The sequence below is a fragment of the Nuphar pumila genome, chromosome 3 (genome assembly GCF_984573655.1).
Source record: "Nuphar pumila chromosome 3, dmNupPumi1.hap1.1, whole genome shotgun sequence".
NCBI classification, from domain to species: domain Eukaryota; kingdom Viridiplantae; phylum Streptophyta; class Magnoliopsida; order Nymphaeales; family Nymphaeaceae; genus Nuphar; species Nuphar pumila.
In genome coordinates, this window is record NC_143251.1 from 40,021,296 (window position 1) to 40,165,474 (window position 144,179).

At 35.9% G+C, this 144,179-nt stretch overlaps 2 protein-coding genes and 1 pseudogene across 2 annotated transcripts; 1 reads left to right on the plus strand and 2 right to left on the minus strand.

The window, feature by feature from the left end:
• Positions 1-6,152: 6,152 nt before the first annotated feature.
• On the minus strand, positions 6,153-6,806 carry LOC149842661 (ethylene-responsive transcription factor ERF026-like). Its single transcript, XM_090000715.1, has 2 exons — positions 6,388-6,806; positions 6,153-6,306 (listed from the first exon to the last, which is right to left on the minus strand). Exons 1-2 carry the CDS (start codon positions 6,804-6,806, stop codon positions 6,153-6,155), a joined length of 573 nt encoding a protein of 190 aa, XP_089856841.1.
• Positions 6,807-34,719: 27,913 nt separating this feature from the next.
• Positions 34,720-111,163, minus strand: LOC149842662 (suppressor of mec-8 and unc-52 protein homolog 1-like). The gene is made up of 16 exons (XM_090001535.1): positions 111,062-111,163; positions 110,181-110,391; positions 104,726-104,878; positions 99,203-99,251; positions 96,826-96,909; positions 96,613-96,716; positions 70,359-70,445; positions 70,170-70,223; positions 69,245-69,340; positions 61,750-61,877; positions 57,166-57,292; positions 57,001-57,060; positions 56,773-56,880; positions 56,205-56,305; positions 37,073-37,124; positions 34,720-35,277 (listed from the first exon to the last, which is right to left on the minus strand). Exons 1-16 carry the CDS (start codon positions 111,088-111,090, stop codon positions 35,176-35,178), a joined length of 1,545 nt encoding a protein of 514 aa, XP_089857661.1. The 5' UTR covers positions 111,091-111,163; the 3' UTR covers positions 34,720-35,175.
• An 18,347-nt stretch (positions 111,164-129,510) lies between these two features.
• On the plus strand, positions 129,511-130,641 carry LOC149842663 (arogenate dehydratase/prephenate dehydratase 6, chloroplastic pseudogene; annotated as a pseudogene).
• Positions 130,642-144,179: the final 13,538 nt, after the last annotated feature.

Below are 144,179 nucleotides of genomic sequence, written 5' to 3' on the forward strand. Positions count from 1 at the left end.
GAAATCTCCACTCGCTAATATCGACACCCAAGACATCTTTGAGTAATTTCACCTGTGGTTAATGTAGAAGCAAGTAAATTTTGGGCCACCGTACAAAATACAATACACTTATAGATAGAAACTTACCAAATACATAATGTCACGTTCTATACCAGTGTGAAAGTCCAATGAGTTATAGCACCATAATTGTTGTTTTCGTAAATCCATCACGTATAAGGCCCAATGCTTAGACGATTGCCACAATATAGAAATCAATATCTACAAATCGATGATAAAATATCTTACAAATTAATATCAAAATTTCTATTGATATCTTAAAAATCGATATTAAGAATTAGCATACAAATTGATATTAAGAATCAAAATAATATCTTAAATCGATATAATATCTTACAAATCGATAGTAGAAATCATGTTAGGACTATTATGCCTCATAAACCTTGGACAACTCTTTTTCGCCTTTTATCAGTCATTGTGTAAATAGTGATAGGACAAATCGTTTCTGACTTGTACTTTAAATTTATCAAGTAACATGCCAACTTCTGCTTTCAGATCCAGGTAGCATGTATTGATCCAAGTTAGCTGTGAGATATAGATGTTGTAATAAATATCATAGTTCATTTGTGCGATTTATAACCACAACCTCGGTTTATATTTATGAAGTTACCCCGATTTGTATTTATGAAGTTACTGCAACAACGATATGTCTTTATTTGTCTTTGCGAATGATATGTTTTTGTGATTTACACAATGACATCTATATCGGCCACAATGATTTGCCCGTTGTTACTAAAATATTCTTATACTATAAAACTTAAATCGATGTGGTTGTAAGTCAAAATGTATTTATGAAGTTACCTCAATTTGTTCAATGGTACTTATGTGTTACACTTATTAAAAAAAGAATTATACAATTATAGAATGTCACGTTATAAAAAAGATATATATAATTATAACAAATAATTATCAGGATACAAAAATCACATAATGTTTATTCAGAGGCACTTGACGACTTAGATGGACTATGACATACAAATCGTCTATTTCTTTTCCTTGGTGAACTATCTTTCCTCGGTGGCCTCTTGGTTCTCTCGATCTTATTAAAACTACTGGTAATGATCTCTACCAGTATATCATATTGTGACTGCATTTGTCTTCCCAAATTCTGCACCTACTTTCGTAACTTCTTATTCTTCCTCTCCAACATCTCTAACCTTGTGGCAGAGACTACCTTCTTCTTTGTGAGCTATGTTCGCGCCTCATCGTGTAATGCAACTAAGAGAATCATAGTTATATCCAGAGGACATAATAAACGTTATTTCTATGTTGGGAGACGACATGCTTGGGGACAGAAGGGACCTTACTTCCACGTTGCTTCTTCTCAATCTCCAAATTTTGATGCATGGGTTCCCAATATTTTTTGAAATAGTTGGGGTCATATTGTCGTTCTGTATAATCATATGTTATGACACAAACACCTCATTTGTTCTTTCTATCCAATTGTTTCCTGAAGCGTTCATGCCAATTCACGTCCCTGGCTCCACCACTATTCATCTTCCTTCTCACTACCACAGGTTGCTTTGGGGTCAACTATCCTAAGCCAGCTTATAGAAGAACCTGACTACCATGCTGCAATTCGACTTCAGATTTGCTAATCAGCCAAATATCGCAGCTAGACAATCTCGCAACCTCAACAACAACCTCTGGGTCCTCGTCCTCTTCATCTCTATACGGTCTCCACACAACCTGTACATTGGAGATTATGGTTTAGGTATAGACATAATTATTCATGCTAATGAATGCTAAATATTAAAATGATTTATAATAACGAGTGCTAAATATATTACAATGATTGTTACTAATGAGTGTTTTGTGTTAAAATGATTTACACTAATGAATGCTAAATATTATAACAATTTACACTAATGAAAGTTAAATGCTAAAGCGATAACGATTTATACTAAGGAATACAAAATCCTATAATGATCATTACTTAAGAATATTAAACATTAGAATGATTTATACTAATGAATGCTAAATGCTAATGCGATAATGATTTGTACTAATAAAGACAAAATCCTGTAGCGATGATTACTTAAGAATGCTAAACATTTTAATAATTTATACTAATGAATGATAAATACTAAAACAATTATAAACTATTTTAAACAATTTACCTTATTTAATTATAGACCATCTAAAATGAACTTAGCATTATCCTCCTTGACATTTATTGTAGCCCACCGACCGATCTTGGGAAAACCATAAATCATAGGGTCACATTGAGGATGCAAGGCGATAATATGCTCCCACATCAAGGCCTACAAAAATAATATATTAGTAAGACTATAACCTTCAATAATCTTAGTCTACAACTACTAAATATATAATAAACAATTACTTGGACAAATGGCCAAAACTCTTCGACGGTTTTTGTACCCTTACTTGCACGGTAAAGTTGATTGTACAAGTGTGTGAGCATAGCATCACCCCATGCATAGTTGTCGACTTCATCTAAGTCTTCCAAGAATTGCAGCCACATGTAACTTAACTTCCAACCAGACAAATCTAAAAATAAAGTAAGTAAAAAAAAAATAAAGAAAGAAGCTGCATAACTCTTGACCAGCTATTTCAGATACACATGTAGCGGACCGGCCTTCCCAGTTATTACGGAAAGAAGAAACTTTTATCGATGTTGAATTACTTTCACCAGAAATACATTGACCCCAGTCCTCCATTGACATTCCTACAAGGGTCATGCACTTGTCCCTTGCATTATAGTTTGAATCACGTGCTAGGACAACACTTTCATGTCACTTAAGACCCGTAATATATGTCACATCTTTTAGGGTCATGGTGATCTCAAAACCAGCAAACTGGAATGTGTTCATCTTATGACTTCACTTATAGACTAAGTGGGTCATGGTGTTCCAGCACGTTTCAAAATAATGTTGGTCCAGAAGGCCGCTGAGTGCATATTTTGTAATCGGTCCTTCTAATATTCACTCAGTTGTCCATACCATGACAGAACTATAGGCCACTGACACCGCCCTTTGAGCTTTTCACCTGGTACTCTACTTCTCTTTCGAGCTTCCTATATTACAAAATAGCATATTATTCGTATTAAATCACAATTAGTCTCAATTATACTTCTACACGTTGATGTACATAATAATCGCTATATATAATAATCATTGTATACTCGTTATCACTATAATCATATACACAATAATCGATATCAAAGTAATCACTATACGTATTAATCGCTATTACAATAATCGCTATACATAGTAATCACTATCATAGTAATCGCTATACATAGTAATCACTATCATAGTAATCGCTATACATAGTAATCACTATCACAGTAATCACTATACATAGTAATCGTTATTACAATAATCGTTATATATAATAATACCTATCACAGTAAATTGTGACAAACATGAGTGATTTACGTACCTTGGTCACACTTTTCTCCTCTTCATCCCCTCCCTCTATTCTCTGCCTTTCTTGTTGCTCCATCATTCATGCCTCCTCCTCCTTCCTATGTCTTTCTTGTTCCTTATTCATTCTCTCCTCCTCCTTTACCTCTCTTGTTTCTCCTTCGCTCTACCGCCTCCCTCCTCTGCTTTTCTACTTCTTCCTTCCTTCGCCTCCCTCCTCTGTTTTTTCTACTTATTTCTTCTTTTTTTCTTTTTTTCTCTTTCTCCTTCTACTTTTTCCTTTCCCTTTCATTTTCTTCCTCCTCCTGCTTCTTCCTTTCCCTTTCCTTATTTTCCTCGTCCTCGTTCTCCTTCCTTTGCTTTTCCTTCTCTTTCTTGTCCCCTTTCTCCTTTCTTTGCCTTTCATTCTCTTTTTAATCCTCCTTCTCTCTCTTTTGCCTTTTTTTCTATTCCTCGTCCTCCTCCTTTTTTCTTTGTTGTTCTTTCTCTTTCTCATCCTCCTTCTCATTCCTTCTCTTCCTCGTCTTCCTTCTCCTTTCTTTGCTTTTTCTTCTCTTCTTCATCCCGATTCTTCTTTCTTTGTCTTTTCTCTTCCTTCTTCATCATTTGTCTTTCCTTATCTTCCTCCTCCTCCTTCTTTTTTAATTGCCTTTCACTCTTTTTTTCCTTATCCTTATTCTTCCTTTGCCTTTTCCTCTTCTCCTCCTTCTTCATTTACCTTTTCTTTCTTTGTTTTTCATTCTCCTCCTTCTTCCTTTGTTTTTCCTTCTCTTCATCATCTTTCTTCTTCTTCTTCATCTTTAGTTCTTCTTCATCCTTCTTCCTTTGCTTTTCATCTTCAATATCTGATGGATTAGGCTCCGCTTTATAAAATTCCAACACTTTGTCTCCGTCTATCATTCTCAATCTTCATTATATTTTGGTATGTTTCATAACGCTCATATATATTGGACTGACAAATCACTTCTCTAGTTGTCATCCCCTCGAACGGCGAGGGCTTTCTTGTCTTATGAATTTTAGTCATTGATAACCTGCACAACACATAAATTTAACTGCATCATTATATGTTACAACCACCTCTCTAAGTATATATTATTATAAATTATCACATTTATTACACAATCACCAACATTACAAATCATCGCAATATTTGGCTTCATAAGTAAACATCGTTGTAAGATTTAGTAAAGTTAAGTACAAATTGAGGTAACTTAATAAATACACATTGCTACTGCATCAAACATATAAATCATTGTTGCTTCAAACGTACAAATCATTACTGATTTAAACGTATAAATTGTTCATGCTCTAAACATACAAATCATTATAGAAATCGTACCCTTCGTAAGTATATATCGTTGTAACATTTGGGCTTCATAAGTAAACATCATTGTACGATTTAGCAAACTTAAGTATAAATTGTGGTAACTTTATAAATCATAAATACACATCGTTACTGCTTCAAACGTATAAATCTTTGTTGCATCAAATGTACAAATTGCTATTGCATTAAATGTATAAATCATTTCTGCATTCAAACGTACAAATCATTGTAAAAATTTAGCCTTCATAAGTACATATCATTGTAATGTTTGGCCTTCATAAGAATAAATCGTGCTAACTATTTTTCGACACCTAAAATGTGGATATGTACAAATCGATTTGTTTGAGTATAAAAATAGGTGTTATTTAACATGAATAGTATAATCAGTTATAAGATTTAGCATTCAGATTTACAAATTGATTTGTTTACATAACAAAACCTTACACGAAACTCACCAAAACGGCATAAGTTTTGGTAATCCGATAGTAGAGGAGAAACACCCAGAAGGTAGATGCAGCCGATGGTGGCAACGGTGCTCCCACTGCGCAGATGATGACAAAGGGTGCTTTGCTGACAGTAGGTGACAACAAAGGTTGGTCCAACAACAATAGATGATGGCAAAGGTTGCTCTGACAGCAACAGATGACGACAAAGGTTGCTCCGACGATAGCAGATGATGGCAAAGGTTGCTCCAGTGGTAGCAGATGACGGCAAAGGGTGCTCTGGCGGTAGCAAACAATGATACAGAGTGTGTCATCAAAGGAAGCTCTTATTACAGCAGATGGTGCATCGTCAAAGGGTGATCCGGCGACAACATAGGAGTTTACTACTTAGCGAAAACAAAACGTTTGGACTTTGAAGAGTTAAAGATCTTCCTCTCTTTTTTGGATGGAAGATATTTTTGTCCTTTTCTTAAATCATCGTTTCATGACAGAAAATGATACTTAAGTCTTTGCGACCGCACCAGACTCCAACACAAAGTGATGCCGAGACACACGGGGATACAAGCCTTACATGCTTATATATGTGGCGCTCATTCGGACCCCGAACATGCACCTGTGTGTTTGTGTGGGGGGAACATATAACCTGCTACCATTTATAGGTTATTATCGTTGTAAGCTGATGCAGAAAATGTTGGTACTTAATAAATAAAAATTTTAGTCTCACCACGACAAAATTACACATGCTGCTATCATCAATCTCTCCATCTTCATTATCACGACCACTGTCTTATTACTATCACTGTTTGTATCAATGCACTCTGAGCATTCAAATTAATACACCAAAATTTCACACCTCATCCCCAAAATCCCATATTCCTGCGTCGAATGATTGCGTTCTTTCCCAGCTCCCCTTGAAAGCTAGGGGAGAGAGAAGAGAACTCATCTGTAGCTCCACAGCTTCTCTTCCTCTGAGTTGTCCGGCGAGTTTTCCGGTGACAATGAGCACATTCTCGGTGGACTCATTAGCATGCCTTCGGCCATGTCCGCCAGCAGATTCGGCATGTCAAACAGCTCCTCTTCGTCGACAAATTCGCTTGACTCCGGCATCTGCTCGCCACTCTCCAGCATCCGTGATTCGGATGCTTCTGCATATGTTGATGGTCCCGGAACTGGCTCGTCGCGGGGTGCTGAAACTCCCTGAGAACAGGATGAGTGGTCATTACCTGGTGGCCGGAACCTGGACGCCGCCTCCACAGCCGCCGCCCGGATGTCGGCACGCGAAGTTGACGCTGGAACAGGGAATGTATGGGCGATGTCCATGAAATTAAGCAAGGTAGCTCCACCTTTGAGTGCAAGGGCGGCGACGTCGTAAGCGGCAGCAGCCATCTCAGGTGATGGGAATGTGCCGAGCCAGATGCGTGCCATTTTCCCTGGCTCCCTGATTTCTGACACCCACTTGCCGCTGCGCCACCGGATTCCATGGTATAACGGATGCCTCCGGTGTCCAGGAGGTGGATTCCTGGGCCGCTGGCTGACTCCGCTGCTGGAGTTCGCTCGGGGCTCCTGTAGTACCTGAGGATGAGGGTTATCCATGCAACAATGATGTGAACCGTGATAGTGATAATAATAAGAAGAAGAAAGGATTAATAACAATGGAGTTTCATTGTTTTTTAAGTGATTGGTTGAAGCCTATGTGAGGAGGGGCGTAGGAGAGGGGTTGGGCGTTTGTTTATATTGGGAGGGCGTGGTGCAAAAATGCTGGGTAATAGCGGATAGGTGAGTGAGATGTCTATACGTGCATAGCTGTTCTGCACTCTCTTTCTCTCTTGTCTGCTATTTTTGAGCGAGAGATTGTTATTGAAAATTTGATCTTATGGGCTAACATGTTCAATGTTAGCTAGCAAAGAGAACGTTGGGAGCGTGGCTATGTGCAGAAGTGACCAGCTCGCTGCCTTGTGGAGGTTTAATAGGGCTTGTTGGGTGAGGCATGCATCGACTTTGTTTTGGACAGTAGATGTGAAATATTAAATTCTTGGTTAATGCGTACATTGTTCATTCAATACCGGAATGGGTAAATAATACTTTAAAATGATCGTACTGTACAACAAATATGCTGTGTTTTCCGAAATACCCCACAATTTTTAAAATCCCTCATATCCAAATTTGTAAATTTTTTACCTTAAAGGACCTTTTTACCTTTCACACAAATGAATTTTCTCTCAAATATGCGAATATGTGATTTTTCTTTCAAATATACAAATTTTCTTTAAATATGTGTTTTTTCCCAAATATACTAATTTCCTTCTAAATATGTGAATTTTCTCTTAAATATGTAAATTTTCTTTCAAATATGCAAATTTTCTCTCAAATATGTGAATTTTCTTCTAAATATGTGAATTTATTCTCAAATATGTGAATTTTCTTTCATATATGCAAATTTCTTTTTAAATTTTTAAATATACGAATTTTCTCTTAAATATATGATTTTTTTCTCAAATATACAAATTTTCTCCCAAACATTTTCTACTAAATAAATAATTTTTCTCCTAAATATCTGATTTTTTTTGCTAAATATGTGATTTTTCTCTTGAGTTTCGCATGTTACATTGCTACACGCTCTAGATCTCGCAACCTTTCACTAAAAATAGTATTTGCATGATGTTTTCACAGAAATCTCAAATTTTCCATAACTAATATGTGAATATAAATAGTTTTCATCCTAACAAATTAGATTCGCACATCAAACACTTGCATCTTCTCCATTTTGCAACCCCATGTGAAATTTGCTCTTTTTGAAATGTTATACCGTGCTTTGTTTTGCAACACATTTAGAAAACAAAAATTCATGCAGACGTCATGTAAATAACTAAAAATAGGCACACTGTTGTAAATACCCTACGAGTTTTGTATATATAGTACAAAATGGGCAAGCACGAAATTTAATTTTACATAGGTATACTGTTATATGTTCTGTTTTGTTGTGTTTTAAGGATGAATATCACATATTTAAGAGAAAATTCATATATTTAAAGGAATATATATATATATTTAAGAAAAAAATTGCATATTTAGGAGAAATTTTGCATATTTTGAAAAAAAATCATATATTCACATATTCAAAAAGAAATTTGCATATTTGCATATTTGGAAGAAAATTGGTATATCCAAAGGAAATTCTTTTGTGTGAACGGTAAAAGGGTTATTTTAAAACCAAAAAGTTGTGATTTTGGACATAAGAGGATTTAAAAAATTGTGGGGATATTATCATAATGTACGGTCATTATTCTTAAACAATAGGAGTCGAATGAGATGGCTGGATGGTTAGGTTTCACTATCATAGGAAAGGAATTTGCCTATAAAAAACAGAGGCCAATAATTTGTGAAACAAAATGAGGAGAGCTTGTGAGAAGTTCAATTAGTTGGGGTTTTCAAGTTGGGCAAAGGAAAATGATCCTCTCATCACTCACTCCACATTGGCAAGCCTCCACTTGGTAAAAACAAAAACCTTCCTTACCCATCGGAGAGTACACACAGCTTTGACCAGCACCACACTTTTTTGGGGTTCAAACCATGATAGTCCCATATCATGTGATAACCAATCACCCCTGGCGAAGAAGGTAGAGCCCTTGTGGGCTAACTCGTGTTTTTAATATGTTGGTATCAAGCATTTCTTAGTTAGTATTCTGAAAAGGACAAAGTTCATTTCACCACTAATACCTAGTCCTGTTAAAAATGGTGCTAGAGGCAGCAGTATAAACTACAAGTTGGTAAGCCAAGATTTTCAAAATAAATGCCTCCTCCAGCCAACAATGTTTCCAAGTTGGATCAGAATGGAACACGTCCAGTTGGGCACGCCTAAAATCGTCTCCCCAGGTGGGACCTACCACTAAACTCGGTTGGACCTATTCGAGTTCAACCTTCATGTGGCCCACCTGAACTGAAACGCGTCATTGGTGTGATTCTCCAATGGCATGGTAAAAAAAAAACCAAAAAGAAATCTGTTGTTTTTACCATTTTCAGCAGCAGTTACTGTTATTATCAGCAGAAAAAAGATTCTATTTCAACTTTGGAGCACATAAAAATCAGGAAACGGTTAAAGGTATTAGATCAAGAATTGGATCAAGATGATTATATCCACCCGGGAACGTGCATTAACCTGTGATACAAACCTACACTTACTAATAATCACTGAATCTCATGGCCCCATAAGGTCAGCTTAAGGCTTTTAAGTTGAAAGAGGCCATCTGTTTGATACATCTTTGCCGTAATGGGACGTCCAAACCAGTCTACGATCAATGTGACACCTCTCGGCCCATAACTAGGATGTCCAAACTTTAGGGGTATAGAAACGTTTCAACTAATTAATAAATGATTTAGTTAGAATTGTCATTCAACATCACTACTTTTTTGCTGCTCAAGTTATTGATAGCCCAACTTCTCTCCCCACAGAAAATACCATGGAGGATACATTTTTTGGTGGCCTTTTTTATTCTGACATTGTTTCTCCTCCATGCTTTTGTCATCTTTATAAGCAATAGTGGCTAAGGTTTGTATAAGGGATCCTTTGCATGATCTTGCTTCATTACCTTCAAACATGGTCTTCAGGTAATCGAATAAGGAGACTCACCATACTTTTGCACAGATGCTTTGCAATGCCCAAACTAGTTGCACTGCATTTCTCCTAGGCCCCTATCAAGTTATTACTCGGTAGTGCTAAAAAGGTGTGCATCCCAAAAAGGACAAAATTTGAGATGTTAAATATGAACTCCAAGTAATATGCATGAGGAGTTCAAGGAGAAGGTAGGCTTTAGTCTACAGGTATAATCTTTATGTGGCTAGCCCTTTACCAATGGGATGAGTGAGCACCAACTAATGTAATCACCATCTCATACTAAGTGATATCTCATCACTTAAAATCTTAGGTGTAATTCTTTTCATATTGCGAGTTAATTCATAATTATATTTTTCTTTCAAGAAAACATCGCTACTTTCTTCCTTCTTTGTTAGCATTGCTTCTTCAAGGACTCTGAGGCCAGCTTAACATGGGGACATCAAGAAAGATGATATCTTAAGAGGCTCATAACCTTCTTGAGCAACTATAAGAGAAGGGGTACACACTGTTCTCCAAGTGAGATACCAAGATTTTTCATCATTATCGAGGCTCTTCATTCACTATAATAGAAGCTCAAAACTTTACAAGTAGTGACCATTTTAATCATACAATATGTTTTGTGTGCCTTGAATTCTAGACCCGCTTTGCTCCATTATGTTGGAATAAAGCAAAGATATATGTAGCAACAATATAAAATATTAACTTAACAATGGAGTAAAATGCTCTTTAACACAAGGTAAAAGCAAAAGGTGAGAGATTACACATTTTGTACAACCTTCAAGACCCTCTATTTATAGCTAAAAAGGTATACCTATAATTGTCACTTTCTCATTAATAGCCACTACTCATGACCCATTTATAACCCATGAATTACATAACTTACTCCTTAAGTTTAGAAACCACAACACAATCGTGGATTCCAAAACGTCTCTAACGCATACCCACTAACCCATAACTTATGGTTACCCATTCACGTAACCCCTTTTTGCATCATATTCTATCACATTATTCATTTCAATATAATTTTGGATGAAAAATGAAGGTTTGTAGTGGTAGTCAGAGGGATCAGGCCGTTAAAGGGATCAGGCCGTTAAGTTCATAACTTAGGCTTGACATTGCAATTTTTCTTAATTAGCAAGTTGAGTTTCCTTTTATAATTGGGAAATGGTTTTCTTGAAGAGGGTTATTAGAGTTTTGTGTGTAATAAGTTTTCTCAAACGTTTTAAGAGAGAGTTTGTGACACCTCTGTAATCAATCTCTTTTGAGCATAGTAAATCTCTGCTCCTTTGCCCTTGAACCTAGGTCGTAGACAGAACCACTTATATTTTGTGTTCTTTTTTTGTTTGCTATTCTCTTTATTGTTGAGTTTTGATTTGGTTTTGCTCTTGCTTTCTTAACACAATATTACAAATAAAAACTTTTAATATTTTTTATTATCAAAAGCCAAGAATGTATACCTCAAATATTTGACTAGGAGAGGACAAGGAATGCAACTGTAGATGTGTGATTTTTCCTTATCATACGATCGTTGCAAACATATGAACTATATACCCACCAGCTAACAACAAACACACCTGACAAACCACTGCCTCATGGGGCCGACCTCCGATCCGTTATACTAGGAGGGGAGACCCTACATACGGCTTCCATTCCGCTGCACATGGTGCTTTTCATGAACAATAATAATCTGACATATGCAGCCATAGTAATGATAGTCATCTACCAGAAACCTCTCTCTCTCTCTCTCTCAAGATATTTTGGTAATTTCTAATGGCTAAACTGCTATGAAAATTATTGTCGTCTTGTCATTTATGTATAAATGGGCTGTAACATGAATTTGTTTTGTAGCAAAGGTAGTTCTAAAATTCTTACAGAACCCTGTCATTATATATAAGTGATACAAATTTGAGACCTAATTGTCATCTCCTTGATTTTGTTGATGGCAACTGACTGCTCTCTCTTTCTTTATTCTCTCCCTCCACATGTGCTCGGATTTTCACAAGGCTAACAACAATAATGTTCAGAAATGAGGGCTGAATAATATATGCAATTAGCAATGAAGTCAATAATAGGTTGACTCATGAGAATCCATATGCTAGATACCTATTAAAAATTGTTGGTGGTGATGTTGGGTGCTGCCAGAATTCTCATAAAATTATCTGATATTGTTAACCATGCAAGCATGGGGAACAACTTTGAGCCTATCTTGATAATGGTGTCTACTTAGTTTATGCAAATCTCATTCAAGTGGAGAACTGAGAAATAACATATGGTCACATAGTTAAATCTGGTTTCAAATAAATCAGCATCTAACTCATCAATCACATGCAATAGCAAAATTGAAAACCATCAGTTACAGAGGAAAACATGGCATGCATAACCAGCAGAATATAGCCCCTTTTCCCCTTGCATTAATCCCACAAATAATTTATCAGTTACAGAGGACTTCATAATTTGATCAGACAACTGTTCAAAAGATCAAACTTTCAACTAAATCTGCTCACTGCGCACATAACCAGCAGAACATAAACCCTTTTATCTCCCCACACAAGACCTGCAATATTTTTTTCAATTATCAGACCATTGCATAGCTTGACAGGATACAATCCTAGAGCTCATCAATATCAACAAAATTCCCAAAAGGAATACCTAACATCAAACCTCAATCATGTATCAATCATGAATATTAAAACCAAAAGATAAATTAATAATCAAATGATCAAGTAGAAGATTTGACTGGAGGACTTGGAAACCTGGGGTTCCCTACGGCTCTGACTGGTGGTTATGGAAACTCAGTCACGTACGCTGAGTTAGTATATTAAAACATTGAAAATGCCAGTCATTGCTAGTTAATATCTTAAAATGTTGAAAATGACCTGCTTCTTTTTCTCTACTATGCTTAGTAGAGGAAAGTTGTGTACATCATTTCTGCGTTTCAAAGAGCAATCATATGTTATTTTAAGTTAAGGGCAATGTGGAAACTTCTTGTACCTGTACACATTTACTCCTGCTCGTTTTGTTGGAGCTTACTCAAGGTCCGTATTTGGCCATTGTCCTGAAAAGTTTGATATGTATCAAGAATTTCAGTAAAGATGGCACCTGACATAAAATATCAGGTAAATGGTAGGTTCCTATAAGGAAATTGCCCTAGAATAATACTAAATAAACTAGCGTGCATGGCACATGTCTGTTCATGAGAGAGAGAGAGATTTGCAAACAAGTTGAGTGGTAGCCCTTTCAATCTAAAGGTATCCCCTATGTCATCCCTATCAGCATGCACCATCTGAGATCTCATTGATGCAATTTTTTTTATTAAATCTGGCTCCATAGATGGATTCAAGTTGATCAATTCGATAAGAATGGACCCTTGAATTGCATTTTTTTTACAAAAATACATGATATTTAGAATATTTTTGTTGGCATTTTTACGGTCATTGGTTTCTTAATCGCTAGAAAATCATATGCAGAAGACATATTTGGCGATTCAAATGCTGATATTCACTAAATGGACCATGTATATATCACATCTATGTGGTGAGATTCCATAAAAAAAACAGCTTGCATCAATGAGATCCCAAGATGGGGTACGATGATAAGGATGACATAGGGGATGAGTAGAACTGGATTGGTTCCTTTGTCATCAATCAGTCCAACTGTACCATCGCCATCAATCCCAACTTTAATCAAACCTTGACTGCCCTAACCGACAAGTGAACTTGACACAGGAATGTGAACCAAGCCGTAGGCCGTATCATGTTGGCTTGAAACAAATCAATTCATGGGTAGATTTTTCTTATGGGAAACGGGTCCAATTCTATTACTCGGGCCAAGATCTATCCAAGATCTTCTAGTTTTACCGAAACCCACTAAAAAGAAAAGAATTTTTTTACAAAAAACCCTTATAACGTATTAACAAAGACCGCCTACCTTTTCAGAAATTATAGAAAACCTGCTTAGTTAACAAAATAATTCTCAAAGTCCCACCTCCTTCGTTAGTAATCAGGGCCGGCTGGCCTCTTTGAGATTTGAGTCCGCCTAGGGCCTCAAATGAAAAAAATATATAATGCTTATATTTCACATGTTGAGGGCCTCGAATGAAACATGGCACATACTAAGGGCCTCCAGTGGAAAAACATATGGATAAATATGGGCCTCCAATGAAACATGCCTAGGGCCTCAGCTTCTCTTGAGCCGCTCCTGTGATTAATGTGCAACTTACCTTATTGCCCCCTTGTTTCTTCCTTTTGATCATTTTACCAAAAGTTGAAAATTAAGGGTTTCTTCTTTCATTATGCTTGAGCAACAATCCTTCTTGCCGGAGTTAGTCTTCTCGGTGGATTGTTGTCACCAAAGCACTGGATGTCCCCACCACATTGCATTAGTCACCAAAATACCCACGGCTCGATGTCCCCAACCACATTGCACCAAAATACCCACAGCTAGTCTCTCTCTCTCTCTCTCTCTCTCTCTCTCTCTCTCTCTCTCTCTCTCTCTCTCTCTGTGTGTGTGTGTGCAGCAACATGGATGAAATTTCACCATAAATGGTTGTCTTGGTGGGGATTTTGAAAAGTTGTTTGGACCAGGTAACTCAGGAAATCACACACACACCTTGCACAAGATTTAACGTGGTTCGGTCAAACTGACCTACGTCACTCCCTCTATAATTCAGACAAAGAGGAGATGCTCTTGCTATTATATAAAGATTTACAAGTGGTTCATTATGGACTCTACAATCTCACATTTTCTTGGAGTCCATATAAATATAGCATTTAGAGTTACAAAATGTGATCTCATTAGGAGGAGAAGTGGTCATCATAACCACTTGGGATGTTGCCACCTTAGAGTCATCGTTAATCTTCATCTTTATTATCTTATCATGTAAGGATGTTACCACCTCCTTACGAGTCTTGTTGAAACCAACCACATTAGATGGGTTGTTATCATTATGGTACTATGGTGCATTGAATGTGGACTCTGAAAGTGCAGTAGGATCGAGACAACGAGCACTAGAGGGGGGGTGAATAGTGCTTTTAAAAATTGTCTGCGGAATATTGACGGATTTTGCAATTTGAAAAGCAAACACACAAAGAACACAAAATTTATCCTGGTTCGGTCTTTCCCGACCTACATCCAGTCCCCAAGCAAAACCCGCTTGAGATTTCCATTATCAACCTTGTGTAACTACAAAATCATACAGACCAAATCCGGTCCCACTTTCAGTAACACACCTACTGAAAGCAAATAACTCCTTTAAACCAAGGAGTCCTTCCTTTTACAGAAAATAAGTAACAACTTACAATACAACCTATGAGCTCTTCTTTTGAATGCAAATGAGATGCAATTGGCTTTTGAGGTTGTTGAAATACTCTACTCACGAATTCACTATCTCTCAAAGGAATTTGAGTGAAAAACTGAAGTGAAAAATATCACGTGAGTGAGAAAATGAATATGAGTGAAAAGCAAAGAGTAATTGATTCAAATTGATTGAATTGAAGTACTTTTGAGTGTAAAATGCACTCATATTTACAGTTGAAAGTTTTCATAAATTGAGGGTATGAAAGGGTGTCAAAACAGTCTATTTTGAACAATCAAAACGTTTGAAAAATGAAAAGACACACCTTTTTGAAGTTTCAGAAAAAATGGCAAAATTAGTCGACTGAAACAGTAGTTAGTCGACTAATAGTTAGTTATTAGTAGACTGACAGTTATCGTCGGTCAACTGATCTGTTTATCGAGCTATTTGAAAATCTAAACTTTTGAAACTTAGTCGACTAGAGATAAAATTAGTCGACTGGTAATATCATCAGTAGACTGAAAAACTTTTCAGTCGACTGCTGCTAAAATCTTCTGAAAAATATACATTCTGTCCGGTCGACTGATAAAAGCATTAGTCAACTGCTGCTAAATTTTCCAGAAAACAAACATTCTGTCCAGTCGACTGATAAAACCTTCGGTCGACTAATTTGACAAAAATGACTTTTTAGAAAATATGGCGTGAAAGGATTAGTCGACTGGTGAGTCTATTGGTCGACTAATAAACACGAAAATTTAAGAAAAGAGTTTTCTAAAAAGATTTTCATGAAGGGTTCTTTTAGAAAAGTTTTTCTAAAGACTTTTTAGGTAAAATGCAACCTAAATATGCACTCTAAATAAGGCTCTTACAAGAATCTAAGACTTTTAATGAATTTAACATTTGCACACTAATCTTCAAAGATTCTTCATCGAATTCTTCAATTTCTTCATTGCCTTAGCTGAAATGCAGTTGATTTCACTTGCTTATCATCAAAACCTTGTACTTGAAGTATCATGTAAGGCTTCATTGTCGTAACAATCTCCCCCTTTTTGATGATGACAAACTTAATCAAAGATGAAGCATTTAGATGCATAGATGGAGATTGTACTCCCCTTATCAATATGTTGCAAAACATTAAAAGTTAGTCCATTCAAAGCACATATATCACAAATTGATTGGTTTGCATTTTCATCATTACTTCATGCATTTTTAAATATTTTTCATAAATGAAATTTTCAGTGCTTTCACATGATGTAATTTCCATGTCATAATGCAATATGCAATTTCTATCTTTTTCTCTTAATTTTGCATTTCTCATGCAAAATGTTATCTTTTTCTCCCTCTTTGTCATAATAAAAAAGAGTAAGGGCAGAAATAGCATAAGCAAAATGTAAATACAAGTTTAAAATATTACAACCCATAAAATATTAAAGTTCAGTAAAGACAAAATAAAGATCAGAAAAGTGAGTTGAGCAAGTCCTTGATTGCAGTAACATCTTTCTGAATCGAAGAAAGTTGTTGAGTCACATCTTCACGAAAAGTGCGTTGATGCAGCTCCAAAGCTTCCAGTCGCTGCAAAACTTCATCATTGTCTTGACTTGTAGAAAATTTCTTTCGTTTTGCTTGAAATGAAGGTGTCGCAGAAGATGGTGAGGGTTCAGAAATCGATGGTTCAGTAGGATCAGATGGTTCAGTTTGATCAACATTTAAAGGAGGCAGGTATTTGATTTTCATCCTTTTAAAAATAGTTTGATCAAATAACTCCTTTTGCTTAATGTATTTTTCATTAGTTAAGGGAACTTTAAAATGTCTGAAAATACGAGTTAGAAGACATTCATAAGGAAGAAATGGTTTTTGTTTCCACAAATTTGTAAAATACACATTGGCGTGAAAGGATTAGTCGACTGGTGAGTCTATTGGTCGACTAATAAACACGAAAATTTAAGAAAAGAGTTTTCTAAAAAGATTTTCATGAAGGGTTCTTTTAGAAAAGTTTTTCTAAAGACTTTTTAGGTAAAATGCAACCTAAATATGCACTCTAAGTAAGGCTCTTACAAAAATCTAAGACTTTTAATGAATTTAACATTTGCACACTAGTCTTCAAAGATTCTTCATCGAATTCTTCAATTTATTCATTGCCTTAGCTGAAATGCAGTTGATTTCACTTGCTCATCATCAAAACCTTGTACTTGAAGTATCATGTAAGGCTTCATTGTCGTAACAGACTCTCATCAACATTGGTTGTATGTTGATGAGGCACAGCAGTAAGACTCTCATTGAATAGAGTTGGCATAGCAGTAGGAGTCTCCTTGGCATTGGACTGAACCTGAAGTGGGACACTACTTGATCATTCATCTTAACACCTCCCCTCAAGCCAACCTCCAAGAGATTGAGCTTGTCTTTGAAATATGTGAACTTTGGTCTAAGAAGAGGTTTTGATCTTGAGATAATATAAACTTTACCTCAATGTCACCTTTAATTTTTTTTTTCATAGAAAATGGTAATCAATTTTGATATGCTTGGTACGAGCATGAAAAATAGGATTAGCAGCAAGATAAGTGGCACCCAGATTATCACACCATAAGGTAGAACTTAACTGGGATGGACATTTAGCTTCGTTAAAATTAGTTGCATAACCCACGTAAGTTCTAAAACAGCTCTAGCAATGGCTTTGTATTCAATTTTTGTACTAGATCTAGCAATCGTACGCTATTTGGATGAGTTCCATAATAACAAATTTGTTCCCATATAAGTTAGATAACCACCTATAGACTTACGATAATCTAGGCATCCAACCCAGACAACATAAAAAAAGATGATAACTGTGAAAAGAAAGATTTATTGACGTGCAGGCCCATATTAATTATACACTTTAGATATCACATAATATGTTTTACCTATATTCAATTATGGATTTGGTTCATGCATGTTTTGTTTGGCTTTATTAATAGAGTAAGAGATGTCAGGCCAGGTGAACGTGACATATTAAAGTACTCCAACAATGCTTTTGTATTATGTGGCATCCTCTAACAATTTGCCACCTTATTTTGACAACTTCACATTAGGCACAGCTGGTATGATCACAAGTTTGCAGTTCATCATACTTGTATTAACAAGAAGATCTAGAATACATTGTCTATGACACAAAACAAGACCTAAGGGCTCATTAATGACTTCTATTTAAAAAAAATAATGAGAGTTACCAAGATCTTTAATGGAGAACTCAGGTCCGAACTCATATATGATATACCTAATATATTCATATGAGTTTCCTGAAATGATAATGTCATCAACATGTATCGGAATAAACATATGTAAACCAGGATGATTGACAACAAACAATGATGGGTTAGCCTTAAAGTCAGTGAACCTCAGCTTTTCTAGGTAGGTGCACAACCTTTCAAACCACATTCTAGGGGCTTCCTTCAAGCCATAAAGAGCATGATTGAGTTTACACACAAAATTTGGATGTGCCTTATCTTCAAACTCTGGTAGTTGACTCATATATAGACTTATTCTTTTAATCTACCATGAAGAAAAGCATTATTAACATCTTTCTGAACGATGTAGGTTTGACTACAGGACTAAAAGTTTTAAAATAGTCAATCCCTTCCTATGGATTGTAGCATTTGTCCACAAGTCGAGCCTCATATCTGGCTATGGATCCATCAACATGCCCCTTAATTTTATAAATCCACTTGCAACCCACCAAATTTGAAGCTTTATTAGGAGGTACTAGGGTCTAAGTTTGGTTTTGAAAGAGAGCTTTAATTTTCTCTTCCATGGCCTGACGTCATTTAGGTTCATATGAGGCTTGGTGAAAGGAATATGGTTCTTGTTTATGATAGCTAATTTCACTCAAGAGGGTAATAGGGAATTTGGTTCCAAATAGTCTTGGTTTTAGGGTTCCATCTTGGGACCTAGTAATCATGTGATGACTTCTAGCAATAGGTTGGTGAGGATTAAGAAAAAGGTTTAGGCCAAGAAACGCAGGTGGTGAAAATTGGATGTGAGTGGGACTTTCAGGGTTATATTCAAGTTCAGGTTGTGAAGTCTCATATGTAGACGTGATATGATATGACTCAAGTTGTGGCGTCTCAGCGGGGATGACATGTCATTTGGAGTTTCTCTAAGACTTGTGGGAAGTGAAGGGTTAGGTAATGACACATGACTGGTAAGATGCTTTTCAAGACCTATGAGACCTCTGTTCTTGAATCCAAATGAACACATCTTGGGATGTGGCGGGTTCTTTTCTATTGTCATATAAAAATTAACAGTCGTCAAATATGACATGTCTAGACACAAAGGTTCTCTTGGTTACAGGATCATAACACAAATATCATTTGTAATTTGACCCATACCCTATGAAACAACCTAGAATTTTGGGTCCAAGGAAGCATGAAACATCAAGCTTAGGCCAGTTTCAACAATGTGTCGATGTTTCCTTTCTACAACTCTATTTTTTTCTAGGGTATGAGGATATGATGACCAGGGTTTGATTCCAAAATTATTTTGAAATTTGTTAAACATGTCACTGACAAACTCGCCTCCTCCATCACTATGAAATTTTTTAATGAGACCACCAATTTGTTTTTCAATAATATTTTTAAAATTAACAAAACATGAATAAGCATGAGATTTTTTTACAAGAGGAAACAACAATGTAAACTTAGAGTAATCATCAATAAGTAACAAATAAATTTTGAAACCTTCCCAAGATAACACAAGAGTGGGTCCCCAAAGATCTGCATGAATAATCTCAAGAAGAGCTTGAGCAAAATATTCAGCCTTATCAAAAGGTAATCTATGAATTTTACTAATAACACATGAAGAACATATCTGAGACTTATTATTAATAAATGAAATAAACTTGTTTTTCTCATTTCAAAACTTTCAACCTTGAATAACCTAAACGACAATGTCACACTTCATCAAAGAATCTGAATTTATTACTATCAACTCTAACAAAATTAACATAAAGTGACTATTTATTCCTGTGATGTTGTCTACATGGCCATGGGAAGAGCCCTTCCATACTTGGTCCTTTTAGGAGAGTAGTCCCACTCTGAAGATCCTTCATACAAAACCATTATCATCAAATTGAAATAGACATTGGTTATTTTTTATGAACTTAGCTATAGATAAGAGATTTTATTTAATATTAGGCACATCAAGGACTCCCTTTAATACAAAATTATTATTATCAAATTTTAGGGATAGATTATTGGTCCTGGAGATAGGAAGATGTGTTCCATTACAAACCATAACACTATCCGACCCTTGATTATAACACTGTAAACACCCCAAATTTTTCACCTTCGCTCACAAACCCTTTCCTCTTGCCACTGAAACCCGCTCTCTAAATCCTTCAAGGAACCATTTGGTCGACATCTCAGCCAGAGCTATTCAAAGCTCGAATTTTGTCCCAAATTTAAATATTTCAAAATTCAATCTCTATTTCAGTTATCAATTTTCATCCCCGAACAGAAATGTTCAATTCTTTATATCTCCTAAGGGCTCGAGACTTCAAATCCCTCATCCAGGGTTCGCATTTTGCATCTCATTTAATACCATTTCATTGAATTTCATGACATTGCATGTCATTTTTGAGATCCAAGACTCTTGTTTTTCAAAACCTTTAATCTAGATTTGAGTTTTAAAACCTTATTTTGAAATTAATTTAAAAAACATGGGTTTTAAATCGACATTTACCATTTGTCAACCCCCAGGATCTTACATTCCTTTATTTAAAAATATTTTCCTTAGAAAGTGATCTAGATTCATTTTAAACTCGTTTTTTAACTAATCTCAATTCTCGGATAAGACCCATCCAGGTGGTGTCGCTTCTGGATCACTTCCTTCATTTCTCAAATTTTAGTTATTTCAGAGTTTTAGTTGATTTAGGACTTTGTCTTTTCACCTTTTTAAAAAATTTCAAAATTCTATTTTGGTTTTAAATCAGAGGTAGCCTTATCCCTCGTCCATTTCTTTCATTTTGGACAAAATTTTAGAGTTTCAGTCACACTAGGACTCTATCATAGAGTTTCTGTCGGATTAGGACTCTACCTCTTATTTCTATTTTTATCCGTTTTCAAGAAAAACTTTCAAAAAAATTTGAAAAAAGTTAAAATTTTAGAGTTTTAGTCGAATCAGGACTCTATTCCAGAGTTCTAATTGATTAGGACTCTAATTTTGACTTCATTTTTTAGAAAAATCTTTCAAAACAAAATATGTAAACTGGTATGATTTGAGATTTTCATTGGTTTTTTTGCAAATCTAACCATGCAGAGGCATTCGGCATGGTCCACTTGCTTGGAAATGACAATTGGATCGCTGTAATCGAATAAATAAATGTGATTTTTTATGCTTGCATATTTACAAAAAATCTTAGACATTGATTTTCTAGCCTTAAAACATCCTTCTTGTACATCGTAATTGGATGATCCAAGAGTCTATTTCTATAAAACCATGCATGTAGATCACATCTGTATGGTGAAATTTTAGAAGAACAAAAAAAACAAAAAAAAAAACTATAAAATATTGGTGCAAGCCAGTTTACATATTTTAGTTACCCTGGATCAAGGAAAACTGAAATATGTAAACTGGTATGAACAGAGATTTATATAGGTTTTTTTGCAAATCTAACCTTGCAAATGCATTCGGCGTAGTCCACTTGCTTGGAATCGACTATTGGATCACCATAATCTGATCAAGAAATATGATTTTTTATGGTTGCATACTTACAAAAAATCTGAATCGTTGATTTTCAAGCCTTAAAAGATCCTTCCTATACATTGTAATTGAATGATCCAAGAGTATGTTTCTATAAAACCATGCATCTAGTTTGTATCCGTACGGTGAAATTTTATAATATATATATATATATATATATATATATATATATATATATATATATATATATATATATATATATATATATATATATATATATATATATATATATATATATATACACAATAATTTAAAATTAAAACCAATGATAATTATCATCATTAATATAAATCTAAAACTGATGATAATTATCATCACTCTTAATAAACAACTGACAATAAATATCATCAGTGATGTTAAAATTTTAGATTTTAGCACGAGAGAGGCCTTTCTCCCTTTTTCTTTTTGTTCCCTTCCGAAAACCTCACATCCCTCTTCTCGTCGCCCTCTCTCGTCTAAGCACCCTCCGTCCACCATCGATCTCTCTCTCAGCCTAAGCCCTTTGTTGCTTTAGAGGACCTCTTCCCCATCCTCAATCACTACATCCACAACTTAGAGTTCAAATAATCCATCAACTCTACCAATCAGAGTAAGGGTTTCACTCCTCGTTCTCTTGCGATTTCTCGTGGTTTAATTTCTTTTTTTTTGGATTTTTTGTCCTCATTGTGGCCAAAGAATGTGATATCTACATTTTTCTTATATTGTTCTATGTTCATCAGATCTTTTGAGGTCATCTCTACTCCAAATCTCTATAGAATGAATAGAGAAACATGGATTTTAATGCATATCATTATACCACAAAAAAATGGAGACAACTTGGAGCATTACATTGAGATCCTCGTGTTAATTTTTTTTATGCAGGTGTGAACAAGTGCATGGAGATCCTTTGCCTAGATTTAGATGATTTTGCATTTTTTCTTTGATGAAAAGAAAGTGAATGAAAAAGTTCATGATGTATATTAGTGTTTGACTGATGATTTGGGGTTTGTAAAAATTAAAGTTTATTTTATGTTTCTACTATTTAGGTTGAGCAAACATAAGATGTTTATATCTAAAGATATATGCACATTCTTACATTTTTACTATTTATTGATAGAACTTATTATTATGCATTATTAAAATTTCTATAATAATTGTTGTTATGGACTATTTTCAATTGTATATGTCGGGTTATTTGAATTGAAGAGTAGTTTCTATAATAATAGGAAATCTGAAATTTGAATTAAAGTTTGAAGTGTGTTTGAAGTATTATGCTTTTCTGTAATAATTGAAGTGTTGTATGATAATTGAAAAGCAATTTTTATAAGAACAAAAAAATTTGCACGATTCCAAGCAAATTTCCGAAGAATTGAGTGACTTTCCATATAACTATGCAAAATTTCTATGAAAACTCGCATGATTTCATGAGAATTTCCTTCTAATTGAGCAATTTTTTATCAAACTGTGCATAAGTTCTATATAAATTCATACGATTCTATGTGATTTTCTTTCTAATTATGTGAATTTTCATCAAACTATATAGAAGTTCTATGCAAATTTGCATGATTTAATGTGATTATCTTTTTAATTGAGCTAACTTCAATCAAACTATATGGAAGTTTATGCAAATTTGCATGATTACATGCAAATTTTTTTAAATTGAATAAATTTCCATCAAACTATATAGAAGTTTTATTCAAATTTGCACGATTTCATGCAATTTTCCTTCTAATTGAGCAAATTTTCATTAAACTATGCGGAAGTTCTATGCAAATTTGCACAATTCCATGTGATTTTTCTTCTAATTGAGCAAATTTTCATCAAACTATGCAAAAGTTCTATACAAATTCACATAATTCCATGCAAAAAATACGCCAGTAAAAAATATAATTTAAAAAAAAAAGAGAGACTTTTGTCGATGATATTTATCGTCGGCTCTGTCAAAGTTAATAGCAACAATATTTATCATCAGTTTTCTTAATAAATGACGATATTTATCATTGGCTATTTGAACATATATGACTTTTCGATATATATATATATATATACAACAATAAGTATTGCCAACTTTTAATATATAAGCAATAATATTTATCGTTGGTTTTAATTAGTATAGTTGACGATAAATATTGTCGCCTTTAGTTTCTATTATTGACGATATTCTAAATTCGATCATTTCATATCATCAAATTTATTTTTAGAAACATGATGATATGTAAATATCATCAAAAATAGTAATATAAATGATTGTAGATAGTTGACGATGCAAGTGACGATATTTATCATCATTTATGCTATTGGCTACCATAAATCATATATTGTTGATGATAAATATTGTCGACAATGACATGTCTTCTTGTAGTAAAACTAAGAATATTGTTGAATAACTAGTGTTATCGTACTAGATGTTTGAGGTTCTTATCTGCAAAAGTTGTGGTCTTCATGAAATTGTACAGCCTGAACTCCATCGCATTCATACTCATTTTCAAAGAAAGTGTTGATTGCCCTAAATGAATGAAATTAAGATCTGCAAAATAAATTGAGTTGAAGACATAAAGACAGAGAAATTTATGTGTTGTAAACGTAAATGTAAGTATGTAAAATTGTCCAACAGATACCTTATCACATTCCTGAAAAGGATATGACAATTTGCGGTTCTTCAAGAAGGAACGAGCTCCATCCCACATCGGTTTTGCTTCGATCATTTTTTGTGAACAGTTAATGTTAAGTAGTTAGTTTCTATTAGTCGGTAGAAAAATATGAGGACTAACGCTTTTGACACTCACCAAGAAATATGGGATAAGGTAAATGGTTTTTGGTCGTTATGTTCTTGATGTTATATCCTGATTGTGGTACTATTAGAGTCTTTGTTTAAATCTTTCTAGATGCTACTTAATCAAAATATGTGATACATTTATGTTAGATTCAAATGTGTCTACATCCAAATATAATAAATAAACAAATAAATAAACGTGCAAACCTAACACTTGTGTCACTATTCAACATAGTGTATTTGCAAAAATCATGATCTTCTAACTCATTTTATTGTTGCACATCCTTTTTGTTCCAATGGACATTTTCATAACTAATTGAAATTGAATATAAATGTATACATGTGAGTACCACTAGTTGTATACACACATAAATTGTTGTATGCATTATACATCATAGCATAACTGAATCTTTGCTTGGGGGATCCTCGCTTGTGGTGGGGTTTGGCTATTTATTTTCTGACATGTTTTTCTTTAGGTGTATAATACATCGCGAAATACCTAAGATATACATAGGAGACATAATACATTAGAATAGTTCATTAAAAAACTCTAGATAAATAAATAAAAGTAATTTATTTAACAACTCTTAACAAATACATATTTTGTAATAAGCAGTACTCAAACATACTGTTATTTGTGCTTCCAACTATTGTGACCAATCTCACTCTATACACTGTGGTTATACGGCATGACATCTTTGTAATTTGTTTTTCATCTCTTCACTTTAGGTAGCCCTGTTTTGCAAGTCACTTTTGGTGGATAGATAGGAATAAAAGTTAGTGGAGCATTGTGTGAGACATTATCCATAATTTGATGGAATCGATATGTATGATATGCAACTCGATAGGATTTAACTGTGAAGAACTTACCATAGAAATCCTTTTATAGCTTGCCCTCATATGAAATGCATGTGATTGCATATTCACATGGAATTCTACTGACATGTCACTCTTTACAAGATCATAACTATTTTTTAAGATTAATGTTGTAACTGTGAGATCGATCATGGGCTTCATATTTTCGTCGGTGAAAATGCACTCTACTTGCAGGATGAGGCACTAGGGGCTTGTCACGAATGGGCTTGTCACGAATGGGAGAATTTAGGCATTGAAGCTCTCTGCTATATTAGATGTCAAGTGCTCATGTCTTTTTTGCTAGAAAGTAATTGGTAGCCCATTGTTCTGATTTCACATCGATGGCAATATAATTGTATGCAATTAAGTCTTGCTCTCAAGTTTTTTTTAAAAAATAATTACAATGTCATTTCATGGATGCTTGAGTTGCGCTCCGCTAAAGTGCACCAAGTGGTGAACAAAATTTCTTAGTAAAGTATTATGTCAAGTGCTTCATGTAATATCTAACATGATATTTAGGTCATGTGTGGGAAAGACCATACTTTAGCCCTAGGTGTCTATCTGAGATAATTGTCAACTCTTCTCTCTCTTCATAGTCATCAAAGTGTATGAATTCTTGCTTCACATGCTTCAAAAACCTTGCCCATGAATTTTGACTCATTATCTATAACAGCAAATGCTGCTGAAAACATCTTACTAGAAGGGACAATACTATGAATTGACAACAATAAACCATGCATTTTTCTTTTAGAAATGTTTCGTCTACCATAAGAACTAAAAGGCATCTTTTCAAAAACTCATCGACGCAAGGACAAAATAATAAGAACAGGTACTTAAATTGATCTTTTATATCGGTCTAAATGTATCCTAGCATTCTTGGATTTGCCTTCATCAAATGATCTGAATAGGTAGGAAGCATGTTGAAGGATTGTTTGAATGAACCATATAGTTCTTCCTTCATGTGTTCCCTTCTATGTAATGCTTGTTTGAAAGTAATCTCCACATCTTCCTCATGACTGATGCCATTCATGATTTCTCTTGAAGGCATCTTTAGGTTATCGTGCAATTATTTACGGATAACACCTAAAATCAATTTTGGAGGTACTTTTTTCACTCAAAGGTTGTCTAATGATCCACCACATCTATGCTCAGTTTCATACTTCTTCACTTAAAAGAACATTGTTTTGCGCACCTTTGTGCAATAGATATTCTAAGGGCAATCATCTATAGTTTGTAAGTTCTTTCTCATAAATATGATAGTGACTCTATTATTGCAGTTCCTCACGAATTTTGCTTATAGTTATTCTTGATGACATGATCTTTAAAAAATGTATGATAGTGTTGAAGCTCATTAAACCTTTGGGTGACAACAATGTCTAGATCATTTGAGGTTGTTGTTAGCCAATGAAAAGTTTCTCATGTTACGACAATGAAGCCATACATGATACTTCAAGTACAAGGTTTTGATGATGAGCAAGTGGAATCAACTGCATTTCAGCTAAGGCTACGAAGAAATTGAAGAATTCGATAAAGAATCTTTGAAGACTAGTGTGCAAATGTTTAATTCATTAAAAGTCTTAGATTCTTGTAAGAGCCTTGCTTAGAGTGCATATTTAGGTTGCATTTCACCTTAAAAGTCTTTAGAAAAACTTTTCTAAAAAGAACCCTCTTGAAAATCTTTTTAGAAAACTCTTTTCTTAAATTTTCATGTTTATTAGTCGACCAATAGACTTACCAGTCGACTAATCCTTTCGCACCATATTTTCTAAAAAGTCATTTTTGTCAAATTAGTCGACCGAAGGTTTTATCAGTCGACTGGACAGAATGTCTGTTTTCTGGAAAATTAGCAGCTATCGACTAATGGTTTTATCAGTCGACTGAACAGAACATGTGTTTTCTGAAAATTTAGCAGCAGTCGACTAATGCTTTTATCAGTCGATCGGGCAAAATGTTTGTTTTTCAGAAGATTTTAGCAGCAGTCGACTGAAAGGTTTTTCAGTCTACTGATGATATTATCAGTCGACTAATTTTTCTCTAGTCGACTAAGTTTCAAAAGTTCAGATTTTCAAACGGCTCGATTAACAGATCAGTCGACCGACAATAACTGTCAGTCTACTAATAACTAACTATTAGTCCACTAACTGATGTTTCAGTCGACTAATTTTGTCGTTTTCCTGAAACTTCAAAAAGGCGTGTCTTTTCATTTTTCAAACGTTTTGATCGTTCAAATGGACTGTTTTGACACCCTTTCATACTTTCAACGTATGGAATCTTTCAACTATAAATATGAGTGCATTTTACACTCAAAACAACAAGAATTCAATTGATTTGAATCATTTACTTCTTGCTTTTCACTCCTATTCATTCAAGTATTTGTTTTTTCACTCACTTGATATTTTCACTTCAGTTTTTCACTCAAATCACTTTGGGAGATAGTGAATTCGTGAGTAGAGTATTTCAACAACCTCAAAAGCCAATTGCATCTCATTCGCATTCAAAAGAAAGGCTCATAGGTTGTATTGTAAGTTGTTACTTATTTTCTGTAAAAAGAAGAACTCTTTGGTGTAAAGGAGTTGTTTGCTTTCAGTAGGGTTGTTACTGAAAGTGGGACCGGTTTTGGTCTGTGTGATCTTGTAGTTAATAAGGTTGATAGTGGAAATCTCAAGCTGGTTTTGCTTGGGGACTGGATGTAGGTCGGGATAGACCGAACTAGGATAAAATCTTGTGTTCTTTGTGTGTTTGCTTTTCAAATTGCAAAATCCTTCAATATTCCGCAGACAAATTTTAAAAGCACTATTCACCCCCCCTCTAGTGCTCGTTGCCTCGATCCTAGTACACTTTCATCTCAATCTTTAAGTTTTTTGTTATGCAACTCATCATACAACTAAGATGTCTATGGTTCAATCATTTTCAATTGTTCTTCATTGTATAGGAATACATTGAACAAAAACTTATTTAACCATATTTTTTTAATTTAAAAACATAAATTGTTCTAATTCCCAACAAATGCTCATATATCTTATACAACATACCAAGTGTTTGACTTATCAATTATCATGTGTACATCATTTCATTTTTATCCACCATTTTTTATCTCATGTCATCAGTGTCTTGGTTATCTCCTCTCGTTTCTGAATCATCCTTAACTGACATGCTATAGTTATCATCATTATCATCCGATTTGACACGTCAACGTGATCGCTGCTACCACTAATTCACTGTTCAAATGCACAAGCTAAATCAAAATTCATCTTATCTATCATTTTATTTGCTTTCATGCATGCAACATTCCTGAATTTTTAACTTTCAAGATTAAACATAAAAATAATGTCTCCATCATCACACATACATCTCAAGCATAAATTATAATGGCCAACAAAATATACCTAGTTATGTCATCTGCCTGAAAGGCTAGATGTCATCTAAATTATTGTAGTGAAGATCACTAGCATTGGTTTGCCGATGTAGTTCAACATCCTCTGCAGTGATCCTCTAATCATATACAACATTAATTATTCCTAAAAAAAACATTGCGTGTATGTCGAACATTTATATTCCTAATTGGTTCGAGAAACTGCATTCCATCTACGTGCATGTTAAGAACATCATTATCGCCCACTGTTTAGGATAGTTGGATGCTCACCAAATGACTGATTTTAATAAATGGTGATTGAAATAGATACGCATTCTTCATAGAATTCTCATCATTCTCATTATTAATTGCTTCTTACACATCACTTTCAACTATTTCTTGTTTACCTACTCATTGTTTAACTTTACGAGCAACTAAGTAAACATCGTCACTAAATAACATCAATTTCAAAACATCTATCTATATTTGTTAGTTATTTACATTTCAAGAATAATTGTACTGAAGGCTCAATAACTCTTCCACATATCTGGTTTTAAGAGATATCAAAGCATTAAATTTATTAAAACTACTGCTTTTGAAGACTACTATATATCTCCAAGTAAGGTGATCAATGTTATGGTATTGTACTTTAACTCTTTCAGAAGTCATCATTAACTACCTATACCAATCACACAACAATCATTCATCTAATGAAAATAGCATGTGACAAAAAGGTCATTTATATATCATTCATTCATTCAATTAATAAAACTACTTACAACAACTACTCTAAAAACCAACTACCTACAAAAACCCTAACTCGTATTCAATGTTTGTGCCCAGTCAACCCCAACTCCATCACACTAATTGAATATTTTTGCATAGTCAACCCTAACCCTATTATCCCAATACAAAACCATCGAATATTATACAAATGATAAGCAAACAAATATAATCATCTACAATACCAACAAATATATATAAACCCTAAATGATAATTTTGCTGCCAAACTTTAAATAAAATATAGGAAAACATACATAAAATATCAACAACAATAACCAAACACAAATATTATAAGGCTATTAAATGCTCATATCTAAAAAAAGCTAAATGAAATAAAACAAGATATATATATTGTTTGTATGGAACTCACCTTTCGACCTAACCAGAGAAGTCAATGAAAATGATACCACAACCTCATTGGGATACTGCAAAAAGATTTCACAAAAAACAATGCAAGAGATGAAAAAGAATTAGGGTTTTAAAGAGAAAATGATTAAGGTTCCCAATACAAAACCATTGAATATTATACAAATGATAAGCAAACAAATATAATCGTCTACAATACCAACAAATATATATAAACCCTAAATGATAATTTTGCTGCCAAACTTTAAATAAAATGTAGGAAAACATACATAAAATATCAACAACACTAACCAAACACAAATATTATAAGGCTATTAAATGCTCATATCTAAAAAAATCTAAATGAAATAAAACAAGATATATATATATATTGTTTGTATGGAACTCACCTTTCGACCTAACCAGAGAAGTCAATGAAAATGATACCACAACCTCATTGGGATACTGCAAAAAAGATTTCACAAAAAACAATGCAAGAGATGAAAAAGAATTAGGGTTTTAAAGAGAAAATGATTAAGGTTCCCAATACAAAACCATCGAATATTATACAAATGATAAGCAAACAAATATAATCATCTACAATACCAACAAATATATATAAACCCTAAATGATAATTTTGCTGCCAAACTTTAAATAAAATGTAGGAAAACATACATAAAATATCAACAACACTAACCAAACACAAATATTATAAGGCTATTAAATGCTCATATCTAAAAAAATGTAAATGAAATAAAACAAGATATATATATTGTTTGTATGGAACTCACCTTTCGACCTAACCAAAGAAGTCAATGAAAATGATACCACAACCTCATTGGGATACTGCAAAAAAGATTTCACAAAAAACAATGCAAGAGATGAAAAAGAATTAGGGTTTTAAAGAGAAAATGATTAAGGTTCCCAATACAAAACCATCGAATATTATACAAATGATAAGCAAACAAATATAATCATCTACAATACCAACAAATATATATAAACCCTAAATGATAATTTTGCTGCCAAACTTTAAATAAAATATAGGAAAACATACATAAAATATCAACAACAATAACCAAACACAAATATTATAAGGCTATTAAATGCTCATATCTAAAAAAATCTAAATGAAATAAAACAAGATATATATATTGTTTGTATGGAACTCACCTTTCGACCTAACCAGGGAAGTCAATGAAAATGATACCACAACCTCATTGGGATACTGCAAAAAGATTTCACAAAAAACAATGCAAGAGATGAAAAAGAATTAGGGTTTTAAAGAGAAAATGATTAAGGTTCTAACCAGAAACAAATGAGAAAAACCAAAAAATAGAACCACAACAGCTTTATATAAAAATCTGCAGTATAAATTTGTATAAGTCAGTAAACATTTACAAAACTCCTTTCATTGAAGAGAATTTTGTCTAAGGAGGTTCGCAAGAATTCTACGAATGTCGCACATCATTTGCAAAGGTAGTACAATATTTGTGACAATCATATCATAATACGAACATTGTTGACATTCACAACACGCATATGTGAATGTCATGGCACATTTGCGGACCTTCATGATGCTTAGTTACTTAAAGGAGAATCACATGGTTGCTCGTAAATGTCCCACCATATATGCGAATGTTGTATGATTTTTGTGATGGTTCAGGTTTTCAGTAACAGGAGGTTCGTATGGGGGCTGCATAAAGGAGAAGATGCATGCTTTTAATGTGTGAATCTTCTTTGATGAGATGAAAACTGCTAAGTTTGCAAATTTGGTTATACTAAATTCATGAGGTTCATGAAATTATCATGCAAATCTACTTTTTAGTCAGAGGTTGTGAGCTTCCTGACAACATACCTATATATTGCGCAAACCTAAAGGGGTTCGCTAGTGTGAAGGGTAAAAATGTTCTAAAAAAGTCAGGCATACACGATTGTGGACATGGGACAGATTTCACAAATTGTAAAGCATTTTGAAAAACATGTCATTTTTTAAAGACAGTACTGTTATTTTTTGAAGAATAAATATATAATGTTCAATTGATAAAATAAACATTAAAGAAGAAGAGCCGTCTAACCTCATTTGTTGTAGATTTTAGACCTTACTTTGGTTGGACGGTCTTCTTTCCCTATATACATCAACATCAATTTTGCTTGTACATACTAGTTGAATCGAGTTTGGAACCTATCCAAGACACCTGTTATTGAATTTGTTTCCGGCAAGCCAGTTCTCTCATGCAATTTCACAAAAGCTTAACCAAAGTTCTATATTCAACATCACACAAAAGACTTGGCTGAAGCTCGTGCAAAGTCGTCTTAGACTCAGTTTAAACTCATGATGAGATGAAATCGGTCTTGAACTTGTATTGTGCTGAATAGGCGCAACTTGGCTGGTTTGGACTGGCCCCAAGATTGTAGATCATCCAAACCCGAAGCTACGTATGAATGTGATGGCTCACTTAAAAGTTTGTAGCAAGCAAAGTATTTGATACTTTTTTTTTGAGAAATATTTGATAAAATTAAATCATGATATTAATTATGTTCTTCATCTCTTCTCCACAAGCAAATGGAGTATTTCTTTCCATACATATATATAGGAAAAGTGGTAGTGGATTAATCCACAGAGGATTAAACGGAATGCACACGTGCTGAGCGTCTATCATGCACGCATGATGGATGCTCAGCACACTTTTTGCACTAAAAACACATTTGGTGGCGCTTTTGAACCATTGCTAAAACACCCTAGCAGGGCACGCACGGTATTAAAAAAAATTAGCGGCGTTTTGAAGCACGGCTAATGGTCCCAGCAGAAATGAGACCTTTAGCAGTGCTTCAAACGCACTGCTAAAGCTCTTGCTTTTGTGTTTTTATGCAAAAAAAAAATGCTGTGCGTCCATCACCTACCATATATATATAGGGTCACTGGAATGTCAACTGAAAATGCGAACTCGAGTATGGAGTAGGCATTTCTGACACTTTTTTAGCAAATCACTAGATGCATTTGGCATGATTCATTTGCTAAGAATCGACTATTGGAACATGTATTTTTTATGAAAAAAATGCTTAAATATATACAAAAATTCTGAGTCATTGATTTTCAAGCCTTAAAAGATCCTTCTTATGCATCGTAATTAGACGATCCAAGAGACTGTTGCCATAAAACCAAGCATTTAGATCACATTCATATAGTAAAATTTAAGGAAAAAAGCTGATGAAAATCTTGGTTCGTACTCTAATTCACATATTTCATCTTGGTTCGTACTCTAATTCACATATTTCCAGTTAACATATATATATGCTAAATCAGAGCTAAAGTGTGCTGACCATCCATCGCATGAGTTGATGGACGATCAGCACGCAAAAAATGCAAAACTCACATTTTTGACCTTTACTAACACACTAAAAGCTTCATTAAAGGGTTCGGGACCTTTAGTGTCGCTTTTAGTGCACGACTAAAAGGTATTTACTGGCACACTAAAAGCACCAGTAGAGGTCTCCGACCCTTTACCAGTGCTTTTAGTGCACCAGTAAATGTCACAATTTTTACATTTTTTGGGTACTAACCATATGCGCAAGATGAATGGTCAGCGTACTTTAACTCCCATTTAGTACCAAATAGGTTTAGCACGAACACACACACACATATATATAGACTATGTTTCCTGGACCGAGATATTTGTGGGATTTGTTTTTTCTTAAATCTCACCATACAGATGCAATCAACATGTTTGGTTTTATAGGGGACTGGCTCTTGAATAGGCCGATTATGACGCATAAGATCTTTAAGGCTTAAAAATTGATGGATGAGAATTCTCATAAATATTCGACCATCCAAAGTTCATATTTTTTCATCAAAAATACACAATCCAACAGTCAATTCCTAGCAAACGGATCATGCCGAACACATCTGCATAGTTGGATTCACAAAAAAAAAATAATTCTGACTCGGATAAACATATTTTGAGTTAACAGATTTTAGTGACTATATATATAAAGAGAGAAAAATAGAATCACTAGAATGTGAGAACTGAAATACGAGAACCAAAATAAGAGAACTGAAAATATGGGCATTTCCAACGCTTATTTTGCAAATCCAACCATGCGGATGTGTTTGGCATGATGAATTTGCTAGGTATCAACCATCGGATAGTGCATTTTCGATGAAAAAAATATGATTTTTGAATGCTTGAATATTTATGAAGAATATGAGTCGTCGATTTTAAAGCCTTAAAAAATCTCATTTATGCATCAAAATCGGATGGTTAAGAGTGTGTTATTATGAAACCAAGCATGTAAATCACACCCGTACGATTAGATTCAAGAGAAAAGAATAAAAAAATCATAAAAAATGTATATTTCCAGTGACTCTCTCATATATATATATATATATATATATATATATATATATATATATATATATATATATATATATATATATATATATATATATATATATATGTGTGTGTGTGTGTGTGTGTGTGTGTGGATTTTTTTAATAATGTAACTCGAAAGAATTTTATTAAAACATATACTTTTTCAACAATTACATTCATAACTTTTCCTTCAATAAGAATAAATTTATATTTACATTTTGAAATAGTAATAGGAAAGAGTCGAGCATGGTATCCATCTAATTGGAAGGATTTTTTCAGTAGTGTCTAGAAATTTATTAAAGCATACACTTTTCAATAATTACATTAATAACATTTTCCTTTTAATAAAAATAAATTTATATTAACATTTTGAAATAGTAATAGGAAAAACTTGAGCACAGTATCCATCTAATTGCAATATAGGCAATCGCTAAATAAGAAAAGCAATGAAAGAGATACAGGTAAATTACATTTTACATTCAGTATCATCCTCAGCTTACATCAATAAGGAAAACAAAAAAATGGAACCGTGAAGAACAATTTCCTTCTTACAAATCTGCCAAGAAAACGCAGATAGAACACTAACATATGAATACTGTGGCCGGAGAACTCCAGAAATGATTTGGCCAGTCACTATTGATTTTAGGCAATCTATCAGCTCTGTCAGATGTTTCTAACGAAAGTTGAGTCAATCAGATGTTTCCTTCCATTAAATTAAGTTTCCAGCAGCCATGCAGATGTAGCAAAAATAACCAGGGGAAGGGCAAAGAACCTGAGTCAACCAAGAAGAATAGCCAGCAACGAACGGATGAAACGCAAAGGAGCACACTGGCTGAGCAAAACTGTCAGAGAATCAATTGATTTCAAGGCTTCCACAATTTCATGGTGCAATCTTCACCATATGTTGCTAACAAGTTCTGATGAGGATGATGAGTAATCCCTATTACATCTTTTTCATGGGCTTCCTAACATGTTCAAAACACAAGTAAACTATATTAAATCCACATTCATAGATCAAACAATTTGTAAGCTTCAGATCAAGTCGTGTCGAGTAACTTTTACTACCACATGGATATGGATAAAACAATGAATGGCCTTATTCTATGCATCACAAATTACAAAAGCGAATGAAATAGTTTTGCATTAAAATTCAATTCTATGTGGATACACAGACTCACACAAAGGATTCAACATCTGGCTGGCAACCACTTAATCCTAAACAGCATCAGAATCATTGTAGCTTCCCAAACTATAATTGTTTGCTATACGATATCATAGTTTTAAGAAAATTATCAAACTGTCTTGAGATGATGCATTGCACCGAATAGTACAATACTCCTTGTTTCCTATGATCCAACATCTTCCTTTTCAACATGAACAAATTGGTTTCAGGCCATATTGAAGTTCTTCTACATATAAATAACCAAATCCATCCTCACCTTTCTTGCTCAGGTCTGGACTTTAGATTGCTAAATTTAGGAATTATTTGATCTCACTCTGAACTAAGAAGCATTTTTTAGTTGGGATTGTTGTAGGTTAAACACCAGATGGCTGGATATGAAACCATCTTTATCAAAAGTAAATCAGTTGGCTTTGATGTAGCTGAAGAGGTGAAATAACAGTCAAATTGTGAAAGAATCAAGACTGATACACTAATGGTCTGAAACGATAATGATGAGGTCTCTTCTTCTCTTTTTTCCTTGACAGAAACAGATGAAGATATGGCTGAGAAAAAATGAAGACAAACAAGATGAGAGGAGCAATAAAATGGAGTATTAAGACATTCTCTTATTTGTTATTTATTTGATGCATTGTAACCTTTATGTTCATACTTTACAAGTACTCAGATTTGAGTCGTTCATTCCTTTTAAAGTCATCTTTCCCTAATATATTATACTGTTTGTTATTTATTGTTGATCGCATACATAGTGTACCATCTTTAATTAGTTAAATATTTCTTAGTGCATGTAGTAAGTAGTTAAATACTTGGAATATCCAGTCATTTGTCCTATTTGACTTTGTTTCATATTTTTGCTTATGGCCTTTTTTTTGTATTCTATTTTTATTCTTAAATTATGATTCTCAATTTCCAAGTATTTAAGATGGATTACAGGTAACACTTATCTCAAACCCTCACCGTCAATGACATTGTATGACTTCATAGTGTTATTTTCTGGTCAAGAATCCAGTGTATTTGGGTCAGACTTGAGTGGGGCCACGACAGATTTTAGAGGACCATCGTCAAGCTACAGTGGTCTGTGTCTAACTTAAGCACCAAGCCAGTCCAGGTTGGATCTTGATGGATTAAGGTTGTAAACAAGCAACACATATTTGGTTTAGACCTAATTGTTAATCAAGGTCAGATCCAGATGGCCCAACTATATCCATGTTAGATCCAGCTTAGAACCAATCTATTGACCCAAGAGGGTTAAGGATCCAAAACGAGCCCATGTACAATTGGAATAACATCTTGTCTTTATTTTCTTTGTTTCTTATGAAAACATAATTGTGATCATAAGGGGGTTCATAAGGTGATGTCTCTTTATATGTGATTTGGAGGCAAAAAAATGTCTACAGTTTCTTAAATTTCTAAACAAACATATTTATGACAATCAACAGGAGGGAGAGAGAGAGAGAGAGAGAGCAAAAATTGTTGAGCTAGATGGAATGTGATACTTTAGACCTACAAATTGCATCACCTAAGTTGGAAAAAAAGAAGAATAAGACACTAGCAAAAAAAATCAAATAAAGGAGACTTACTTTCATCAAGTGTTCAAGTTTACCAGATTGATGGCTGAAGCAATAAATATAACTGCATAAAAACATGAGAACATTACTTTGGATACAATAAACTCTAGTCTTGCTACCAAAAGAAAAAAGATATTGAGAAGCATGATAAGGAGTGAAGCAGATGGCCTGAAACTATGTAGGGATGTTTCAAACATGAACGTGTTTTTCTTTCTTTTTCATTTTTTCAAAAATAAAAAAGCAATAAACAGGGAATGCTGCTATAATTTTTTATGCTTAACATCCAGATTCATGTAAACAAAGTGAAAGATGAATTCTGTGGTTCAATATGCTAAATGTCATTTATGAGAAACAGCATCAAAGCAAGCATTAAGCCAGGGTTCTTTTCGCAGGCCCTCAAACATGAGAGAGAGAGAGTTCTTTTCTCCAAAAGACAAGGAAACTTTAGCCTTTTCTGAGAAGGCAAAAAAAACTGCAGAGACAAAAAAGCAGGTGGTGAGTCACCAAAGACAAAGAAACAAACATTATCTACAATAGGAAGGCCATTATTCGTTAAACTGATGAACGAGGTCAGAACCCAGATAAGTACTTTTAGCACACAATAGAATATCAGCCTGGATTTCTAATTAATCCTTGAATGAGGTCGTGTGGAATATCTATGTCATGACTACTACCTACATTACGCTAGAGAAAACTGGAATCTAATGAAAATAAATAATAAATAAATTTATAAATTAAGAAAATATTCAAGATTTATCAATTAACCATCCATCAACAAAGACCACATAGTAAATATTTATAGGAAAATAATAGAAACGACCAATCCTATGACAAATCTTGGATAAAATACAAAATATGAAAAAGTCAAAAAAAAAAATTACGAAGAATGAATCCAAATGCATTTTGGATATCCAAAACCCTTTTTTTTGAACCCCCATTGCTTGCTATGACTGGACTCAGTTTGGCGGGCTCTATGGATGCATCATTTGATAGCGATTGATGCAATCTCAAACGATGTCGCAAGAAAATCTACATTACGGCTACTCCTACTTATGACATGCTAAAGAAAATGGAAATCTAATGAAAAATAAGCAATGAACACATTTAGAATTTTATCAATCAATCAACCATCAACAAAGCCCCACAGCAAATATTTATAGGAAAATAATAGACCCTAATCCTGCGAAGGATCAAGAATAAGATCAAAAATACCAAAAAGTCCAAAACCAACACAAACTATGGATCTAAATGGATCTTGAATATCCAAACTGCTTTATCCACTCTTCTTTTTCTTTGAACATCTGTTGCTTGCCATGACTGAAACCAGTTTGGTGGGGCTTTTCAGGTTATCTTCTTTGGCTTAGGAAGAATTCATCTCCAATGAATTATAGAAAATACTGCCATCACCAGCAAGCATGAGACTGCATAAGAGGTCATCTTCATAGAACATGATCAGTTCTTATTCATGATTCGTATTTTCACTTTTGTCTGTGTGCACTTTATCATGCTCCTCATGCTCAGTGAGTTAGACCATCTTACTAATAGTCAGGCATTTGTTAAAACATATGTAATAATACCATAATACCCGATAGGGGTATTATGGTCATTTCACAAAGTACCCCATAGGGGTACTTATTTTGTTTCTCGTATTTCACTATTTTTTATTTTTCTTTTTATTTTTATTTTTGTATTTTTTGGATACCGAAAAGGGGCCCCACAATGGAGTCGTTGGGGCCCCCAACGGTCACATATGTGACCGTTGGGGGCTCCCAACGACTCTATTGGGAGCCCCTTTGGTCTCCTCTTCTTATAAATAGGGGGAACCCCCCATGTATGTGGTATTGCTCTTGAGAGCTCCTCTTCAATAATAGTGATATTATTTTTCATGTGTGTAGCCTTTTTATAAGGCCCTTTGTATATCCCTTAGTGGATTTTCTCTCTTGTGCTTGTTGCATTTGTCCGTGTGGGACATAGTGAATGCTTTAGCATTCTTGGTTTCTTCCGCTTATTTCATTACATGGTATCAGAGCCATAAGATCTTCTAAAGGTAAAATCTTGTCTCTCTCTACTTCCTTTCTTTCTCACATCTTCCTTGTGTAGCAATGGAAGTCAAGATCGATCTATCATTCAAACTCAATGGAAAAAATTACATGATGTGGGCATCCGCAATGGAGAATAATCTCAAAGGCAAGAAGCTTTGGGGTTATGTAATGGGAACCGTTCCGGAACCCCAACTTAAGCTCACAAAGATGGAAGGAGATCAAGAGAAAGCACTTGAAGGCGATGCTCGTCTCAAGGCCATTGAAGATTATAATCATCAAATGGAAGATTGGGAGAGCAACCATGCAAAAATCCTTGCATGGTTTATGAATAATGTCGAACTTAAGGTATGTGCAAATATTGCAAAATTCCGCCGGGCAAATGAAGCTTGGTTTTTTATGAAGGGTATGTTTACCCAAAAGGATCTTGCAAGAGCTTATTTCTTGCAAGAAAAAGTAAGAACCACAAAACAAGGCGACATGAGCATACAAGATTACTATAGTGCTCTAAATCCTTTGTGGGATGAATTGGCTCTTTTAGAGCCTAAATGGGTATCTATGGAGGATGTGGTTCTAAGACAAAAACAAATGGAACAAGATAGATTGTTTCAATTTTTATTTGGGCTTCGTCCCGAATTTGAACAAGTGAGATCCTCACTTCTCCATAGATCCACGTTTCCTCCCTTAGAAGAAGCTATTGCCGAGATTACTCAAGAAGAGACTAGGCATAGCATGGGTAAAAGCATAGAGGAAGTTCTTGCCGTATCTAAACCCGGCAATCATGTTAAAACATACAAACCACCTCATTTTGGTAAGCAAGGGAGTGGTGGAAGAAAAATGATTATATGTCACCATTGTTATGAGCCGGGACATATTAAACCCGTTTGCCCAAAGCTAAATGGGGCATTCAAGCCAAAGGTGGCTTCCGTTGAAGAATCCACCACCAAAGAAGATGACGGCAAGAACGGGGATCTCAAAGACACTCTTGGACAAATCTCCATGGCTCTTCAACAAATCTTAAAGGTCACTTCTTCCACCTCCGGTGCCGCCATTGCCTCATCATCACCTCCCGGTACGTACTCTTGGATTTTAGATTCCGGAGCTTCTTTTCACATGACCCCTCATGAAAATGCATTAACCAATGTGCACACCAATTCAAAAATGTCTTGTGTCTCTACGGCCGATGGAACTTTTCTCAAAATAAATGGTGTTGGAACTCTTGATTCTAAAAATGTTCAAAATTTCCTTGTTCCAAAAGTTAGAATAGTTCCAAAATTAAATCTTAACCTTTTTTCCGTTTCTCAAATAGCCGACCATGGATGTGAAATATCTTTCTCATCCCAAGGGTGCTTTGTGCAGGATCTCCGGTCCGGGAAGCGGATTGGGCAAGGCCATAGGAAGGGAGACCTTTATTTTATGGATAATTTAATGCTTCCAAATACCTCATTTTGTACTTATGTCCAAGACAAAAATATTGAAACTTGGCATAAAAGGCTTGGACATCCAAGTTACTCTAAAATGTATCTTTTTCCTTTTGGACACAAGTTTTGTAAAGAAAAAGATATCAATTGCAAAGATTGCATTTTTGGCAAAATGAAGTCTACTCCTTTTCCTATTAGATCCTTTGTGACAACAAGACCTTTTGAATTGGTGCATTCCGATGTTTGGGGGCCATCTCCGGTTCTATCTAAAGGTGGTTATTCATATTATGTTACTTTTATTGATAATTATACTAGATATGTATGGATTTATTTTCTTAACTTTAAATCGGAAGTTTTTAACTTCTTTAAAGAATTCCATGCAAAAATTCAAAATCAATTTCAAAGTCAAATATCCATTCTTAGATCCGATTCGGGTGGAGAATACTTATCAAATGATTTTCAAGCATATCTAAAACAACATGGCATTTGTCATCAAAAATCTTGCCCAAGAACTCCTCAACAAAACGGTCTAGCGGAAAGAAAACATAGGCATATTTTGGAAACCACTAGATCCTTACTCATTTCTAAAAATATTCCTAAAAATTTTTGGGCCGAAGCCGTGTTAACCTCCACCTATTTAATCAATAGGATGCCATCTTCAAAATTGAATAATATCTCTCCTTATGAAAAACTTTTTAATATGACACCCGACTACAATCGTCTTCGGATTTTTGGGTGTAAATGCTTTGTTCTTTTACATAAAAGAGATAAATTGTCACCTAAAGCAATAGAATGTGTATTTTTAGGATATGGTGAAAATCAAAAAGGCTATAGATGCTTTGATCATAAAAACAATAAGTTATTTGTCTCCAAAGATGTAACCTTTTTAGAAGATGAAAATGGATTTGACATATTGGAAAAATCAAATGAAATTGATTATATGTTTATCAATGATCTTTTAGAAGATTCAAATGATGACTCTTTGAGTCATCCGGAAATTTTAGAAAATACTCATGATTCTCATGATGATGATGTATCACCAACTAATGGTGACAATCTCCAAGTATACACTCGGCGTGAGGAAGCCCAACCTATTAGTGCTTTAGAAAAATTCTTGCGGCTTAATGAACCCCTAGAAGAAACCTCCCTTAGGCGTTCTTCTAGAGAATCAATTCCACCTAATAGGTTTGTCTCATATGAAACTCTTTCACCTAAATATAGAGCTTGTCTAATAGCCTTGCATTCTTACTATGAACCCTCCCATTATAATCAAGCAAAAAGTATACCTCATTGGGTTGAAGCAATGAAAGTTGAACTAGATGCTTTAAATAAAGCTAAAACTTGGGAAATAGTTCACCTTCCTCCAAATAAGAAAGCTATAGGATGTCGATGGGTCTACAAAGTCAAAACAAAAAGTGATGGTTCCCTAGAGCGCTATAAAGCTAGATTAGTTGCTAAGGGATACTCACAAGAATATGGCATCGATTATGAGGAGACTTTTGCTCCCGTGGCTCGCATGACAAGCGTTAGAACTTTAATTGCGGTAGCATCATCTAAGAAATGGCCTATATTCCAATTAGATGTTAAAAATGCCTTTCTTAATGGTCAGTTGAATGAAGAAGTATATATGGATCCTCCGCCGGGAATCAGTGTTAACCAAGGTCAAACCCTTCGGTTATTAAAAGCCTTATATGGTCTTAAACAAGCCCCTAAGGCTTGGTATGATAGATTTAGTGCTATCATGTTACAATTGGGATTTCGCTCATGTTATACTGACACTGCTCTTTTTGTTAAAAATGCAGGTAATAGTATCATCATCCTTCTGCTTTATGTTGATGATATGATCATCACTGGCAATGATGAAAGCGGTATTCTTAAAGTTAAAAATATGTTAAAACATAATTTTGATATGTCTGATCTGGGTTTTCTCAGGTACTTTCTTGGCATAGAAGTTGCATACTCTCCTCGAGGGTATATACTGTCACAGATAAAGCTTGCTGCAGACATATGTTCCAAATCTGGGATTTCAGATGATAAAAAGGTGGAGACTCCCGAGGTTATCAATGCTAAACTACGACTGGAGGATGGAGTTCTGCTGGACGATCCTACGCCCTACAGGCAACTCATAGGCTCCCTCACCTATCTGACTATCACCAGGCCCGATATTGCTCATGCTGTGCACTCTGCAAGCCAATTTCAGCATGCTCCTACATCTGTGCATATGAGTGCTGTGCTCCGGATCATTCGATATATTAAAAATACTTTGACTAAAGGGCTATTCCTATCCTCAATCTCTTCCTTAGATTTACTAGCTTATACTGATGCTGACTGGGGAGGAAACCCAAATGATCGAATCTCAACTACTGGCTTTTGTGTATTCCTAGGAGATTCGCTAATTGCTTGGAGGTGCAAGAAACAGCAGAAAGTCTCATTGTCTTCTACTGAAGCAGAATACAGGGCTATGGCAACCACTACAATGGAGCTGGTGTGGCTTCGAAGTCTTCTTCAAGATATGGGAGTCGAAATTACCGGGGCTTCGAAGCTTTGTTGCGACAACAAAAGTGCTATCTACATTGCCAGCAACCACACTTTCCATGAGAGGACGAAACATATTGAAATGGATTGTCATTATGTACGTGATGAATATCTTCGTGGGACAGTAACACTGCCATATGTCACTTCAGAATATCAACTTGCTGATTTCTTCACCAAAGCCCTGCCTGCTCCTCGCTTCTTGTTCCTCCTTGGCAAACTTTCGGTCATTCCCCCGTAAAGTTTGAGGGGGGGTGTTAAAACATATGTAATAATACCATAATACCCGATAGGGGTATTATGGTCATTTCACAAAGTACCCCATAGGGGTACTTATTTTGTTTCTCGTATTTCACTATTTTTTATTTTTCTTTTTATTTTTATTTTTGTATTTTTTGGATACCGAAAAAGGGCCCCACAATGGAGTCGTTGGGGGCTCCCAACGACTCTATTGGGAGCCCCTTTGGTCTCCTCTTCTTATAAATAGGGGGAACCCCCCATGTATGTGGTATTGCTCTTGAGAGCTCCTCTTCAATAATAGTGATATTATTTTTCATGTGTGTAGCCTTTTTATAAGGCCCTTTGTATATCCCTTAGTGGATTTTCTCTCTTGTGCTTGTTGCATTTGTCCGTGTGGGACATAGTGAATGCTTTAGCATTCTTGGTTTCTTCCGCTTATTTCATTACAGCATTCATTGCTAAATGCATGATTCCATTATAATGAAAACACATTTATCAGCTCTCAATTGCCCACATATGAGATCAAGTATTGAAAACAACCCTGGAATCATCAATCTGTGGTGGTGGTGGTTTGGTGTCCTTTTGCCTTGTGACTTTAACATCATCATTGTCCAAATTCACTCACTGAGTTAGAAGAGCATCCTTGGACCAAGTGGATGAAGGCGAACATAGATCATTTTTCACTTCAGCTTCTCTATATTCAACACATGTTGGTATACCTGCACTATACATAGGACTGCAACACAGTTGAACTCATTAGAAATCGAAGGCTGAAGTCCATAAATATAACTTGATACCTGTTGTTCTTCAGTCTCCTTTGGCTCTAGAGGCTAAGGTGATGAAATTGTTGAGTATACTCGGTGACTGACTCAGTACCTTGCTGAAGCTAGAGGCACCACTTTTAGGTTTTGGTGGGGCGTTGCAGGTTATCTTCTTTGACTTGGGAAGAATTCATCTCCAATGAATTATAGAAAATAGTGTCATCACCAGCAATCATGAGACTGTATAAGAGGTCATCTTCATAGAACATGATCATTTCTTCTTCATGATTTGTGTTTTCACCTTTGTCTATGTTCGCTGTATCATGCTCCTCATGCTCAGTGAGTCAGACCAGCTTACTAATAGTCGGGCATTCATTGCCAGATGCCTGATTCCATTATAACAAACACCTTTATTGGCTCTCAATTGCCCACATATGAGATCAAGTATTTAAAACAAGCCTGATTGAATATAACTTGATACATGTTATAAAGTCTCCTTTGGCTCTGGAGGCTAAGGTGATGAAATTGCTGAGTATACTCGGCAACTGACTCGGTACCTTGCTAAAGCTAGAAGCCCCACTTTTAGGTTTGTTGAGTGCAATTTGCAGGAATGAATTTGTCATGCATCACTTGCCTCATCTTTCCATGATCAAACTGATTCCAACCCTTTATTCACAAGAATCTTCTGTAGCTCATCACACCACACCAAGGCCAAGCCATGTAGACGAGTGGTAGCCAAGACAACTTTGCGATGCTGAAGGATCTGTGCAGGTTGAAGAATCACTTGATCACCTCTGACAACTCAAAAAAAAAAAAAACTACGTCAAGTTGCCTTGTAAACTGAAGGTCAAACCATATGTCTCTACTCACTCTAAACTGTGTTGGACAACACTACACTAGGTCTATAGGAAGCTCATGCTGAAACTCATCCATTATCAAAGTCCAAGAGGGGATCTATAAGTCTACCTCAAACCATGTGTTGTGGCAACTTTCACTCTTCTGCTCGACCTAGATGAGGCTTTAGAGGTACTCGATCTCCTTACACAAGTGCATGTATTGCTGGTTGTGCAAACTAGATTCCATGAGGAATAGGTCATGGATCTGGTAGCACATGTAGACCTTGGGTTTGAGGGAATCCAAAAAGAGGGCTTCGGTTTTGTAGGGTAGGCCTAGGTGGGATATTTAGCGAATAAATGGGATGGATTTGGTGTAAAATGGATTGGGTCTAGGTTTGAGCTAGGTTTGGATTATAGTTTAAGTTTGGAGTTTGGTGATTTAGGCAATGGGTTTGGTTAGGATCCAGTTGGATCATAACCGAATTGGAGTAAGTGTTAAAATTGATAATATATGTATCACTATTTTGTGTGCTACCCCTCTTGCTATGTATATGTACATTTCTTTCTTTATAGGGGCATTCTTGTATTTTGTCATAGTTAGGAGTAAAGTCAATTCTTTTGGTCTTCTAGTGAGGTAGAGGGGAAGTCTCCCCTATATTGTTGTATCTCTCATTTTTTATGTAATGAAGTTTCTTTTTGTGCTTCCTCTCAACTTCTCTCTTCTCGAGTTTATCTTCTTGCTTTGATATGGTATCAAAGTCATGTTAGGTTGAAAGACAGGGCTGAAATTGTGACCAAAAGGGAAAGGAGACCTCATTCACCAGTAATCTGAGTATTGCATCGGGACTCATGCCACAGGAAGGTGCTGACATTATCACATCAGAATGAAATTTCAGATATGCAATGAAGTTTTAGATTTGCATTGTCTAAGGTAAGGGCATGATGGAGCTCGATTTTAGGAGACCAGCAAATCAAAAATCCGTGTCAATCAGAGCAGTATTGAATTTTCTATTAACTTTTCAAGATTTTCTGGATTTTGAGTGAAATAGAGACCATATTTGAGAAATTTTCTCACAGAGTCAATTGGTTGTTGTTTTGGCTTTTTATAGATGCATTTGGGTCATTTCAGTGTCAGCTATCTATTGGAAGCATTTAATGCATGAATCTTAGTGTTTTTATTGAGTTTTATTGAGGACTTGAGATACCTATTTTAGGCGACAGCCAATGTCACATAGGTGTGGGTGCAGGTGCAGGTGCGGGTGTGGCGATGCGGAACTTTAAAAAAAACTTGTGCAGGGGTGCAGGAGGGCATATATAGATAGAAAGAAAGAGAGTTTGGGTCTAGAATCCAGATCAAATAAGGATTTAGATTCAGACCCAAACTATTTATCATCAAACCCTGACCCTATAGGGATCGGTACGGGTCGGATCTGGGACAAACCTGATCCATTAACACTCCTACTAGCAACCATTCAAGGGTTAAAAATGGAATAGATTTTGTTCAGTGATCCGATCAGAATCCAAGGATTGGCTCTTGATCCAATCCAAATGTAAACACGGGTCAGATTTGGATTTACATGATTGAACTTTTTGTTATCCAGATTTGGATTCGTATCAACATTTAATAACGGATCTAAATTTAGATATAGATCAAATCCAATCCATTTACACTTTTTACATGTATGAGCCTTGTTTTCAACCTATTCTAATATAACCCAGAACGATCTTGCCAAATTTGTATACTGATTCAATACTCCTATACCGGATATCTTTCGGATCTGTTACATAGTATTCTGATTAGTATTCATATTCTGAACTAGCGTGACCCAGACTGTAACTGACTGTTTGTACAACCCCACCAGAGCATTTTCGTAAAAGATCAGGGGTAATATCTGTTAAAATACAGTTTGCGTATGGATCTGGATCCAGATCCATACGCATGTTAAAATGAAACACATGCTCATATAACCTCATCAATGGCATACTTGTAATATCATTGTATATGTTTTACTTTATAATGTTTAGGGTTTTGGAGGTCGAGCAATTGAGTGCCGCCCCAGCCATTGTGCATTCCTCTCTCTCTCTCTCTCTCTCTCTCTCTCTCTCTCTCTCTCTCTCTCTCTCTCTCTCTCTCTCTCCTTGTTTCCTGTGGAAGCTGAACCAGATACATATGAAAGCAAATCTGATATGGTATCAGAGCTGGATTAATCCTGTGCGTGAAGAAGTTCTGAAACTTGGCAGATCAAGCCCCTGATCAGCGTGAACAACAACCTCCTTTTCAGGGTGAACAGCGTGCTCATCGTGAACAACAACCTCCTTTTCAGCATGAACAGCGTGCTCATCGAGAACAGCACCTTCCTTTTCAGCGTGAACAGGTCCCAGCGTGGACAGATCAGCGTGAACAGCAGATCTGAAATCTCATCTTCTGAAACCCCTGATCAGCGTGAACAGCAGCCTTTGAAATCTCATTTTCTGAAGGTCCCAGCGTGGACAGATCAGCGTGAACTGAAATCTCATCTTCTGAAACCCCTGATCAGCGTGAACAGCAGATCTGAAATCTCATCTTCTGAAACCCCTGATCAGCGTGAACAGCAGCCTTTGAAATCTCATCTTCTGAAATCTCATCTTCTGAAAGATGGTACCTTTCTCTTTTCCTTTCAGCGTGCTCATCGATCCTTTCTTTTCTGTTACTCATTTTTTGTTATTCTCGTTCATTGGTATCTGTTTATCTTCTTCATTCCATCGTCTGTGTTGGTTCCATCTTTTCCTAAACATCAACGACTGCATCCTTGAATTGTAGACAAACCGACTGCTAGCCCCTTTTTATTTCAAACCAGCTTTTTGCTTCCACAAGTTTTTCCTTTCCTTTATTGCTGCTTTAGTGTTCTTTGTGCAACACTTTTGGTAGTACAGGTATATGCCTTATTAAAGTTTACTGATTGATTAAGTGATCTCAAATATGTTTATTTCTTTTCATTCATCTTGTTTGCTTATTCATTGTTCCACTGATATGGATTACTCTTCGTCATCCGGTCCCTCTGCCAATTTCTTGAGTCAGCTCGTTATAGAAAAACTTACTCATTCTAATTTTTTGACCTGGAAGAGGCAAATCCTTCCTTTTATACGGAGTCAGGATCTCGATGAACATTTGGATGGTTTAGTTCTTATACCATCACAGCTTATTTTGCAGGAAACCAAGGATGAGAAGGGTGACACAATTACCATTTCTATTAAGAATCCAGAGTATACAGCTTGGAGGAAGCGGGATCAGTCTTTGGTTGCTTATATTACGTCAACACTCTCTCAAGAAGTGTTGGTTACTCTTTCAGATGATTGCACTGTGGCGGATCTGTGGGGTAAGTTGTCTCAGACATACTCTCAGATATCAGAAGCCCGAGTTATGTACTTAAAAAATGAATTTCAAAGTTTGAAGAAAGGCTCCATGACAGTCATGGAATACATAGGTCGCTTGAAGAGTATTACTGATCAATTGGTTGTTGTTGGAAGTGCTATTGCAGATAAAGATAAAGTTCAACAACTTTTCAATGGATTGGGTCATGATTTTGACATGTTTACCACAGCTTTATCATGCCTTCCTCACTTGCCCACTTTTGACGACCTCCAAGCGAAACTTCTCCAGCATGAGATGATTATGAAGCAAAGGGCAGAAGGAAATGAATTAGCTCGTCCTCATTCAGTTTTGGCCATGGACACTTCTGTAGGTTTTGGACGAGGGAATGCAGGGCATCAAGGAGGCAGAGGCCGCGGACATTTTGGGCAAGGAGGACATGGTATCTTGCCTACACTTAATATTTCAGGGGTTTTTAATACAGGGAATCAGAGGAGAGTGCCCACTTGTTTCTTATGTAACAAAAGAGGATATGTGAAAGTTGATTGTTGGTTCAATCTACATAATAGAGGAAAAATAAACAAAATTGAGAATAAATCAACTACTGTTGTGGACACAAAAGTGCCATCCACAGATGTGCAACAACTTTTGTTATCAGCATTGTCACAGATGACGATCAAGCAAAATGAACAAGGTGAATGGTATGTTGATTCAGGTGCCGCCACACATGTTATGGGTAATGCGGGTAAGTTATCTCACTTATTGCCTTATTTTGAAAAAGGTAATATAGTTACGGGAGATGGAACTTATCACTCCATTAGTTATACTGGCAATGCACATATCCCTATGTCAAAGTCCTCACTTCACTTGTCCAATGTCCTTCTTGCTCCTAATATTAAAAAGAACATTGTTTCTGTAGCTAAACTTGTTGACGATATGAATTCTTCCGTCGAATTTACTCCCTCTTCTGTTTATGTTAAGGATCTACGAACGAATGAGACGTTCGCTAAGGGGGAGCAACAAGGAAACATGTACGTCTTCAAGGAGATTCCTTCAGTGTCTTCGCCCTCAGTCCCAGTCCTCCAGTTGAAGTCGTCCAAGCATTCTTCAGTCTTCGCCTTCAGAGTCTTTGTTTTTTCCTTCATTGGAAGTTTTTAATTCATCTCATTGTAATAAGCCAGATATTTGGCATAGTCGTTTGGGTCATTGTAGTCGAGGTTTCGTTGAAAATCTTGTATTTGATGGTCTCCTTCCAGAGTCTAGTTTATGTTCATTTTTTGATAATAATAATAAATGTTCTTCATGCGAACTCTGCAAAAGCCATGTTCTTCCTTTTCATATTATAAATAAAAGAGCTTCAAAGCCATTTGAGATTATTTGTTCCGATGTTTGGGGACCCGCACCTATTCCTTCTCTTTCTGGCAGTCGTTACTATGTTATCTTTATTGATTCCTATTCCCGTTATACTTGGATATATTTCTTAAAACACAAGCATGAAGTTTTTCAAATATTTTGGGAATTCCATTCGATGGTCAAAACAAAGTTTGCTTGTGATATTGTGCATTTACAATGTGATGGTGGAGGAGAGTATTCATCGAACGAGTTTATTGTCTTTTTTCGGGATAAAGGAATAAGTCGACAGGTTTCTTGTCCTCATACTCCTCAACAAAATGGGGTTGCGGAGAGGAAACACAGGCATATTGTCGAGAGCGCGATGAGCATGTTACATGATAGCAATGTGCCTGTTAGTCTCTGGAGAGAAGTTTTTCACACATCTGTTCATATCATAAATCGTCTTCCTATGGCACTTTTGGATCGGAAATCTCCCTATTATACTTTATTTGGGCAACATCCCTCTTACGATGAGCTGCGTGTTTTTTGTTGTGTATGTTATGTACATATTGATTCATCTCTGCGAAATAAGTTTCAGGACAAGGCTGTCAAGTGCAGATTTGTTGGGTATGCAGATAAATACAAAGGTTATCGATGCTATGACACTACTACAAAACGTATTAGGACCTCCAAAAATGTTGTTTTTGACGAACAAAATTTCCAGGCCAATGACTCTGCAGCGTTGCCACCTCGAGAATTAGAAGTATATGATCCATGGATGAGCGTAGATCTTTTTGCTAATACAGGAGAAACATGTCAAACAAATTGTCCTTCCTTCGGCTTGAGTAGGGAGTTGAATGACTCACAGATGCATGTTGAATTATCTCCAGTTGAGCCACCCCTAGTAGAACGTTTCTCTGGACAGATATACACTAGACGAGACAAAAATACAGAGCCGAGGAATGTGGAAAGCATCGCCAATGATTCAGCTCAAAGGTCGTCACGCATTAAGCATCCTATTCAACGATGGGTGAGTTATGAGACCTTCTCCCTTGATTTCCAGTTGTTTATGTCTCAGCTCACAAAACAGGATGAACCCACTTGTTTTAATCAAGCTCTTCAATCCCGTCATTGGACTGAAGCTATGAATAAAGAAATGGAAGCTCGTCGTGAATGCCAGACTTGGGAAATAGTCCCTCGACCAGAAGGAAAGAATGTAGTTGGCTTAAAATGGGTTTATAAAATAAAGTATAAGCCTGGAGGAAGTATTGACAGATATAAGGCGCGACTTGTTGCTCGAGGATTCACACAACAATATGGTGAAGACTACGATGAAACTTTTAGTCCGGTAGTCAAAATGGGTACTATTCGTATCATCATATCCCTAGCAGTCGATCAAGGTTGGAGCCTTAGCCAGATGGATGTTAAAAATGCATTTTTGCATGGAACTTTAAAGGAAGAAGTGTATATGGAGCAACCACCTGGTTATACCGAGAAGGATCCTACTGCCTGGGTTTGCAAACTAAGGAAATCTCTGTATGGGTTGAAACAGGCGTCTCGTTCCTGGTTTGAAAGTTTCTCTATGCAAATTCAGAGTTATGGTTTTAGAAGATGCTCTCTGGATCACTCACTCTTTATTTACCAAAAGGCAGACATTGTTATACTTCTTCTTATATATGTTGATGACATTGTGATCACTGGGAGCTCAGATAATCATGTGCAAGACGTGAAACAGTTTTTAATGAAAACTTTCAAGATGAAAGATTTAGGGGAGTTGCGGTACTTTCTTGGTGTGGAAGTTGACAGACAACAAGACACATTGACACTCATGCAACAAAAATACACTCTTGACCTTCTGGAAAGAGCCGGGATGACGAAATGCAAACCAGTCAGCACTCCTAGTGTATTACATCAAAGGCTGAGCTCTGAAGATGGTCATCTTTGTGTCAACCCTACAACGTATAGAAGTCTCGTGGGGATGTTACAATACTTGACCTTTACCAGACCTGATATAGTTTATGTTGTCAATCAAGTATCCCAGTTTATGCATGCTCCAACGAAGGGTCATATGGAAGCTGTGAAGCGCATTCTACACTATTTAAAAAGAACTATAGGAGACGGACTTGTTTATCGCAAGAACGATAATCTGCATAGAGGACATGAACTCATCACTTATACAAACGCAGATTGGGCAGGGGATCCAAATGAGAGACGATCTGTCTCTAGATATTGTGTATATATTGGGCACAATTTAGTGTCCTGGAGCAGCAGAAAGCAAAAGGCAGTGGCACGATCAAGTACAGAGGCTGAATACAGATCGATGGTTGCAGGCACAACAGAAGCCACATGGATTAGACACTTATTGAGTGATCTTGGGGAGACAATTATTCGATCATTTCTTTTATGTGACAATCAAAGCGCAATAAACATTGCATGTAATCCTATCCAGCATAGCAAAACGAAGCATATTGAGATTGATCAACATTTTATACGGCAGAAAGTCGAGATGAAGGAGATAGAACTACGTCATGTTCGAGATGGGACTAACTATGCCTATTGGGCAGACTTTATGAGAACAGTGGTGTTGGGCTTTGGTTATGGAGGATATTTGGATGGCACTGAAGTGAAGCCAAAGAAGGGTGATCCCAATTATGACATTAACATCATAGAATGGGAGAAGGGAAACACGAAGGCTAAATCATGGCTTCTAGGCCCTATGAAGCAAAATATTGCTGCAAATATTTTGAAGTATGAAGCAGATAAGGATGCTTGGAATTATTTGATAAGGATGCTTGGAATTATTTGAAGCAACTCTTTGAACAGTCCAATTGGGTTCAACAATATCACCTTAGTGAAGCTTTAAGGTAGACAGTTGGAACGTCTGATGCATCTAGAGGAGTTAGTTCTGAATAATCCAAAAGTGATATGAGCCTTATTCATTGCTTTTATTGCAAGAAGTTTGGTCACATAAAGAAGTGATGCTCTATGTTGAAAAAGAAGTGTGTGGCCCTTATATTGAAGAGGCAGGAAAGTTAAGGATATTTTCCCATTGTGACCAGTGTGCATTGTATTCCTTTTGCAGTCTAATACTTTAAAGGAGATTCAGCAGCTTCTTGCTCAAACTGATGGTTCAGTTTCTTCTTCTTCTTCTTCTTTGTCTACTCTTGATACTGCTCTTGTTGGTTCTTCGAGTAGTTTCTCAGGATGATTAATAGAATCAGGTGTATCATGTCATATTTATTAATGATCATACAAGATTTACTTAGATTTACTTTATGAAGAATAGAAGTCAGTTATCAGAGATCTTCAACAAGTTTTGTGCTATGATTGAGACTCAATTTTCTGTTAAGTTTAGAATCCTTCACTCATATTCAGGGGAGAATATATTAGTTGTGTTTCAAAATTTCTTGGAAGAGAAAGGGATTGTATGGGAGGAAACAAAATCAGATTTGATAATGATATAGATTGAATACGAAGAAACAAAGACAATGGCAAAGAAAAGACATAACTGACAGCAAACAGGATTGAAATAAAAAGACCCTCTCTTACTATTACCACAGTCAAACCCCACTTAGTTCCATTTAGGAATTAACTCTCCTTTTTCATAATTTTGATGAATTGTGTGGTGCCACGTATAGGGAAGAGAGAACTGAGGATGTCTCATTCTTTTTTCTTTTGAAATAGTTCTTTTATTTTTTACTTAAATACTCCACTCTCTCTCTCCTATATATCTATATATAATGTTGTGTCCAAGAATCTAGTATTTCAAACCCCGTTGTGTCCGACACTTCTTACCTGTGTCTAACACCAACAGACATATCAGTGTCCAAGTAACATAGCCTACAAGCAATGCCTCCAGCTTCGCAACGTACCAAGTTGGTCACTGGATATACTCAAGAATTTTATCACCTTTGCCTTTGAAGCCATATGCAGGAGACTAAAGAACAAGTACTCGGGTATATTTTTGAACTTTGGACTTCAATTTTTGATGAGTTCAACTGTGTCATAATCCCATCTATAGTTCAGGCTTACCAATATACCTTGAATATAGAGGAGAAGCTCAAGCGAAAGAATGATTTTTGTGTGCCTTCGTATGCTCGATCCAAAGATGCTCTTCTAACAAATTTGAACCACAATGATGTTAAGCCATAAGTCAAAACGATGCCAAACCACCACCACAAGCTGAAGATTTCAAGCAGGCTTTCAATACTCAATATCGTACACAAGCAATTGAGACCAGACAAAGGTATTTTTGTTATGATAAAATCATGCATCTCGCAACATAATGCCTAACTATCAGTAAGCAAGTCCAACCCCCCACGCATAAGGTGCATGATGAAGTGGACATAGACAAGGGTGAAGGGTGAAGACAGAAGATAAGTAGGAAACATTTGCAATCCACAAAGATAACCTCCTACGCCGTCTTAGATTTGTCGATGATGACACTACTTCTGTGATTGGTCCCAATTCTGGGGAATAATACACCCGCAGATGCCGCCAAACTAAGTTTAGTAATGGTGAGCAACAAGGGTTCAAAGAAGAAGAAGAAGCAGTTTGGATATCCAAGATACATTTGGTTTTTGGACTTTTTGATTTTTTTATACTTCGAATCTTATCTAAGATCTATTGTAGGGTTAGGGTTTCTATCATTTTCCCATAAATATTTATTATGTGGGCTTCATTTTGTCGACGATGACACTATTTTTGTGATTGGTCCCAATTTTGGGGAATAATGCACCTGCAGATCCCGCCAAACTAAGTTTAGTAATGGCGAGCAACAAGGGTTAAAAGAAGAAGAAGAAAAGGAAAGGATAAAGCAGTTTGAATATCCAAGATACATTTGTTTTTTGGACTTTTTGATTTTTTTTATACATTGAATCTTATCTAAGATCTATTGTAGGGGTAGGGTTTCTATCATTTTCCGATAAATATTTATTACGTGGGCTTCATTGATAGTTGGTTGATTGATGAAATCCTGAATTTTTTTATTAATTATTTTCATTAAATTTGAGTTTTCTCTAGCGTTGCGTAGGTAGAAATAGTCATAACATAGATTGTCCTCATGACCTTGATCAAGGTTGCATCAATTTCCTACTCATGACTTGAAAGTTCAAAAAAGATCCTTAAATAGGCCACCCATTCGTTTCAACCCACACATACCACTATGCTAAAATATCCACCAAATATACATACATAGACACATACATACATATATACACGCATACAACATACATGAGGCTTATATTTGATACTAATGAAGGTACAAAACTATTGAGCTAGAAATCATAGATGAAAGTTGTATCGGCTCAATCTGACCACAAAAATGTGTTTAGCATGGTTTATTTACTAAGCATTAGATCTTGGATCATGTCTTTTCAATGTAAAAACATGATTTTTTGAGTTGCAAAGTTTTGGCACATTGTGGGCCATTGATTTTTAAAGCCCATGAAAAACTTGCTTGAATGTCACAATCACATGATTCAAAACTTATTTCCTACTAAACAATTTGCAGATCATAATTCATAAAGTCTGATATACAAGAAAGTTAAAAATATGAAACAAAAGTGATTTCTACTTCATGGTTCCACACCTTCATTAGTACTAAACATTTACCCACGTATATATACATATTTAGTATATGTATATGTACTTAAATAAATAGATATAATACATAGTTAAAACATCCATTTCACAAGTGATAATACCAACGAAGTTTTTCCTCGGGAGAATTTGAAAATAAGTCATTTTCTCAAAGAAAAACTCAAAATATTTATAAAAAAAAGAACGAAAGCTGTAAATAAATTGGATTTCTTTTAAAGTTTCTCACAAACATGTGATAATATTGAAAATTTAGCACAATAATTTCATTGTCACTTTTTTCAATTTATTGTGATATTTTTATGCTTTTCCTTTTTCAGATAAAAACCCTAAAAGCACAATAATTGACCAAATTGTAATCAAGTTTACCTCACAATTTTAAAATTGTTGGATCATTTCAAAGCTAACAGTAAAAACTGCCAATTGTGTAAAGGGAATCTGAATTTGAAAATACTAAAGAAAGACAATAAATTGCTACAATGCTGCAGAACAGCTGCTCTGGCATCTCTTCTCCACCCAACTCCATCCCTTCTATCCTATTCTCCTTGCAGCTTTCCGAGAAAGGATACTTTATTATCTACATCTATCTGTGAATCAAGTAACGGGTCATTACTGGGTTCACTCACCAGGTGTGTCATTCAAAAGGGGCTTCCAATACCATCAAAGGGCACCAGGTCCAAATTCCATTTCAATAGTCATCTAATCTTTTGGAGGAACTATAAACATTAGATCAGGGAATATCTAATGACAATAGGAGTGGATTCACCATATTACTCTGCTGTGGTAGTCACGATATTGGTCTCAGTAGTCTGAGGCAATTTCTTGCAATATTTTTGTTTCTCCATAATTTGAGAAGATCTAGGCATTGTTGTAGAAATAAATGGGATTAAAAAAATAAAAAAGGAATTCTGAAAAGCAATTGCTTGAGACAAAATACAGAAAGACAGCTGAAGATCATAAGAAATTTTTGCCATCATAAAATGCAATGACATCATCAAACTTTGAGAATTTAAAGAGTGAAAAAATTCAAACCTACCGATCTTCACCAACACAGTAAATCCATTCTCCTTTTGGTGACACACATGCAGCAACAAAATCTCCTCCCTCTCGTCTACCAGAAGAAAAACTTTTTACAACCTGTAAAGTGCACATGAAAAACACAAGAATGGAGCGGCATTTGAGACAAGCTGGACCGAAAACAATGGTCGTTTAGGCTTTCATTCAGTCAAGCTCAAGCCAGTAATAGTTGGTTAATTTACTTTTTCTTTTATGAGAATGAAGGTGGAACCAAGATTGAATCCAATTGTGAATCCAATGTTCAATTTTGATCAGAAGATAATGAGTGGAGCCCAAGGTCCTCACAAGCTCTAGGCAGGAGCAAAGAATTACCAATAGATGCTGGAGGTGCCATTCCCAATGGGTGCATTATAATAGTATCGATAAGTCAATGTTTCAGAAACCGTTACAACCATCACATGTGATGTAAATTATTAAAGTTGGACACTGTTGCAAGTGTATATAGTCAAAATTGAGTGGAAACGAGGTCAGAGAGAGAGAGAGAGAGATTCTTCAAACGAGGACACAGCTGGGATATGGAAAAGTACCTGGCCTTGGAATGTCATGATATATATTGAAGATGTCTTGTTGCATACAATGATGTGCTCTGTGTTTTTTGGAAAGAGAAGAACAGAGTTCACAGATGCATCGCCGCCCTGGTTGCCCAATAAAAGAGACGTGCCAGTTAGGTTCCATCATTTTTCAGCGAACCATGACGGAATAACAAAAGACAACACCCCATCAGGATTAGATTAGTTTAGGCCTTGAGCATATACCCTTAAAGGAGGTGGAGGTTTGAATGTCTGTAAACAATCAGTAGTCTTTATATCCCAAACCTGCATTCATGAAACAAGGAAACCATTTGTACAAATCACGAAGGAAAATATTGCAGTCATATCCAATAACAGAATGTGCAGATAGTATGGAAGCACTTAACCCACTTTAACTGTACAGTCACTGGAGGCCGTAATAACACGGCTGCCATCATTGCTAAAAATAGCATCATTCACATATGATGTGTGGCCTCGAAATTCTTTCAACATCTTCCCAGACTTGAGCCCATGAATTCTGCCAAATAATTAGCATCCATTTAGATCATTCAAGCATAATAACCAAATAAAACTTTAGTAAGAACTGACGCCATCTAGGATGGTTTGGGAACAAGCAGCAGCTAACACAAGAACAGAGTGGTGAATGGTCTATGGTACGGCTTTATGTCAGATAGATATGGGTACAGGTGTGGGTGTAGGTACATAGGGTACAACACGGAAATTTCTAAAAGTGTGGGTATGAGGATAAATCTATGTCACATGGGTACGGGTAGAGGTGCGGATATGGAGGGTACGACATGGAAATTTCAAAAAATGAGGGCACGGGGACACACGGCTATATATATATATATATATCACGTATTTTTCATGATTTTTAAATTCAAAAAATATAATTTTTAATTATATATTTAATTAAAATGATAAATCATGAGAAAATATCTTATTTTATAGGTGACATCAATTGGGTCTAGGCATAGCCCAGAGTCCACTGACAATACCTAGTTGAGCCAATTATAGTTTGAGAAAATTTTTGTTTTTAACCTTTAAATTTGAGCAAAATTCAGGCAAAATTTGGAGCCAAAAATCATGTATGTACACCATTAGATGTGTCTCGAAATACTGATTGCGTTGGCCCGAAAATCAGATTACGGGTGGCCCGAAAATCATATTTTTCAAAAATGACCCGCCACTATTTTTTACTTTTTCTGGATTGGATTGGACTAGATCTTCTCTAGTTAGATCCAAGTTAATATGGATTTGGACACAGTCTAGGATCCATATTGACTAGGATCTGATCCAGGTAAGATTCATATAGATTTGGATCTTGGATCCATGTCTAAATCCATATAGTTTTGGATCTTGGATCCAAGTCTAGATCCAAAATTCATCCATGGCCAATTTAAAACTTTAAAATCACCTTTAATTAAAAGAGGATGAGGTAGAGTTCTACCTAAAGGTCTTCCAGAGGGGGGCGACACCCTCTAGAATATTCTATAGATTATTAAATAAAATCATTAATAAGATAATTAAATAAAAATATTAATTAAAAGGGATATTATCTAGAAGAGGTAGAGTTCTATGTTGAGTAGAACCCTACTCTCTAAAGAACTTTAGAAGGGATGTCATCCCTTCTAGATTAAGATAAATTTAATATAAATAAATAAAGATAAAATATTAACCAAATAATATAAAGAGGGATTAGTCTCTCCCTCTCTCTAGAACTCGTGTTCTAGAAAAAGAGAGAGTTAAAGTGAGAAAAAAAAAGAATAAACCCCAAAATCGTGTGAGGAGAGAGAAAAGAAAGAAAGAGAAAAGAAAGAAGGAAGAAAGAAAGGAAAGAGAAGAAGAAAATTTTCAGTTTTCTATACATCTATAAACTTTTTCGGTCTTTTTCTAAGCTATGATCAAGGTACGGGTTTCTCTCTAAGTTCTTACAAGAAGAAATATTTTTAGATCAATGAATATGTATTGTCGATTTTAATAGATTAATGTATATGTATTATTATTCACATATATGTCGATTTTCCTATCTTCTTTGTCAGAGGTTGTATGCTTCTTTTCGTGCATGTATTCTTATCTTTGTCGTATGCTTCTTTTCTTGCTTACGCTTATCGTTTAATTGATGTGCAACCCTATACCTCGCGAGTCGTCCTTTACACTTGTGTAGTCAGTATAGGATTATATACCTCATGAGTTACTTACGTAGTTGCCTGCTTGTGCGTTACGATGATCGAGGTATGACCTCATACCTCGTGTGCAGTTCTAGCGTTCTACCATCGCGGTGCAGCTTCGCACATCGAGTCTTGCCTCTTGATTTGCCATTGTATTGGTATGTGCACGGGTTTGCCCCTTGTCCGCTTGCACTTCCTGAATGTAGCTTCGAGTGTATAGTGTATATCGTTTCACTTGTCTTAAAGGTCACAACACACACTTATGCACTTCGGTTCTCCAAAGATGATGGTCTTAGGTACGAACCTACTTTCAAGGATGTATAGCTTTGTAAAGCAGAGATAGCAACTGAATCTCTCAAACCGATGTATTTGGGATAGGTGTGTTACAACCTTAGTTCACCTATCTGATACGACTCAGATAGCCTTGTTTAGAAGCCCTTGCATGAGTAGGACGGGGATCCTAGCGAGGTACTTGCGCCATCGCTAGATCGGCGTTACCTCGTCGCTGATGCGAGACCCAATTTCTAGGCTTTCTGGTTCAACCAAGAATGTAGTGCCTTCCTTCCTCCGTGAAGGTATTGTTGGATCTCTTACGAGGGATCCATGTTCCTCCTCTTGTAGTTGTACCCTTAGTTACGTACGATATGTTTGGACTACGAAGAGCAGGACGAAAGGTCTATAGTAACCTCTAAGCGTGTATTGACACATTAAGCTAAATCCTGATATGTTGATTTTGCCTAATAGGCAGAATGCTTGCGATTGTCTAAAGGACCCGAGCACGATCAGTTGGAACTGGAATGAGTTCACTGCGGGCTTCTGTAAAGCAGAAGTGTTGGGATTTCCTGCGAGAGATCCATGCCCCTCTCATCGTGGTTGTACTTTTAAACAGGTACGTTGCGTACTACGATGAGTAGGATGAGAGGTCTGTGTTTGCCTCGAACATGCAATGGCATGTGTTTGAGATCACAAGAGTGATGTTTCTACCCTCACTATGGATTGACCCCTTTCATCGTGATTATACATTTGAATAGGTACGATGCATACTGCGGTGAGTAGGATGAGAAGTGTTGTTTGCCTCGGACGCGCAATGGCGCGTATAACTCACCTAAATAATAATCATGCGCCTTCACAGGCAAGATGCTCGATTGGGTTGAAAGACCAGAGCATGTAGAATGGGACGGCGGTTAAGAAACTCTTCGTCGTGCTCATTCGGGACGGTTCATCAAGAGAGATGATGGATGGTACAAAACTCCGATGGACAGTCATTAATGGCAATCTCGATCAAAGATCCGACCTTCCCCAGTCATCGGAGGTTAGGGGAAATCCTTTAGGCCACTTCTGCAGAAGTTCGGATGCGCATCCATTGGGCCTTTGTTTGCCTTTGGGGATTTACTCTCTTGGTCACAGATCGACCCCTTAGGAAGCGGACTCAATCAGTCATTCGGGGTATAATAAAATACATAGCATAATGGACCCCCGAATCGATCTTGGTTGTTTCTACGTTTTTGCCTTGTGCGTACCCACAACGGCCTGCTAAATAATGAGACAAGATATAACGTATACACATGATCATGGGATATGCATGTTGTGACGTGCATTGTTTGCTTGCTTGTTAGCTCGGTAGTTCGGTATGTTACTCGTTGAGCTAGGTACGCCTGTCAAGGCGTTACCCTTGTTGGTTAAACTGCTTGCGCAGTTCTGCTAAGTAATGACTAGCTTCTCATACTAGTCAATCACTTATACTAATAACGTTATGCTAGTTATCACCTTTTGTGATATAGCTGCTACCGCATGATTGCTTATCATAGCTATTGGCTGATAGACTGAACCATATAATGGTACTTGTATGTATTACAAGTGTTGTTATGAATACTTGTCTTATGCAATTGCTTTGCTTGACTGGTGGATAGAGTTAGTTACTCTTCACGTATTATATCTGTGGGATTGTTATAGTTGTTTGTTTAGCACTATAAACCTTATTGCTCTTGTACGTAGTTGTTTGCCTTACTAGAGCATTGCTTACTCTACAGTACTTTGGTTAGATTTGCTAGTCTTGCTTGTTCCTGCTTGAGCTAGCATTTACTTATTGCAACTTTTGTTCTTTTTTGTCCTTTGCACCCCTACTAGTCTGTTGTGAGACTAACCCATTTCATGGGCAGGTGGTGAACAGGTTATACAGCTTGTGATGGCACGATGACGCGATGCATTCAAGGCAATGCCCTTTCCTGACGTTGCGCTCCTGGGGATACTTTTGATAGATGTGGTATGAAGTTTCTTGAAAGCATCTCTTCTGATTTAAACTCTGGATTTCTAAAACTGTATTACCAAAACTTGGTTCTTCATTTCATTTCAATCAAATATATATTTATATATTTGGATTGCACATCGGTTTGTAAGGGGTAGTCTGCTTTTGTGTTGTAATGCACCCAAAATCTAGGGACTTGCCGTTTTGAACCTGATCTTTCGTTGAACTTCTATGTTAAACTCTGATAAATGATTGATTTCAAAGCTTTCAACCTTTTTCATAAAAGGTTCAAGTCCACGATTTTGGGGCGTTACAAAGATACAGCTTCATTGATAAGAGAAATGGTAATTACCTATTCCTCAAGTCAAAACAGATCAATAGTGATTGGGTCTTCCTCTCTTTTCTTTTTCAGCAGTAACTGGAGATGCATGCTCTAAGACTACTAGAGTAGTAATCGTAAGATCAAACAGCACATTATCCATTTATTGTGGAGGATACTAAAGGAGTCCAGAACATGGACGGACAAAATTGACTTCCAGATTTAGCTTTTTAGATGACCTTGCAGTACTATCAAAGGAAGCACTAAGAAGCTGGCTTCCATCTCTAGAGAATGAAAGGCTAGTGACACCCTGAGAATGTGCATGTTCAAGTCGTCGCAAGCACTGCCCAGTCCTTAAGCGCCACACCTGGAAAGGAGAAAATAAAGGAAATATGTAAAATAATATCATATCAATAGAAAAGTGTACATAATAAATCTTTGACACTTACCTCTGGATTTAGAAATTAGAAAAATATAATAGAAAACACATTGGAAAAATTAGATAGCCATCCATGCAATATTATCCCAGCTGGGCTCCGCACACCTGGCTGGCGGTGGCTTGATTTGTCCTGAGATGAAGAGACATATCAAGTTCAAAACCCAGGGGTGTGTCCCAATGACAAGCTGAAGCACAAGGGTAACACTTCCTGGTGAGCGGAAGGGAGTACCAATGGAGTTTTACACCGAGGGCGCTGAAAGAGGCACAGTCAACATTGCACCTCTCAGCAATCCAAAAAATTGATGATTTCTCACCAACATAAAAGAAAATGCAGTTTTAGGGAAATGTGAATTGAGAAACCACCTTAAATGAACAAAAAAATACTTCAGAAAACGATGATGAAACGACGGCATATACAACACAAGCCATGATGAACAAGCGTACTCTCTTAAAAACTGTTCATAAAGATGTACTTTGTTAGTCAGATGAACAAACACTACAGGTAGCTAGACTATTATTGATGAAAAAAGTGGAAAAGCTAACAGATTCTTAGCCTCTGAACAGATCAGCCCCAGAAACTCTGCATATGACAAACAAAAAAAGCTTAATATGTTGCCAGCTAAGTGGACCAACGCTTTAACAGTGCATCTTTTAAAGGTGTTCCATCTTTGTTCTTCTTTCTCTTTTGAACTTTATAAATGTGTGTTTCCATGGAGTACCAACGGTAGAACTATCCCTGAGATGTTCACAAAAAATGAATATGATAATTTTTACTCTTAATAACATGTTTGGAACATGCTCCAATGCAGACATGATATTTTTTTGCCTTATGTATCTCCAGTCCGTGTAACATCATTCATGTCCACACACGAACTTTGGTTCTTAATTGGTTATTCAACATAGTCGCCAGTGCTTATCAATCAAAAGTAAACTCTATTGGATATCAAGGTCCTAGAATCAAACACAAGACCATTGTCTATCAAAGAGAGTAGGTTTATAAGCTAATTGTTCCTCAATGAAAGCTCATTTTCTAGACTTTACAAAGACAGCTATAACAATATTATGCCAATCATTGAATTTAACAGCAAGCCTCATAAACAGCCCATGAAGAGAAAACCGATACATTTTGGCACAAATCAGTACCAAATGAGGGCTCATCTGAGAAAGTGCAACACTGAGAATTTTATACAAAATTTCCCACTTCACAGAGATGCAAATCTCTTTTATTTTCTCTTTGGCAGTTACTAGAAGCTGCATCTGCCTTAACATTAATGACAAATATAGCAAGAATCTCAAAACCATGCAAGGCTTTTAATCACTAGAATTTAGCTGCATTTTATTCCTTTATTTTACCATTTTTCTTATTTTTGCTAGGCAAGCTAGGGGGATCCCCACCAATGGAGACTATCAAAGTAATAGAGTTCCAACCATGAGAGAGATAGTAAAGAAGCATACGAGAAGAGAAACTTCATTGAGAATATAAAACAACCATACATGGAGGTCCCTCCTAACCCACTACAGGACAAAAACAGTTGACTCTACACTACTAAAAGAAGTACAAAAATACCCCTGTAAAGAATGTAATGTACACATAAATACATACAGTGGGTATCACACAAAATGTAATACACATATTAAAATGTAACACATATTGTTGCACATAAGACTCAACACTCCCCCTCAAACTTGAGGTGATGCAAGAGGAATCATCCTAAGTTTGGAAAGGAATGTGCTAAAGTGCGAAGGAGCAAAACTCTGGGTAAACACATCTGCAATCTGATCCTTAGAGCCTACATGCTCAATAGAAATGACTCCATCTTCATAGGCCATCCTTGTAAAGTAACAAACTATCTCAATTTGTTTAGTCCTTTCATGAAATTTTGAATTCTTTGCAATATAAATTACACTCATATTGTTACAATATAAAGAGGTGTGACCATCGATAGGAACTCTCAACTCTCCCAATAACCACCTTATACAAATAATCTCAGCAGTAACCTGTGCCATTGCTCGTATTCAGCTTCAATTGTAGATAAGGCAACTTTTTGTTGCTTCTTCATCAGATTAGTGAGCTTCCAACAAAAATACAAAAACCAGTAGCAGAGAGACGATCCCGGGTAGAGCCTCCAGAATCAGCATCACAAAAGGCTCTCACATCTGTGAAGGAGGATAATGAAAAAACATCCTATAGTACATGGTGTCTCTCACATATCTAACAATCTTAAGTACCACAGCAAGATGAATTGTCCTGGGGGAGCTCATAAATGATATCTGATCTAGATATAATCAAATATATTAATCTCCCAACTAACTGCCTATACACACCACTGGATCATCTAGCTCCACCCCTCTCAACTTGACATTAGCTTTCATAGAAGAACTAACCTTTTTTTAATCATCCACTAATCTTGCCTTCACAACCAAATCAGTTGCATACTCATGTTGGAACAAGTAAAGCCCTCTCTTTGAGTATGCAATCTCTAAGCCAAGAGAATATTTCAAATTTCTTAGATCATTCATCTAAAAAATATTGGCTAACTTTTTCTTAGTATCATCCAGAGTTACCAGTCGAGGAAGCGGGAGCGGGAAGCGAGGCACTTTCAAAAATTTAGGAAGCGGGGAAGCGTGGGACCACTTAGAAGAAAATTCCAAACTGTCTCGGAAGCAACCTAGGAAGCGAACCGGAAGCAACCTAGGAAGCGAACCGGAAGCGAGGGGGAAGCAAAAAAAATGGGGAAGCGTGGGGGAAGCGCGCTTCCCATAAATGGGAAGCATGTTTTCCATAAAAGAGAAATGTGCTTCCCATAAAAGGGAAGCGCGCTTCCCAAAAAGGGGGGGACGCTTCCCCCTCACGCTTCGGAAGCGCGACGTTTCGCACTTCCGAAGCGCGCTTCCGGTAACTCTGGTATCATCTACCTTCTTAATGATCATTTAATTAACATACAAGAGTAATATGTACTTCCCTTGAGAAGAAGATGCCACAAACAAGGCTAGATCATGGTACTTTGCTTGAAACCATGAGATCTGATAGCAGTACCAAATTTTTTGAACGATGCTCAAGGAGCCTTCAGCAAACTCTGCCCTCAGGATTAGAATATCCATTTAGCAACTCCATATATACCTCAGATCACTATTTAAGAAGACATTCTTCACATCTAATTGCCACGGGTTCCATTGTTTCACTGTAGCTACTGCAAGCAAGGTTCGTATGGTAATCATATGAGCCACAGGTGCAATAGCTTTTGCAAAATCAATTACAAATTGTTAGTTGTAGTCATTTGCCACTAATCTTGCCTTATATCTCTTGATTAACCCATCTTCCTTAGTTTTGATCTTATAAACCCATTTGCTCTCCACTACAGTCTTGGCTGGTGAAGGCTTTACAAGATCCCATGCATGCATTCTCTTCATAGCATTCATTTCTTCAGTCATAGCATGTTTCACTCATATTTAATAATTGCCTCTGCAAAGACCCTGGCTCAACATAAGAGTGAATCAAGGCTAAGAATGCACGATATCTAGGGAGAAAGACTCATAAGACACAAAGTGAGAGGGAGGAATAGATACTCTAGAACTTCGACCTACCTGAGGAGAGGGTAAAAGAGATGAAGATGGCTCAAACGATGACTCTAGACTTTGATGCTCAGGATCGGCTGAAGAAAGAATTAGATCAAAATTGGCCTCTAGGCTTCCTACCTCCACTTGATCCAAGAAGGGTATCTCAACAATATTTTCATGTTGTCTGGAATAGATTTCTCCAAACCTATGGCCTCCTAAGGAAACTTGCTCTCCCTGAATCTCCATATGCCTATCAACTCCCTCATGCTCCCTCTCAACCTTCATACGCCCATCAACTCCCTCTTTCTCAGGAAATGGCACCAAGAAGGACAGATCGGTCTCCTCTCCCACCTTATCCTTAATGTGACTAAATTAAGGTGTATATTCATGGAAGACAACATTTCTAGATATCCAAACTTTTCTTTCAATCAGATCATAGCACTTATAGCCTTTTTGCCCATTCGAAAAACCCAAGAAGAAATAGTTAATAGTTTTGAGAGATAATTTATCTTTAAATCTATCAGGTAAAAGCACAAAACAGGTGCATCCAAGCACTTTCATCATTTTATAATTCAGAACAATTTCACAATTTCTAAAAAGGAGATATACCTTTGAGAACACCCAAAAGAATATGATTTATCTGATAGATAGTCATATGTGCAGCATCAACCCAATACATTTTCAGCAAACAACCATCAAAGAGAAGAGCTCTAGTTGTCTCCAAAATATGCATATTCTTCCTTTCAATGTTTCCATTTTGTTCAGAAATATAAGGACAAGTTCTTTTATGATTTATACCTCTTTCTTGCTAGAACCCCTCAAACATAGAGCTAACATATTCACCACCACAATCAATTCTAAAAGTCTTAATCTTAGCTGCAAATTGAGTTTCAATCATAGCACAAAAATTCTTCAATATCTCAAAAAAATCACTCCTACTTCTCATGAAACCCAAGTATATCTTATGCAATTATCAATAAATGTGATAAAATACAATGAACATCCTTTAGACAAGACTGATGGGGGACCCCACATATCTGAATGAACAAGATCAAATGCACACTCAGCTTCCTTGTCTCTAGTCCCAAATGAAAAAGCATAACCTTTCACCAACCTACAACTTTCACAATCCTGAACATGCCTTGCAGAAACAACATTGGCTCACTTAAACTCCCAACATATACCAAATGTTGCAACCTAGAACGAGAAATATGACCTATTCTCTAGGGCCACAAAACTGACTCATTCATAACCATAGCTCCTAGACTAACTCCAAACTTCTTCTATGAGCTCACATTCAGCCATCTCAAGTAATACAAATTTCCCCTCTTATGACCAATTTCAATCACTCCTGACAATTGATCTTGCACAACACAATCAACAAGAGAGAAGATAAAATTACAGTTAAGCTTAGTAATTTGACCAACAGAAATAAGATTCATTGCAAGGGATGTGTTAAACTTGTGAAATATTTAATTTACTCTAAAGACAAGAATTGGGAGTAATGGATCCAACTTTAGATAGTCATACTGCAGTATGGAAAATATTATTACAAGGCTAACAATTGGCTAAAATAGACTCATGCATAGTCATATGGCATGATGCTCCTAAATCTATCCGAAAATACCTGCACAAGCAAAATCAGAAGAGGAAGTGGGAACGGAAAAGAGGTCAAAAGAGAGAGCAGCAATGAATGATTGAGTTAAGAGTTGTAATTGGAGAATTTGTTGTTGCATATGTTAAATCCACTCCAAAATCGGTAGCTGACTCCCACCGAGATGCTCAAAAGAACCCCTTAGGGGCAAGTCACATACTGAATCTTTACATTATCATCAATTTGCCCATTCTTGTCCTTAGGACTCTGTCTAATGGATTGAGTTGCAATACCTCCACTCTTCTTTTTCAATGCAGGGCAGGATCGCTTTGTATGCCCAATTTCTTTGCAATAGTGGCATCTCATGCCACCTCTAGATGCTTCTGACATAGTAATCCACTTATCACTGAATCTACCATTTTGACAAACTGATGCACATGACCTATCCAACTTTAATGGGTCAAGCTGAATTAATTCTCCATTCTCCATCACAACTACAAATCAACAGGCTTGCAACACAACAGAAAACACAGCACAACCGGATCAAATACAGTATATAGTCCCAACACTAGAAAGATATCACCAACTTCAAGATGCTCTCTGCAATGAAACCAAAAGACAGCACACACGCTACGCTACCGATCGCAATGAAACCAAAGAACAGCACACACACACTATGTTGTCGATACTACCAACTCACACCAGCACACATATGTGCTCAGCCAATATGAAAAACATCAACAAAATATGTACCAAACAAGATGCATATACAACCAATCAGAGAACAAAGATGCTGCCAAAACTACCAACTCACACCAGCACAAGCATGTACGTAGCCGATATGAAAAACATCAACAAAAACACCTCAAATGCCTCATAATATTCGTCATAACCAGTCAACAGATGTTGGTTAATAAGGAACAGACCTTAGACTACAAATCACAGCATCATTAAAGTATTTTCACAACCCAAACTTGATTCTGATATCAAAACTCAGTTACTACCTCTTGATATACTCCAAAATATTCTTTAAAACCCAATCAAAACATCAAAACTCTCACCAAGAATGCTATCAACAGCCTTCTAACAAAAAAAATAACCAAATGATGCAAATCTACAGCATTGAAAACCCCCGATGAGATCAATACCAGCCGATTTCTAAAATCTGAATACTATCCACGTCACTATTCAAAAAATCAGAAAAAAAACTGTATAAAATAATGTATACCTCCAATCGGAATGATTCCTGATTTACAAATCATCTAAAATAAAGAGCTCGCAAAGCCCCCAACTCAATCAAACCAAACTGCAATAAATGTACGGACGTTGTTCTTGGGACACATAAAATGAGGCATGCACCTGACGCACCAGAATGGAGTTTATTCCTCCTCTTCCATTCTAGATCACCAAATACCTCTCTCTAGGGTTGGGATATGGCCCTGATACCACATCAAAGTAATAGAGTTCCAACCATGAGAGATAGAAAAGAAGAAGATGAAAAGAGAAACTGCATTAAATGAGAAAAGAAAGAATACAACCATATATGGAGGACATCCCTCATATCCCACTACAGGACAAAAATAATGGACTCTACACTACTAAAAAAAATACAAAAATACACCTGTAAAGAATGTAATGTACACATAAATACATAGAGGGGGTAGCACACCAAATGAAATACACACATTGTACATAAGACTCAACAGAGACCACAGACATAATTGTGCAACTCTGCCAATACAGCTATTATATTTGAAGACTTCTCCACATTTATTCACCTGATATTGGAAAAAATCTCAAACTCTCACAAAATTTCAAAGATGATGGTCACTGTGACTTCATCCATACATACGATAAATGATTATGCTGTCAAGTATTGAGGCAGGAACCAATGGAAGACAGATGTACACTCAGCAAACATTTGTTAATAAGCCATCTTGAAGTCAAGTTCCCAAGAACTTAAAATGTCAGAACCTTTTGACAAGAAAATGTAGAAAACATCAACCTATGTAATTGAAGATAAGGAGATAACCAAATGTGTATTGAAGATAATGGCACTATATCATACTATGTAGAACAATGTACGAAAACCTAAATATAACAGAATATTGTATCCTTTTAAATCACTTGGAAAAGAAATTACCTTAATCTTTCCATCTTGTGAGCCAGTTGCAAGCGTCTCTGAGTCTCTACTAAAATCCACGCAGAGGACAGCATCATCATGCATCATAAAAGCATCCTGTATACTCACAGAACATCAGCTGTTTTCAAGAAGATGCTCTTTTTTTCATCTCAAAACAGAAAACAAAGAGTTCTCAAAAGTATTTTGATCAGAAATAACCACAGTAAACCAAAATTCAAGATCAAGAAATACTTAGTGATTAAGAACCCATAAGCCAAAAGCAACAGGATCTTAAGTTGGAAGGACAGAAGAGTATAGAAGCCTTCCAGATACGGAATAACTCAAGATCAGAAAGCATGTATTTCAAATTTCCAAGTTATGAACAGTAATCCCTACATTGCTAAGTCAGGAAGAAAACAAAGGCAGAATGACAGCTGATAGTGTGTATTTCTCTGTTTGTGGATCATTTGGCTTGAAAGAAACAGTAGGTTTTCCAAACGAAGAAACGTGGGAAATTCACCAACTAAGCAAGCTGGACAGGACTTGCCCTAGATCGGTTCACATGATCAGAAACCTATTTCCACCACTTAAATAATTTGCTTTTATTTTCATTAAACTTATGACCAACATCGCTTCATCTTGGAACATTTTTTAACCTGTCTTGTTTTCATTGAAACCTCCATTTTGTCTAATAAAAATTAAAAAAAAAAAACTTATTTTAATCATTATTGTAGCCCATGTTCTTGAACTAAAAATGAGATACCCATTCCATAACTTTCTTTTTCGTTTATTGGCCTTTTTCACAAACAGATGACATAAAAGTTTGCAATATCTCAGTTACTGTAAGCAGTAGATGTCAGAAATTCAACACGTACTTGTCTAGCAAAAATGAAAAAAGTCATTAACATAAATAGACCACAAGTCAAATAAAGAAAAGTTGGCTCACATCAGCTTGATACTGTAGATCTTTCTTTAGCTTCCCACTTATGGGATCCCAAACCTGTCAAAGGTCAGTCATCAGTAAGAATGTAGTAGGCAACTTCCACAAAAGTACACATCATACCACATTCAAAGGTCAGTCATCAGTAAGAATGTAGTAGGCAACTTCCACAAAAGTACACATCATACCACATACCTCAACGAAACCATCAACTGAGCATGAAACAAAGTACTGACCATCTGGTGAAAAGCGAGCACATTCTGGGTTATTTTTCTTGCCAAACTGTCAAGCCACAGAGAAAAACATGGATTTCATATGATATTAAAACTTGATTCAGACATAAATGCTAACAAAATAGAAATTATAATCGAGTAATTTTAAAAAATTTATTTGACAATTTGATCTTATTGGGTTGAGGCAATGCCTAGTCATCTTGGTTCCCACCTTCAGAAGTAGGTGCTGCCTACTGTTTTTGACTCCATAGGATTCACCCACAAGGTGTTTTGTTTACTAGAAGTTCATTGTCTGCTTCATTGCAAATCAAAAACAACAAAGATCCAGTACAAGATTCAGGTCAATAGGCAGAATATCAACTGTGGCAGCCACTACAGAAGAAAATGCTTGGAATAGACGTACTATGGCATCTCTTGGATTGAGGATGGATGTAAAACATACTTTATCTTGATAATTAGAGCATATCAACCATGGCAAAGAATCCCGTCATCCATGAAAGAAGTGAAAATGTATACATAGACCTCTAATGAAACAAGCAGAAAGCGACAGTACAATGTGCACAAGCACAAATATAAAACCACTAAGACGCTCCACAAGCACAAAGTGCATACAATGGCTACAAAGAACCTAAATGTGACAACACAATCAAATCAATGGCAAATACATAAGATCACAAGAGGCACTAATAAAAACAAACAAAAGAACACAAAAACATAAAAATAATAATCTTTTATTGATGTAGAATGCTTAGGAAAAGCATTATGAGACGAGGGGAAAGCACCCCTTTACATACACTCTTAGAGGGCTCAATGAGCCGTTGGGATCTACCCAACGGCTAGAAATAGAGCGGCTAGGGAAATCCCAATGACTTTTTGGACATTTTATCAAAATGCCCATAATAAAAATAGAAAACAAAAAATGCAAAAAAAAGAATAAAATGTAAAAGACTATTGTGCTCTTAATGGGCATAACCTATTACAATATGGTGAAAAGACAAAAATAGACCTAATGGGTATTACCTATTACACATTATAATATATATATATATATATATATATATATATACAATGTGAAACAAATATATGTATGTGAATACATATACATATATACATGTACAATTTAACACCCCCTCAAACATACGGTGTGATTACCAAAAGTTTGAAAATACAAAAACAAATAGAAGGGTCCAAGTCTTCATTGATATTCTTCTCTAAATGCCTTCATCAGCTATCTTCATTTTCATGATATGAAGCATCAAAGACTAAATTTTCAGGAACCTGCAGAGAGACTAAAATCAAAGGTTTCTACTACACAAAGGAAGATGTCCTAACTAAAGAGTTTTTGAAAGAAAAAACGTTTTAACGCAAGAGTTAAAAAAAATAGTTATATGTTGAATGTATATAATATAAAAAACAATTATATTTTGAACAAGAATAACACAGATTAAAGTAGATGGATATAATATATATATATATAATATATATACCCCAACAACACATAAAGATACTATAAAATAAAATAAAAATTAAAAGTGAGTAAGATATGCACCTTAAGCAATAATTTTAAAAATTTTAGAAACATTAACAACAATTCAAGCAAGGTACAATAACCATTAAGATAGACGTAAGAAATATATTTCAAAATCAATTTTAAGAATTTCTCATTTAGACAATCATAATCATAAGACATAAAATATAAGCAAATTAGCAATAAAGTCCCAAAGGCTTGAGTATTTCAAATAAGATACAACTAATTAATCAAAACACGACAAGTATATTAAATATAAGAACACAAAGGAGCTCACAAAAAAGAAGAATTAATTAAATTTATCCAAAAATTCAAGATAACCAACATGGAACAAATCTAAATATCTTCAACATATATATCCAACATGTAATTAAAGCATATTTAATGCACATAATAATACATGATAACCGGGTTCATGCACAAGAGGTAAAAGAGTCACTCACACAACCTACATATGGATTCAAGCATAAAAGCCACTGAGGACTAAAAGGACACAAATAATGATTTTACAAAATGCATGAAAATTTTTCAATGAATAACCTTTTCCCATACAAGGGCAAACAAGCAGTGAAAAAGATAAGAAAACACATGGAGATATTTTTAAAAAATCCTACATACAACAAATCATAACAAAAGAAATGATATTTGAAAATCCCAACACCAGTTTGCTCACCACAATCAATGACATCTTTGACCACCAACTCAACATCATCAAAATTTGTGTATCAATGTGTAGGACAAGACATCAAACACAAATGTCAACAATAACCAAATTAGAGACCATGCACCAGCAATATTGACTATCTAAACTTACAATAAAGACCAGCTACAACCACAAGAGGTGTGCATCCCTCACCTCACAAATGGTTGTAAACTGCAAAAAACAATTGTTTCAATGGGTGCACATAACTCACCACACTCATAAAACAAAATCTCTTATCCAAAGAAAAATTACTCAATTAAGAGGAAATAGTGGAGAAAACAAGATAGGCAAAAACACCGTAACAAAGACAAATTGATGTCAATGAGCAAGAAGATTTGAAAACAATATTCAAATCAAAGCAATAAATTTTGCAATAATATCAAATTTAATCCATAAGGACCAATATTGTCACAAGCAAATAACAATAGTCAACACTAATACAGATCGATACGAGCATCCAATAAACAACAAGGCCAAATAAGCAACCGAGTAACACAACTTACTCAAAGAACCAGAGGTAAAACAACCGTCAGTTATAGTTAAAACAAGTGCCAGCACAACACTCATAAACCAACAATCTAAACTGGGTGCACACATAACTCACCCCGACAAACATCTCCGGTTCTACAACACCGAGGTGCACATAACTCACCTCGAAAAGGCCGAATAATAATAATGGATGTGTCGAATAGAAAAGTAATGAACTAAGCCAAACAAATAGGTAAATAGGAAAACCTTGAAAAACACATTTCAAAGAAACAAAAATCGATTTGACAATAGTTTCAAATCAAGAGAAGTAACAAGAGTTTGAATCTTCAAATAAGTTCTAGTATAAACATGCACTACATACAATCATATGACAAGATAAAATGTCCACCACCTATGTCACATGGGTGCGGGTGCGGGTGCGGGTGCGGGTGCGGGTGCGGGCGCAGGTGCGGGTGCGGGTGCGGGGATTCGGCACTTCCAAAAAAACCCGGGTGCGGGGGTGCGGCAGGGGCAAAAATGTAAAAAAAAAATAAATATATATATATATAAAGGGGGTCGGGGGCGGGTTTTTTCAAATTTCATTTTATATACAGCTGCACGATAGCACAAGCAAGGCTACCACCATCATTGAAAAGTCAGGAGCTGTGAGCAGCTGACAGCAGCTTCATTTTATATACAGCTACACGATAGCACAAGCAAGGCTACCACCATCATTGAAAAGTCAGGAGCTGACAGCTGCTGACACAGATTTTTTTTTAAAACATTTCGCAGCCCATTTCATAGGGCAATTTTTAAAAAAAATGGACCTAAATGATCCTGGGTGCGGTCAACGCACCCAGGATCGGGTTGACCGCACCCGGTGTCGCACCCGCGTCAGAGTCACGTAGACGCGGGTGCGGCACCCTGCTAGCCGAATCCCTGTGACATAGTCCACCACTGATAGTCTTCAATTACGAACAAGCATGTCCACCAATAGATACAAAGGTGAACCATGAAGGGCACATGTACAACACCCACAAAGGGCATACCCAAAGAAAGCTCTCCTAATTTATAAATTAATATTTTATTAATACCAAGTATGCAAAAAGCATAATACTTAAATCCTATGCAAAAACATGTAAGATAATGTTCACTAAAGGGTCATGACACTAAGAAATACAAAGTGCACAAGCATGTAAGGAGCAAATCATTCAAGTGCTATGAGTGTATTCACAATAGACACCTCTCAAGAGGCAAGGACACGAGCCACAAAGGAGCACAACCATAAGGGCCACTAAAGGACCAAGAGAACAAAACATGCATAAAGAAAAGCATTACAATATCCAAAGAGCAATATGATTCAATAGATCTAATGCATGTCAAGATACAAACAAGAGCATGTATTTCAAATCTAGAGGTAAGAATATGAACATGTCATGTATAACGAGAGCATATCGAAATCTTATAAAGTGATCACGCATGAAAATATTTTCATGCATATATATAAAAACTTATAATAATATATATTAGCAAATGAGACTACAAAGAATTTTACACAAAGGATAATTTAAAGTATGTAATATACATCCATACAAACCTCACAATCCTCGAAACGAAAGGATATGAATTTGAAGTCATTCATAAAGACTTTTTTTGACATTTATAACCACCCATTGTTCGAATAAAGCATCTTAGTGTCAATAACACATAAACTCAAAAAACACTAGATCACATACTTACATATTAAATAAAAATATTTAAAAAAGCACACGCATGCATAAATATTATTTCACAAAATAATATAAGCCTTATGAAAACATTTTAATAAATTAGCACAAATATGAATGCAATTAAAAAATCTAACAATAATCTTGAAAAAGAAAACATTTTAAAGATTTTAACAAATAACCCCATATACCCAAGGGAATTCAAAGAAAAAAAACCAAACATTTGCTAATTAACAATCATGAAACAAAGGAGATTTCAAAAAAAAAAGGTTTTAAGAAATAACAACCCATTTTTCAAATAATAAAAATGAGTGTTTTTTCCATGTATAATGCATGAGATAGACAACTCAAATAAAAATAACTACAAGATTTAAGATACATACCGAGTCAAGATCTCCCTTGAATCCAAGTCATACATTGATCACAATTTTTTCACGAGGCACGAATCCAAACCAAGGAATCCCAAAACCAAAGAGTTAAAATACCAAGAAAATTTTCTTGGTTTTGATACCATGTAATAAAATAAGCGAAAAGTGAGAGTAGAATGTGCACAAGCACAAATATAAATCCACTAAGGATAATACAAAGGCACTAAGGCACTACATAAGCACAAAGTGCATACAATGGCTACAAAGAGCCTAAATGTGAACAAACACAAGTCATCAAAGAGACAACAAACAATCCAATCAATGGAAAATACATAAGATCACAAGAGGCACTAATAAATACATATAAAAGAATACAAAAACATAAAAATAATAATCTTTTATTGGTGTAAAATGCTTAGGAAAAGCATTAAAAGAAAAGAGGGGAAAGCACCCCTTTATATACACTCTTAGAGGGCTCAAAGAGCCATTGGGATCTCCCCAATGGCTAGAAATAGAGTCGTTAGGGAGATCCTAACGACAGTTTGGACATTTTACCAAAATGTCCATAACAAAAATAGAAAACAAAAAATGCAGAAAAAGAAGAATAAAATATCAAAGACTATTGTGCCCTTAATGGGCACAACCTATTACAATACTGTGAAAAGACAAAAATACCCCTAATGGGTATACCTATTACAACATTATAAAATATGTATACATATATAAGTATATATGTACAATGTGAAACAAATATATATATATATATAAATATATATATAACTTAACAAGACCATCATTTTGACTTTACACTTGTGTTTGTGTAAAGTCAAAATGACGGTCTATGTATACATGACTTCTTTCATGGGACTGGATTCTTTACATAAAGAGAAAATAATAGAGATGAAAAACAAAATTAAAACATGTTAAGGTTATTAAAAACAAAAAGAAAAAAAAAAGTGCAAGTTGTGGCACCAAAATGTCCATAACAAAAATAGAAAACAAAAAATGCAGAAAAAGAAGAATAAAATATCAAAGATTATTGTGCCCTTAATGGGCACAACCTATTACAATACTGTGAAAAGACAAAAATACCCCTAATGGGTATACCTATTACAACATTATAAAATATGTATACATATATAAGTATATATGTACAATGTGAAACATATATATATATATATATATAACTTAACAAGACCATCATTTTGACTTTACACTTGTGTTTGTGTAAAGTCAAAATGACGGTCTATGTATACATGACTTCTTTCATGGGACTGGATTCTTTACATAAAGAGAAAATAATAGAGATGAAAAACAAAATTAAAACATGTTAAGGTTATTAAAAACAAAAAGAAAAAAAAAAGTGCAAGTTGTGGCACCAAAATGTCCATAACAAAAATAGAAAACAAAAAATGCAGAAAAAGAAGAATAAAATATCAAAGACTATTGTGCCCTTAATGGGCACAACCTATTACAATACTGTGAAAAGACAAAAATACCCCTAATGGGTATACCTATTACAACATTATAAAATATGTATACATATATAAGTATATATGTACAATGTGAAACACATATATATATATATATATATATAACTTAACAAGACCATCATTTTGACTTTACACTTGTGTTTGTGTAAAGTCAAAATGACGGTCTATGTATACATGACTTCTTTCATGGGACTGGATTCTTTACATAAAGAGAAAATAATAGAGATGAAAAACAAAATTAAAACATGTTAAGGTTATTAAAAACAAAAAGAAAAAAAAAAGTGCAAGTTGTGGCACCTTAAGGAACCTCCCAAGTCCCACAAAAAAAGATCTCTTAAAAAGAAAGTTGTCCATGTTAAAATGTGTGTGTGTGTATATATATATGCATGTCTCAACATGTATATGTATTTGTATACGTATATACTATATGTGTGTATACATATTACATAATATTGTATACATTTTATTCTTTTTTTTTCATTTTTTCCTTTCGTTGGGCTTGGTCAACCATGGGTTGACTAGCAATTGGGGCTAGTCCAATCGCTAGAAATCTAATCGTTGGACTAGCTACAATGGGTTCCCTTTTGAGCCCATTTTGGCCCTCTTTGTTGTGTGTATAAAGGGGATGAATCCCCTCATTCTTGTAATGCTTTACAAGCATATTTGTGATTAAGTAAAATAATATTTTATATTTTTTAGAGTGTTTTTTGTGAAGAGACTTACAAATAATCAAGTTTTCAAATAACTTGATAATACATACATTCACCGAATATGCTAGAACAAAAAATAGCATATAAATGCTTCACGACACAAATGTAAAAGAGTGCATAAAAAGCACTTCAATCTCAATATACTTGAGAGGAAAAACCCTCTACAAAACATATTTAACAATGGGCACAAATGGCCCTTATTTATAAAGTACATGCTCACTTGAGATAGTTGTTGGGCTACTCCCAACGGTTAGAGCCGTTGGGAACAGCCTAACAGCTCAATCAACAGTCAAATATTGACTGTTTAGTGTACATAGCCAATCAGTCAGCCTGTACAGTGACAGTCAACTAGTGATTGTTAGGGAAAAGACAAAAAAGAAGAGAAATAAAAAGAAAAAGAAATAAAAAAAATACATAAAAAAACAAAGATTACAAAGATATACGTATATACTTTAAATATATATTTATATATACATATACATATACATACTCTTGTATTACGAAGAGTATGTGCATGTGTGTGTGTGTGTGTATATATATATATATGTTATTTTTTAAAAGTCTCCCATAAACTTATGGTGAAATCACCGAAAGTTTTTTAAGTAAAGAGTTGAATCTTGGTGAACACAGTGCCTTGGTAAAGAAATCAGCAAGTTGATATTTTGATGTCACATAGGGAAGATCAATAGCCTTCTTTAAATATTCTTCACGAACAAAATGGCAATTCATCTCTATATGTTTAGTTCTTTCACGAAAAGTATGATTTCGAGCAATATATAGAGAGAGAGAGAGCTTTTTTTGTCATAGCACAATCTTGTAGGATTCTGAAGATGAATTCCCATATCTGAAATTAGTTGTTTGAGCCACACGATTTTCATTGTAGCAGTCGTCATTGTTCTATATTCAGCTTTTGTAGATGATAAATACACATTTTGTTGTTTCTTGCACCTTCATGAAATCAAGGATTCACCTAGAAACACACTAAAACCAGTTGTTGATCGCCTATTATTTGGATCCCCTCCCCAATCAGCATTAGAGTATGCAATAAGATCTAAGGAGGAAGAAAAGGATAGAAAAACTCTCTTATTTATTATGTCTCTAATGTATTTGATAATTCTCATGACTGCACTCATATGAGCTGATGTTGGAGCGTGTTGAAATTGACTGGTTATATGTACAGCATGAGTTATGTTTGGTCTTGTAATACTTAAATGCATAAGAGATCCCCACGAGTTGTCTGAAGGAAGTTGGATTGTTTAAAGGAACTCCATCATCGGCTCGCATCTTCATTCCAACAGTCTCTGAAGTGTCAACAACTTTATCATCCGATAGTCCTGACCTGTCAATAATATCTGAAACAAACTTTGTTTATGACAATATGTACCCTCTGTTAGAGTATGATACTTTTATACCAAGAAAGTATGTTAGGAACCCAAGATCTGTCATTTCAAAAGAATTTTTCAAAAATTGTTTTACTTTCTTGATTCCTTCTTTGACACTACCTGTAATCAACATATCATCAATATATAAAAGCAAAATTATAATACCTAAATAATAATTCTTGATAAATAAATTTGTATCAGTATAGCATGGTTTAAAACCATATCTTGTAATAACATTGTCAAAAGTATCAAACCAAGCTTTAGGTGCTTGTTTGAGACCATACAGTGCCTTTTTAATTTAAACACTTTACTTGGAGGAATTATCAATCTAGGTGAAACATCCATGTATACTTCCTCATTAAGATTCACATTCAAAAAGGCATTTTTAACATTCATTTTAAATATATTCTAATTTTTAATAGTTGAAATAGCTACAAGCATTTGAACAGTGGTGTGCAAAAGTTTCTTCATAATCCACTCTATATTCTTGAGAATATCGTTTGGCAACTAGTCTGGCTTTATGCTTTTCCAACGATCCATCACTTTTGGTTTTTACTTTAAAAACCCATCTACAACCTATTGTGTTTTTTCCAATGGGTAAATTTAGAATTTCTCAAGTGTTAGCTTCTTTAAGAGCGTCTAATTCTATATGCATAGCTTTTATCCATTCGAGTAAATTTTTTGCTTCATTATAACATGATGGTTCAAAATATGAATGAGTCATAAGACATGCTCTATGTTTAGGAGAGAATGAGTCATAAGATACAAATTTATTTGGAATTCTTGATGTTCGTTCAGATCTACAAATAGTGGTTTGTTCTGAAGGAATTTCTAATGCTTCATGGTTACTTTGATTCACACTTTCATTGGGTGTTTTGATTTCTTCTAGTGTATACTATTGGTTCAACTGTTCTATTTTCAATAGAAGATTCTTCATAAATATTTTCATCATTAGACAGTAGTTTAAATAAAAAAGAGTAATCAGAATTTATGTCTTGCGACATGTTTCCTTCAAATTCACTCTCATTTTCAACAAAGTTAACATTCCTTGAGACGAGAAGTTTATCATTTTTTATATCATAGCATTTAAATCCTTTTTGTGTTTTAGAATAACCAATGAGCGCACAGGAGATAGACTTAGAAGATAGTTTATCTTCATTATCATTTAAAACGTAACATTTGCAACCAAAGATTCTCAGTCTTTGATAGTCAGGTTGATATTTGAATAATTTTTCAAAAGAATTTCATTGGCCAAAGTTTTTTAAGGCATCATATTTATAAGATATACTGAGGTTAACGCAGCTTCAGCCCAAAGGTTTTTAGGAACATTCTTAGCAATAAGAAGAGTCCTTGTAGTTTTCATAATATGTCTATGTTTTCTTTCTGAAATTTTGTTTTGTTGTGGAGTTTTAGGGCACGATTTTTTATGTAAAATTTCTTCATTCTCTAAAAATTGTTTAAACTCATTTGACAAATATTCACCTCTAGAGTCAGTTCTGAGAATTTTGAGCTTACTTTCAAATTGATTTTTAATCATGTTATGGAATGTTTTAAAGGTTGCAAATACATCATATTTAAACTTAAGAAAATAAATCCAACAATATCTAGTGAAGTCATCGATAAACACAACATAGTAGGAGAATCCTCCTTTAGAGGCTACGGGAGCAAGACCCCACACATCCGAATGAATTAATTCAAAAGGCATCGAGGAGTAAAAAGTTCTTTGGTCATAAGGCAAGGCTGTCATTTTACCAAGTACACATTCTTTACATTCAAAATTATCTTAACAAAGGTTCTTGGTAATAGGTACAAAATTTAATTTCCTTATATTTGGGTGCCCAAGTCTATGATGTCAAGTCCGTATATCTTGTGTTTGGACAGTGTTACAAAATAATTCCTTTGGAATACAAAAGAAATCCATGTAATAAAGATCTCCTTGCCTAGAACCTTCCCTAATCAATTTTCCAGACCGACGATCATGCACCCAACATTTATTTAATGAGAAAATGACATCACATCCATGATCCAAGATTTGAGAAACTGAAAGTAGGTTAAGATGAAGTTTTGGTATAAGTCTTGTTTTTGGAATGTAAAATTTGTTGTGTTTTGACAAATCATTTTCAAAAGTTCCAACACCCTTTATTTCCAAGGCAGTGTCATTGTCAATGAAAACAAAGGATGCATTTGAATTAGGTTGACATTCGGATAAAATAAAATAGACATGTGTGGGGTCATATGAAATAAAGTTCCAAAAAGCCAAGAGCACATACCAGGAGTAGAAGAGGATGCAATGGCCGCTCTTGAGGTAGATCCTTTAAGCAATGGTTGCAATGCTTGAGTCAGTTGAGATAATGATTTGGTGAGGTCTTTAAGATTTAGAGTATCCTCATCTTGTTTTGATGGTGCAGCGACAACACGTTTCTCTTGAGACCTATATTTGTATTTAGGACATTGAGGCTTAATATGACTGAACTCATTACCGTTATCGCAAATGATTTTTTATTTTCCTCTATTCTTACCAAAATAAGGAGGTTTATATGGCTTGATATAATGACCTGGTTTGGATGCGGCAAGTGCGCAATCATCTTCATGTTCATTGTTAGAAGTAGCAAGCACACTAACATTCTTACTCATATTTAGTCTAGTTTCTTCTCCACTAAGTTTAGTGAGAATCTCATGAGCAGGATGAGGTGATGAGGATGATAGCAAAGAGGCCCTTGTTTGTTCAAACTCGGGTCTCAAACCATAGAGAAAAGCGAAGAGTTTATCTTCTTCAACTTGAACTCTTCGCATTTCTATACACTTTCTTCCCATTTGGGTTCAAAATGGGCAAGTTGGGTCCAAATGGAGGACAACTCCATAAAATAATCTCTTACATTCTTATCTCCTTGTTTGATATTTCTAACTTTTTCTTGGAGATAATACTTGTGAGCCATATCTTTTATGGTAAACATACCTCTAAGATATCCCCTTGCTTCATTAGCCTTTTTGTAACATAAAAGGTTTGAGGCAATTTTCGTCTTAACTCCACTTAACATCCATAAAAGAATTTTGGCATTTTTCATGTCCCATTCATCTAATTTTTTGTAGTATTCTTCCATAGCTTTGTCCCTTTCTTCAAGACTAGTTTCCACACCATTTTCACCTAATGTAATTTTGAGAGCAGGTTCAAAAATAGTACCTCTTACGCAACCCCACAAACCTTGACCATTTATGAATGTCTCCAAGTGACTCACCCAAATGTTATAATTGCTTCGTTCAAGTTTGAATGGCAGAATAAAATTGAAGTGGCTTGTATTGTGTGGAAAAATTCACCCATGATGAATCACAAAGAGAGAAGAGAACCACCACCACGAATGAGAGCAAGCACGCTTTACGAGGCAACCCACCAATGCACGGTTGATCATAAACCAAGCTTTGATACCATGTGAAGATACTTATAAATAATCAAGTTTTCAAATAACTTGATAATGCATACATTCACCGAATATGCTAGAACAAAAAATAGCATATAATAAATGCTTCACGACACAAATGTAAAAGAGTGCATAAAAAGCACTTCAATCTCACTATACTTGAGAGGAAAAACCCTCTACAAAACATATTTTACAATGGACACAAATGGCCCCTATTTATAAAGTATATGCTCACTTGAGATAGTTGTTGAGCTACTCCCAACAGCTCTAATTAGAGCCGTTGGGAACAGCCCAACAGCTCAGTCAACAGTCAAATATTGATTGTTGACTATGCATAGCCAGTCAGCCAGACTGTACAGTGACAGTCAACTAGTGATTGTTAGGGAAAAGATAAAAAAGAAGAGAAATAAAAAGAAAAAGAAATAAAACAAAAATACAGAAAAAAATTAAAGATTTCAAAGATATATGTATATACTTTAAATATATATTTATATACATATACATATATATACTCTTGTATTATTAAGAGTATATATATATTCAAGTATATACATATATATGTTATTTTCTAACATTTTTTTGTAAATCCCTATTGTGGGTATTGTGAGTGTGCTATTTGTGGCTCACTTTGGTGTGTGTTTATTTGAGATTTGTATTGGACATTTATGATTTTGAAGACTCTCATTTCGTGACATGGTATCAGAGCTTTGGTGATTGTGCATTGTTCTTTTTGTGTTCAACATCCAAGTGTTCGTGAGATCGTGATTTGCCTTCTTGGAAGATTTGCTTGGTCCTTTTTTGGCTCACATTTCTCAAAGAAGTTTGTGGTGCGTGATTGATGGATCAAGTGGATCAAGTGTTCGTGGTGATCAAGTGATTGTGCTCATTCTCATTCTCATTCTCATTCTCATTCTCATTCTCTTTATCTATCTATCTCGCATCACTTCTCTTTATCTCTTTCACTCACCTATATTCTCTTTTGTAATCATGGATGAAAAGTGTCATCGTCATGCTATCAAACTCAATGATACTAACTATGTCATGTGGGCTTTTATCATAAAGCATCACATGGAGTGTGAGGGTTAGTTGATGGATCCGATTCGGAACCTAAACTAATCATCACCAAAGAAAAGAATGGAAAGGAAGTGGCTCTTTTAGATGGTGAAAGAATCACAGCTATATCCGAATATGAAAAGAAATGAAAATAGTGGAGAATAGAACATGCCAAGATAATGTCTTGACTCATTAATAGCAGAGTTGCCAGTCGAGGAAGCGGGAGCGGGAAGTGATACGGGAAGCGGAAGCGAGAAGCGAGGCTTTCAAAAATTTAGGAAGCCGGAAGCGTGGGACCACTTAGGAGCGAACCGAGAAGCGACATAGGAAGCGTCTCGGAAGCTAACCGGAAGCCACCTAAGAAGCTATAAATTTCTAAATTGTAAATTATAAGCTACAATGTTCTAAACTCTAAGTCTAACCTTAAAATTAACATAATCCACTACTTCACTTCATCATGCAAGATTCAAAATAAAAGTATACCAAAAAAATATTATAAGACCATGACAAAAAAGTAACATAAAAGTTTTTAAGTTGGACAACTCCTACTACATCATAAAAAAAAAATAATAATTCAAGAGTTCATTAATCTGTCATCTCTCTCTTCCCCTTCAAGTCAGCAATAGATCGCGAACTTTCTGCATCATCACGTGCATCTTGTCCTCCACGACCATGTCTTTTGCTCCTTCCTTCATTTCCTATAATGAATACGTTAAAAAGTTAAAATGTTCAAAAACCATAATTTAAAATATAAAAAACACAATATCAACATACCTTGCCTACGTCTCCAGCTAAAGAAACGATCAATCCGACCATGAGGAACTGATGGTCGCTCTTGTATATCTGCAGTTCTACTAGCTCTGATGGATTGATTTGTATCCTCTTGAACTTCATTTGTATGTATAATTATTGAAGGTAATGGAGCTCTTGGTTGTGCATCTTTATGTTTGGATTTGGAAATAGTGCTTGATTGTTGTGCACTATCATCCAAATCTCTCCATCGCATATCCTCTAATCTCAACGTATTTTCTTCTACAATAGGAAGTTCTGGATTGATATCCCATTTTCGACTAGGCCCTTCTTTATAGCGATTGTTGCATCTTTTATAACAAGAATATAAAATATGAATGCTAATAAACAATCAATGATAAAAAAAGAGAAAAAAAAATACCAAAACAAAAGTACAACACAGTTTAATTATACCTGTCAATCAATCGAAGATTGGAATGAATATACACTAAGGTATCAGCACGATCTTCATTGAGCCTATTTCTTTTAACATTGTGAATGTAACTATAGGTGCTCCACACTCTTTCTGCAGAAGATGTGCTAATAGGTTGAGATAAAACCTTAATGGCTAATGCTCTCAACTCCGGTGTATCACCACCATAAAAACGCCACCAATTAAGCACTGACATTGTAGGATTCAGTGCATCTATTCGTGATGGATTTCGGCTAAATCTTCCACTTCTTGATGCAAAAACCACAAGTTGTGACCTATAAAGTGTAGATAACTCTTCATTTCCAGAATATATGACTTCAAGCGCAAGCATTGCACCGTCTAAGATATCATTATCCTTTTCTGCAAAAAAAATGTTTAGTAACTATAACAAGAGAAATGCAAATGAAATAATAAAATAATTAAATCATTTAACTTTAAACTTTATTAAATAGATAGAATTAAATTTTTATCAGAAGAATCTCGTTTGACCCCTCCTGCTGCTGGGATTTTGAGATACTCCGACTCGTAATATTTTGGAGTAAGCATGTGGGCTAGACTATGGAGAGGCACATTCATTCCGTCCCATCTATTTGAGACAATCTTATGAATCTTTTCATATAAATCTGGTTGTCCTTTTAGATTGTCTTTGATTTCCCCCCACATGTTGTTCATGCCTTCATACACTTCACCAATTATAGGGCTTTCCTGATCACAAAATTTAATCATCTTATAGATGGGTTTTGTAATCAATAATGCTAAACGTACAGAATCCCAATATTCTTCATCAAGAACAGTTGTTTCTGTTGTAACAGCCCTTTTTTCATAATTTCATCCGTGCATGATTGCTTACAATCACTCCATCTATCTGAAATTACTGTGAGCCTTAAGCTCTCCCTCACATCAAGCAAGCGTTTCAAAGTAGTATAATGTGAAGCAAACCTTGTTTTTGCAATCTTTATTAATTCTAATTTTTCATTGCTTCTAAAGATTGCTAGTGCTTTTGAATGATTTGTGATATACTTCACAATTTCTTTACTCTGCAAATATGTTTCTCCCAACCAATGAAACTCATGTGCCAAATCCTTGAAGATCAAATTAAGTGTGTGCACAACACAAGGTGACCAAAAAATATACTTGTACGTTTGTTTTAATTCTTCACCTGCTAACTTGCAATTTACTGCATTGTCTGTAATCACTTGCACCACATTAGAAGGCCCCACAAGTTTAAATCCCGTCTTCAAAAACTCGGTAATGTTTGCAGCTGACTGTTGCACATTAGAAAAATCGCTTGCATATAAGAACATCGAGCCAAAACAGTTTGAGGCAAGTATATTTATCAAGTGTTTGTTCTTGATATTTGTCCAACCGTCTGAGACAATGGAAACTCCAAACTCCTCAAACTTTTCTCGAAATTCATTTAACTCCCTGTGAACACACTCTTTCTCACTGTCAAGCAACGTTGTTCGCGCTTTTTCATATGATGGGGGTTTATATCCGGGCACTTTACTAACTGCAGATATCATCTCTTCCCAATATGGTGATCGAAGCACATTGAAAGGTATGTCATTTGCACACAAAAATCTGATAATTTTGTGATCTACATCATCTCTTTCTACCTTTTTAAAGGTATCACGAATATCAACTGTTTTTCGGCTTCCACTATGTAGTCATACTAATAGGCTTCTTCGGAGTATCAATTCTTGATCTCCTCAACTCAAATGCACTTGATGAAACCTCCACTCGACGAACTTGCCTCTTAATTTTTTTTGCCAATTCTGCATTTTTTGCAACTTCAGGGCAAAAGGCAATCCCAACACTTTGTCCCTTTGGAGATCCCATGAGATGTGCAAAAACTCGAGTATATGACCCATGATAAATATTTTTGCAGTGCCTGCACATAAAAACTTGGGTTCCACCTTGCTTTCCTTGTCCACTCTTCTTTTGTTTCAATACATGGCGCCATAGCACTGTTGTTTTATGCATGCTAGGTGGTTCATCATCTTGGTCATCTTCAGAATAGTAGTCATCCAAGTCATATTCTTCTTCATCTTCCTCATCAAAACAATTTTCGTTTCGGTCCTCAAACTGATATGGACAAGCAGAAGACCTCTTCTTGCCCTTCCCAACACCACTAGATGATTCATGCTCCAAATTGTACAAAGAATCGTCATCGTCATCAGAATTATCGTGATCATAGCTTGAGATGGTCATTAATGAAGCAAAGAACATGCAAATATATCTGCATCATAAAAGTATCAGAATCAACCTAAAACACTTAAAAAAAGCTATTATTAACAGTAAATAATGGAGAGTGAAGAACACAAAGCATGGGGATATAAACAAAAGACTAAGCTAAAAAAGGGGGGGAAATTACGTGCAATCTGACTATCACTGAACTAAATACTCAAACAGGCACTTCAAGTTCTAATAAGAAACAAGCAACATAAATAACTGAGAATATAGAGAGAGAGAATAGTTTGATTGAACTGCTAAATCAGATCAAGAACATATAAATCCAGTTTTCTTTCAGGACTCCACTAAAGTTCAATACCCGACTCATTGGGAAATTCTCCAAGTACCCATCAACTTAATTTTGCACAAATGGAGAACATTAAAGTGCTACCAACCTTGGCAAACATTGATCTCTGAGACAATAGACTTAGAACTGAGGTTCTAAATCATTACGGTTATCTTCTTCATGATAATGTTCATTTACTATTTGTACCAGCTCACATCCTCCAGCAGCTCTCAGCCTCTCACTGTACATCGGACTGAAGAAATAGCTTTTAAAATGTGGGAACAGCACACTCAAATGCTCTCCAATAAAATAATAATATTGCATATTATACCCGTTATACACCAATTAGCAAAAAAATTATTGATCAGTGTAGAATAGTTAAGATCATTAAAACCATCAACAATATCATGTTATCTCTAATGATACTTCCACCCCATCCGGTGCACTGATTTTCTTTGCCAACTGATGAAGTATAAAATGAACTTCCACATACACTATCACCATCATATCATAAACAACTGAAGAGTTAAATAAGAAGCTACAGCACAGAATGGCCAATGCAAATTAACAATCCAGCTATATCAGAAAAGTTTTGTGACGAATGCATACCATCTGTTTAGATAAGAAGTTAATATTACATTGCTTACGCTATCAATAGACTAGTATCATGGAGACAATAAAAAACAACCCACTGCTTCATGCAGAATGAATAAAAAAAACGGCTGCGATAATGAATCAGAAACTAAAAAAACTACAAACAAACCCTTGATCTACAGGAACAAAAAAACCCTTGATATACACCCTGGAAAAAAAAAAACCTGCGATAGATCTACACCGAGAAAGAAAAAACCCTTGATCACTTTCCCCAAAACTACCCTATTGGATCCCACTGGTGTTGCTGACTGGAGGGGAGCTCTCACGACAAAGAGATAGAGAGAGTGACAGAGCGTGAGAGAGGGGGATAGCGTACCTGAAGGTGAACATCTTCATCTTCGAAAGTCGGTGGAGGCCACCGGAATTTTTTGAGGTCGCCGAAAACTCGAGAGAGAGAGTGAGAGAGAGAGGAGTCGGAACGCGTGAAAAAACAAAACCCTAAGCCCCTTTTGATTTTATTTTTTCACGGGTTTTATAAAATACCCATTTTAACCTCGGTAAAAAATATATTCATGTGTAAAAAAAATTTTAAGGGCAAACTCGACCTTTCCATAATAGCGTCCCCCTTTAAAGAGGTATGCGTACCCCTTTAAAGGGGGGGCGCGCTTCCCTTTAAAGGGGGACGCGTTCCCTCAATTGAACCTGCGCTTCCCCTCGCGTTTCGGAAGCGTTGCGTTTCGCGCTTCCGAAACGCGTCCCGGGGAAGCGCGCTTCCCCTATTCTATAGGCATTTCCGGTAACTCTGATTAATAGTGTAGATATTAAGAAATGCTCAGGTCTCGTCAAATTTGAGCATGCCAGCAATGCGTGGGATATCTTAGGAATATGTATTTCCTTAAAGATATTACACATGTGTGCAATTTGCAAGATAAGGTATAAGGTTTGTACTGTGACACAAGGAAGTAAAAGTATTAGAGAGTACTATAATAAATTATCCGAACTTTGAGAGAAATTGGCTCTCCTTGAACCTAAGTAGCACTACCCACAAGATATTAAACTCTGACAAAAGCAAATTGATTCGAAACATTTTTATTAATTCATAAATGGACTAAGACCCAAATTTAAATCTACTAAGTTGGCCCTTTTACATAGAGGTAAGGTTCCCTCTATTGTTGACACTATAGAAGCATTAACCATGGAGGAAAAATAGGTTGAAAAGATGCTCAACCAAAAAATGAGGAAGAATCAATTTTGGCCATATCTAAGATAGGTTACTATACTCGTTCTTACAAACCATCTCATTGGAAACAAAGTAATGAACATGAAAAACCTTATTGAAAGCAAGGAAATGATTATGACAAGAGAAAAGGTAATTGTCATTATTGTCGTGAACCGGGACATATTAGGCCCATGTGTCCTAAATTAAGAAGGAAAGACAAGCAAGTGGCCTCGATTGAGGCATCACAAGAGGAGGATAACTCAAGAGTGACTAAGGACCACTTATCTCAAGATACATCCATTGGCATTGCTAAATCCTTCTCATAATTAGTAGAAGTTCTTCAACCTCTTCTCAAAGGAGCATCTTCTAAAACGGGAGTCGCGGTGTGATCCTTATCACATGACCCCAAACGTTGGCATTTTATCCAAATATCACACTAACTCAAATGTGTCTAATGTCTTCATTGTCGATGGCACATCTCTTGAAATTCAATGAATAGGGAATTTTGAAAATGATCTTTGAAACTCAAAAAAAAAATCAAATCCAAAAATTAGCATATCCTTAAATTAAATTTAAACATTTTATCTATATCTCAAATATCAGATCATGGTTGTGATATCTCCTTCTCATCAAATAGTTATTGGGTGCAGGATCGTCAATCAGGAAAATTGATTGGCCAAGGCCACAGAGGAGGCCTCTACTACATGGACTTTTTTGATATACCCAAGAATACATTTTTGTAGTAATATCCAAAAATTAGATTTAGATTTATGACATAAAAGATTAGGACATCCTCATGTATATAAACTTCCATATTTTTCAAATTTGAAAAAATTTTGTTACATTAGTAAATTTACATGTGATGATTGTATTCTTGGTAAAATGAAAAAAATACCTTTTGGCGAAAGAACTTTTGTCTCTACTAGACCACTCGAGTTAGTACATTCAGATGTTTGGGGTCAAGCACCAATTACTTTAAAAGGTGGATATGGATATTATGTGATTTTTGTGGATGATTTCTCTAAATATACTTGGATTTACTTTCTTAAACATAAATTTGAAGTTTTCCTATATTTTAAAAACTTTCATAACCTAGTAAGGAATAGGTTTGGCAACAATATCTCTATTTTTCTTTTTGACTCAGGGAGAGAATTTTTAACAAACGACTTTAAAGAATACTTCAATTTACATGTCATTACTCATCAAAGATCTTGCCCGCACACACCACAACAAAATGGTCTTGCCAAAAGAAAACATAGTCACATTGTAGAAACTATGTGAGCCTTACTTTTGCTAGTCATGTACCTAAAGTTTTTTGGGGAGAAGTTGCTTTAACGGTGGTACATCTTATCAATAGGATGTCATCCTTATCACTACAAAATATCTCTCATGTTGAAAAACTTTTAAAATTGCTCCGGATTATTCCATATTGAGAATTTTTTTTGCAAATGTAGTGCCTTAACCAACAAAAATGATAAATTTTCACCTAGGGCTATTCCTTGTAACTTTTTTGGATACGTGGATAACCAAAAAGGTTATAGATATTATGATTCTAAAAATGATAAGTTATATGTTTCTAGAAATGTGACTTTTTTAGAAAATGAAAACTTATTCGATAATGAAAAACATGAGGAAGTAGCCCAAGTACTCTTTTTCGCTTGACTTTATTTTTAAATATGATGATTGTGATTGTGAGTTTGATATAGATAATGATAATGTTATGAGTGATGAAGATCAATCCCATAGTGAAGAGCAACGCCATAGTGACAAAAATCATCTGCAGTATTCTAGACGTAGTGATCCTAGACTTAAATGTGCACTTGACAAATATTCCAACATTGAAAAACATGAAATGCAATCAAAAACTCATCTAGAATGTCTAGACCACCAGAAAAATTTGTGTCCTATAAAGTCACAAATATCGGTATCGACTATATCTCAACAGGCTATTTCTCCCGATATTATAGGTTTGGTGATAAATCTCGAGAAAATCTTGGGGCTAAAAAATATAAAAAATAACAAAAATAAGCGAATATCATGTTTAGACAAAAAATACATAAATAATAAATGAGATAAGTAAAAAATAGAAAAGAAATAGAAAAACATATTTAAAATATAAAAAACAAATAAAAACAGTAAAACTAATTGATAATATCGTGATAATATCATGAGAATATCGTGATAATATCGTGATATTATCAAATTAGTGATATTTTCAAAATATCACTATATTTTAACGATATTATAGTTTGCTGAATAGCGATATTTTCAAAATATCATTGATATTTGTGACTATGGTCTTATGACTCATTTTCATCCAAATACAAGGCATGTATTGCACTAATCCACTCTTGTGTTGAACCCTCTACTTATGCCCAAGCCAAAGAACTCTCTAAATGAGAAAAAGCCATGAGAGTAGTTAGATGCGTTAGAAAAGGCTAACACTTGGTCACTCAAAGATATTCCACAAAACAAGAAACCTATAAGTTGTAGATAGGTATACAAGACAAAAACGAAGAGTGATGGGACTCTATAAAGATATAAAGTCAGATTAATCACCAAGGGTTATTCTCAACAATATGGCATTGACTATCAGAAAACTTTTTCTTCCGTTGCTAGGATGACCACAATTGGGACATTAGCAGTTGTAAGTTCTGTTAGAAACCAACATATATACCAGATGGATGTTAAGAATGCTTTCCTTAATGGAAACTTAGTTGAAGAATTTTACATAGAGACGCCTCCTTGTGTTACTATTCCTAAAGGAAAAGCTCTTTGTTTGCATAAAGCACTTTATGGTCTAAAACAAGAACTAAAAGCATGGTATAATAGATTTAGTAAAGTTATGATCTATGTCACAGGGATTCGGCCAGATAGGTGTCGCACCCGCGTCGACGCGACGCGATGCGGATGCGGCACTGGGTGCGGTCAACCCAACCATGGGTGCGTTGACCGCACCCAGGGTCATTTTGGTCCAATTTTTTGATTTTTTTTAAATTGTCGTGTGAAATGGGCTGCGGAATTTTAAAAAAAAAAATGCTGACAACTGACCGCGCAGCGGGACCCGCCCCTTGCTGGATTTTGATTTTAATTTTGGCCTTGATAGCTTCGGTCTCTTTAGAGTTGCCTATTCCCTGACGAGGACTTCCAGATTCTTCACCTTTCCCCACCCCTTGCTGGATCCCTGCAGGTAGTGATGAGAGAATGAAAGGACGGAACAACCGATGCCTGCTTGATGCTGCTGCTCTTGTTTTATAAAGGGTGCACTGGTGTCCACAACATCTGACGAGCTTTGTTGGCATCCCATGCTATTCCTGCCTCCAAACAATGCATTTGCAACGTTGGTTAACTTGGAAATGATGATCTATCTTCCTCAAAAATTAAAACCAAAATTCAAGAGCCTTTTGAAGTCTTTATCCTTCAACCATCCAGATCTTTCTTTGTCAAGGATTTTCTCTCTCCATAATAAATGATAATGGTGGTGGTAGCCTTGGTGGCTATTAGTATTCACTTTCCTCCTGACGAGATGGGTGCTCTAGCCGTAGCCTGGTGTAGACCTCTCTTTTCCACATGTCAAATACAATAAATTTCTTTTAGCTGTCATCCAGAGTCCAGACTGGAGATCTGTGTGCAACTGTATATAAAATGAAATTTGAAGAACCCTAGGCAGTGGCGTGGCAGTGGCGGTGGAGTCATAGGCCTCGTGAAGACTCTCTCTCCAACAAACCACATCAAACCTTTCGCTTATATTTTTTTTCATGAAGACCAGGGAGTTTCAGACATGATTGAATCATGACAGTCAGCAGCGCAGCAGGCTGGGTCGATCAGATTGCCAATCCTTTCGGTTCATCAATTTTGTCCCGTTGCGCCAAAATACACAACAAGCATAACGTGGGTAACAAGTCTTCAAATAAACACACCAGCAAAAAAAAACTGGTTATAAGTCTTATATATATATATATATATATGTATATATATATATGTATATATATATATGTATATATATATATATTTTTTTTTTTGTCGCACCCCCGCACCCGCACCCGCACCCACACCCGCACCCGCACCCGCACCCGCACCCGCACCCACACCCACACCCGCACCCGCACCCATGTGACATAGGTTATGATTGATATTGGTTTTAGATCTTGTTTGACTGACACAACACGATTTGTTAAGAAAACTCATGCAAGTATTGTTGTTTTCCTCTTATATGTGGGTGACATGATCATCACCGGGGGGAGATATACAGGGAGTTGCCCATATCAAAAAATTGCTTAAAAATAATTTTGAAATGACTAATTTGGGTTTTTTAAGATACTTGCTAGGGATTGAAGTTGCTTATTCCCCTAGAGGGTATTTTTTGTCCCAATCTAAGTTTGCTTCCGATGTTGTTTTCGAGTTTAGAATCACTGATGAGAAGAGAGTAGACACTTTGGAGATCGTAAATGTCAAAATGCGAATAGATGATGGAGAACCCCTCGAAGATATGACTCCCTATAAACAGCTTAATGGAGCACTCTTACATTTCTATTACTAGACCTGACATCACACGTTGTACACACAGTTAGTCAATTTCAACACGCTCCCACTTCTGTTCATATGGGAGTCGTTTTACGAATTATTAGATATATTAAAATTTTTATTTCTAGAGGACTCTTCTTGTCTTCTTTATCCACATTAAATTTATTTGCTTATATTGATGTCGACTAGAGGGTGATTCTAACAATCGATACTCAACCATGGGTTTTTGTGTGTTTTTAGGTGATTCTCTAATCTCATGGAGATGTAAAAAGCAACATAAGGTGTCTTTGTCATCTACGGAAGCTGAATACCAAGTCATGGCTACTACCACAATAAAAGTAGTCTGGCTAATATGACTAGTGGCAGATATGAACATTTAAATAACAGGAGTTTAAAAAATATATTGTGACAACAAAAGTGTGATTTACATTGTCAGCAACCATACGTTTCATGAGCACACCAAACATATCTAGATGGATTGTCACTATATACGAGAGGTACAAAGCAACATTGATCTGTTGTATGTTACATTAGGAGTATTAATTGGCAAACTTCTTCACCAAGTCTCTCTATGCTCCTAGATTTCACTTCCTTTTAGGCAAACTTTCAGTTGTTGTACCGTAAGTTTGGGGGGTGTTACAATATATATATATACACGTATATATATGTATATACATATACAAATATATATACACGTATATATATGTATATACATATACAAATACATATACATATATATAATATATGTATATGTATTTGTATATGTATATACATATATATACGTGTATATATATTATATAATATTATATAGATTTTATTTTTATTTTTATTTTTATTTTTATTTTTATTTTTATTTTTATTTCATGTTTTCCTTTTGTTGGGCTTAGTCAACCATGGGTTGACTAGCCGTTGGACTAGCTCCAACAGCTACAATGGGCTCCCTTTTGTGCCCAGTTTGGCCCTCTTTGTTGTGTATATCAAGGGGATGAATCCCCTCATTCTTGTAATGCTTACAAGCATATTTGTGATTGAATGAAATAATATTTTATAGTTTTTAGAGTGTTCTTTTGTGAATCCCTATTGTGGGTATTGTGAGTGCGCTCTTTGTGGCTCACTTTGGTGTGTGTCCATTTGATATTTGTATTGGAGGACATTTATGATTTTAAAGACTCATTTCGTGACGGTCCATGACAGTGCATAGTAATGATGCCAATGTCAGTTTACCACCACCCTTTTTTGACATTAGCCATATGAAATCTAATAATTCTTTTACATTTTGTTCTTTACATGCTATTTTAATTGATTAAACTGTGTAGGAATTAAATGGATAAATCCCAAATCTGTACAACTAACATTGCTTTATACATTTAGTCACAATGTAAAATTATTACTCCAGTGGTCAAACGACAGTCCCTTTTTTTCATGTTGCTACAGATCATTGTTGAACAATTATGCAGCCTAGTAACACAAAATTTACAAGATACCAGGTCCTTCAATGTTTGCCATCATTTTTTCACATTTATGAATAAATAATTTATTGAATTTAAATTCTTTGGTTTGGGCGACCAGGGGATATATACAGAACATAGAGTAAGCATAATTTCATGATGCATTCTTCACATATACTATGAATGATGTGTTTAAGATTATGAACATCCAGGAGATAGATTTTGGCTTATTTTGGACTTTGTGAGTTCAAGCCAAGGAATTATGGACAATACATTGAATATGAACGTTGTTTTTTCTCAAGATTGTTTTTTGGTGATAACTGCCTGATGTTTTTATTTTTCTTGGATTTTTTTGTCAAGAACAATGTTGTAAGTATCGTCTTGTACGATACGGTACGATACGTATAGTAACTATAGCCTAACTCGATATGATACATGCTCGTATCGTGATACGATCGTGTATCATATCTTTATCGGCTTTATCGTACTATACAGTTATGTATTGTACTGTATCATACAATACGGGGTATATCGTACGGTACATGTCTAGCGCACTTTAAAAGTGTCAAAACTCAACTTTTAAAATTTTGGGTTTTAAAGACCTCCCTAGGGTCAATTCTCTCATTTGTGTAGAAGCTTGTAGAGGAGAACTCACGCACTCTTAAGAGACATGAGAGCGATTTAAAGGCCAATTTGTGCGCAAGGGAGAGGGCTTTTGCGAATTTATCACATAAGAGTGCATTTCCATCTTTTTTTCACTGAAGAGATTGAGCTAACAAATTCACATTATTTACTTCCCATTGGATTTTTTTTGGAGAAGATGGCATCAAATGATACAGCATAGCAATGGGGCACTCAAGTAGTGAGTGGAAACCGATTGAAAATCGGGTGAAACTATTGTCATCATATTGTTTGGGGTGGTATCGCTCAGTTGAAGCATCATTTAACCGGTACACATCATAATGTTGCCCCTACATGTCAAGGGATTTGTCGGATGTCGTGAAATGGTAATGCCAGCAACTATTCACTGGTCTAAGAGCCAAAAGACAAGAAAAAGATGAGTGAGGTAGAAATAGGGTATATGCAACCCTGTGAGGATATGTATGACGAAGATGAGTTCCCTACTTCTCATCCTACAGGCCCTAGCATAACATCAAGAAAAGTAATACTTAAATGTCCATAACTTGGTTATTTTGTTTTTGTTTATGTAATATGAAAGTATGAGTCTTGTGGCATGTTCTTAATTGCAAGATATTTAATATTTTGCATTGTTCTTGTGAGATATGCATGCAATATTATCTATATTAGATGATGTGTGATGATATCTTATGCAACTCATAGAGACATAAATGTGTCATATGTGATATTATGGTTGTATTTTGTGCAATTCATCATTGTTTCATGTGTTATGATTTTTTTATAATTTCTTATCATTTTTTTAGTTTTTTGAAATTTTTCAAAAGAATTATTAAAAAATTATGATTTTTACGATACATATCTAACTTTGGGCCCGACCAAGATGGGTAACGATATGCTACTTACAACTTCAGTCAAGAATACTACAATATGTAGTAAGTTACAATTTGAGAATGTTTCCCTTTAATATAATGTAGTGGTAATGATAACTCATCATTAGTAGAGTGGTTTATGATCTAAGTGTTCCCCTTTCAGAAGATAAACTAACTAAAACATCATCATATACTCCAAGCCAAAGGTTGTACTTGTTAAATAGTGTCTTTGTTCGTCACCAAAAGAAATTAGAAGTGCTACCAACCACCCAGATTCCTATCTGGGGTTCATATAAAGAAAACTCAAGATACTCATGAAAGATATACATTTTTACCTTGATGGAGTGTACAAGAGTTGTTGGGCACATGTCATCTTCATCCTGTTTCATTGCTGCTGTACCTCGAAAGAGATCAAACTGAGTTCCAGGCGGGAGCAATCCTGAAAAGGCCACCAGCAACCATTATATTTCCTGATATTATCTGCATAAGAATAAGGTCAACACAAAAGAATACACTAAATACTTAAAAAATGAATATAATAAAAATACCTTGATGCTGCTGCCACTTTAATGCTTGACCAATCAAAGCCATTAATCGTGATGGTGGAACAACAGTGACTTCAGCAGCCAAAGCTGAAACAACGCAATAAATAGCACACATGTAATTAATATCAATCTTGGCCTTTCAAGATTGAATAATTCTCAACAACAATGGAGAGGCAATTGAAAGCCACAAGAAAGCAAACCATATCCAAAAACCTTCACTAAAAGAAGTCCCACATGTTGCATTATTACTGATGTGAAAACCAGACACCTTTCAGCAGCAAAGAACCCACAAGGTAAAACTAACAGGCAGTGACATAAGGTCTTCTCAACAGCATTCGGTCTTATTTAAGTAACAAAAATATACACACAGAGAATCCATGAAATGATATGACAAAGCCAGGAAATGAAAAATAGGTAAGTCAAAAGTTTCATTGATTTTGACTTATAACTATGCATAATGCAAATTAACGAAGGCATTGTCACTGAAATTTTGAAGCATAAACTTTCTTTGTAAATGGCATGTTGTTTGCTTTAGCATCAACTATACTTGTTCAGTTCAATTTTTAGAATAGTGTTGTGCAACTGAAAGGCATCCACATAAATAGCTTAGAAAATTATTTATTCAGATAGAAATTTGCTAAACATGCATAAAGATGTGAACATGCGTACACACAGTCACACATGCACCCACGCTTGCAATTCCTTATGTCAAGGTCAGAAATAGTTTGGTTATCACTTGTTCCTTCATCTTTTACTCAATTCCAGTCATCAACTTCAAACAGATTCAGCAATGGAATAGACTATGAAGTTTGAACAAATCTTATTTACAAGCATATCAGGCAACCTTTGGTGGGGCTCACCTCATGCACAAAACCATGATTACGCCCTCATGAACGATTCGTGAAGCGTATGAGATCATAGCATGTCATGCATACAGGTTTAGGCTTAGCGATTTTGATTGTCACTTACTTTGAAGCTTTATTCCCAGCATATTGAGGTAATGCAAAATTTTAGACTACATGAGACATAGCAAGGTTCAATGTTTCAGCAGACATCGAAACACTGTGCAGCATCTTATGCAAAACTCTTGCAATTATCCTTCGCTGTTGATTTAATTGCAGAACATCAGGTGCCTATACCTCTCTTTACAAAAGTAACACAATTCAACAAGGTTTAGCTTGTTTATTCAAACCAATGGAATATGGAAATTCTGAGCACATATTTGCTAAAACAAGCACAAGCTGTTCAATTAGACATATTAGAAAAAATAGGTTCATGTTTTTTAGCAAGAATAATTAGGACAAGACAGAGAAATGCCTAGAATGCAAGCTGAGATGCTTGCATTTTTCACAGAAATGTGCATTCACTCTGCATGACCTACACAGATATCCATCATTATATGATGAAAGCCCAACTGTGTCATAATTCTGAAATACACACTGGTTCTTAAGTAACATAAAAATCCCCTGCAAATCTCCAAATTGTCACCAGAATTGAAATCATTTAATGATTGATATTCACATGTGATTTCTGGAGAATCTTCACAAACAAAACTAACAGAAAAAGGACTCATCAAAGTGAATCATGATAGATTCATAAGCAGGAAGAAATTGGTTTTGAGAGCAGTGTATTAAAAAAAGTGGGCCTGCAACAATGAGGCAGAGGTGTGAGACTAGAAGATAGTGCAGAAAGAGATTCTCCAGAGACATGAGGTAACACAAGAAAAGATGAATAAGAAGTTAGTGTTTTAACTTCCAGCAGTCTTTTCAAGCTTATGATTCTATCAGGGATTCATAAAGTGCAAATCAAAAAAGAAACTATAACCAGAGTCAATATAGCATGCAGATTCCAGAATTCAATTCATCTCCAAGAAGTTAACTCAAATCCACAACAAGCATAATTTAATAAGCAGGCCTACTTTGTGAGAACTGATTGATTGTATGCAAAGTTTATAGAATAGCACACAAAATGTACCATTATTTAATTCCCCTTCATGCTTGATAAAATGGAGACACAATTACAAAAAAAATGTAACAGGTCAATTATCAATTGAATCCACTAACAACATCAAGAAACTTCAGTTCACCATGCATGATAAAAGTCAATAAATCAAATTATATAAAACAGAGTACAATGGCAGTATTTGTGAAACACACAATTGAAGCTACTACATAAGCATAAACGCATAAAACAATACACATGCATGGGCATGGTTGCATGTGCTTCGTACACTAGAGTTGTTTCCTTGACAATCCAAAAAACAGAGTTGAATTTTGAAACAAAACACAAAATATGCAAAAAAAAAAAACACCAGTTAAGGGTCGAACAAGAAAGGGAAAGGAAGAGTTAAAGTAACTGGTAATTTGGTAAAGAATCAAACCTTGAGCAATTTGTGCACGGCGCTTCTCCTTAGACACTTCTTGATATGCCTGTAATGGGAACAGAAACTGGTAAAGCAAGCTACAGCATCTTGGGAGCAACCAAAGTTTTCTTTCAAGAGTGAAGCTTAAAGTATCACCAATCAACACTTTCACAAGCTAGATCACTCATGCTGTCCAGAGTTGGGAGATATGTAAAGTCACTACGTAGCCAATGCAATCAACTTTCACAAGGAAGCAGAAAAGGAATAGTAGCAGAGAATAAAGAAATTTCAAGATACAAAAAGAGTACTTCCGTTAGCAACATAAAAAGCAAAAGCACTCTAATCCTATAACAATCTTGGAAAAGGACCAATGACCTGCTTGAGCTGTCCTGATGTCCTACAACTGACCCAGCAAATCTAACAATCCACCAGACTCTCAGCCAAAATGAACATATGTTCAGCCAGTTAATCAAAGTGATACACCCATTGATGAACAATCAGCACCAACATTGTAAAATATTAAACATTAAAAAAACTGAATATAAGAAATACCAACCATAGTAGTCAAACCTATGACAAGAATATGGATAAGCTAGGCTAGCACATGAGCAATCACCTTGAAGGGAGCAGCTGGATTTGATTATGTCATACAGACACACTTCATTTAGTCAGAATGTCCCTTGCCAATATGACAACAAGGACATGAGATATGTCCCAACACTACATGAAGTAATCAATCGTTTGAAAGTTTGAAACCTGCATAGGACTTGGTCAACATTGTCATCTCCATAACTTCATCTACCATTTTTTTATGATCTTGAGCCTTTACTCTCTGCTTGTAGTGCCCTCTATTAAATATGCTAATAAGTGGCAGGAGTATTTTCATCATTTTACATGTTTGTCATCCAGCATTTGCATTTATGTACAATACAATTTGTTTTGCTTCATTTATTTGTTCATCAGTAGTGGAATGAATCGCAATCTATCATATCTTAATGACTGTAATTTGCCCTTATTCGGGTCGTTTAATATAAATGTAATTCTAATGGAGCCAGAAGTAAATATTTGGAAAACATTAGGCGTCACAACCAGGTTTTCTTCTTCTCCAAGTTCCATCTGCAAACTTACATGGTACGTGATTTTGTTTTAATTCAACTACTCAGATGCTGATTGGGCAAGAGAGTCACAATATTAGAAGATTAGTTTTTTGTTATTGTATATTCCTGGAGAAAAAAATTGGTATTGAGTAGAGTAGCAAAAATGGTTTATGTAAGAAACCTAAGAATTTGGCCCAAGGTTGCATGAGAACTTCTACAAGCTCAAATTTTGAATTGATTCACGGAAAAAAAAATTGATGCCACAGAGATGCAAAAAGACCGAAAAGTATAAAATTAGTTCCACTATTGAAGGTCACTGAAATCCCCACTTTGACAATTTTCTCGAGAACTAACTAATAGCAAGAAATAAGCAGACTTTGTTTTTACATCTCCAGCAAAGCATACTGAAAAAAAGATAACTTCACCTTATCAAAGCATAACGCACAGACTTTCTCCAGAACTAACTAATAGCAAGAAATAAGCAGACTTTGTATTTATATCTCCAACAAAGCATACTGAAAAATATATAACTTCACCTTGTCAAAGAATAACTTACAAAGTAGATACCAGATCAAATTTGTGGACATGACTGTCATTTCAAAACATTCCAAATATACTCCATTCTATAGAACTAAGAATGGTCCAGTCCAATTGCATCCAACTCCAATGCCATTAACTAGACCACTAAACCATGTGGTTTTTAAGATAGCATAAACATAAATGAGAAGTTTTAGTGAGGAGCAGTACCTAGTCTTCAATCAAGGTATTATGCTGTTTCATAAAGTGATGAACCACTTTGTTGTTTAAAAATCTGGCCAACTAAAAAAATCTAAAACCTACATTGTCCTGCATAATCTTGTGAATACGCAAGCCACAGTAACAGAGGAGCATGGCATTATCGCACTAGCATGTCTTTGCTACCATTAAGTATTTTTTCTTGGTATATATTTTTATGTTGGTCTAAGCTATTCCTTGGTGCTTCCCACACTGCACTTCACACTACCCAGTGTAGCTGCATCAATGCTGGTACTTCTGGGTACTGGTCCTGGGTCGTTTTTTGGTGCTGCCACATATAGACATACCATATAATATACAGGATACATTGTATGTTTAATAACATTTCATGCCTTCTACATTTTTCTTTATTTATTTTGATGAAGATCAACACTCATTGCACATATATTATGTATATTACATGTGTGTTTGTGTGCAACATACACAACCCAGCTGCGCACTGGCACTCTTTTCTTCAAGCAATAGGGTCATATTAGTTGTATCAGTGTCGTACCACATACCAGCACCTGTACCTATTCTTTTGGATATGTCCATTTTATTCCTCTGTTTTTTTCTAAAGCAAAGAAAAATCCATTTCTTAGACCATTGATAAATAATAATGGTGACAAAAAGTCACACTACACAAATAATGCTCAAATGATTAAAGCTTAAAATCTCAACCTTGGGAGCCCAAACATGAGCACACGATTTTCTCCAAACTTGTAGCTTTCACTCTTATGTGGTAACAAAGCATGAACAAGAAAATCCTAGCACATTCCCCTCTCATCAACTTAATCCCTTTGGGTAAGTTGACAGCTGTTTTTGGCCCTGACTAATGTTAATATCTGAGACATTATTTTTGGTATGTTTAAGGTCAAAATATTCTTGTAAAAAATCTCAAAAGAAGAAAAAATAAAGGTAAACCTTCCTCTTTATGATCAATTGTCTATATTTTGAAGTTTTCAATTTGGATCCTGTAATGTGCAAGTTGAACATATTTCTCTCTGTTGAATCCTTTCATTTTTATTGGAAATTAAAGCATCAGAAGTTTTACTTTTCTTTTAATGATATGCAATTCTTGTCTGGTCTAGCAGAATTGATCACTGGGTCCTTCCCGAAGTTTACTTTATTCGGTGCTTGAATTTGTAAGATGAAAGATCATTTCATGGTTGAAGTTTATAGAAGTCTGAAAACCAGGCTGCTTTCTTGCTTGTGTTTTCCAATTTACATTGTATGAAGTGTTGTTCGAATGTCATGTTCACTGAATATGCCTTGATCGTGGCATAAGCAATCTTCTTTATCCTTCTTGTCAGAAATCTTTTTTTCTGGAACAGTCGGAGTTGATCCGGTTTTGACCAATTGAGCATAGATGCTCGCATGCTCAAGTTTCTTTCTAGCTTACCACAAGTAACAACTTTGCTGTCACGGGTTGATGTTTGGTTCAACTTCCACACAATAAATATTAATTCTGGGTTGACACTGGCCTAAATGTGATTGGAAAACTCAAGATGGATTAATGGTTCTGACATTTGGAAGTCCTGGCCTAACACCATAGTCTTTTCTTAGAAGGGAATGATATGGAGGTAGGATACAAATCCAACACTAGATACTGGTCAGACCCTTAGGAGAGGTACTCACATTAGTCCAAAACTCATCTGCCTACTCATTAGCCTTATAGAAGGAAAGGACCCAATCTTTGACACCCATAATTCAATGGCATGGCTCAGATTAAAGTAGAACCAAGTTATCAAGCTCCATTGAAGACATTACATGAGAGTATGCCACACAAAGTAATACGGGTGCCAAGGATATATCCAAGAGTGAATACCTTACTTGGTTAGACACAAAAATTAAGGCACTGTTTGGAAGCCTTGCATCGATGGAAATGTCATTTGTGTGTGTTGCCAAAATGTGGATTTGGGGATGGAGTCGCCAAAACTTCCACTTGTAAATGGTGTTGAATCGTGTTGGGGTTGCCAACTCTATCCTCAACACAATATTTTGGCAATACATCCCAAACCAGAGTTGTTAGTCGGGGGAAGCGGGAGCGGGAAGCGGGAGCGGGAAGCGGGAGCGGGAAGCGGGAGCGGGAAGCGGGAGCGGGAAGCGGGAGCGGGAAGCGGGAGCGGGAAGCGGGAGCGGGAAGCGGGAGCGGGAAGCGGGAGCGGGAAGCGATTCAAGAAGCAGAAGAGAGAAATGAGGCACTTCCAAAATTTTAGGAAGCAGGAAGTGCGAGACGACTTAGAAGCGAACCAGGAATCGTCTCGAAAGCGAGAAGAGAAGCGAATCGAAAGCGACCTAAGAAGTGAACCGGAAGCGACATAGGAAGTCAGTGGAAAACGCAAAAGGGAAAAAAAGAAAGAAAAAGAAAAAAAAAAGGAAAAAAGAAGGGGAAGTGAGCTTCCCTTGAAGGGAAAGCGAGCATCCCCTGAATGGGAAGTGTGCTTCCCAAATTTTTTTGGCACTTCCCACCATGTTTCGAAACCACCACATTTTGCGCTTCCGAAACACACTTTGGGGAAGTGTGCTTCCCCCCATGTCCTATGGTGCTTCCGGTAACCCTGTCCCAAACAGCAGTGGATGTTGGGAAACCCATAATGCACTGCTCCTAAACAATAGAGGGGCATTGAGGGAACTGCCAATGCACCTCCAATTCAAGGCTCCCAAACAGAGCTTAAAAGGAGATAGCATGACATCAGAATGTGGAGTCAGTTATACATCTCTTCATATATTGTTGTGGAGTAAAATCTTTATTTAGCAAATTTTGACTGATTATTGTGGGGAATGTTGAGATAGGTTCCCAAGAACTTTCTTTTGGGTGCTCACTCGAGATAATCAAGAAAAAGGCTAAAGTTGTTAAAACGGGGATGAAATTCATTTGGCATTCCCTATGGATTGAAAGGACAGCCTGGTACTTACTCCCAGGTCAAGTCAAGATATCTCAATGCCATTCCCTGAATGACCTTATAGTTTAGATTTCGATAGTTTGTTTCAATGAAGGCCTTGGTTGTTTAAGTTCCTATCTTCCAGGATATTCTGAAAAAACTGATTGCTGGTATGATTTTTTTTATCCTTGATTACTCATCACAATTACTCTCTTTTATTTCCATTTTTACCTTTGCAAAATTTCTTGCTTTCTGATTTCAGCAAGGGGGGAAGAGCAGCAATTTGACCATCTAAATTAGGGTTGCAAACGGATCGGATCCAGGAAGGGGCTTTTGCAAATTTTGGCTGTCCCGCAATCTGACTCCCAGATGTATTTTCTGATCCAAAATCTGAACCATTTGCATCCCTAATCTTAATACTTACTTAGGTGAACTAGTAGCACTCAAACAGTTGCAATAAGTTCAACTGATCACAGTATCTTTATGGAATTACATGAGGGCCAATAATTCCTATGGTCTCTTATCCCAGTTTTAAGATATCAACGGCCTGAACAGAGCAATTAACAGGTCTACAAAATGTGATCTTAGGATCCAAAAAGGATAAGTTGATCTCATATGTAAAATCAGTTCTCAGACATCAGATCAACCAAACCTTGAATAACAAATAAGAAAGGTATACCATAGTTATTCTTTCCAAAAGTAAAAGTGGAAATCAAAAGCTCAAAGCATGGAACAAACTATACAATAGCATACTAAAATGATAAAACATGTTATAGAATACAGACCTCATGTGGATCAAAGTATGTCCGGACTAGGAGATGCTCAAGTCGGAGATATCTTTCAGGCTGCTCCTGTTTCATGACACCCATTGCCTGAGTCTGTCTCAGAATAGCACGTGCAGTGTCCAATTCCCGAAGCTCTATCATCTCCAAAACAATCTAAAGAGGAGATAAAATAAAAAAAGAACAAATAAACAACAATATACACAACCCACAAATCTATATTAAAATGTTCCCTGAATATAATTTAACGTAAAAGGTGTTAAAATATGTTGATCCTTAAATGTACATATATATATTTATAAATATATATATAAAGATACGTATACATATATATATATATGTATACATATCTCTATTTATATATATATAAATATATATATTTTATCTTCCTAAAATACCCTCAAGGGTATTCTTGTAAATTAGCATTTTACGCGTATTCCAATTGGAATATGCATTGTAATTTTTGTTTTGTTTTTATTTTTTGTTTTTTATATTTTTGGATTTCGTACCACATTGGGGGCCTCCCAAAAGTGACATTGGGAGCCCCCAACGGTCACAAATGTGACCGTTGGGGGCTCTCCAACGTCCCCTTTGGGAGCCCCCAAGGTGGTCCCTTTTCATGCTTATAAATAGGGGATTTCCCCTTTGTATTTTGCATTCTTAAGGGAGCTTATGCTCCATTGTAATGGGGTCTTTACCCCTTCTCCATTATTCTTCAATGATATGCAACTTATGACTTTATGTCATATTTTTCCCTTTTTATGGGTTTTATGTGTTAGCACATTATGTGCTTATGTTGTTTCCCTTTAATGGGTATATTTGCACTCCACGTGCATAAGTATGGGTTCATTATTGAACCCAATGTATTCCAAGTCACTTTCTAACATGGTATCAGAGCGAGGTCACGATGGGGTTGTCCTTTGGTGCAACGGAAAGCGTGTCGCTCAAGAAATGGTGAAGTATTCATTGCTCTTCCTTTTTGCTTTGAAGTTATTCGGTATGCATCCCTTTTCTTAAAATATTATGCATTTGAAAATATGTTTCTTGCATATAGTTTGTTCGTTTAATGGTTATGATAGTTGAATTATGTCTTTTCACATTTCGTGTGCTCGTATATTTTAAAATTATCTCCCTCAAATTTGGTGAACTCGTTTGTTGTTCAAATATATAATTTGTGTTTATCGAACTACTCATCGCATATAATAGCAATTTATGTTTTTTTTTTTAAATTACCTTCAATTATGTGAGATTTATAATTCTTACATAACTATCTCATGATTGGCCTATAAGTTAATTTTTAAAATTATATATATGATTTCTTGCTAAAGTAATGATCTTTGCTTAAAATTTCTTAACTCTCATATGAACCCTAATTTGATTTGAGTTCCTCTTTTGATTCTGAATTTTAGTGCATTTTTTTGAAAAATTTTATATAATCCTTATATGAAAATCTCTCACATCTACAAATCTTTGTTGAATCCTAAAGTAGTTCTTGTTAATGATAACTTATAAGAACTCCTAAAAGTTTTTCAATGTTTCTTTTTTGAAAAATTGTTTATGATAAACCATTAGGAAAGAATTTTTAAAAGGAATTTCTCACACTACATAGAGTGCATAGTTCATCTTTTGCATCCTTTTGGTATAAATGATTTCATTTTTCATCTTTATAAACTTGATTGGTTTGTAATTTTCATAAGGTTTCGAAACCTCTTAATAATATCTTTTAAAAATGCCTACATTGACCATAATATGGTTTTCTTTGTCCTCAATTGCAATTGTTAAAGTTTGAGAATTTCAAGCATTGCTCTTTTTATAAAGTGCATACTTGCTCACTTTTGTGTTTTGTGCACATTTGTTTCTCAAATATTTGCGCTTGTATGCATTCCCTCTTTTTTTATGAAATACATGCCTTAGTGCATGTTTGTTTACACCTTGGTGTGTATTTGTTCAAGTATTGTATGAGTGCCTTCGTGCACATCTTTTATAAAGCCTTTTGTGCTCACATGTGTATTGTCTCTTCGTAGACATTTTTGCATTATGGAGCCTTTATGCACATTTATTTTTGTGAAAAATATAATGAATTTAGATATTGAGTCCTTTTTAAATCATTGTAAGTGCTTTTAGCACTTTGAATGTTTTCGCATATCTCATCACAATCAAAGGTTTTTTAAAAAATTGTTGTATGGGATTTAATCCCAAATTTATAAATTTTCAAGTGTTTTAAATATTCATTCCTTGAGTATTGTGTTAAAGCCTTCTTTGTGAACCATTACGGTTCTTATGATTTCTTTGATTAAAAGCTTGATTGTCTTGATGAATTCTTTATGTTGTTGTGTTTATTGCTTAATAAGTCCTTTTTGGTATAAATGACTTGTTTGAAGATTAAGCATAATTTGTGTTTATGCAAAATTGTTGTTATAAAGCACATTATTGATTATTGGACCTTTTGATTCAATTTTTTAATCGGTCCTCTTTTCTTTGAAAAATGATTCCTTAAGTGTTTATTGCTTTTTTGTGGCATTTATATTTGTCCATCACATGTTATTTAATGCATCTTTTATTTGGCCTTATTATTGTTATATTAGAGATGTTTGTTGAGGTGAGTTATGGGCACCTCGTGTTATATCATTTTAGTTTGTCCACCTTCCATATTATAGATGGTTGTTGAGGTGAGTTATGGGCACCTTGGGACTCTAAAATGATTTGTTGTATGATCTCTAATTATGAGTGTGTCACTCATTTTTTCTCTTGTGGCCATTGATATTATGGATGCTTCTATGTAAATGTGATTGACATATGGTGTTTTAAAACCTTAAATGTTTTAAGGTATATTAAAAATCAAGGGTTTTGGGATTATTGCCCAACCTTTTCTTGTTTATGAATCTTATGAGTGCATTTGCACATTTATGATTTTGTGTTCTTGTGATTTTGCACAAGTATTCTAAGTGCTCTTGGTGTGTGTATGTTCACACATTTGTTCTCAAGAATTTTATTTTATCGATTATAGTATCTTGTTGAAGATATTTTTTACATGCATGTTATTGTTATGAGAATTCATTTTAAAAGGAGTATTGTTTTATTCGAGGTTTATTTTCATTACAAGTTTATTGCCTCAAAAGTCTTTTCCTTTTATGCCCATTATCTAAGTGTCATCATATGTAGACAAGAATTTTATTACACCTTCGTGTGTTTTTAGCCCTTTGTTGGCTTTTGCTCTCTTGGTCTAGTAGCTGAACACACTTGTCTTGAGTGTTTTTATATGTAGACAAGGCACGTTGATTCACACCATGGTGTGTGATTTTGAGCCTATGTTGGCGTTTGTGTCCTTGTTCTAGTCGCTTAAGATGTATGCCCATGGTTGGCTTATTTCACTCATTTCAAGTGCTATCATATGTAGACAAGAGATGTATTATGTTTTAGCCCATGGTTGGCTTATTACTCTTGTTCTAGTAGCTGAACATACTTGGTTTTAAGTGTATTTTTTACGTAGACAAGAGATACTTTTTAGTCCATGTTGGCATGTATTCTCTTGTTCTTGTCGTAGATGCACTTATTTCAAGTATTATTATATGTAGACAAGAGGTTCTTTTACACACCTTTGTGTGTGTCTTTTGCCTTTAATGGCTTTATGTTCTTGATCTAGTAGCTTATACACTTGATTTATGGGTTTTGGAGGACTAATGAGGAAGATGTTTGTAATGGATAAACTATTGTTGAAATTTGCAAAATTTCATTCATGACTTGTGTTTTTCAAGCAAATCATATTTTTGATATGCATATCAAGTTGATTTCTTAGCATTTAATCTATATATTAAGTGCTTATGGTTTTTGCCACCCTTATATGCAAAATGTGTATTAAGTATGTCTTTCATAAATGATTTTAAAACCTTGTGAACTCTTGGGTTTATTTTGCCTAAAGTATGCTTGGAGACTTTGTTTCTCTTGTTTGGCACTTCATTACATGTTTGAAGCATGTTTATTAATGAGTTCTTTGAGTATTAATTCATTTCATGATAAGTATATGCATATGCTCTTTATGGCCTTTTTGGGCCCTCATTCAATAATGTTTATGTATATCATGCCTCTTCGTAGGCTTATTGTGGTATCCCTTAGTGGACCATTTTGTTATTCCCCATTATGGGGTTATATTTGTCCAACGTTGGACCTTATGAATGCATTATTCATTCTTGCAATTTATTTCTGCATAATTTGCTTCCGCTCATTTTGTTTTAAACATGATATATGATTTTGAAACTCTGGTGTCATTTTTGCATAATTTGCATCTCTTCTAACCTGTGCTAGTTAGAAATGTTCCATTTGAATAAAAATACAAATATTTGTTTTACTTGTTTCTTTGTTGTTATTTCACAGGATCTTGGAGATAGGACAAAGAGAAGTACCCTGGATAGTTCGGGAAATTTGAAGACAATAGGAGGAAGGCCTTTTCAAGTTCCATTGCATCCTTGCCGGAGCCTCTTGGAGTCTTGCCCTTTGTTCAATCTTTTCGTTTCCCCGCAAAGATTGAGGGGGGTGTTAAAATATGTTGATCCTTAAATGTACATATATATATTTATAAATATATATATAAAGATACGTATACATATATATATATATATGTATACATATCTCTATTTATATATATATATAAATATATATATTGTATCTTCCTAAAATACCCTCAAGGGTATTCTTGTAAATTAGCATTTTACGCGTATTCCAATTGGAATATGCATTGTAATTTTTGTTTTATTTTTATTTTTTGTTTTTTATATTTTTGGATTTCGTACCACATTGGGGGCCTCCCAAAAGTGACGTTGGGAGCCCCCAACGGTCACAAATGTGACCGTTGGGGGCTCTCCAACGTCCCCTTTGGGAGCCCCCAAGGTGGTCCCTTTTCATGCTTATAAATAGGGGATTTCCCCTTTGTATTTTGCATTCTTAAGGGAGCTTATGCTCCATTGTAATGGGGTTTTTACCCCTTCTCCATTATTCTTCAATGATATGCAACTTATGACTTTATGTCATATTTTTCCCTTTTTATGGGTTTTATGTGTTAGCACATTATGTGCTTATGTTGTTTCCCTTTAATGGGTATATTTGCACTCCACGTGCAAAAGTATGGGTTCATTATTGAACCCAATGTATTCCAAGTCACTTTCTAACAAAAGGCTATACACATGAGAATATAACTCAATAACACAATACGTGATAATTGATCAAGCTATTACAAATACAAAGAGTATTTTGTCCCAAAATACTCCGCAAGAAGAAAAAACCTATAACAGGAAAAAAAAAGATAAATGTAAGGCAACTAGCTTGCTTCTTTCTTGGTAGTCCCTTTTAGCAAAAAAGAACCACAAGAAAATAAGTTCAAAACCTGTGTATGAGAAAATTCCTCATTTACAATTGGAAATTAACAAATAGATAAAACAGATATGCAACAACTAAGTTTGTTCACCTGCTCGTACAAGTCCTCGAGCTTCTTCCTCGGAAGTTTTAGCTGTGAAACTTGCGGCAATATAGCGTCCCACCTCCCACTGTTAATGTCAGCAACAAAGGTCTCCAGGCTGTCGACGGTGTTCAAAGAAACCTGGCACTCGCTCTGCAGTACCTGAAAAGTCTGGTGTAGCGAATTCTCTTTGCAAAACTGAAGCACAATCTTAATGACACTGCATATACAGAAAAGATTGGAGGGTCATCCAACGTCCCAAACGCAACTTATTAACAAGTGCTGGCTAAAAGATGTGCTACAGTGCCAGTTGCACTAAAACCAACAAGAAAAACCGCACATATTCTACGGATTTCGAAGAATGGACTATGAATGGCCATATATTGCTAGTTGCACTAAAACCAACAAGAAAAACCGCACATATTCTACGGGTTTCGACCGATGGATTAAGAATCCAAGTATCCACAATAATCATCCACTCGTAACCCACACTACTTGCACAACTCAGCACATGAGATTCTCAAATTTTCTCTGAATAGTATACACCAAGTTCACGCTCAATCCAACAGAAAGAGATAAAATGCAGATTATCGACGAAACCACTCGTTACGGTTTGATTTTGAGCAAGTTTTTGTGAATTACGTTACCAAATCGAAATCATGCAAAGTTTACTCGGTGATGCTCAAAAGCTTCCCCTTAAAACCCAGTAAAACCCAAACAGGAACCCCTCCCCCAAGAACATATGATTTAAATATAGATGAAACTACAGATACGAAACCCAAACAACCGTTCTAAAGAATTTAAACATGAAGAAAGAAACCCAGATTGGAAAAAAACTAAGAAGAAGAAGCCTTAGAAACCACAGAGGAGAGGAGAAAAAGAGTGCTCACTCTCGAGCCTCGATCTCTAGAGTCGACATCTTAAGGTTTGCTGAATCACGGATTCACCAGCGAGAGCGAAGAGCTGCGTGCCTTCCGAAGGTCCCGAGAGAGAGAGAGGCTCGACGCTGAAAACCCCTCTTTGTTTACGAGATGGAGATGGCGGTTGGGTTTGGACTTCGAATATTGGATCTGGACGCGGTTAAGAGTCCGGGTCCGGAACTGCCTGACAAGTTTAGGGGTGTAATTGGGTCGGTTCCCGTCGGGTTAGGATTGGGTCTTATCAAACCCTGATTCTGAATCGGGTATAAAAGTTAGATCCAAACCCGACCCAATCTAATTCGGGTCTGAGCTGGTATGGCTGAAAATTGTGAACCGGGCTAACAGGTTTGGCTATCTATCGGGTCGGATCTTCAATAGACCCCACTATTTAATCGGGTATAAGAATTAGACCCAAACCCGACCTATTTTGATTCGGGTCTGGGTGTGGGTCTGGATATAGCTGAAAAGTGTAGACCCATATGGGTTAAATATGATCTTTTTGGGTCTTAACGGGTTTGGGTTTCAACTCGAGTCTCATATGATCAGTGTTATAGACCTTATGACCCACCAATCAAAAAATATGTAAATTAATGGAATCATCTATTCAATAAGAAGACTATATGTGAACGAATGAGAAGCTTATTAACTATTCTAAAGAATAGTGGGTTGGTTTCAACTGGTTCGGTTCGCATATAAAACGGTTTTGAATACACAATCGGTTCGAGAGTTCGGATCAGTTCTAATATAGAGTGAGTTTGGGTTTGGTTTGGTTCAATAATAAAATGGGTCAACAATTGTAGAACAATCAAACTTATCCGATTGTTCAACGATGAGAAAGATAGGCAGACCGATCCAATATGGTTCATATACCAAACTGATCCAAAACTGTAAAAGTTTTTGGTTAACTATCACTAATCCAGATCCAGTACACCTCTTGGGACCTGTTTTAAGGATCGGATCCCTGGTTGGGCTTCCTTGATTGGCTGGTGCAAGATTGTGTAAAGCCAGTAAGGATGCAAACCGTTTGGATTTAGAACGGATATCTGACAGAATCCAAATCCCTTAGTCGCACTTGGTAGCCAAAGTTGGATCCGGTTAATACTCAGATACAAATTCCATATCAAGTTTTGCATTTGAATTTCAAGTCCAATTTGAGAAATACAAATCTGACTAAAATCTCAATCCAAGTGACTATAAATGGCGGATTTTAAGCAAGTCAGGTCTAGATTTTTGTTTTAACTGATTCACATCTAACTCCAAATCTGGGTCCAGATCCAATTGTGCTAGATCCAAATATGTCCAACTCGGTAATGCCTATATGCGACCTGAATCCGACCAAATATTGGTGAATGTGAGTCACCTCTAGTTAGGGATGCAAATGGATCGGTTTGGTCAGCCATTGATCCGATTCTGATACATAGTTTTTGGGTATGGACGTTGAAACCGAATCCGAATGTAATCTCAAATAGGTTTCAAACGGACATGGTTTTGAAAACTAGATACATGCAGTTTAACGTTTTCTTAGGTTGACAAGTTTCTAAAACATGTCTGATTCTCTCAAAATTCCCAAGTAATATATAAAAATAAATATACGATGATGTAGACTGTAGTACACATCCAAAAGCTATAAGTGATGGTATTACATGTCCCAAACAGACATGATATGTGAGAGATATGTCTATGACAATGGGAGGCATGGCCGCTGCTCTGCTATACGGACTGAACCAATCCATGTTTTTAAAAACCTTGTGAAACCTATGCAAAACACTGTTCCTAGAGTTGCCAATTTTTTTAGGGTTTGATCTTACATAGACAAACACCTGATAGAGAGGCCATGGCCTGAGACATTGCAGAAAATTTTTAAAAATTTACGCAAGTTCATAATTTTTACAACTGCATAGGTGTTTTTCAAGCGGGATCTAGTCTACGAGCTCTTATGATTTTTCTATAGGCGTGTTGGACCAAGGCCTCTAGGGACTGATTGTTAACATATGTAGGAGTCTAAGAAAAGAAAAACAAGTAGCAAAAATTTTTGCATAATTTTTGATAGATTTTACAAAATCTATCATAAATCTATCCCTACCATTTTTTAAAAAGGGTTGATCCATGTAATGTTTTTTAAGTATGTTATATGTTAAATTCTTTGAGTTTCTCAACAATGAGGTCTGTTGAATTATAGATATTTTTATGAGTTATACATGTTGAAAGGATGTAAAACATGTGGGTACATGCATGTCATTGTGAGAATGCACTCTGCTACTCGATAGTTTATATGTGCATCACTATGCATGCTATATCTGAAAAATGTCAATGCCTAAATGGTCGTAAGGCTTGTTTGGATGATCAAATGAAATGAATACTTGTTGATGCTAAGAACATGCACGTGACAACATCAATTTATCATGTGATAATGAATTGAATCATGATACATGTATGCTTTTGTGCAATGAATATGCATGTGAGATGAAATATGCATCTCACATTAATTGTAAGGACCATAATCTGAAAAGGTGCTTGGTCCTGAATTGGAGGTCGTTAGTTATGCGAATGGCTATGTTTGTTCATATGTGCATGAGGTCTGGATGGTGATCTCTTAAAACTATGACTGATAAATTGTTAATTACATGTATGATTAAGAGAATTAATAAATTTAAATTGTGCACAATAAGAATTAATTATCTTAATAACTTGTGAGAAGAGCGTAAGTAGTGTTTTGGGCTCTATAAGATTTTGTTACAAGTACAGAAGGTTGCTCTTCCCTAACTACAAAGATAGAGAAAACCTACCACCGAGACCGCGTGGTGGTTAGTATGTGGTTAGCTTTTGTGTAGTTTGAGATCTCTTCTATTAAAGGTTCACCCTGCACCCAAACACCGATTTTGTCGAGCAAGGACAGGTTAATAAGACAATGTTGTGAATATACCTCTAGGTCTTTGCCTCAAATCCGAGAAATGGACTTGTGTTCGTACCCACATGAATTGTGAAAGAGGAATTAAAGTTGTGTTGAAAATAAGCATGTCATGCATCATTTGATTAAGAAAAATTAATTGAATTGAAAGAAGTCACTCATGCATCAAGTTAATGTCTTTGAAATTGTTACCTGTATATGCATTAAAGTTATTGTTCTGCATCATGAATGGTATTATGACTGGATGAACTTGCAAGCATGTACTTAGTGTCCTATGACTTGTTTTTGTATGTGTAATTCATTTGAGTGATATTGTTGGTGGTATGGATCTGTAACAGTTCGAGAACGCCTGTGTATGAGCATGTATGTTAATCCTTTGTTTAAATGCAAAGTTTATAAGGTTCCTACCATGAACTCTTGTTTCTAACCCCCCACCACCCATAGGTGATGCAGAATGAGCGGATGCTTTGACAAGAAGGCTGCGAGATGATATTGATTACATGTTTTGGGGTTTTGAATTATAATTGGAAAATTTATTTATTATATTTTGAACATTGTTTTTTGAATTTCTCAAACTGTGATTGAATAAATGGTTTGGTTCATTTCTCAATATGGTTTGATTTTATTTACTTGAATTAAAGAGTTTTTATAAAACAATCTAAATATAAGAAGTCACTACAACAAAGCAGTGGATTAGCGACGACCTCATTCCGTCGCTAATCCGGCTTAGCGACGGATAGCTTACGTCGTGAATTTTTTGACGCTAACTGGAGACAGAATAAATTTGTCGTCAGTTTCATCGCTAATTGCGACAGAATAATGACCGACGGATTCTGTCGCAAATCCGCTGGTACTAAACGGCGACCTCGGCTTGACGACGGATTTACAGCCGTCGCTAAATTATATGTATAGCGACGGATATATCCGTCGCAAACAAGAAAAAAAATAAAAAATTTTATTTGAAAATTAAATATCGAGAACGCTACAATTTATATTTCCTGTAAATAAAAAACAAAGTACACATAAAATTTCATATAAAAGGAAACTAAAACAATTAATCGTTCCACTTTAAAATTAACAAGTTTAATTATTTACAATTCAATAATTACATTTTCGAAACAAAAAAAAATAGAACAAATTCAACACATTAATCTAATCATCGCCAAGATTTTGTGTGTCTTCTTGTTCATTGCCTTGATCTCTCCCTTCAGCTCCGTTACGCTAATTATCGCTAAACCTACACAAGAAAAGAACAGTCAGTATTGATAAACAAAATATATTGAAATAAATTATACACTATATGTGATTCTATCATGTGCTCATATGTGTTATAAGGCAGTAAAAAAACTCTATATGTGATTCTATCATGAAAGATATGTGTTCTAAGGTAGTAAAAAAACTCTATATTGATTATATCATGATCATATGTGTTCTAAGGCAGCCAGAAAAACTCTATATGTGATTCTATCATGCTCATATGTGCTCTAAGGCTCATATGTATTCTAAGGCAGTCAAAAAATTGAATATGTGATTATAGCATTCTCATATGTGTTCTAAGGCAGTCAGAAAAACTTTATATGTGATTCTATCATGCTCATATGTGCTCTAAGGCAGACAAAGAAAAAAAACTTTATATGTGATTCTATCATGAATGATATGTGTTCTAAGACAGTAAAAAAACTTTATATGTGATTCTAGCATGCTCATATGTGTTTTAAGGCAGTCAAAAAACTGAATATGTGATTATAGCATGCTCATATGTGTTCTAAGGGAGTCAAAAAACTGAATATGTAATTATAGCATGCTCATATGTGTTCTAAGGCAGTCAAAAAAACTTTATATGTGATTATATCATGCTCATATGTGCTCTAAGGCAGGCAAAAAACTTTATATGTGATTATAGCATGCTCATATGTGCTCTAAGGCAGGCAAAAAACTCTATATGTGATTTTAATATGCTCATGTGTGCTATAAGGCAGGCAAAAAGCTATATATGTGATTCGATCATGCTCATATGTGTTCTAAGGCAGTCAAAAAACCGAATATATGATTATAACATGCTCATATGTGTTCTAAGGCAGTCAAAAAACTCTATATGTGATTCTACCATGCTCATATGTGTTCTAAGGCAGGCAAAAAGCTGTATATGTGATTCTAGCATGCTCATATGTGTTCTAAAAAAGTCAGAAAAACTCTATATGTGATTCTACCATGCTCATATGTGCTCTAAGGCAATAAAAAAACTGAATATGTTAAGCCAATCAAAGTTACATGAAACCTAACGACATGCAATATATTGCATGAAACTTTCATACCTCAGAGGGACCTGCAATCAAAGTTCTCATGTTTAGTAAAAAATTGTTGAACTCAGCTTGGAGAACGTCGGTGACAGTTTCATGAAAGTAGTCACGCATTGTGTCCTTAACGATCTGGCGTACATCATCACCGAAAAGAATAAGATGCTGCTTGGAGCTTATGTCGACGAAAGAAGTCTGTGAGCCGTAACTGGAAGAAGCAATAACAGGTGAAGTGTTCATATTACTCCAAAACTCGAACACACGATCCTTTTTGGGTTCACCTGCTGCAGTCACTCATGCTGCAGGATCAAATGATGGATGCTGAGTAGCGTCATCGCCATATCACTCTACCATTTGTTGCTCACATGCCTCCTACAAAATAATGTTTAACGTATGCATTAATAATTAATGATAACATTATGATAACTTGCATATTGTAATAATTATTAATAGAATAAATACGTATCGTTGTCGTTCTCACCTTCTCTGATACGAAGTCTCCTGTGGTCTTCCGTTTATGTGTTTCAACAAACACATTCTTATATGGTACAATGCCTCCTTTTTTTGCTTCATGCGAAGTTAAATGATAAAAGATTTAGTAAACAAGTTTGCAATAATAATTATAAAATTAATATTATATATTGATGAGTTACCATTTTCTTCAGGTGGCTCCCAAAAGACTTAGATCCTTCTGTGTATAGATGGGCTTCGAGCATTTTCGCTCGATTTTGTGCAACCTTCGCAAAACGATTTCGAAATGCATCCCCCGCCCACTTGTCGCACCTTTCATCCCAATAATCTCTCCTGATAGTAATAGAGCCATGGCCCTTCCACTGTAGTGGATCATCTATTCTGCCAGATGTTTTTTTTGCTGCAGTTTTCATATTGTGCTGCATGTCTGCAAATAGATTGGTAGCCACCCTCTGTCACACCTTCCTTGCATCGTGTTCCTCCACCGTTGTCGCGAAGCGATTCGAAGCCTATATATATTTTCAAAAAGTTAGTAGACATGATTATAAAAAAAAATTTAAATATGAAACACATTAACTATGATAAACAACTGTATACCGTGAATGAGGACCACAATCTGTCTATCACCTCTTTTGGATACTCTTTCCATTGAGCGACTGGTCCTGGTAGATGTTGAAGAAGTGAATTTCTAATCTCACGTACTACTTCTTGAGGCTCAAACCTCGTGCTGCATATGAATTGGTACACAGTAAATATCAATATAAAATATTTATAAGATATGCAATAATTAAAAACGAAATACTTATGGTCGATTATCGATATACACTATTCGAATTAGTCTTCTTGTGCTAGACTGAGAAGACCCTACATCCTGTGTTGGCTCCTGACTTGTGTGATCAACTGGTGTAGGTGGGTCGTGTGCAGGCGAAACATTATCTGTAAAAAAATACGTTAGAAATTCTCAGAATGCGCATTTCAACTAATCAAGCATCCAATTAGTTAAATGATATACCTATCACAGGAGCCCGTGAAGATGAAGGCTAGGTCTGACTACTACTAGATGAACGACCACTGTAACCTTCATGAACCATATTCTAACAAATAACAAATGTCATACAGTACATTCAAATAATTTGCATCAAGTATTACAATACATTCAAATCATTCACATCAAGTACAATACAACTCATTCATTCGCATCAAGTATTACAATAAATTCAAGTCATTCACATCAAGTATTACAATACATTCAAGTTATTCATATCCAGTATTACAAAACATTCAAGTCATTCATATCAAGTATTGCAATGCATTCAAATCATTCACATCAAGTATTGCAATGCATTCAAATCATTTGCATCAAGTATTACAATACATTCAAATTATTCAAATTATTCACATCAAGTATTACAATACATTCAAGTCATTCACATCATGTATTATAATACATTCAAGTCATTCATATCAAGTATTGCAATGCATTCAAATCAAATATTACAATGCATTCAAATCATTCACATTAAGTATTACAATACATTCAAATCATTCATATCAAGTATTGCAATACAACTCATTCATTCGCATCAAGTATTACAATACATTCAAATCATTCACATCAAGTATTGTAATGCATTCAAATCATTCCTATCAAGTATTACAATACATTCAAATCATTCACATCAAGTATTGCAATACAACTCATTCATTCACATCAAGTATTACAATACATTCAAATAATTCAAATCATTCACATCAAGTATTGCAATGCATTCAAATAGAGGTTTGTATTACAAGATTTTGCTCACTAGCTTGAGAATTCTTTCTCGTCACTTGTTTGACTTTCATATTCTTCTTCTTCTTCTTCATTGTTTACCCATCCACTTGGTATATCATTTGGATCACATTCTTCCATGCATGTATCATCGGACAATTGAGATATGACATGCATATCATGCGCAACATCGTGACAATAAGAGAAGTCATAGATATCATCTAATTGATAGTAATCACTGTCTTCAGCTAACTTGTCTTCCTGTAACTGATCATACTCAGGGTATAGTTTGGACTTCACCTTGCAAACTGCCCACCATTCATTTCTATCTGACTTTTTTATACTCGAATATGAAGTATAATAAACCTGTTGAGCTTGCGAGACTAATATGAATGGTTCATATGTTCCAAACCTTAATTTATGATTCACCTCCACAATGCATGAAGCTTTGTCGAGTCATGTTGCAGTTGGATCAAACCAATGACACTTGAATAAAGTTACCCTATTATTTATGCCTAAGTAAGTCAACTCCATTATTTCCTTTATAACACACCGTAGTAATCATAGAGTTGATCTACCCCCAAATGGATTAAATCCATCTGTACATAGACTGAATCTAACATTTCGCACTTCCATTGCAAAGTTCTGATGAGTACAATCAAAGTGCTTCCAAGCTTCAACGTCAACAGGATGTGTGATCTTATTTTCATCGTGTCAAACATTATTTGCATGTCATTTCATGTGTTTAGCTGTCCTTGAAGACATATACAATCGTTGCAATCTAGGAGTGATAGGAAAGTAGCAGAGTGACTTGTATGAAACTTCTTTTGATCTCGTTCTACCATTGTCTCTTGTCTTTGGCTTGAACCAAGGATGCCTACATGACAAACATGATATGTTGTTTTTCTGATTCTTGAAATACAACATGCAGTGATTTGGACAAGCATCAATCTTTTTATACCCCATACCTAGAGCGTTGACCATAACATTCGCACGCTAGAAATTTTGTGGCAATTTCTCATCTTTGGGCAACATACTCTTCACAATCATGCACAAACGGTCAAAACATGATTGACTCAAATTATACTCGGACTTTAAATTCATAAGTTGAAGAACTGCAAAAAAGATAGTGTGACTCTCGTAACCGTTCCAAAGTGACTCATCAGCATCTCTAAGTAAATCATAAAATCCACTAGCTGCATCGTTTGGTGATTATTCATCTACGACAGTTCTTACATCACTAGGACTCATAACATAACCCAATCATGTTTCTGCGACATCAAATATCAAATCCATATATGGATTAGCATGCACCACATTCACCCGTGCATTAAAATTGTTTCTAAATTTTTCTCCATGAAACGTCCAATTCTGATAATCACTCACAAAACCCTTCCTGTATAGGTGATGTCTAACGCCATGAGGTTCTACAAATCGATTATTCTTACAAATCTTGCAGGGACACCTAATCTGACCTGTGGGATCCACTGTACTGATACTTGCCATTGCAAATTTAATAAAACTTTCAACACCATCCATATATTCATGCGATAACTCATTGTTCATTATCCTACAATACATTCATTCACGGTTTGCAGTCATTTTCGTATGATGTTGTGAACAATAACCTAACCAGTTAAAAGAGAACCATCAGAATGCTATGATGAAAAAATATCAAATTTATCATGCAATATATAATGTCATACAATAACAAGAATTATGATGCATGCATTGATAACTTAATATTTTCATGTGCAAACTATTAATGACATGATACATTCATTTGAAGCATGCTTTCATTATACAATTTCACATGAAAACCATAATCAAATTGAAAGTAACTACATGCAAGCATGGATACAATTACATCAAACATTACAATAAATCGTAATCATTCATATCAAACAAATGTCAAACATGTACCTGCAACAAACACACTTCAATATTCCACTAACTACTACCATGCCTAGCATGAAATCCATACTCCAAAAATAAGAACACTTCTATATTCATACATTAAAATCATGCTCAGCATGATCTCCGAACTCCAACAAAGCAACCCTAGATATCAACAACTAAGTGAATGTGTGAACAATAAAGTGTTACATCTAATAAATTAAATAACATGTGATGCGCTTGCATCACTTACTCACCACGGGTATTTACCCAATTTTGCATTGTTTTTGTCACTTACTTACCACGAGTGGCTAAGCACAAGCGGGTTCCGTTGAGAAATCTGCAAAAAACACAGTTTTAAAATGAAGTCACCACTAAAAAAAACTGAGGCAAATGAAAACATCTTACATAGGCCTTGAGAAGCCCAGTACCCAATGACCTACCGAAACGCAGGGGGTTGACCCCCTGCCGAAAACCGCAGGGGGTTGACCTCTTGCCGAAAAATGCAGGGGGTCGACCCCCTGTCGAAAAATGCAGGGGGTCGACCCCCTGTCGAAAAATGCAGAAATTATCTGTCTCCGACGGAAGGCTGATGGGGATCGACAACGGACGAACGGTGGATGGTGGGGACCGGAGAGAGACCGCCAAGACAAATAGGGCGGCGGGAGGGAAATGGCGGCGAGCGGGAGGGAGAGGGCGGCGAGCGGGAGCGGGAGCAGCGAAAGAAGAAAAGAAAAAAATGTCTGGGATTAGGGTTATGTGACAATTAGCGACAGATTAATTCCGTCGCTAATTAGCGACGAAAGATTTTTCATCGCAAACGACGTCGCTAAATGGTGCGTCCGTGACGACAAAATATTTCCTTGCAAAATACGCCACTAATTAGCGACAAATTTTACGACGGGATATATTCTGTCGCTATTTTCATAAATTTCATTGATTATAGCAACAAATGTGTTTCACTCGTTAATCTGTCGCTAACTAGCGACGAAATAATTCTGTCGCTAAATTCCGTAGCTAATAACCTATTTTCTTGTAGTGAGTGTTACATGTTGGACCTATATTTAAAGTTTTTGAATCATTATGTAATCCATATTTTTGTTTCAAAATTTGAGGTGTTACACGTTTAATAAAAAGAACAAGTCTTTGAGTGATTGGATTGAGCACTTAATATTTTTCTCATTCATGATGTCAAGTGTTCGAAACATGTGTAAGGAGGTTGAGTTTGAATTAAACTCATAAGATCCATAGGCCATATGGCTACGGTATTTCAAAAAGGTTTACACCATTGATAGACTTACTTATGTGAGTGTTGCCTTTTATGAGACTTGGATTTTGTTTTTAGAGCAATCATGAAACTCAGTTACAACACATGACCCATAATATGTAGCTTCTATATATTAGTAGATACACTATAACCACTTGAAGTAAAAGTATGAGGTCAATTGGTATTCTCAATTCAAAGCTAATGTTATTTAGGTCTCAAACTAAGACTAAGTAACACTAACGTGGGGGTTCAAACCCCAAAGTACCTTCACTTATGCATTGAACCTTTACAAATAACCTATGTAGTCATTTTTATAGTTTTGATCCATGTTGGAAATTATTGAACTTTGGCTCAAAACTACTAAAGTTTTCTCCTCTATTTTTATTTTTCACTAAGTTTATGGGTTTATTATCTTTCCTATAAAAGTTTAGTCCCATATTGAAGGATTTTAAGAAACTGTGTGTCCTTATATAGAGGGGTAGTGTTTTGAAGGGCAAGACCCTCAAGGGCATTAGATCTTGTGCTTGTACATCTTTTTATTCTTGTTCATTGAAACTTGGATCTTAATCTTGATCCTTGATCTTTAGACTTAGACTTTAACTTTGGTATTGAATCTGGGGTTTGGGTTTGGGTTTGGTCTTCGATTTATCTTTTTAGTACTTGAGACAAATTTAATCTTTAAGTCTAAAACTGACTTTGACCAACCTATTTATTAACCTTGACTTCGCATTGAATCCTTTTTAGATATTTCTTAATCTTATCTGGACCTGTTTGGACTAAGCCCAACATTTTTGCGTGGGCATTTGTAGTCCAAAATGGTCCATAGTCACCCCTATTAACCATTGACCTTGCTACAGTCATTTTTGTTCATATTTGGTATCCTTCTTGGGCTAGCCGTTTGGGCCTTTACAACTAGCTGTTTTGGGCAGCCATGTTTCATAATTGCTAGTTGTTTGGGCTTTTTAAAGGCCCTTTATGACTTTTATAGTAACCTAAGAGTTGAGGCCTATATAAACCCCAACCTTCTCTCATTTTTCTCATCTCATTCTCTTATCCCCTCTCTCTCTCTCTCCCATGAGTGCTCTCTCTCATTCTCTTCAACGAGCTCTGCTCTCTCTCTCTCTCTCTCTCTCTCTCTTGGTTTTCGAAGTTCTAGTTCAGATTTAGATCTGGTTACAGTTCAGATCCTATCTTGAGATTCATAACCGATTGTAGTTCGGATCCTATCCAAAAATCTAGACCTAATTGCAATTTAGATCCTATCCTGAGATCTATATTCAGTTGCGGTTTGGATTCATACCCATATTTGAACCTAGAATTCATATCCAATTAGAGCCGAAATCCTCCTATTCTAGACAAAAGGTTGTTCAAGGTGGTTCGTGTCAAGGTTATCGGTCTCACCTAGTGTAGGATGTGAATCAATTTTTTGCAAGTAGGCGAAAGCTCGATTGTATCCTGAAAGTATAGTTGCATGAGTACCCATTGCAGTGAGGATTTTATCCTAAGTAGGGCAACTATCGCCTGAAAGATAGTGCATGTATACGTGTGCCTCCGAGCATACTTGGTTCAAGCTCAGTTGCCTGACCCACTAAGTTAAGCAAGATTATATCACTTTATAAAAGACTTGTGATAAACAGAGTTTTTTCAAGAAATGACGGATATGTGTGACTATATTATGAATTTACATAAGAAACTAGGTCACATCAGAAGTTGAACATATTGAAATAATAAATCGATCCCCTCCAAAGTTTGGTTGGGCTATGGAGTTTGTGCATTTCAATCGAAAGGGCCAGCTCACAGGTTGTGCGGTCTCACCGAATCGCAAGAAGCACAATTCTTGCTATCATAGGTTGGAAGTCTATATCCAACTTCTGCTTTCATAGGGCTGGCCGAAACTATTGCTTTGCACTTAAGGGATTTTTTTTTAGTTTGAGCTGGAAGACGAGCAATATCTACAATATAGCTAATCACCCTCATATCTAATGAGCAAATATATAATAAGCTTTGATATTGTCATTTATAATATTTCAGCACTTTAAGGACAAGTAACTTAGAGCGAGAAGAGAGGCAGGATCATATGATCTCAACTGTCATAGCTTGGGTCCTCAGGACCAATAACATGACGCAGTTTTGTGGAACCCACAGTAATTGAACATGAGCTAGTCCTACTGTAAACAGTGCATTTTATTGGTCATATGACCTTAGCTATGAGAATGCATATCAAGTGCAATCACATTGCACAAAATGCATGTGCCACTGCACCTGACCGCCGCCCATCTTTCTCACACAGCCTGCCTGTAGGTCGTGGGCTCCAAGCTGATGGGTGGCAGTCAGATGCAGCGGCACGTGCACTTTATGAAATGAAATTGCACCTGATCCAGCCCACTATAAGACATGGGATCATTGAGTCTTAACATGATCGTAATATGCGTTAGGGTAGGAAAATTTCTCCCTCCACTCGCAGAAAAAGGATTGCATCCTTTGGCACATGCTGCTGCAGACAATATCTTGATCCTAATCGTCCAACCCAATGCATCTGAGCGGCTAGGGTTAGTCCACATTTTCACCTGTTCATGCATATAATCCAAGTCAGTGAAATGCAGTTTGGTTGGACAGATAGGATCAACATATGATGCAGAGCACATATATATCATATGATAAAATCCTTTTTCAGCACCCTCCCACTCTCATTAACCAAATATCCTTGAAAAAATTATGATCTCTAGTTGTTATCATATCAATAAAACAAAATTTGATTTCAAGTTATAGATGTTCCATAAATCTAACTTGCAAAGTAATTCCCCAACTATGAAATGGAAGATCAAATTTTCAGCATTAACATAGAGCTAGCTCATCTAATCCACCATGATGGCTGGATTGGTAAAGTCAACACATTGAATACCACCCTCTTCAACTTGCCTAGATACACTTAAAATAGCATAATCCATGCTTGTCCAATCCCACACGCCACCCGGGCTGACTGACAGATGCTTCATGAATGACCCATCTCTTTGTCTGAAATCAGGTTGCTAAAGAGTCAATTGATTTATTAAATCAACTAATGGCCATTCAGAACGAAGCAACATGAATGTCAGATTCAAGTTGCTAGGCACACACTAGAAAATCCAAAAAACTCGCAAACTAGCCTTTCAATAAATACCAAACGTACGTAAACACTGTTTGGGAACCTTGAATTGTAGGTGCATTGTAGTTTCCCCAACACTTTGTTGTTTGAGATTTCCTTCCCAATGCAAGCTACCTAATAGAGAAATTTACATGGTCCCTGTTCTAATATCTTTGACATGATTTAAGATGTCCAAGCCACGCACCATAATAGTACAAACCATTGTCCTGAAAAAAGAAATAGTTTTGTTAAAGAATTCACATTATATGCATCATCGCTGCATGGTGGGCATGCAGTAGCCTGCTTGGCAGCCACCTATCTTGGCATTTCTAGAGATGGATGTGGTGTCCATCTCAAGAAATGTTGAGATGGATGGTCATCAGCAGCGGACTGCTGCATAAAAATGACCTCTTTGTTAAATTACGCCCTAAGGCCGACCTAATTATGGTTCCCATGCAGAACAAAAGCACCTCTTCAATTATATTGACCATTGATGATTCTCTAAGGCCCTTAAATTTTATCAAGGACCACTTTGATTTTTAGAAGACTTGACTTGCATATTCTTATACTAAATTCTATCTTTCAGCAAGTTGTAGTTTGGTGAAATAATTGCAATAGTTCATCTTCCCTTCCAAATTAATATAACTTGGAAGACTGGTAGCTAAAGCTCAAAGCATGACAAAGGTTTCAACTTTCAACGTCACAGCAAGCAAGGAATCACACCAGCCAAGAAAGATAGATTGAATACCTCTCCTTAGGCAACTTGTTTCTGATCACATGCTCCATTTTCCTTTCCTTATTAATTTCTGCTTTTTTAGGTTCATGAGTGAGCATCTTCTAATGTAATCACCATCTCATCCTCGGTGATTTCTTTTCACTTAGAATTGTTTAGTGACTTCTTGTCACCTCGTGATGTAATTCTTTGGATTCGAATTAAATCTATGAATTATTTTCCTTTCAAAAAAGTCCCTATGTAAAATCACCAAATTGGCGATCCTTTTTTTTTTTTTTGCCAATCAAACAGGTCTGAGGATGTCAAGAAGGGCTTAACTACTCAACCAAGCTTTCTATAAAATAATTAGTTGCTTGCCAATGCTTAGATGCTGAGAACCTATCAAAAGCTGGATCTCTCCTGTGGACAAGTCGCTACCCAACTTGACCAAGATCCATTTCGATCTGGATCAGTGTATACCAATTGGATTGTACGTGGCCATACGCGATTGGTGCCGGATCTACATCCTCTAAACTTGGTAAGAATTCCTAAAATTTTGGACTGTATAAAGATCTATGGAGATCCGATCCAAACCAATCTGTTTCAGGTTATGTACTTTGAGTTTATCTTAGTTAACCAACCAAATAATTTTCTTACTATACTGACAATGGAAGACTCAACGAATATCGTATAAAAATGGCACACGTGAATGCTAGGCTGACCATGTGACTTACTATACCAATTGCATCCCTTAAATTGAAGCTTAAATCAGCAACTAGATTCTCAAAGTTGGCCAATGGGCTTGTATTTGAAGTTTATAATCACATGTGGGAAAATAAAAGCACCACATAAGAACGTGACCTGTTAAAGCCATTAAAATAATATTAAAAAATAATTTTAAGTATTTTTTACATTTATTAAAAATAGCAGATTTAGGGGTGAAGCGTATCGATTTTCTGCCGATACGTATCGACCGATACAGTTTGCTACGCACCCATACTGACAACATTGATCTAAACCAAAATGTTGGTTTCTCTAAGAATTTCTATAAGAATTATTAACAAGTTAAAGAAAAAAAATACCATATGGGCGTGCTTGATTGCCTCAGATCTTGGATCTGAGGTGATCTAAGATAGTAGGATCTCAGATTCTAGGATATTAGCAATGCTCAAGTCTTGTGTTTGGGGAGAGATAGAAAGGGGGAGATAAAGAAGATGAAGACAGCCGTAAATCGCAAAATCACGGTTCTTGAGGAGAGCTTTGGAGGATCTTAGATAGGAGGATCTAAGGTGCTTTATTTTTCAATGAAATGAAATGAATTATTTTTCTGTCAAAAAAAAAAATAAAAATAAAAATAAAATCTAAGGTGCTTTATTTGGTAAACCACGCCAAATCAGAGCCTTGATCTCATATTTGAGGTAACCAAACGCACCCTAAGATCTTCATAAATTGGCCTTTCTTATAACCACGGAGTCTGGACTCATGTCCACTTTTGCATGGCACATGCAGATACCAGTCATGCTCAGACCAACATGAACCACCAAACCTAATGTATCCATTATCAAACCATACAAGTTGCATCGAACATCAAAGACATGGGCCCTTCAAACATCAGGGTCAACGGCCATTTACAAAAGATCCTTTCGCAAGGGTGGTATGAACCAATGTTGTCAGTATCGGCTCTGTATCATTTGGCCAACGATTCAGGTGAATTGGGCCAAAACCGATACTCAAGTGAATTGTTCTAAATCGGCCAAAAAATAATTAAAAAATATTACGTGTCAATCAGAACGTGAGACATATTAAAGTCATTAAACTAATATTAAAAAACTAATTTTAAGTAAATTTTTTTATATTTATTCAAAAATAGCCGATTCAGGGGTGAAGTATGGATTTTTTGCTGATATGATACGTATCGGTCAATACAGGCCGATATGCACCGATACTGACAACATTGGTGTTAGGTAGGGATGCAAACCGGTCGGACCTAGGATAGAGGTTTTGCATTTTTTTATTGTTCAGGATATGACTCTCCCATGTATTTATCTGTTCTGGATCTGAACTCTTTGCATCCCTAGTATGAACTTAATATTGCAGTAGAAAAAAAAGAAGAAAAAGCCCCATGGAAAACACAGAGCTAGGAATGTAAACTGTTTGGATTCAGGTCGGATGTGACCAATACATATCCGACTAATCTGAAATTGGCTAAACGGATTTGAATTTAGATTTGGATCCGGAATGTGAAAAGCTGGTACCTAATTCATTTTTACATGTAAATGGATTCAGATATCTGTCAAATCCAAATATTTTTGTGGGATTCAGTAGCAAAAATCAGAACCATATCCATATGTATAGTCAAATATGGTTTTGGCTTTCCAAATCCTACTAAATAGAGTTGAATTCCGTTGGATATCAAATAAAATCTGATCCATTGACATCCCTAAATGGAGCAGTGCTTTGTTTCCTTCTGCATGGCACTCAAGAAATTAATGGAGCAGTGTTTTGGCTTTTGAGGCTTGTGAGCATCGGTGTAAATCAGGTCATCAAAATCAAACCACCTTGATATCCCATTAGTTTGTGACCATACAATTGTGATAAGCAGACCGAGAAGTTCCTGTCTCATACTGCTGTACAACTTATCTCAGTGCTTAACTTTACAAGGCCAACAGGTTCATAGAGCCACACAGGGTTTTAGGTAGGTCTCACAAAATGAGGTTTACAGGTAACAAATGAAAGGCGTGGTTTGGCAGGCTGAGCCAGAGCGACCAGGTCTTTGTTTCGAGTGGGGATTTTTCGGGTTATAAATTAAACAAAAAAAAAATGGAGCCATGGTTCTGTGTTCGGGCTGAACACGAGTCAGTGAGGACAAACTGCAATTTATTTGCACGCGCACTTTTTTTCTTCATGTGCATATGCTTCATAATGAAAAGACATTTTTTCAGGATGAGCAAAAAACTCAATTGTGGAGAACCATTTTTTTGGCTGATTTATGTATAAACACTTAACATATGATCAATTTACTTCGGCTGCCTCAGGTTTTAATAAATATTTAAAGAGAGCTCTTCACTTTTTCAGAAATTGCTTAGTTGGTGGCTTGTGTTATTTTTACCTTCTGAAATCACTTATTCACTCTTAACTGTAGCTATAGAAATGGGGAGCCAAAAAAGTGACATTCAGTTAAAAAAAAAGGAATACAACTGAAATAGTCATTTTTAAAGTGAAGCAACTCAAGTGGCCATATGAGTAATTTCTTAAAAAGTTAGGCATTTATATTGAATACTTGAAAATTGAAGTGACAACCGAAATTTGCTATATGTCAAGCACGCATATAAATTACAAATTTGTTTTTGTCCAGACTAGGATATATGTGGATACAGTGGGGGAAGTGATGGATGTGTAGGAGCACATTCAGTGCATTCATTTGACTAAGAACATAAAGATTACAGTTAAAAATTTCATCAACTTAACCTTTTTTTTTAACCATCAAACCGAACTTTATTCACATATTTATTCACCTTCTCAACCAAACATCCCATCTGCCAGTCATAGTCAATCTGCTTCCACCAAACCATAGTTGTTCTAGAAACCATCAATTTGCACCAGCCATCACGCTCCTGGTCCAGCCCCCCTCCCCCACGTCTCTCTCTCTCTCTCTGCAGTAAGGATGCTTGAAGCATTTCCAAATAAAAAATTCATCACTATGCGGCAAATCAAGTTTTGTTTTTTATTTTTTACGTCACTAAAGATGGAAGAAATCAGCTGGCCCACGATCAGGAATCATTTACAGGACACTATTTTGCCAAAATAACTCAAATATTCCAAATAATTGAGTCTCTCTCTCTCTCTCTCTCTCTCTCTGCATGTGTGTATATATTTCTTTCCACCAGCATTGCTCAATCAAACTCCTCCGAAGTTTGGCTGGTAGCTAGCTTACAGAGAGAGCATCAGATCTGGTGTTCCTCTGAGCTGCACCATGGCCCTCCCGATGCCATTTATGACAAGCAGCCGTGTAAGTTCCACCAAACTGGAGAGGTTTCAGGTACCACAACCTGCTCCCAAGGAGACGATCCGGTGCTCAAGCTTCGCAGCCCAAACCAGAAGCATTCTCGGTGTCAGGCACCGGAAGATCGGGATAGAGCTCTTAGGCCAAGAACAAATAGAAGAAATCGTGTCGAAAAGCGGCAGGCTCGAACACCATGAGAACACAGGGCTCAGAATTGCATACCAGGGAGTAGCTGGTGCGTACAGCGAGGCAGCAGCAAAGTTGGCTTGCATGGACTGCACTGCTGTTCCTTGCAGGTCCATTGTTGATGCTGTCGAGGCAGTTGAGAATGGCCAAGCAGACCGCGCCATCGTGCCGGTGGAGAGTACCATGGAGGGGAACAAGGTCCGGAACTATGATCTCTTGCTAGAAAGAAGTCTGCATGTCACTCAAGAGATAAACTTGTTTGTGCACTACTGCTTGTTGGCGATCCCAGGAGTAAACAAGAGAGAGGTGAAGAGGGTGATCAGTCACCCGTTGGCACTGGCTCATTGCAGCCAGGGCCTAGCTCGGCTCGGCCTGGCGGCCTCTCAGGAAGCAGTTGATGATACTGCCGGGGCCGTCGAGTTGCTGCTGTCACAACACATGCTTGACACGGCTGCCATAGCCAGCCCGCGCGCCGCTGATCTCTACCGCCTGCAGGTCCTCGCGCACGGCTTGCAGGATGAATCATGGAATGTAACCAGGTTCTTGATCTTAGCGAAAAGACCGGAGAAAATTACCAAGAAGAAGAAGATGAAAAAAAGCATCCTAAAGACCAGTATGGTCATCTCCCATGAAGGCGGCTTGCAATCATTGCTGCGGGTGCTCTCCGCGTTCTCGTCACGAAGTATCAACCTCGCAAAGCTAGAAATCAAGAATCTTACCACGGAGCCTGTTAGAGTATTGGACATACACGAAGGCTCAACTAAGGAATTTCAACATGCTTTCTATGTTGATTTTGAAGGAAGTGTAGATGACCAAAAGGTGAAAGATGCCATTGCTGAAATTTCTACCTTCTCCAAATTCATCCGCATCTTGGGCTGCTACCCAGTAGATTCCAAAATCTATGATCTCCATTGAAGACATTTATATGTTCCTACTGTCATACTAAAGGGACAACTTGGAAGTGTGTGGAAGGGCTACACTGGACAATTGATCCACATCCATTAGAGTAGAGAATGAGAATTAGGAAGTTTCATATGTAATAAAATTGCAAAGGATTGACATATCAAGTAAGATGTACACAGAGCAGAAAAATGCTGACGAAACATGGCAAATACCAGGTGATCCAACAACAGTGTTCATATCCGTCAATTGCCACGCTTCTCAGCCATATTGTGTAACTCTCTGTGTCCAGATCAATGTCAAGACCATGAAGCCAAAAGTTGTTCTCTCGTCCTGATTCTTCCAACTTCATGAAAATGTAATTACTTTGCTTTACCTTGATTCGGTATCAACAAGGTACAAACAAGTTATAATACACTGTGGGAGGGTGGTGTATGTTCTCCCCCGATGATTCACTGAATTCCACGGGGGGGGGGGGGGTGAATGAGCGCACAGTTTTTACGCACATGGGGCTCGTATTCCCGTGTATGTTGACATAACTTTGCATCGGACTCTGGTGCTGTTGCAAAGACTTAATCACCCTTGCTTTTCTTGCCCTGAAATGACGGTTCGAAAAAATGACAAAAATATCCTTCATTCAAAAGTTGGGAAACTACGATTTGAGAAAAGGACAAAAAAGTCCTCCATCCAGAAAGTTTGATGTTAACTATTTAAGGTGTAGACGCTCGCTATTCATTAAACTTTTGCGCCATCTGCTGTAACAGTTGCTCCTATTGTCAATGCAAACTTTGCCTTCGTCTTCAGGCGAGGTTTCCGCCTTGTTTTGTATCCTGTTTTACAACACATTGTCGCCTTCTCGTGCCTGCCTTGGGTTACAAAACATTCCCATGTCTTCTCTTCATTTTTGTTGCCGTTAGGCATTATGAAAGAAATCAATAATGCACAAACATTCCAACCAGTGCCATTAAGGCGTTGTGAGTAGCTTTCCATCTCATCATGTTATCGATGAAGAACGCATGTCATCTTGTGTGTCATTAAGGCATTGTTTTGTTACTGCAGGTAGATCTTGTTCTTACGATGGTTGGAAACTTATCGATATTTATAAGATGCTAGGACCTGTTGACAAGAATGCTTATTTACAAATGCTAGGAAGGGCCTCCACCCCATCATGTATCCTACATTCACTCATTATATGCATTGTATCTCAAACCGCTGCATTAGTAACATACTACTGATTTGTGAGATATTGTTTTGTTAGTTAATATCGATTTGTTTGCTATTATGCTCAATTTCTTCTGTATCGATTTGTAATTTATTATGCGATATATTTATCGACCTTTTAGATATTATGGTTTTGTATTGTCGATTTGTAAGTTATTATGCTGAACTGCCGTATCGATTTTCAATATATTATTCGATATGTATATTGATTTATAAGATATTATATGTTTTGTAATATGTATTCATAAGATATTTGTACACAGACTTTGAAAATGTGTGCGTGCAAAAACACATCGTTACCCGCATTCAAATCGTTGCTCTGTCAGCGATTTGTATTGAACTCGTTTCACAGCCTCTTGGATCTTCTGACAGCGTTATCGTCAACACACATGTACGACATTTCATGTCTTTTATTGGCATGGTAAGTGACAACTCGATGCTCAGTATAAGCAAATATCAAACCACACTTGCTTTTATACTGTCATTCATTAAATCGATTCTTTGACTTGCTAACCCTTATCGGTATCCGTTGTTATATGCATCCTGATTAAATCATAGTAAACGTATGCGCTTGCTAACACAACATAATATATTGCTTACAAAACATTCTCGTGTCTTCTCTTCATTTGCGTTGTCGTTAGGCATTATGGAAGAAAGCAATGACGCACAAACATTCAGACTAGTGCCATTAAAGCGTCGTGAGTAGCTTTCCATCTCATCATGTTGTCGATAAAGAACACATGTCATCTTGTGTGCCATTAAGGCATTGTTTTGTTACTGCAGGTAGATCTTGTTCTTACGATGGTTGAAAACTTATCGATATTTGTAAGACGTTGGGACCTGTTGACAAGAATGCTTGTTTACAAATGCTAAGAAGAGCCTCTACCCCATTAGGTATCCTACATTCACTCATTATATGCATTGTATCTCAAACCACTGTATTAGTAACATACTACCGATTTGTGAGATATTGTTATGTTAGTTAATATCGATTTGTTTGCTATTTTGCTGGCAACACAAACTGATATATTTCTTATAACATTATTGAGCTTATCATCAGGTTGTAATGAAGATGATCTAGCTCAATCAATTGAAAGTTATGGAGAATTGAACATCTATACTATTGACGCAACTGAAGAATTAAACATCTGCACTAATGATGTACATGATAAGAAGGGTGCAAGCATTAGACCCACTCTTGACTTGAATGTTTCAGTAGAAGAAATGAAATTCAATAATGAGGTAGATTATCATGACAATACACATAATAAAAGTGTAGGTACTGCGAATGAACATGGAAGTACACTTGACTATGTTCCGGTAGAAGGAATGCAATTTAATAATGAGGAAGCTGCATATAAATTTTACAATGATTATGCCTTAAAAGTTGGCTTCAGTGTGAGAAGGTTTTCTTGGTCAAAAAATGCATAGGGTGTCGTGGTGAGAAAGACATATGTTTGTTCCAAGCAAGGTTGGAAGAAATCAATAGGAAATCCAACAAGGAGCATGTCAGAATCAAGATGTGGATGTCAAGCGAGAATGGTTTTGAGAAGACATCCGAATGAGAAATTTCTAGTTCGTACTTTAATCAGTGATCATAATCATGATTTATCTGCATCATTTATGACTCCTATGTTAAGGTCACATCGTAAAGTAACTGTAGCGCATGCTGTAATGGCTGAAATAGTCGATAGCGCCAGCATTGTACCAAAGAAGACATACAATTTGTTTGCCCACATAGACGGTGGTCGCGATAATGTACCATTCACACCTTTGGATCTAAGAAACCACTTGAGAAGGAAGATGACATATAACATGAAGAATTGAGAAATATGTTCTTTGGTTGATTACTTACAGAAGAAATCAAGCAATGACCCTGGTTTCTTTAGTGCAATGCAACTGGATGAAGATGAATATGCTGTGAATATGTTTTGGGCCGATTCAAAGTCAAGAGTAGATTATGAATGCTTCAATGATGTGCTTGTATTTGATACTACAATAAATATTAATACTGAACAGTGGCCATTTGCGCAGTTTGTCGGAGTGAACCATCACTCACAGAGTTGTATATTAGGCGGCGCGTTTTTGTATGACCAGACCAAGGAAAGCTTTGAGTGGTTGTTCAAAGTATTTACATAGGCAATGAACGAGAAGCAACCTGAAGCTGTACTTACAGATGGTGATCATGCAATTGTGGCTGCAGTGCTTCATGTGTGGCCAGATGCACATCATCGGCTATGTTTGTGGCATATCTTTCAAAATGCATCAAAGAATATAGGACACATATGTAATCAGAAGACAGAGTTTGATAAAAAGTTTACTAGGTGTGTACTTGAGAGCGTAGACGAGATCACTTTTATGTCTGATTGGAAGGAAATGATTCAGACATACGACCTTGAAGATTGTCTGTGGTTACAAAATTTATATGCAGAAAAAGAAAAGTGGGCATTGGCATATGGAAGACAATACTTTTGTGCAGGTATGATAAGCACACAAAGAGCTGAATCTATGCATGCCACACTAAAGAAAACCCTATATTCATGTTTAACAATGTTTCGCTTTATGGAACAATATGAATTATTTATAGACGGTCTAAGACAGAATGAGCTTGAACAAGACGTGAAATGCTTGAATATACGACCTTCAACTTTTGGCATGAAAATGTTGATGCGACCTGCAGATCTGTATATACTAACTGTATTTGAATGGATCAAGAAAGAGGTGTTTCATGTCATGAATTGCAATATAGAAGGACCTGTGCAAACCGAGAATATACGCAAATACCGTATTTTATGGGAGGAAAAAAAGCATCACAAAAGGCAAGAAACACATGTCACGTACAATGTGGACAATAGAAGAGTTGAATGTTCGTGCAAAATGTATGAATTTAAAGGTATTTTATGTTGTCATGCATTAAAGACACTTAATCAAGAGAAGATACAAGAAATACCGGAGTCTTATGTAATGCGAAGATGGAGAAGACAAGCAAAAATTGAAATGCTTGATATAGACAATGTGAGTAAATCTAGTGTCGACGAGAAGTGCCACATAGCCTTCTGTTACCAACAACTATGTAGGTCATTTATGCATGTTGCTAATTTGGCATTGAGAAGTGAAGAAGGCTATATATGCATGAGAAAAACATCAAGGGAGTTACTTGAAAACGTGTAGTTAATTAACCTTCAGTCCATTGCAGCGAATGAATACCAGTCAAAGTTAATGGGATCGAACTGCGTAGGTGAAAATCATGCTTCGCTTGACACTTCTGAGAAGTTGCGTCGTAGTCTAAACATCATCTTCAACAAGTCAGTAGTGAACGTTGTTGATTATGATGGACATATTCATGAAGCGAAGGGCATCAAAAGAAAACATGCCTCTGATCATAGTCGTCAGAGGACAAAGGGTGCACTAGAATTGGTTGGCAAGAAAAGGTCTAAGAAACAACCAACCTCTAATCAAAAGCAACAAAGCCCTTCTCATGAACATGTATGTAAGACATTATATTGCTTCCCATTACGTGAAGCTTGTCAATATCTAACTCGTGTAATGTCCAACATGCAGCAATACCCTAAAGACGTAATACCCAATGTGCTAACCTTCATTCCTCCCGACCAGATTTCCGGCAACGATAGTTTCAGTTTTACAAGTCTTTTGGTATGTAATCAATGTTGGTATGAGGTTTGCATTTCTTGTAAAACTTAAGACAGTGTTTTATATTTTGTATTTCATGACAGACTCTAATGAATTCGCAAGAGAAAGCTGGTACACAGGAATCTCGTTTGGGCTATTAATTAAGTTGTCATGCCTCTTTGCATGACCCGATTTCCATATTGTCGGATTTGTTAAGAGTTTAGGGTTTCCAGCAGAGCTCGTTTACTGAGAAATTGTTAGGTTTCCCTTCTTATTCAGACCGCAGCAGAACTCCTAGGACGTCCACTGATCTTGCTGAGGAAGTCTTTCGTATTCACTGAAATTTGATTTGTCGGTGATGATTTGTGGTCTGTGCTTGGTGGTCCGTGCATGGTGTTGCATGAATCAATTTTGTATTCGCTGTATAGCGCTTTGTGCAGTCATCCGACTGCGATTTGTATGAGAAATCTATAACAGTCATTCATATACGCTTAATACATATTTACAACGATTCGTAGTTCAAATACTGTGCATCGATTTTATGAGAAATTTATAACAAAGTAATGATTTCAATACAGAAATCGATGTACGTATAGCATAATACAATACAAATCGAGACAAAAATTGAACATGAAGCCTCAACCCGATTCCCTATAACATAAACCCTATACCCTAAATTATTGGCGTTCATAAATTGTTGTAATTCTCTACCTCCTGTACTGAAAATCGCAGAATAAATTTGCGTTGTATGCTGTAAAAAAAACATGGTAATGTTCTCCGTTGAATGATAATAGTCAGTAGCGATAAGGTACGTTTGTCGTTCAGAAATCACAATTTTCCTCATCGTCATTGAATGTAAATCGCAGGACACATATGCGATTCATATGGACAGCAAAGGATGTATTGACAAATTTTTCATTGATCGTACATTATTCATTGATCACAGTGGTTGAGCAGTAGATCTTTTAACTCATAAATAGTTGCACAAGTACTGGACGATGTGATTATCTTCTACTTCGTGAACCAACAACAGTCAAACCGATGGTTCCTTTATAAACCTGGAGTTCGTTACTCGAACATGTAACTAGCTATAAAGCAAATTATGGTTGATGAGGCAGACAAAGACAGCTACACGACCAACGATGGCGAATCAGGCATATATTGTCTACATATCGTCTCCATTTTCATCAAAATCCGTCTCTTTTATGTCGTTTTTGCGATTTGTGTTGTGTACTGTATAATGTAATTTTATTATTGTTCATTGCAAATTCCTTATCCATTTCAGTAGAACATCCATCGACGAAGTTGGGCGAAAACTCAGTCAATCACTCCTTGAGGACATCAAACGAATGCACGATGAATTCACACAATGCAACATGATCAGTAATTTTGTTTGTATGAAACTAGTAAGAGTTATCTATATATGTAAGCCATGTGTATGTACGTTAACAACATTATATTTGCTGCAAACAGACTATATCTGATTTCGTCAGTTATATTAAAAGCAACACAACAAGCAAAACTATAAGCATTGTCAGCCCTTATTTCATGGTATATCGGTTGTATTTTATGTTGTTTTTGGTTATTGATTTAGTTTTGTTGATTCATATTTTAACATTGCTGTTAACAATGTTTCAGTTTACAGACTATTTTACGTCGTTTGCCATACTCCAGTGGATTTAAAGATGACCTACTTTACTGGGTTAACAGTAATCATTGCAGAGACCTTTTGTCAAGTGAAAAAGTAAGTAAACAAACCTAGAGTGCAAGATTACAACATAACAATGCTAACAACATTTTTACGATCCATTTGTAGATATTGATTCCTACACTCTGGCAATCTGAAAAGCATTGGGTCTTACACGTGATGGATTTACATGAAAAACAACTATGGTGTTACAATTCGTTGGATGTTGACAGTGGTTTACGGCTTGATATTTCTCATCTCGTAAGATTCCATCTATATGAGTATCGTGTCATGTACTAGGGTCATGAATTTACATTTGACCGCATTATTCTCAGATCGGTTTCGTCAAAGGCATTTTGGGAGTCGATGTTAGCGAGTGGATCTATCACACAACATACCATGCTCCTTTACAAAATAATGGTGTTGATTGCGGCGTATTTGTAATGAAGTACATTAAAGCGATATACAATGGTGCAGAACCCTATTTCGACGTTGTATGCCATTTCTTGGCCTTTGTTATTAGGGATTAAATGCATGTCTATTGGTTCCACATTACAGTTTTTTTTCAGGTTGATATACTTGGATTCCGCAAAGAACTCTGCAAAAAATTAATGGCCTTTCTAATTGCGAAGGAGAAACTAACGCAGCCGCCACGAGGATCTAAAAGGCAACGAACAACGGTGCCCACCACGCCAGAGTAATTTCATGTTCGTCTATTTCAAGTAGATTTTAGAGACGGTACATCCAATTTGTGTGTAATCAATCCTATTTCGACCGAATAATACAAGCCATTGTTGATCGTATGAATCACAATCCTATTTCGCGGTTTGCATTTAAAGTGTCTCAGCAAAAGAGTGATTTCTGATCAGCAAACATATCTTACCGCTTTTGACCTTTATCATGAGCGCATATCTTACAACAAACATGATTTATGCATGCTCTAAAAAATTGCAATATTCTTCATAGTCATTAAATGCAAATTGCAAGGAAAATATGCGATTTATACGGTCAGCATGCGCAAGTAATGAAATCTTTTAATTGATAAAAGATGTGCGCTCAACCCGTATGATTGACAATCACAAAATTAGATTGTGATGTATGCAATCAACAAAGGCTTCTAATGTTCGAAATGATAATAGTCATCATCGATAGGAAATGCTTAATGTTTACACATCGCTTTATTACTCACACTAATAAAATGAAAATCGCAAAAGAGATTCGCGATGAATGCGGTCAACAAGAGCCATTAATGTCGCTTTCGTAATTAGAAATAGTACTCAGCGATAAGACAAGTTTGCTGTTCAAAAATCGTGGTCTAACGTCATCATGACTGCTACTACCATGAAATCTTGTGTAATAATTTGAAAAATTTTAGATTGTGAAACGACGTTTCCTTTAATTATGAGTTTGCAGACATCTGCAATAAGTCTATACAGATACCTCAATTGCGATGAAGCCGGTTATACACTCGATTCAAGAACAAGTCATTTATGCAGGAATTCCCGGTTTGTCGGTTCCTTATTCATGAAGCAAAGTGGAACACATCCTTAACCTGTGTGATGTGTCATTCATATATAAATGAAACGTCCTATCACCCTCCGCCAGTTTTCGAATAAATATGACAGTTGTAAAAAACAACGAGCAAATCTCAAATAAATTACACTCCGCATTAATGAAATTAAACAATGTCATTTCATACAGATATATACAAAACTAATCAATGCGATTGGACATAGTAGTTCAAATCACGGTAGCACGTATCGTGTGGGTTTGATTTTAGAAATATTTTTTGGTCTTATATAAATCCACAACTTCGTCCACCCTCGTCCCAACAAATCGCCTTAGGTGTAGATTATGGATTTACACCTTGACAATGGGTCGGCCCGAGTCACTCTCCCAACTAATCCCTTCACAAAAAATGAGACATTGTTCAGACTGGTTCACCATTTGCGATTTTAATTCAATGACATTGAGCAATAGAACAATTTCTAAGCATGAAGCATCTCTTCTAGCTATGCATTATTTTCGTTCACGATGGGGCATATATATTACGATTTTCATTCTCGTAAGTTCAGCAATACAATGATTTCTGAGGAACAAACCTTTCTTATCGATAATTACTTTGTCATTTATTAAGGATAAACATTACGTGCCTTTATGGACCACATAAAGCAGAAATCTATTTCCTCAATTTTCGTTCACGGAGTGGGAGTTATACAAAGATTTTGGAACAACAACAAAATATCTTTCATTGTGCAGTATTTTTAATTACTGAAGAGCAACATTACTAGCATTGGTTCACCGCATACAACACAAAACTATTTTTTGTTATAATTTAATTTTCGTAGATGAAGCAGTATAACGATTTAGAAGCGTATTTAGTAAAGTTCAAATTATATTTCAACCGAGACAGATTTACAAAATTTGTAGTCTTATAAAATTTGCCTACGAAAATTGGTGTAGACAGTCTCCAAAATCTGTTAGAAATCTATTTACATCCTTTTAAACTTTTCTGGATCGTGCCGTTCGTTTCCTTTGTAAGTAGTCTTGTTGGCTGATTATTTTTGTCTGTCGATTTTTTAAACTCAATCAAATTTTGGCATAGTTCGTTGCGTACTTTCGGTATATCTTCCTGCAACAAAATATGTAATGTGAAACCAATATATAAAAGGATTCCCCAATAACAACGGATACAAAGCTCATACAACGTCGAAACAAGGTTCTTCTCCATTGTATATTGCTTCAATATGCTTCATTACGAATATGCCATAATCGACCCCATTACTTTGTAAAGGAGCATCGTCAACACAAAGCAACATCCACTCGGCAATGTCGACACCCAAAAGGTCGTTTAGGAATCCTGCCTGTGATAAATGTAGAATATAGTAAAATCCAGTCCACCACAAATAGCTACGATTCACCTATGGACAGAAGCTTACCAAATGCATAACGTCACGTTCTACACCACTGTGGCAGTCCAATGAGTTGTAGCACCATAGTTGTTTTTCCTGTAAATTCATCTCGTATAAGACCCAATGTTCGGGATTTTGCCAGAGTGTAGGAAGTAAAATCTGCGAATCAATATAATATTTAATAAATCAATAGACATATCGTGATGGGGATGTTAGGACTAAACCTTGGAGAAGAGGTTTGTTCACTTACCTTTTCAAAATTCGAAAGGTCTACGCAGTGATCATCGATATTCCAACAAGGTAGTGCATCTACGAATCCACTGTTGTATGGCTTTCGCCGGACATACGTCTGTTGCACGAAATAGTAAGGTTTAACCACCAAGAAACGTGAGTAAGTCATAAAAGCAAATAAAATAATAGCAGAACAAACATACCATGAAATAAGGGATGATGATGCGTACGGTATTGCTTATTGTGTTGCTTTGAATATAATTGATGAAATCACACATTGTCTAGTTGCAAAAATTTACGAACTTCAAAACATACAAACCGATGACCTAGAAAATGCTAGTGGTTACATACGTACAAAATTACTGATAGTGTTCTTGTCTGCAAATTCATCTTTCATCTGATTGATGTTCTCTTCGAACTCTTTAGGGCGTTGTCGCCCACCCTTGTCTGTGGATGTTGCACTGAGTGCACCATCATCATAGTATTCAAAATTTGACAATGAAATTATTTTCTACAGTAAACAACACAAATCGAATATACGACATAAAAAGGCAAATGTTGCTTAAACCGGTCACGAGGTTCAAAAAATATATGCCTTAAGCGCTAGTGCTGGTCCTGTAGATGTGGTTGTCTTCTTCTTCATCGACGCTGACTGTCAATCTATTGTCTTCTTCTTCGGCGCCATGCCTGGTCGTATTGCTCCCATCGTCCTCTTCTTCGACACCATGCCTGGACGAAGATATCGATGACCCCTTTGTGACGCAGCTATGGAATCGACGACGTCAGGCAAATATAAAGGAAACGTCGTTTCACACACCGCCCTTTTTCAAAAACCACCCGCAAATTAATTGATTGCGTTTTAAATAAATAAAAAATATCGTTTTGACTGCATACTATAACAATAGTTGAGTGGGAGATTGACCCGACCTGACCAAACCCGGTGTCTAGGTATGTATAATCTTTAATGATTATTGTATTGATTATCATATATGGATACATCGATATATTCATGCCACATACTTTCCTTATCGGCTTTTTAACAACAAATGTTCATTATCTCTTTAGACTATTATCATTTAACACCGACAAAATTGTTCCGTCTTGTTGTTCGCATACATCGCAAATCGATGTTGACTTACATCGTTTACAAAGGGCGATTATTACAATCCATTGGCGGTTGCATGAATCACTAACCTATTACTCGGCCAAACATTAGTAACCTTTGTTAATTGCATACAATTGAAATTAACATGTACAACGATTGTTGACAATATACGTCACATTCAAGGAGGTTGAGCTAATGGAGCCATTTTTGGCTCTATTAATCGCGTATGAGTTTTGCGATTTTTATTCATTGGCGACGAGGAAAATTGCAATTTCTAAACAACAGACGTTCCATTTCCTACATGGCCAGCCTATTGATGACCTATATCCCTTTCCACTTAGTGTACTCTAGAACATGCGAGCCGTGTCAGTAGTACGATGATTGGATGAGAATGCCTTATGATCTCGATTAATGCTTTGTGCACGTTGTTCAGCAATATTGCAATTTTCATTCAATCAAGGAGGTTAAGCAATGCCACGATTTCTGAACAACAGACATCTATTTTCGATTACAGTTTATTTATTTACGAGATCAATAGACGAAACATGTATGTTAGATGTAATAAAAAAGAATTAAACAATAAAAGAATGTCACGTTACGACAATTACTTATAGAATTACAACAAATAACTATAGCGATTTCTGAGCATCAAACTTTTCTTATCGCTGTTGACTGTTATCATTTACGACGTCAGAACTTGTTCAATTATTGTTCATGGCATACATCGCAAATCCTTTTTGTGATTTTCTATCAAGACGGAGACACATACAACAATTGCAGATCAGAAATGATCTATTATATCAATGCTGACCTTAATCATTTCCTAACGTCGATTACGGGACCTTGTTGACCGCATAAATCGCATGTGTTATGTGATTTTCATTAAAAAATGACGAGTTATATTATAATTTGTGAACAATATTACTCATGTCAATCAGACATCTATTGCGATTTTCATTAAAAAACGATGAGTTGTATTGCGATTTTCATTCAATGAAGGAGGTTAGGCAATGCCACGATTTCTGAACAACAAACATCTATTTTCGATTACAATTTATTTATTTACGAGATCCATAGACGAAACATGTCTGTTAGATGTAATAAAAAAGAAATAAACAATAAAAGAATGTCACGTTACGACAATTACTTATAGAATTACAACAAATAACTATCATGATAAAAAAGAATAGCTAGGGTTTATTCTGTGACACTTGGCGAATCAGATGAAATATGATAGAGAACTCGTCTCTTTCTTTTTCTTGGTGGACTGTCTATCCTCGGTGGCCTCTTGGTTGCGTCCATCTGATTAAAAAAACTAGTCATCATCTCTACCACTGAGTTCAATTGTCTCTCCATATTGCTTACATCCGTCCTTAATTTCTTATTCTCCCTCTCCATCAATTCGAACCTTGCGGCGGAGACAACGTTCTCTTTTGTAACAAGTGTTCGCTCTTCATCACGATTTGTTACTGAGAGAATCGTTGTTGTAACCGGAGGGGGACGACAGACGTGTTGTAGATGCTGGGATGCAACATGAAAGGGGGCAGTTGGGAGGCATGGGTCACCAATTTTCTCAATCTCCAGATTTTGCCGCATAGGTTCCTAATATCTTTGGAAATAGAAGGGATCAAATTGTCATCCTTTATAATCATACGATACGGCACATACACCACCTGTGTTCCAAATTAATAATTCGTCCCTGTAGCGTTCGCGCCAATTCACGTTCCTGCCCCCACCACTATTCATCTTCCTTCTCACTTCCAAAGGCTTATTTGGGATAGACTGCCTCAACCCAGATTGTAGGAGAACTAGACTACCATGTTGCAACTCGGCTTTATAATTGCAAAACATCCATAAATTGCGAACAGACAATCTAGCAGCCTCTGTAACAACGTCTTGGTCATCGTCCTCCCCATCTCCATACAGTCTCCACAAAACCTGTATATTGGTAATTCTTTTTAATAACGAGTGACAAATATATTATAATTTACTTAAGAATGCATGTCGACAACGGTATGTACTAAGGAAGACAAAATCCTGTAGCAATGATTACTTAAGAATGCTACATATTACAATGATTTATAATACTAAATGATAAATGTTGAACCGATTGTAAACAATTTTAGAACGTTTACCTCATTTAGTTGCAACCCATCTAAAATGGACTTAGCATTATGAACTGTGACGTTTATTCTAGCCCAACGACCGATCTTTGGAAAACCACAAATCGCAGGGCCACAATGTGGTAATATATTCCCACGCCCAAGCCTAACAAAAACAATATATTAGTAACACTACAACCTTCAATGAGCTTAGTCTACAATTACTAAGTATGTAATAAACAAATACCTGAATAAATGACCAAAATCCTCTGACTGTTTTCGTACCCTTACTCGCACGGTAGAGTTGACTGTATAAGTGTGCGAGCATAGCGGCACCCCATGTATAGTCGTCGACTTCGTCTAAGTCTTTCAGGTACTTCAACCACATGTAACTTATTCTCGAACCAAAATAATCGGAAAATAAAGTAAGACCAAAAAAATAAAGAAAGTCGCGCAACTCTTGGTCAGTTATATCAGATGCACAAGTAGCGGAGCGACCTTATCATTTATTACGAAAAGATGAGACCTTCATTGATGTGGAATTGATTCCACCAGAAATACATTGACTCCATTCGTCTATCGACATTCCTAGAAGGGCCATGCATTTTTTCCTTGCATTATAGTTTGAATCCTATAATAGGACAACACTGCCAATGCAATTAAGA

What these genes read in the sequence shown, in the direction of transcription:
- LOC149842662 (XM_090001535.1), bottom strand. Translation starts at nt 111,090, where the DNA reads ATGTCGACTCTAGAGATCGAGGCTCGAGA. An exon ending in CATACTTTGATCCACATGAG is followed by an intron (nt 99,252 to 104,725) that starts GTCTGTATTCTA and finishes TTCCCATTACAG; the next exon opens with GCATATCAAGAAGTGTCTAA. An exon ending in CCAGTGACTGTACAGTTAAA is followed by an intron (nt 57,061 to 57,165) that starts GTGGGTTAAGTG and finishes TCATGAATGCAG; the next exon opens with GTTTGGGATATAAAGACTAC.
- LOC149842661 (XM_090000715.1), bottom strand. Translation starts at nt 6,806, where the DNA reads ATGGATAACCCTCATCCTCAGGTACTACAGGAGCCCCGAGCGAACTCC. An exon ending in GTTTCAGCACCCCGCGACGA is followed by an intron (nt 6,307 to 6,387) that starts GCCAGTTCCGGG and finishes GCCGGAGTCAAG; the next exon opens with CGAATTTGTCGACGAAGAGG.